Below are 139,859 nucleotides of genomic sequence, written 5' to 3'. Positions count from 1 at the left end.
GGGAGTCTGGGAAGTGGAAGTTTGTTACAGAAAAGCTCTGAAGAAGGGCCGGTCTGTATTTGTGTGTGGGAGACATTGGGTAAGAACAGAATGACTGTCCCACCAATGACCCCACACAATATCTCTGTCTCTCCAAACTGCATGAAAGCACTAAGAGATATTACCAAAGAAAGGTAATGTGAATGTAATGATGTTCAAAGTCAACTGTAAATACATTTGCTTTGAAGTTTAAAGAGGGATTTTTGAAAAGAACTGATTCTTGTTGGAATTGAATTAGTCATGATCCACAAGAAGTTGTACTGAAATATGAATTGGGATGAGAGGAAGAGGAAGAGGAAATGACTGAAAATGAATGGTGTTAAATCTAATGGTGTTTAACTGGTGGTCGATTCCTAATGGTGTAGGAAGAGGAAATTACTTGATATGATGATGCAAAATAAATAAATAAATATTCTATTTCAATATTTCAGTATTTCAATATTTTATGAATGACATTTTAATCTATCTATCTATCTATCTATCTATCTATCTATCTATCAAAAAATTAACAAAGTACAGTTAACGTAATTTAAATTAATTTAATTTCTACTTCCTAAGATTCAAATTCAAGATGGAATTCTGCATTCTGTTTGAAAACTCAGAAATGGATTTTAGAAGTCATTCTCAGTTAAAACCTGAATGGTTCACATCCCTGTCTACCCATCTAAAACATCACGCTAACAATAGGTACAGCATAAAAAGCTGAGTTTATTTAGCAGGCCTGAAGAGTTACGTTCATCATGCAATGCTCTTATTATTCCTGCATATAAAGCTGAGTGATTCTAATCAGTGACATACCAATAGATCCTTACTTTCCTCCACTCGGACTGCAGGAATCTGTAAACAGGCTCCTCGGCGAAACCAAGGGTATCAGTTGACCTGGCTGCTGTGGACGCACACCACAGCTAAAAAATAAATAATCTCTAAATGTGTTTATACTGAAGAGGGAAGCTGGTGGCAGAGAGTCTCTGTGACCTGTGGCTCTGATTCAATTAAAAGTGCTCGCACAATGATCATGAAGAAGTATCTGACGCTCAGATGCTCAGCCATGGGATTTTCATTAGCTGCAGCCTGGGGCAGGGACTCTCTCAGAGATGGATAAATCCAGATTTGGCCAGGCATCCTACTTTACCTCTCTTCTGTCCCATGCTGGAGCTTTGTTCTGAGAAGCCAAAACATTCCTTGAGCACCCTGGACCTATAAATGTAATTGTTCTGGTATGCCATTTGTACTGCACTTTGCCCTAAATCCTGTCAAACATATTATTCTAGATTTTCTTTTTTTTAGTAATTCCAGATCATCAAAAATATGTATGTCCATGGTGGTCTCTTCTGGTATCCTTTTTTATTTATCATATCAAGAATGAAATCAAAAGGGTCAAATTCTTTTTGCACACATTACCAATTTCCGAGGTCGCATCATGACCTCTGCTAGAAGTTGCAATGCCCTTGTGAACAGTACAAAGACACTAGTTAATCTTTTGATCATGCCAAAAATAAGACCATTACATTTTTGCAAGCTAAAAATAATAATTTATAGCTTGTCCATGTTGTGGCGGAGGCATCATTCATTCTTTCCTAAATTTTGTTTTCCCAAATAAAATTGATCCTTATATTTTTGACACAAGCATTGTGTCTGTTTCATGAGTCATGAACCTTATGTAGGCTGTGAAAACTTTCCAGAAAAAGTCAAAATGGGACGTTTCTTGGGTCAGCGCACCCATATCCTACCTTGCCGCTCCCATCAAATACAATGGAGGCCAAATGTCAGCCCTGATTATTAATGTCTTGTGTAGCTTTTATTATAATGATTGCGATTATGATAACGTTATGATTGGTCAGATTGCCTGTCAATCAAACTCCTAGCATAGGGTAAACTGAGAATAAAAGGCTTGATTAAAGAAAAATAATCTTTTGAACCATGTGTCTGTGCATGCCACAGACTAGAACAGCATTTTTTATGTAGGCATACTAACTACTTCTTGAATATAAATAGTTGCAATATAGCTCAACTTAAGCAAACTTGAAATCTACAGTGCAGAATGGAGGATAATGACCTACATATGCCCCATGGCTTTTGGTTGTGGGACTGGTCTGAATGCCAGACTGCGGCAGCTGTGTAAGCGTAACTGCACAGGAACAGCTTGGGTCATCTTCATGAGCCCCGAAGCTCATCCTGATGTCCCGAGGCACTGGACACGCGCTCTGACCCCTCTCAGAGCCACCCAGATGCTAGACATAATGCAAGCCTTCATATCCATGTCTGTCTATCTCCTGTATGAGTATCATATTCTTACATCCGCAGGACTGAAGTTGATTCTTTCAGAAAGGATACACACACACACACACACACACTCACAATAACATAGGTACATGTGTACATACACAGACTCACACAGACAAAAAAAAGCCAGCACATATACAGACTCTTCCGACAGCAATACAGCCATGTAGATTTCAACACTCACATGTTACTTTCACTTCCAAAAGAGACTGAGTGAATGAGAAACCACATCACACAACCTAACAAGAACATTACTACTATTTCATGTGAATTCAATCTTGTAAAAGACAGAGGCTGACCTTGAATTGGATACTTGTGGAATCAGAACCTAAACTGTTTGGAAATACTCTGCACCTAAAGCAATGGGAAGCAGGTGATGATCAAAAGCAGCATGATTAATGTTCCATTTGCTAAATGTCTCTTACTCAGGGATATATATATATATATATATATATATATATATATATATATATATATATATATATATATATATATATATGTATATATATGTATATATATGTATATATATAGTAGAGAGAAAGAGATATTTTTATTTTATTATGTACACTTGTCCACACAATCAACAAAAACTTAATATAGAAATACAATTAGGAAGAAGAAACAAAATGTAAAAATAATTATCTTATTTGTTAAGTGAAATAAAATGTACAATCTAGACAAAACATACAGACCAAAATCTTCATTATTCTAACGTTATATTCCCATTTCTACAGAAATCAGCCCACTCTACAAAACAGCAACAAAAACGATTTACTATTTTTCGAAAAAAGATTTCAAATGAGCATTGTCAGTCTAAAATGATTGGGTCAAATGTACACTAACAACGAACATGTTGACAAACCAAATCTTATGGCGATACACAGGTGAACACACACACACGGAGTCTATAAACTGTGCTCTGGAGACTTGCATCCCTGAAGCAGTGCAGAAAATCAAATTTATTGAAACACATCAGCAGCTGGATTTGCACTTCCGAGAGAGGGATTGCGTTACAGCCAGTGGAACTTAAACTGGGATTCTGGGAGTTCTGGATTGATGCGGGAGAGTGAAGATGCTTAGCCTAGATGTTTAACCAGCTGATTCACTACCCTGCACATACATCTCAGGAAAGCCAACAGTCCTTGTTGTGTAGACCTCGGTGTAGCATTATGAGAAAAATCCATGTAATTTTGCATATTTTTCGGTTGAATTTTAGATATTATACATTTAATTGCATGCATGGCCCACCAGTTAGAAAAGAATCAAACCAGCACATTACAGTTGTTTTGTTGATTATGGTAACCCAAGCGCAACAGTTTCAATCTTATTCCTCATATGTTAAAAAACTTTGCTTGTTAATTATGATTTTTTATAACATCATTAATTTATTACAACAAGCCATCATCTTGTAAATATATGTCTTTAATTGAATGTTGCCATGAACAAGCAGTCAGAAAACAATGAACAATGGAGTAATTTTTTGTTATATCCAATTTGAAACTAACCAAAAAAAATAAATAAATGGAATCAGTTGTTCAATCAGTAACAGCTCTGAACAATTCGCTGACTGATTGAAAGAGATTCAAAGTGCTCAGGAGTGATTTCAAGAGTGACTTATTAGTGTCATTCTTTTTTATTGTGAATCGGACATCACGGCCTGCACTGTGTGGGTTCTCGTCTGCAGGAAACGCTGGTGAAAGTGTTGTCTGAATCCATACATTTTAAAATTTATTCTGACTCCAGAATGGATCCCAAACATATTTATTATATTATAATATGTATTTCTGAAAAAGGCAGTGCGTTGCAGAAAGGGATGTCACTGTGGATTCTGGGCCACTTGCACAGATTTTGAGGCCACCTTGAAATCATGTTCAGTGGACATACTGTAAGTCTGTTAAAATTAGGGTACAAAAAATCTTGCCATAATTTAATTTCTTACATTTTTATTTGTAACAAGTACTACAGTTTGTACCAAACAGATTACAAAACAGGCAAATAAAATATAGATTAAGTGAAATGACTCAATTTTCAAGGTCTCACATTTTTTAAATATTTTTTTATTGCTTCTCAGCATCTGCATCCACATCCAGCATATCCGTTTCTTCTTGTGCTTCAAATATCTCAGTGGAGGAATATCCTGTTAAGAGAAAATCCTTTTATGTAGTTGCACACATACTTAGACACATATGCATGCCAAGGTGATGTCCCCACTAAAAGAGTCCTGGCTGTGACCTCTTCATGGCCAAGCACCCCCCGGACCGTAGCCCCCAGGCCCCTGTCTCCAAACGTTGTATCAGGCCTGCAGGACAGCTGTCCTTCTTCCCTTCACCTCAACTCTCTCTCCCTAGTGCTTTCAAAAGCTCCCTGTGTCACCAGACTGATTAAAACAAACAATGCTCATATTTTGGTATCTAATCCAATTGTATTCTTCTTCTTCAAACTGAGCCTGCAGCGTGTGGGGTATTGGGTGTCTGGGACCCCCACCAGTCCCCCTTTTCTATGGCGGGGCTTCAATTTCAAACACTCTAGGCCATCATATAGGGGGAGCCAAGCGAGTTGTCCTATGCAACTTTTATTTGACTTTGATGGATAAAAATAGGGACCAGCATTTGTAGTGAGCTTGTGTTAGTGTTTGGAGTATTCGTAACCATCGGCTGTTATGGGGATAAAAGGAAGGGCTCTCCCGGGGGTGTCCCTTGGTTATGTGGCCGACTGCTATGGGGGTGGATTGTGAGACTTACCCCATGTTTATTGTTTTATTAAAAGGGGCATGTTGAGCTTGTGGGGTCAGGACTTTTCCTGATATCCTGACTTAAAGTAGTAGACTTGTGTATGCATAGGTCTGAGCGAAAGGTCCTCATGCAGTCATAACTACAGACATGGGATTCGCTGGGCTTTGTTTACCATCTGTAGTTAAATCCCACTATCAAAAACGTTCAGCTTGATAGCACTTGGCTCTTCACTTGAGTCTTCCTCTAGATGATTCGGTCCCTTCGAATGTTGCCAGGTTATGACAAGAGCATTCTAGCATTCATCCCCACTCCCTTCCCCAGAAGATAAACACATGGAGATTTAAGCTGTAACCAGAGCCGTTCGGAGAATTCATGCAAGGGTCAGCAGCACACAGTGCTTCTAGATAACAGCCGCATCTCAAATATGTGGCCCGAGTTGCTCCTTTAAAGTCATTATTGGTGCATTGCTGCATGTTTAATAGACTTTACGTGAATACAGTGCTTAGATGATCACATTCAACACATGCAAGTAACTTTAATTACAACGTGAATTATCTTTACTTGCAGTGTTGCATCTGTATTTGTGAGATCAGCATCATCAACTTTGATTAAAGCAGAAAATAGACAGTTCAGTTCATAGAACACAAATCAGGACTTTGGGGATGAAGCTTTCAGGAGAAATCAGCATGACGTTTATAGCACCCTCTAGTGGATGATACACTGCCATCTCATTGTAAAACGTAATGTGGACTCAGTCTAGCTTTCAGAAGTGGATTATCCTTTGGCAAATCCATTTAGATATCTTCTGGAATCCTGGAGTGGCATCTATTCATGCAGTTTTATTGTGTAGTCCTGGCCTTTTTTTTAGTGAGCTTGATTCTTCATGTAAGAACAAAGTTCAAATTCTTTAATGCTGATCTAAGTTTATTTACTGGACTGTAAGAAAAACTTAAAACCCCTCCCTAGTGTTCATGTTGCAGTGTGAATCATACATGTGTCACTGTTCAAAGGAAGCTCAGAGAATCAAGGACTGTACGCCCTCCCCACAAACAAACTGTTTTCGGCCGTCTGGCAGATGGTACTGCAGCACTGAGTCAACAGACAACCAAATTTCAGGAAATCCTGTTTAATGCATTATAACTCCTTCAACTCATTGATTGATCCTTCTGTCTCATGGACTGATTCTCTCTCTCTCTCTCTCTCTCTCTCTCCTCTCTCATTTCCGGTGTGACTGGTTGAGCGAGGGTGTGGGCGCGTGGTGCAGAGCAGGTGGTGTGAGTGAAAATCTTTTTTCTCTCTTTTTTCTGCTTATTTCTTATTTTTGTTGTCTGTTTTGTTATTTGTTATTTGTTTTAGTTATTTGGAGGGTCGTGTGCTGTCCGTTAGTCGGAGGCATGGCGGCCCAACAAACACAGGTGTTGAGTTCACTCACTAGACGCCATGGAATTAAAGTGGCGTCAGCTGTGAGCATTGAGGCATGTTGTTTGGCAATTGGAGAGTTAGTTGGACATTCTAGCGTTTTGTCCGCGTCTAGAATGAACAATGCGACAGTAGTTTTCCTAGATAGTGTAGACAAGGCAAACGAGTTGGTTGAGCAGGGAATTGTCATTGATGGGGAATTTATTTCAGTTCTACCACTTTCTATGCCAGCGAAAAAGGTAATCATTTCTAATGTACCACCCTTTGTCAGTGATGTGATTCTAACGGAAGCACTGTCGCGTTATGGCAAACTGGTGTCACCGATAAAAAAGATCCCAATCAGTAGCGAGTCGCCGTTGTTGAAACATATCGTTTCATTTAGGCGCTTCGCATACATGATAATTCCGGATGACGCCGATCTAGATTTAACTTTGAATTTTCGAATTGAGGATTTTAATTATTCGATTTTCGTCACGACTGGTCAAGCCAAATGTTTTGGATGCGGATTTAAAGGTCATTTAATTCGGAATTGCCCGAACAAAACTGTTGAGGGAGAAAAAATGAATGAAGTTGTACAGGGTAAGGAAAATGATGGGAAGGAAGTAAATGTGGAAGGTTCGGTAGAGGTGGAGAAGGTGGTTGATCGTTCAGTAGAAATTGAGGCTGGAATAGCTTCATCTCAGATTGATCAAGCGGATCCAATTCCTAAGAGTTTACCCACAAGTAGTGTTTTAAGTGTTTCTGATAGGGTGGTTTATCCTTCAGAAAGCAAAAAAGCTGCAAATGGTGAAGGTTTTCAAATAAGTGTAATGGCTGAGGAAGCACAGTTGACACCAGAACAAGAGCAGTTTTCCTTCAAGACACCACAAAAAAGAAAGATGAAAAATAAAGTGCTAGATGTAAAAATCAGTAAGACAACTGAACTACGAGATGAAGATACTCAAGATACGGAAAGTGACAGTGATTCGTCTGAATGCAGTGAGGTTTTTTCTCAGGGTGAATTTAATGTACGGAGTTATGATCTTGAGGACATTAAATTGTTCCTCAGGTCAACAAAAAATAAAAGAGGTGTAAAAGTACAAGAATATTTTCCTGATTTAAAACAATTTGTGGACCGGGCAAAGAGTTGGATGGCTAGTGATTCTTTTACTAATAAAGAAGCGTATAGATTGAAGAAAATAGTGAGAAACATAAATATCGCACATAATAATGATGTTGTATAAGTGTAAGAAAGGGAATAATTTTTCCTGTTGGTATGTTGTGTTGTTTTTTTTATCTTTCTTTGCCTTCATTATGAATGAAATTCATATTGCATCCATGAATGTTAATGGGGCAAAGAATGTGAAAAAAAGAACACACATTTTTCAGGAAATTGATCAGAAAAATATAGACATAACTTTTTTACAGGAAACTCATAGTAGTGTTGAGAATGAGGTTGACTGGATGAAGGAATTTAGTGGATTATCCGTTCTGAGTCATAATTCAAATATAAGTGGTGGGGTGGCTGTTTTATTTAATACAAAGTTTAAACCAACTTCGTATGATGTAGTGGAAGTTGTGAAAGGCAGACTGTTAAAAGTTAGAGCTTCTTATGAAAATTTTGTGTTTGTTTTTATTTGTGTTTATATTCCTACGGCACCTATAGAAAGATTGCTTTTTTTGGATACTCTTTGTGCAACACTGAAAGATTGCAGTTCTGAAGATTTTCTCTTTTTGGGTGGTGATTTTAACTGTACCGAGTTGGACATAGACAGAAATCATGTTGAACCACATATGGCCTCACGTAAGAGGTTAATTCATCTGATTGAGAAATATGATTTATGTGACATTTGGAGAATGAAAAATGGTAATGAAAAACAATACACATGGGCCCACATTCGTGATAATTATATATCACTGGCAAGATTAGATAGATTTTATGTATTTAAACATAATTTGAATTTATTTAACAAATGCTTTATCACACCTTTGCCATTTACTGATCATAGTATGGTAAGTTGTAAGTTTATTTTAAATTCAGTAAAATCTAAAAGTGCTTATTGGCATTTTAACACAAGTCTTTTAAATGATAAATTATTTATTGAATCTTTTAAATTTTTTTGGAAAACTTTTAAAGAAACAAAAATGTCTTTTAAATCCTTACAGCAATGGTGGGATTATGGAAAGGTGCAGATAAAGCAATTCACACAACAATATACTCAAAATGTTACAAAAGAATTTAATCGTTCTGTAGAGTTTCAGGAAAAACAATTAAAAGATTTACAAAAGTTGTATCAGTCCTCGGGTGATAGTAATATTTTGGAAACTTGTTTTAGAAAAAAAGCTGAACTTAAAGAGCTATTAGAGTTTAAAGCACAAGGTGCTTTAATTCGTGCTAATTTTTTAAACATTGATCAGATGGATGCACCTTCCAAGTATTTCTTTGGTCATGAGAAGAAAAACGGACAGAAACGTTTAATTCATGCCCTACGTTCTGAGGATGGCATTTTGTTATATAATCCCAGACAGATTCGTGATGTGGCAACAAGTTTTTATCAATCCCTGTACAAAAGTGAACTTAAGCCAGAAAATAAAGGAAAATCTCCTTTTCTAGAGGATTTACCAAAGATCTCAGAGGAGTCCAGTGAAGAACTGGAATGTAGCCTAACCCTGGGAGAGCTGTACAAGTCACTCCATGAGATGGAGTCTGGGAAAGCTCCGGGTATAGATGGGCTTCCAGTGGACTTTCTGAAGGTTTTCTGGTCGGATTTAGGAGGTGACCTGCTAGAGGTATTCAACGACAGTTTGCTGAAGGGTGGGCTGCCATTGAGTTGCCGAAGGGCAGTAGTTACTCTCCTTCCGAAAAAGGGGGATCTTTCGGAGATCAAGAACTGGAGGCCGGTATCGCTTCTGTGCAGTGATTATAAGTTGCTTTCTAAAACTTTGGCTAAGAGAATGACTAAGGTAATGTCACAGGTGATCCATTCTGATCAATCGTACTGTATACCGGGTAGGTCAATATTTGACAATATTTCTCTAATTAGAGATGTTATACAGGTTTCCAAATTATTTAATATCAATTGTGGTCTGCTATCTCTTGACCAAGAGAAAGCTTTTGATCGGGTTGAGCATGATTTTTTATGGAATATTTTAGAAGCTTTTGGTTTTAATGAAAATTTTCTAAACATGATTAAAATTCTTTATAGTGACATAGAGAGTATAATTAAGATTAATGGTGGCTTATGTGCTCCGTTCAAGGTCAAAAGAGGTATAAGACAAGGATGTTCGTTATCTGGAATGTTGTATTCTCTTGTCACTGAACCCCTTCTACAGAAAATCAGGAAGAAGTTAGAGGGTTTCAAGATACCTTTATGTGATTTTAATTTTTGTTTATCAGCCTATGCTGACGATCTCATAATAGTAATTAACAAACAAAGTGATATAAATGTTTTATCTAGACTGATAGAGGATTTTGGAAAATGGTCGTCCGCAAAAGTCAATTGGAAAAAAAGTGAAGCGTTTTTATTAGGAGATTGGAAAGAAGGGAAACCAAGTCTTCCTGAAGGTTTGTGCTGGAATAGGTGGGGTTTGAAATATCTAGGGGTGTTTTTGGGAGACGATAACTTGTTACAAAAGAATTGGGATGGTGTATTACAAAAAGTTAAAGGACGGTTAGATAAATGGAAGTGGCTTCTACCCAACATGTCCTATAGGGGTAGAACGCTTATTGTAAATAATTTGGTTGCCTCTCTTTTATGGCACAGATTGGTTTGTATTGATCCTCCTGTGAAGCTAATCGCTGAAATTCAAGTGGCTTTTGTTGATTTTTTTTGGGACAAACTTCACTGGATTCCACAGAGTATTTTATTTCTACCTAAGGAAGAAGGAGGCCAGGGTTTGATTCACTTACAGAGCAGGATTGCAGCTTTCCGACTGCATTTTTTACAAAGACTTCTTGATGGACCGATGAATGTGAGCTGGAGGGCAATCAGTTGTGCCCTACTTAAGACTGTCGGAAACTTAGGAATGGACAAATCTCTTTTCCTAATGGACCCTCAGTGTTTGGATCTCTCGAAAATGCCATCTTTTTATCAACATCTTTTTAAGATTTGGAGTCTTTTTCAAATTCAAAGGACTGAAAATTTTCATTCAATTTTTTGGTTACTGAATGAACCCTTGATATTTAATGCAAGATTAGATGTTTCTGCACCTAATTTCCTACCAGGATTTAATAGGAGTTTACAAGACTCAGGAATTTATGTTTTAAAACATTTACTGTGTTTAACTGGGCCTGTTTTTCAGAATGTAGAAACTTTTACTGAAAAGCTTGGAATTCGATCTGTTCGTTCAGTTTCTCGTTATCTGAATAAATTGAAAGAAGTGTTTACAGATGAAGAAAAATTGATGTTGGAGGAATTCTCTTTAGGAAATAATATCCCTGACAATGAAGATATGTTTCCTTGTTTGTTAATTCAACCAAAAATTGAAGAGTGTTCGGGATGTTTTTTTCAACAAAGAAAGTTTTCATCTGTTGATTTTTTTTCATGTGTTGGAAAAGAGCTGTATAAAATGTGTGTGCTTGTTCTAAACAAAAAGAAGTTGACTAATAGAGTTGATACGCCATGGCGTGCTGTGTTAAAGTTGGGTGATGAGATAAGACCTGAATGGAGAGTTTTGTACAAGCCACCATTATCTAAAAGAACAGGAGATTTGCAGTGGAGAATCTTGCATGGAGCTGTTGCAGTGAATTCTTTTATTTCAGTTTTAGATCCAAAGAATAACTCTGGTTGTCCTTTTTGTTTAAAAAAAGAGACTGTGTTTCATGCTTTCATGCAATGTATCAGACTTGGACCTTTGTTTGAGATGGTAGAAAGACTGTGTAATAAGTTTAAAGAGTGTTTTTATCCTGAGACTTTTATTTTTGGTTTTAAATATGATCAAAAAAAGCGAGTTATTTTTCAATTGTTAAATTTTATTTTGGGACAAGCAAAGTTGGCAATATACATGAGTAGGAAAAACAAAATAGAGAAAAAAAGCAATGATGATGTTGTTTTTGTTTTTAAATCATTACTTAAAGTAAGAATTTTGATTGATTTCAGTTTTTACAAAGCTATGTGTGATCTTTGTACTTTTAAAATGAAATGGTGTAGTTGGGAAGGTCTGTGTAAAATTGATGATGATGATGAGTTATGTTTTTGTTTTTAAATGAATTTTTTTGTTGTTTGTTTTTTCCTCTCTAACAAATTATGATGTGAATTTATAGAATAATGTGTGAGTTGGCTAATGGTAAATAAAGTTTTGTTTAAAAATCAAATCTCTCTCTCTCTCTCTGTCTGTCTCCACACACACAAACACACACACACACACACACGCACACACACACACACACACACACACACATATTCAGTTTAATGAACAAAATAAACATTCCTGAGAATGCTCATTTGCTCATTTAAAACATTGAAAACCTAAAACGTTCCCTAGCAGGTCTGTGAAGTAACTTTCATCATTATTTGCTTTTGGCAAACCTGATGTATAGGTTGTCACCCGCATGATGTCTTAAGAGCCTGGAAAATCACACAAAATGCACCACCGGGCCTGTTTATGAGATATGGCCCATTTCCCTGGACTCCTTTGCAGTAATCATGTTTTTTTTTCTTTCTTTCTTTTCTTTACATTTTTTTTGCATCCATTGGGCCAAAGCACAGATCTGACCTTGCAACTTCAAACAGCAAGAAAAGAACACCAGACCTGAGAAATACAGCCATATTCATTCCCTGTAATGACCGTGCTGCTTGAAGTCTGAGACCTGACCGAGAGTAAAAGAAGCCCACAACTGTATATCAACTGTGCAGACTACAGAATTACAGCCCCTTCCTGCACATTTAGAGCTGAAGCCAAGGTTGTTTATAGCTATAATGGTGCAATATTGCCTGTTTTCAAAAATATGGCAGCTGGCAAGGTCTAATGTAAAAAAGATGACCACAATTGCCCATTCTACATCTGTAAGGCTGCTGTAAAGCCATCCTCTCCAAAACAAATCCACTTAATTAAATTCCACTTTTCCCAGCTTCATTTTACAGTTAAATGCGTGGATAAGCACTGAACCATGTAGAGGCCTGACTGGTCTATAAAGTAATTTGTAGCTTGAAAAACATAGCTTATATTAACACGGATCATTACAGGTAGCATAAAATCTTTGGCTTCATACTAGAAAAGCTGTGAGTAGCAGGCTTCTTCATGTAGACAGTGTTCATGTCTTTATTTGATGGAGAGGAGCAAAGAATCAATAAAGCAATAGAGCACGAAGACAGGCAGGCAGAGAGAGGAGACATAATACTGCCCACAGCAGAGCGGCTGTGGCACACTCATTTGTCAACACTGTATTTGTGTGTGTGTGGAAAGAAAGAACGTGAGAGAGAGAGAGGAAATATGACATAAAAAGTACAATATATTGGTTGGAAAACACACACGCAATCAGTGCATTAAGTCACATCTTAGTATAGCAGGTTAGACAATTATTCTTTTTTTAATCTTATCTTTAAATAATTGTATTTATTTCAAACTAGTATAATTATTTACATGTTCCTTTTTCCATAGAAATAATCACAGTCATGGTGTATTTTCTATCCATAAGTCTGGTGTTCATCTGTTGTGTGGACTTTTGAAGAAACTCTTTTGGAAGGTGGATAAGCCATCATCCTGAAACCTAATTTACATCGGTGTGTGATCATCTAAAAAGCATTACACTTTGGACCCAGGGGAGGATGGGAGTCAGGCAGTGGGTTCTTTCTTCTGCAGTGTGTGTTCTTCTTCAAAAGGTGACCTTTACAGTGCTGAAAGAGCCAGAGTAAATCTCCCCATACACATTCACCCACATCTCACCTGCAAACACATTGTATGCGTGATGTGTGGGGTAATAAAACACTACTTTTTGAATGAGTCTGATGGATTTATTATTTCATCCTCATACTTAAACTTAAACGAAGCATACAACCAATGTTATAAAATTATTATTTTTTTATAATTCAATATAGATTATACAAGTTTTGCTATATAAACAATCTTGATTAAAATGCAAATGCAAAAGGCTAAAAATAAAAATGTATAACTGAGAACCACTACTCTAGAGTCTAAGACCATATCAAGTGACTACATGACAGTGAAACTGATTTTGACTTGACTTTAAGCCACAAGAGGGTGCTGAACATCCACTGTCTGCCTTTAAACATGCATACAAAACGGTAAAAAAGTTATATTTGCGAGGAAAAATTATTTACTTGAAATCATAGTTGTGGTCTATAAATCATAAATCATAATTAATAAATCACAATTGTGAGATAAAAAGCCACAATTGCATTTGATAAAAAAAAAATACTTTTTTTATTGATTCTAAGCTTATGCACTGCTGCAATTGACTATTTTCTTCACTAATGCTGGTTTTTGAAGGCGAAATGGGAATGATAACTGTTGTTTTTGGGCGCCTCATTCCATTAGTGCTATTTTAACATTGCGATAATGAGCCTTGAGACTCCATGATAATGGAGGTTTTTATTGCTGATGACCATTAGTTCTGCTTGCTAGCATATGTCATTATCAGCAATTGTTCCAGCCATTTGCTGTCCTTAGATTCCTGGTCCTGGACCATACAGGCAATTATCTGTCTCACCTGCAGCATATGTCTTGTTCCTGACTGGTTATACAGGGGACATGGGGCTAAAATAACATCAGCAACAAAACTGGCTCAATCCTTTAGATCTTTATGGTCTATTCAGTAACTGAACAAAACCAGTAAGAATCCTGTACACCAGCTTTTCACTTTAGAAGACGTAACTCATGAACTGGTGTCATGTGGATTACAGTACTTGTGGATTATTGTGATGCTTTTATCAGCTGTTTGGACTCTCATTCTGACGGCACCCATTCACTGCAGAGGGTCCATTAATGAGTAAGTGATGTAATGCTAAATTTCTCTGAATCTGTTCCAATGAAGAGACATTGACAATGAAGAAACTAAATTTAAAGAGTACATTTTTGAGGGAACCATTCCATTAACAAGCCTAAAAACAAGCTTGGTGTATTCATAGAGAATAATTATTTTATTAGAAAGAACATTTATTTTAAAAACAATGTGAGACAGAATTTAAAACACACAATGGCTACATATTATTCCATTTTCTCTTCACACTTATTTTCGTTTCATCGTTTCATCTCTCTCCTTCCAGTTTTTTTTTTTTTTATTTGTTTTTTATTCTAGTGGAGAAATATGCACACGACTGACATGGTCTCAATCTGAGCAAAAACACTAGTATAACATCCAGTAGGTGGCTGATTTCTGTTAGATGCTTTGTTCCTTTATCAAAGGCCGCTCCATGTGTAAAGACCTCCTAGTCATTAAGCTGATGGATGGCCACATGGGGCTTTAGGTTGCAGATTATGAGTGAACTTTGCTGAAGAGTATTCCATCTAATGGAATTGCAGTCGTGATGTGCAATTACACACGTATAATTTGAGTCGATACGCTCTTTTTCCATGTCTTGTTGTAATTTCTCTGGCATCAAAATAATTCATATAGACATATGCAATAAAAAACAACACAAGGATTTGGCTTTATAGACAAATACGTACGTGATAAAGGAACTCTTTTTTTTTTTATTCATGCAGCTTTGGAAAATGCACATCTGATTCATTGCACAATGGGTCATCAAACACAATATAAAATCCAGCTTCTGACTCATTGATATGTTCTTTTCCACAGTGCATTTAAAGCATCATGACAAAATTAGACCTGTATTATGTATGTATTTTTTCAAAATAAAACCAGAATGGCTCCAACTGAACAGTTCATATTAATAAATGCTTCCGTTAGATTGGAGCCTTACATAAGCGAGACATGCTCGTATCACTACACTGAGTGGCATCTCCCAGACTCTAGAGGGCCATCTGTTGGGTCCTCACACCTTCTATCTCTGTAATGAGGGCTTAGCAGTGGTTTAACCCTCTCTCATCACTGCCCATATAGTGCCTTATATAACAGAGAGGCATATTAAAAATTACTAAAGCAGAGATGGCTGGCTGACAAATAATGCACGTTAGGATTATTATATGCACTTATTCTGGACACTTACCTCTACAAGGGCACTGTAGCACTAGGATTTGATGATGCACACATAATCATTAATCAAATTAGTTATTGTGACAGTCTAAGACTATTATCATCACAGTATTATTATTATCAAGAGCTCAGAATATTTCCATGATTAGGATTCAATGGAAAATAAAAAAGGCAGGAGGTGTGAATCACAGACAACACTTTAATATTTCATGTAATTTAACCTTTTATCATGGTGATTTATAGTGCACAATATGTTGGTAAAACATTTCTTCGAAGCTTTATATCCATAAAAAAAGACATGAAACCAATTATATAGTCAATACAGAATGGCTCCTGATTGTAAGTCATAGGAAGTGAGTTGGAGTCAAAACCATTCGGTTAGAAATCAAAATGTCATGATGTTCTGGATTCAGTCCTTATGGATTAAGCAGTGCTGAAGGATGCATAAAAAATTTTGACAGCAGAAAGCTTGCAGTTTCTCTGTTAACAGTGTGGATGGAAAATCTATTTCCTGCAGCCTTTACAGTACAAATGAAAGATAAATCTATCTCTCACTCACTCTCATATCTTGCTTAGCAAATGTCTAATCCTTTCATGTTATATCTGTGATTCAAAATGCGCAGTGTAAGCTTTATTATGCAGTGTGTGGGTTTTCACTGAAAATGACTATTGAATATGAAGTCATCAGGCTAATCTGTCATCTGTCTATCAGTCTGTCGATCTTCAGCTTTGGCATTTGATTTGTAACAAATTGCAATGCATCCATGCATTAGACCTTTAGAAAATAATCAAAGTATATAGAATACATGTGATTCAGAGATATTTAATATAAACATATATAAAATATAAGTATAGAAAATTATAAAATTATATATTTATATCAATGTGTGTGTGTGTGTGTCTGTCTGTGTGTGCGTGTGTGTGTGTGTGTGTGTGTGTGTGTGTGTGTGTATATCTTTTTAATTGTGTTCCCTTTATCTTTTTAATTATCCCTGTTAGCTTCATCTATGCGGCAAGCGACCCAGTCAAGGACAGGTGATACAGATGGTGTTGTGCCTTCCCATCAAGCCATTCCAACCTCCTACGTCTATAATTTTCTATTTATTTCCAATAAAATGACAACTCCAACGATACCAAAACACACACACACACACACATTCTGTAAACATACTGTCACAGCACATTTCTAACTGGAGTCAATCCTAAACCAGAAGCATCCATGTAGCTACACCTTTGACATGGACAAAATCTGTATTGCCATCTTATTTATGATACATAATGCAGCAGCAGGAGATTATGACGTAAGTCGGCCTTTAGCAGCAGGCTGTTTATTGTGCTCAGATCAGCTTCAGCCTGAAATATGTCCTGAGCTTCATATCCTGTCAGTATAACACACACCCTGATTCAAGACACCTGAATAACAGCTTAATCTCAGTCGGGTGCTTGTCGTCTTCACTCTGATTAAGGTCATTGGCTGTCAGTTATACACTGATTGGTCTGTTTTCTGCCATGACCATGCATTGTTAGTGATTTGATGCATGTAAATGTATGAGTCTGGCTTCACTACAGGAGAAAAGGATGTGGTGTGCATGCACAATCAGGCATGGGTCTCTGAGTCTCTGACAGAATATGCTAAAGCCACTGGTAGCTTCTGTCAGGTACAGGGCTCAACTAGCCTAAATACGGTTAATGTCAAAGGCAGTTAAAAGGCACAGAAAGAGAGACAAGACACCATGGGCCATTAAATCTGAGATCTGAGGTAAGTAGTTAAATCCTGAATACCATTACATGGACTGTTTTGAATAAATAACAAAGTATACCAGATTATGGGGTGTTCCTTGACTATAATAAGCTTTACTTCTTGTTCTCCCACTCTTCCAGGCTTTATTCATCCATGCTTTGTAATGTTTACAAGTCAAGCATGGGGGGTGAGTAAAAGTGTTTTCATTCATGGGTGAATAGTTTCTTAAGGATCAATTTGATAGTGCACACCCTACTAGTTTTGTTTAAAAACTCTACTTTACCTTTTGCTCTTTCTCTCCCTTGCGTGTCATAATTTCCCCCGGATAAAATGCCCGTGTGGCCATGTTGTAAATTCAAGCCTTGCTGCATGCCCCATTAGGCTGGTGATAAATATCCCCTCCGCCAGTCTGAAGTCTGTGAGTGCAAATGAGCCTGTGAACACAGCGTAAAGTCTTATCAACCCAGAGGCTGGATGCGGACTTAATGGACATCTGAGTGGCAGACTTTATAGTGCAGTGTTTAGAAGACTCATTCAAATATTAATATTCATCATTCAAAGACTATATTCAATATTTAAAAATACCAAATTTTCCTCATTTCCTTTTTTTAGAATTGAATGGAGCTTTCTGTGTCAGGATAGAATGTGTGTGCCAGTGGAGAGCATTCACGCAAATGCATTTCCCTCAAGGTCACAGTGACGCCAACAAGTTCTCAATAATTAAAGCTTCTCTCTGGGACCACTGTTACAGCCTCACAGTATGGTAAGAATGACAGAGAAACTGTACTTATACTGATGTTATACTCTTACTTTAGCTAAACGTCTTCTATCTATCCTAGAGTTTTATTTTAAAATATAATATAAGTAAATATAATTTATATACTATTAGAGTGTTACTAATACTTAGGTGCTAATATTTAGATTTTGCCTTTATTTTATTTATATTTTCAGTGTTCACTAGAATTTTAGTTTTAGTTATTTTGTGATGAGCTTTTGCCATTTTAAGTATTATTTTAATATCTCTATTTACAGTAGATTTAATTTATTTTATTTCAATTGTAGCTTTAGTATAACTTCAACTTATTTTGTTTCAGTTGGATGCCAAGGAAAACTTATTTTCATTTAAGTTTTTTTTTGGTTTGTTTTTTCAGTTCAGGTTCTTAAATTTTACCTCTATTTCAGTTTTAAAAAAAGGAATAGTTTTAGTTTCAGTTAACCATAACAAATCTAGTCTGTGCAGTTCAAAATATTTCAAACTTAATCTGATTTAACGTTTTACTTCAGCTTTAGTTTTAGTATTTTAGCACTTCAGCTTAAGCTTATTTAGTTTTAGTTAACAATAAGAACTCTGGTCTAACCTGGTCCAAAAAATTTAAGATGCAGAAACTCAGAAGAATCTTGGGTTACGCTTTATTTTATGTTGTCCTTGTTACACATACTGTTACATGTACTTACTATAGTAATAACAATAAAATTATGCATAAATACATGCAACTAACCCTTAATCAAACCCTCATTCTAACCATATAGATTAGTACTTAGATGTTCAATTGCACTGTAACAAAGACTCTATAAAAAAGTGTAACCCATATTCGATATAACTGTACTGTACTAAATATGCAACATTTTCATACTCCTCCACATTAATGTTATAATATCTGCCATCTGGATATTATTCCACATCTTTTACTTAGACAAACCTGACCAACAGTTTAGTGTTTATATTGGTCATCAGACCTCCTAGTATACCTCTTAATTATGGAGTTCCTCAGGGATCAATCACTGGGCCGGTGTTGTTCACCCTGCACATGCTACCTTTAAAACAGAAATAATTCTATTTGGGCCTAAGAAAAAATTGTGTGTTAGATGTTGACAGTGCAATGCACTGGCTATCTATTAAATATTGAATTGATTTTAAAATTATATTATTGGTTTATACAGCCCTGAGCAATTTGGCCCCTCAGTATCTGACAAACCTGCTCCATCCATACACCCCTAGAACACAGAGATACAATGATCTTTGTCTACTTCTCATGCCTAGATATATAGATTTAAAAAAATGAGGTGATTGCGCTTTTGCAACTGCAGGTCCAAAACTCTGAAATGGTCAACCTCTTCATGTTAGATTAGCTCCTTTTATTTCTGCTTTTAAATCTACTCTAAAGACATGCCTATTCTCTCTAGAATTCAATACTCCTTTATCATTGGTCTGGTTGTTTTATTATTGTTTAAATTTGATAGTCTTGTTTTATTTTATTTTTATTTTTAAGTTTTATTCTAGTGCCAGCAGGGATTTGACTGTTATGGGTGAATAAAACACTGGTGCTGTGGCTAATGATGTGTACAGTGTTTGTGTGAAGTAGAAGTCTTAGGTCAGGTGACACATGCAGCAGGTAGATAACACATCTTTACATACAATATACTGTTTACTGTCTCTTTGTCTTTTTGTTTTTACATATTTATTTTTACTTGCTATTTGTATTGTTGTTATCTGTGTCTTGTCACTTGTACTGGAAGCTTCTGTCACCAAGACAAATTCCTTGTGTGTTAAGCACACTTGGCAATAAAGATATATATTCTGATTCCAATTCTGATGTGATTTCAGAAGCCAAGCAGCTAGGCATCCCTTTTACCATGATCTGACATGTGTGTGCCACCAAGCTCCATTCATGGCACCAGAATATAATTCCAAGTACACACAGGGATTGAGACAGAATCATGTGATCTGCTGTTGCCATAGTAACAGATCCCAGCAGTGGGCCCTAGCGAGGTGAGTCACATGAGAAGGGTAAGAAGCTCTCTGTGCACCATCACAGAGAGTTAGAGCGTCGTGATTCAAACACATACATATGCTGCAGTGCTGAGGATGCTCCAGCATGTCCAGAACAGGCTTTAACACAGGAAGGGCATTGCTGGATACTTCAGTCCTATTTTTTTTTTTTTTTTTTTTTTTGTGGAAAGGGAGATGCTCAAATTCTCATTATGCCTTTCTAGCGTTTAGCTAGAGGATGCATACATTAGATAGGAGTCATGTGGGTCATGTCAAGGCCCACACTGAATCTACACCCATATCTGTAGATTTCCAGAGAACTGGAATGCTGTGTTTACTAACCTTTTATCATTAAACCCTAAAAAGGAAGCAAAAAAAAAAAAAAAACTTGTTCCTTCAAATTCTTATTAGTAGAAATGTAAAAATGACCTCAAGAACTCAGAATTTGTCTTGAAGATATAAAGTTTACCATTAGGTTCAATTGTCTGACTACCATTTGGTTGAGATGGAGATTTTGTTTTGAATTTGCAGATTTATTCATAAGTTTTTTTTTCTTTTTTACTAATAAACATTCCTTTAACTTGTAGGTCTTGGATACATTTGATAGTTATCAGGATCCACACAAAATAAAATCTATTCAATAGAATAGAGATAGTCTGAATTAGATTATGTTGTTGTCAATATAATATGCAGGCAATTTTAATAAATGTTAAGGCCCATTTGCACCAATGATAATAACTATAAAGATAGCTATAATTTTTATAGATAGCTAAACTTAATTCATAACCTTTTTATAAATTCATTAAACACAGTAAACCGAATTCTGAAATGTATAATATGTTGCTTAACTGAAACATTTTCTACCGCACTCATATTTCAAGCTTTGTCAAATTTCCAAGTTAATTTATATTCCATGAATTACAAGTTTATTGTAAGTTTGCTTAAATTCTTTCAGATACAAGGTTTTCTTTTTGATATGTAGTTATGTGTTCAGCGTTCAGTAAATGCACAATAACTTTTAATGATTAATTTTGCAGATATTCTAATAAAAGTAGTGCAGAAAATTCTCATCAGCGCAGATAACGTGGAAAAAGTCAATTCTGTCATGTTCTGGACATTTATCACTATGGAAACACAGATGGTGTTTCTACAAATGAATCTGGCCTCTACAAAGTCCCCCCGGTCATGTGATCCTAGTGCAAATCTTATTGGATGGCGTGTGTTTTCGCTTGTGCTGCTCTTTATGTTAGGAATAGAAAATGTTGTCCATTTTAAATTTAAATGCAAAAATCTGCATTTTGAGAGCATAATCAAGTGACTATCAATGAAAAAATATGTGCTCTTTCTTAGTAGTTATTTATTTATTGGTTGCATAGATGTGAATGTGATGGTAGGGAACAAATTACACTATATACAATTTAAGCTACAAATGCCATTCTGTCAAGAGCGGGGAGTGATTTTTCTCCATGTCTTTTGTTGTTTGATTATCATTAATGCCAACAATTAACTCAAGACACGAGGTGAGACACAAGATGTTTACACTTTTTTTGTTTTTTTTATTCTCAGTGATCAAATACATGACTGGAAAAATTATTTTAACTAATCATCTTATAATAAAGGTCATTTCAGTTCTAGTTTCTGAGTTTGAATTATCATATGCAGTAAAAACAACAACTCTCAAGCACTGTAAAAGGTTTTGTTCAGCTGACTGACTCTTCAGACCTTAGGACTGTATGTGAGTTATGAGCTGCTAGAACATTTGACCTCCTAACTGAACTCCTTTTCACAAATTGAACATTGAAAGGAAAATAGTATAAATGACAAATGACCTTTTTATTCATATTAAGTGTGAACAATAAGTGCTCTCTCTCTCACTTCAGAGTGCAAACAGAGACCAGTTTTTTCAAGCATAATGCAGAGCTATAGACAACTACACAACCTATTATAGCTTTCATACTAATAACAGACAAGATATGTTATGCAGCCTAATTTGCGCGCATTAGGGAGCCGCTTTCAAAACGTGGGGTATTAAAATTAATTTTGAATTCGTATGCGTGTTTTACTTTCCGTTTCGATTTAACGATTGTGCGAACTCTCAGCTGTGCTGAACATGCATTCTACCATAAAATGCATGCATTTTGTCCTCCTTATGTCATCCTTTGGTTGTTTTAATGGGCCAGGGAGGGTCTTTTTTGTTCGTGATGAAGACAATTTAAAATAATAAAAAGTCCAGCCAATTCGAGGCCCCTGCACATGTGGGGCCCCTATAGACTACAGCCTAGAAAAAACTTGTGCCTTAAACCATGCCTGCCGATATTTGTTTAGCTTTATCGCGCTCAGTGTGTAAAGGCCTTTAGACTTTCGCTTCTCTGGGCCACATCTGCTGATGTGAGTCAAACACACACTCACACATAAACAAACACATATCTGGCTTATGTGTTACCTGTTTGTTGTTCCAGGCTCAAAACAGTAGCCGCAGACGATCAACTCTGTATGGGCACTGATCACCCACCCAGGGGACTAAACATTCAGAGATTGGTCTCTGTTAAATGAGGGCTAAGGAAATCTTAAGTTTTAGGAGTTGAAAGAGGTGAAAGAGTTTTGCATTGAATTGTGATTGGTTGAAGAATTGCATTAGGCAACTATAATTCATTAGTTACAGTTAACTAATATATACACTGTAAAAAATTTCTTGTTGTTTTTACAAAAACTTTTTGGCAGCTGTGGTTGCCAGAATAATTTTGTAAAAATACAGAAAACTGTAAACACATTTACGTCAAAAACTGTTAATTTTACAATATAAAGCTGTAATTTACAAACAAGAAAATGTGAATATAAACCAGTAAATTCAACAACACACAAAATTAAATCTGTTTTGTACCTTGAAAATACTGACAACCACCATAATAATAAAGATGGTACTGTACAAGAGAAAGCCACATGAAGTATCAAAGCTCATCACAAGTAGCTTCACCACAAGCAGAAGTATATATTAACATATAGAAGGTGCACATTTATGGAAACACAAAACACCATCATGGTTACACACGTGATACTTAAATAATGCAAAAAACTTTCATTAAGCAACAGAAGATGTAACATAAAGCTCAAATGTACATAACTGATAACAAGAACTATTTAAAAACATGATTATTTAAACAAAATACTTTCAAACGTGGAGTGTCACGCAGGGAATTCTGGGAATATCAGTTTACAGTTTTAGACTGTAAATTATACATTGATTTGTTCTTTTTTTACTTCTAAAAGCTGTATAATTAACAGAATTTTACTGTAAATTTACATTAAATGCTTTGTTAGATCTTTTACAGTTTTTCCCTGTATATAGTACGGGAACTTACTGTTAACCTATTATCAGTTTTTTTCCGTAGCGTTTTTACAAAATTTTACAGTTAAAATTACACTTATTTTTTACAGTGTATATATGATATATATATGAAGAGTTCAGATGCAAAAAACTGAATGCCATCAGAAATTTTCATCTGAAATTCGGATTTTTATCAGGCTCCTATATTTATGTTCAGTTATTTTACTTTAATAGTCTGGAAAATGACCTGCACATTGCAATTAAAGTAAAATGACTCAACCTAGGCATAGGAGGTTGATAAAAATCCAAATTTTAGATGAAAATTTCAGATGGCACTTAGAGGCTTTTGCATCTGAACTCTTCATATATATATATATATATATATATATATATATATATATATATATATATATATATATATATAAATTCAGCTATCTCAGACAAAGTATTCTGTTTACTTCAACGGATGCATTCTAAATCACTCTTTATGTTTACAGTAATGCAGACGTGATTGATGGCATGGCTTTTAAAAACATCTGCTGAAGACATTAATCAGCAATCTGCGATATCCATCTCAATTCGGGCAGCAAAATTGAAAAGAAACTGAAAAGAAAATTTAAAAGAAATTGAGCCAGACCAGCCAGAACCAAGGACAGTATAAATCCTCATGTCAGGAAGAAGAATGAGACACAATCAGACTCATCCGCATGTGCAAAGAAATGGCCTTTCTGACAGCAGGGGGAAAAAAGCATTAACAGAGCTCCAGATTTTAGCTAATGTCACCTCTCACTGCTTTGATGGGTTCATAGTGGAGTTTATTGATAAAAAATGTGGGAAACAACCTTATGAACTAAAAAAAACATAACTCGACCCCTTTGGACAGATCTGGACAGCATTGTGCATTTGAAAGGTAGGTAAGAATTTACTTTGCAATAGCCAAAAGGTATTTCATCAGAATTTGGACGGGATGGGATGCGCACACATTACGCGTCTGCTGACGTATGAGCGCGTTCGTGACTCATGCGTACACCTATAGTAATTTGCTCTCTGCCAATCGTGTAAGGAGAAATGAGATGCGCTTTGAATTTTAACCACTGGAGGACAAATCAAAGAAGGTCTGTCGCGGGAAACGCCCACGGATGTGTCTGCGTGACCCCAAAGTTACTATTTTGGGCTGATATTGAATACACAATAGTGCGCGGTGGGCTTTGCGTCAGGCAGCGCGCTCACTCACTCACTGATCATTTCTGGACAGGTTGAGTCGTGAGCGCGGAAACAGCACATCAAGTGTCTCAACGAGGACTCATTCTATGGGTGCCACCAAACTGAATCTTCAGGTTATTATCACTCATTGAGACCTACATGAGCACACTGGCATCAGATTCGGACTCTTCGACATCCAGTTAGGTGAGTGAGAGTCTTGGATTTGCTTCTTTTAGTAGGCTACCCGTCGTAATAAAAGCAAGGGATTTTTAATCGATGATTGCGTTGTGCCAGCTTATTGGTATTCCTCTCATGTATGAAGCGTTTCAGCACGCTGCACGTACTTCTTGTCGATAATTCACAGCAGCAATTACTGTCCAGTTGTGTGTAATTCACGAGGTTACTCATGTTATCAGAGGCTAGTCAGTTTTAGGTCAACCTGACACAAATATTTGACCTTGAGGATGCTGCACAATGCCTGGTCCCCTTTAGGTACATGATGACATTAAGCCCCGCGTGGTCCACGTGTTTATGTTTTTAAACTATAGTAAGCGTATTGCTCGTGTAGATTACTGTTGAAAGATCCGTGAATGAGGGAGTATAGGTGAGTGCTATCGTTGTCCGTGACCGCAGTCTGGAGCATCGGCAGGTGATGCTTTACTCCCAAATGAAAGGATGCACGTGATTTATTTAATTACATGACTTTTCTTTTCTTCTTTTTTTTTGTATGAAGTAAAATAATTATGTTTGAAAAGTGAATATAAAGGTAAAATTGTGAAAAATGTTAAAGTATGGAAGTTTGTATCAAGTTGACGCAGTTTGTCCTGCTCCTTCACTGACCTTCATAATAATAATTTCCACACCACATAGTTTGAGGTTTGATTCACACAAACTGTCTTTTTGTCACTGAACAGTCATAAGTAATAAACTTTAATAAACAGTAGAGTGATATATAATTACAGGAGTTATGTTTTGTTGTTGTACATCCGATACTGATCATACGATAACTCTCTGTTGCTGTCGTTACTTTTGTTCTCGAGCGTCTATTTAGCGCACTCTGACTAACTTGTACTGTAACTTTTTGTCATTACGGAAACGTTTTGTATAGGCCTATTTTTAGGGTTGGCAGGAATTTTTTTTTTTTCAAGAAATTATTTCTTCTGTTCGTTATAAGCCTGTATTTTAACGTTTTTTTTTTTTCAAATAGATTTTTTAAACAGTATATAGTACACTATTATTACTTCTCAAGAATTGCTTTCAGTGACAATATGTCGTTTTGTATATGAACCAAACGTTCTTATAAAAATGAATTAATCAATTAATTAATGTAATTGTAAAATTGATATTGTAGGCTACCACAATCCTATACTGTTCAACACTGCTACAGATGGTTGAAAAACATAACAACAAATATATAAGCTTCTCTTTAAATTGATGTTGTAGTGCAAAGCCAAAAACCAAATGGAATCATAAGATAAGATAAGCTTTAATAAATCTAATAATATTTCATAATATAATATAATAATATTTCAGCTTGAGTTATAAACTTTAACAGCCAACAGAACACTCAACAGGAAAAACTCATCTCTTGCGGACCAGAATCTCATCTTTTCATTTTCATGCTCTTGAAATTCAACTTTGGTCATTATGGAAACATTTAAAAACACAGTTGAAATATAGGCCTGTACATACATTTAAAATGAATACACATTAATTTGAGATGTATAATATAAAAAATAATTAGCAACATACTGTTAATAGATTTAAATTGCATATGATTGAATACACCAAAGGATATGTTAATCCCTCAAATGTCTTTTCTCATACCCAAAGAGGCTAATATATTTATTATCTCTGCAAATGGTTGTGTTTCCTTAACATTTTGTTCTCACACTGTAAGAGCCAAAACCTTCTTTATCTGTTTACAATATTTACACTATTGTAGTATAATTATTGTAGAAAGAATCTTTAAAAAAAAAAAAATACTGTACTACTCTTCTAGAAAATGAGAGCTTGACATTGCAGTCAGCGCATGGCTGTCCTCACATTTGCTGCAGTCACAACATGCACATTCCTTCATCCCTGCATTTTTCATCCTGGATAGCACTGGATAGATGGGCTGTCACATACTGTTCTGATACAGAGAGCATTCGGATTCAAATGAAGCAGAGACGTGAGAATTTCATCAAGCTCTATTGCCTAGCAACCCAATCAGATAAAATATTTACATTTCACATTATAACATGCAGTGGAATGAACAGGATATTTAGCTGTACAGACTAAAGTAACTAAGCTGTAACCATGCTGTTGGTAGGCTCTGATTGGCACCACATTTTATATTCTTGGACAAAATAGTAAAGAATGAATCACCACCAAGGAGAGTTAAGGTTGGGTGTGTTTGTTGAAGTCCTCAGCATCATCTGACCAAGCACATGAACTTTATTATGAGTGATCAGCGCCCTTGTGTTTAATGCACAGCAAAATGAGATTAAGCATAGTGTGAGCAGCAATCTTCAGGTCTAGTTTGCTTCCTACTGAAATATAATCCCTTCCATAATAATGACGTAGAACTGACCGCCCTGCTGCCCGGACAGGCTGTTTTGGACCTGAACACTGTGCAAAATTTCACAGTGAGTGCAAAAGTTCAAAACTCAGCGAGTGATGGTCTTTTGGTGGTCTGTCATCATTGACCATGTCACAAAAACAAAGCACTTGCTACTATCATTTCAAACCATGGTGATGTCTGCTCTTAAAAGTAACTGGATTCCTCCCCATATGGTTCCCCGGGGCAGATCTAGCCTTTTCGGAATACGGTTTTCATGGGCTGTGGGTGGGCATTGCCTAGTAACACATCAACATCTTGTGTCCTCTTGTATTTGAGATAAGCTGTGTAGATTTGTTTTCAGTGCCTCAGGCTGCTTCTCATTACAAAAGATAAACAAAAGTGGGAAGAGCAAAGATGGCAGCTTTGTTGCCACATTTCATATTCATTCAGGAGATAAAATTCTCAGCTCATGCTGCATGCATCTCCTCTCCCATATTTATGGGCCCTATGGTCGAGATTAAAAGGTAGTCAGTGGCTGCCTTTTTTAATCTCAGGCTGTTTTGCACAAATTTGATCTCTTATTTGAAAACTAAACTAACATTCTTTCCAATGGGCTTCTGATAATCACCTAATTAGACTAATTAAACTGCTCGTTTAGTGCAATGTATAACTTTACTGTTAAATATAAGTTAGCATGTTAATGGATTTACTTCCTTTTTAAGGAAGAAAGTACTGTGTACAAAATACTGCATTGGGTTTGGAATTTCATTTGGATGACACATATAGCATAAAATATGTGTCTGCCCCCACACACATTGTGTTTTCCACTACTGCATGAAAAATGCACTACAAATGCAAACCCCTAAACTCTATCCAATTCTGCAACTTTCTCCACATTTTACTTGCATATGTATCAAAGCAGTTTTTTGTCCCTATTGTTTGGTTGTCTTCTAATTAACTTATTGTCTTCTAATTTATGAATTAAGTTATAAATAAAAAATATTTTATTTTGAGCTTGAGCTTTGGTGATTAGGCTACTCTGACACTCTGGCATTTATTAATCATCTTATAATAATAATTTTATTTATAGATCAATTGCAGAATGATTGTATTTATATACAGTATACTGCCATTCAAAAGTTTGAGGTCAGTTTTATAAAAAAATAAATAATAAATATATCATTTTATTTAGCAAGGACTCATTAATATGATCAGTATGGCAGTAAAGACATTAATGTTACAAAATATTTCAATTTCAAATAAATGCTGTTCTTGTGAAATTTTACACAAACAACATTTTAAAACATGAAAATAATAAGAAATGTTTCTTTAATCAAATCAGCATATTAGAATGATTTCTGAAGAATGATGTAACACTGAAGACTGAAAATGTAGCTTTGCCATAACAGACACAAATACTGTATAAAAAATAATTTAAAAATATAGAAAACAGTTATTTGAAACTGTAATAACATTTCACAGTATCCCTATTTTTATTGCATTTTACATCAGTGGATTTTTTTTTTTTAATTTGCAAAAAGATAATATTGTACTTGGTTAATAAGCAGGCCTATGCTGTTCAAAACTTCTATGCAGAGGGTCAGAGAAATCCATCTGTTCTGCCAGTGCTAGCCTTGGCTTCCATTACAACAGATTGCTTAGCTTCTCATGCAATTAATTCTGTAGTCCAAAGCCAAAAACGAAAGTCAATTTTAAGTTTGTATTAATTGTATAATATTAAGAATGGGTTCTAAATTTCAACAACAAAGACAACACACATCAGAAAAAAAAAAAATGTTAAATGTAACACAAATGGTCGAGTTTTTGGATGATACTGTATATAATGACCCTAAGTCATATTGTTTTCATTTTTATGTTCTTTTCACAGGAGCACAAAGCTTTGTTGTCCAAACCTGTATCAAGACAAAGGGGCAGTTTTTGTGACCTCCATTCCACCCGGCTCTTCTTTCACACCTTTAATTGTCAGGATCAGCACAACAGGGCACAACCATGCCCAAGAGCAGTAAAGTGACTCAGCGCGAGCTCAGTAATGAGCATGTCACGGAGTCTGTGGCTGACCTCCTGGCGCTGGAGGCTCCCATGGACTACAAGAGCAGTCAGATGAGCATGAACATGGCAGGAGGCGGCCCTCCGCCCATAGGCAAGCCAGACATCTCTCCTGACCTTGAAGACGGTCGCCCTGCCTGGAACAGTAAGCTGCAGTACATCCTGGCCCAGGTGGGCTTCTCAGTGGGCCTGGGTAACGTGTGGCGTTTCCCTTATCTTTGCCAGAAGAATGGAGGAGGTGAGTTACTTATTAGTGATGTGCACTCATAACTTTTACGAGGTTTATGGAGAGTTAAGCAAAAAATTTATATTTCTGTTAATCTACATTTCTTCTATAGTACACAAAGGGAGAAATATGGTCACTCTTTTACATGAAGTTATAATGAATGGAGACAGAAAAGCACTAAAAAGTATCCTAAATGTTTTGTCAGGTAGTGCTTTGCACAGATTTATTCTATTAGATGAACACTAAAGCAAAAATCAGTGGGTTTAATATTTAATAAATAAGCATCCAATGAGATGCTCATAAATAAGTCATTAAGAGCACTAATTTACAACTTAAGCAGTGTTGCACCGTTAAACCTGGCAATACATTTTGGTTTTAGTATGGCACCAGCCTTTTAGGGCTCCTAGTATAAGAACTAAATCTATACCCAAAGGTAAAATCCCAATTACATTTGCTCTGTGAAATTTTGCATGTGAAATCCACTCATTCCAACATGAAGCTGAACAATTGGGGGTTTCATGTAAAATAAATCCCCACACAGATTATGTTTAAGTTGGTCAAGTCAATTTGCTGCACTGACCAACAGAAAGCTGCTTGGTTTGAAAGTGACTTCTGTGTGAGTAGTGCTTCATACATTGCTTCACAAAATGTAATGTCCTCCTTAATTTATTTATTTGTTTTTGTAGTTAAAATGTTGTTGCATTTAGTTCCTTCATAAGGAAATAAAACAAATACTTTGTAAGCATATAACATCCAAAACATATGTGCATTCATAAAGATAAGTAAGAGGTTGATTTCAGCAGCGGTGCACACACATATTGTGTATTCCACAACTGCATCAAAATGCACAACAAATGCAAACCCTCTTTTCTTGTGAACAAGAGCTAGGAGACATGTCAACATTTATAGTAAAAAACTTAACTTAAACATTTAATATAATGTAATCTTGTGGAGTATTTTTTTTGTTCTTGTCTTTTTGGAGCTTGATAGCCTTATTCTTTATTCATTAGACATCCTTATTTTCTTTCATTATATAGAAAACCGTGGCCATGTTTTTATTTATTTTATTTTTTCTCAAAAATATTTTGTGTTTCATGAAGACAAAGTCATGCTTGTTTGGAACGGCATGCAAATGAGTACATGTATATTTTACATTTTACATTTTTTTGTGATCTATCCCTTTAACGTTTTCACTATTTTTTATTAAACTTTTAAAATTTATCAAATTTATCAAATTTCCACTGAGACAGGCTTTTATGGGTCAGTTGAATGCCTTGTGTGCTGTGGTCCCTCTAAACTTATTAAGCTGACAGTACCAGCGTGCGTTATTATTTCTGGTAGTGTGCGTTTAATTTTCTCGCTGTCACTTTCTCTTATCTGCATGGACTATTATTCATTGTTTATATGTTACTTTAATGTGAAATGTACTGTTTCATGCTGTTTCACGGTCTCTGGTCAGAAATTTGGAGTAAATTGATTTCAGGTAATGGAAATTAATGGTTTGTTTCAGAAATCAATGAGCAAAATAACATACTATATTTTATATATATATATATATATAAAAAAAATGACCATGAGGTAAAATGTAAAAAAAAAAAAATGTCATACTCTATTTTGATAAGATTGATAAGATATTAAGACAAGTACATTTATATTTAGGTATATTTAGAATTACAGTAGTTACTGAAAAACAAGAATATATATACACACACATAATATATAAAAAATGCAAATATATAAAGAAAATGTTTTTGCAGTGCGTAATTGAATGCAAATTATCTACTAATAGATTTATAATGAAAATATTATCAAATTGCAAAGACAAACATCTTTGTTTGAAAAAACAAGCTTCTTAAAAGATGGACATAAAAATGTTGGGCATTTTAATGTTATCTGAAAAGTGAAACCTGATACCTTAATTAGATCATCATATCTAGTCCTTGCTTGTCTAGCAATTATAAATGTTTCCCAGAAGGCCTTGTTTCCATATGCACCCTTGCTCTCTCCAGCTTCTTCCTCTCATCTGTCTGTCCCTCCCTTTCTCTTTCCTCCCATCTCCTCTTTCTATGCAAGACCTGCTGTCTCCTTTTCATCAGTCGTATGCATAAATAAAGCCCAGACAAAAAGCCTCAAAATCGAACACAAAGAAATGCTGTAATCAAACTGATAACAAGCAGTCAGTCATCATAAACCGAGGCCAAGGGAGGGCAGTGCTGTGATCATCCATGGCTCTAATTACACTCACTAGTCTCCAAAGCGGATGGGTTTGTGGTCATCCGCCAGCAGCACTGTGCACTCCACATCTACAGAAGAGGTTGTTTTCAGATTGTTCTTTGACTTCAAATACAGGCTGCTCTGCTCAGACCAAACTCTTCATCACCATGGAGCTGGTTTGACGTCAGGGCTCGGCAGCATGACTTGCTGTTTTATTCTGTTGTCTGTCTGTTCATTCATGCCTATTGAGGCTCAGACTGTCATTAGCCTATAGCAGATACCATCTGCAGCATCTGGGTGCTTCAAATTTATCAAGAAAATGTAGGGAAAACAAAACATAACAAAGGTGTGAAAATAATAAAGCTTTGTACTTGCTCTTGCTCTGCTTGAAAATATTTGATTTTAATTGAACCCATATTGTATCATAAACAGTGAGTTAAATATTTCAGAATATGGTGTGACGGATCATATATTTTGTTAAAATATATAGTTCTCTACAGGAAAATGTTTATATTTATTACAAATCATTAGTTCAGTGAAATCAAGTATTCTTGAAATGTAATCAAAAGAGAAGTATAACCAGTGAATCCAAATATAGCGCAGTTATGGAAATCTAGTTTTTAAGTCTGTCCAGTCAACTGCACTACTTTTGCAATATTTTGACCTGAATTAATGTTCTGTTCTATTTACTTCCTTTTTCCCTGCAGTAGATGAACAGTCCTAGTACTTGACGTCTTTATAATATATCTATTGATCAAAAATATATAGAAATATCAGTATATATATGTATTTACACACACACACACACACACACACATATATATATATATATATATATATATATATATATATATATATATATATATAATATCAAGGATATCTTTAAAAAATGATTAAATATTGTCTTTTGACTCAGTTGTGAATCTCTGTCACTCCATATTATTTAACGTCTTACAATATAATGTTTCTTGTAGTTAGGTTAATCTATGACGTAAATGAAATCAAAACATTACAAAATATATAAACGTGACCTTTATATGCATTAATATTAGAGAAAATAGTGTTGCTAAAAACACGTTTATAGGATTTACTTCAGTTAAATTAATATCAATATATGAAAATATGAGGAAAAACATCCCAGGCAGTCATATAACATTTTTAGATGCAATCACTCATATGAATTCTACTCTGTGTTCTGTTTAATTAGCAAGAAACATATTTTAAGACAATTAGCTATTTGTATGCATATGAAAAAAGAAAAAGTGCAAAGAAAAAAAAAACATTCTGAAAGAATAAAGTGAGTTTAGTGTGCACTAGCTTGATTGATCTTGGGCTATTGGTTGGTCATTAAAGACACTGTTGTAAGGACATTACTCTGTGTTTACAAGTGTCGCTGTCTCTCTTTTCAGGTGCCTACCTTGTTCCATACTTCATCCTTCTAATCCTTATTGGCATCCCACTTTTCTTCTTGGAGCTGGCGGTTGGCCAGAGGATCCGTCGAGGAAGCATAGGAGTATGGAATTATGTTTGTCCACGACTTGGTGGCATTGGAGTGTCCAGCCTGATGGTGAGTGGATGATCTTCTGGTGAAACTAGGGGACTGAAACACAAGACAGAAATGAGTGACTGAGATCATCTTGCTTCATTTGGTTTATGTATAAATCAGGGAATCAGTTGTGTGTGAAAATGGTTGTGTTTAAATTGCTGACTTTAATGACATCAACTTGTGAGTATCTGGTTTATGTCAGCTCAGACTGTGATTGATTGACTGTGATACAGTTTGAGATTCTAGTTCATATGCTAATGTTTTGTTGAAAAGGGGTCACAAAACAATGTGAAGCCTTTGTGTTCCAGACCAATAAGCAATTTCACTGTTCTGAAGGCCCTAACTGAAGCATTTATTTTTGACGAGTCACTAGCCTAAAAGTGATCAGCCATTCTGTGCTGAGTCATCCTTTACTAGACTCGGTGCTCTGATCAGTTTAATATGAGCACAGTCACATAACGTTTCAGATGGGTATTGATCTGAAAATATGATGATATATGATACAATGGTGTTCTTTTGCATTTTGTTTTTAGAAACTTTTGCATTCTCTTATTACAAATTATATTATAAGCATAATAATTTTATTATATTATTAGAAATATTTATTGTCCATTAAATATAATTGTATTGAATTATAAAAAAATAAAAATAAATTATTTAATGTTATTTGTATTTAATTCTATAAAATTATTTATTATAATATTAAATGTTCTGTTATTCAAGATTCATTTAATTGAAAATTAACATGTCCAGAATGTATTTTGTATTGTGTTTAGTGTTCGGTATGTAGTTTGAATGAGACTGCTGGATTCATTGACTTCAGACTGGGAATCAACCTTAATTGTGTTAACCTTCTACATGAAGGCAATGAAAAAATATGCAAGGAAAGCCATTTTGATATCATGGGCCTTTAAATAAAAGAGCCCCACAGTTAAAATGACTGTTAAGGAATACTCAGGAACTATATGTGGCTGTTCTGCTGCAGCCGCTTCTATTAATACCCATGAAGTGCTTCAATTATTCACTAACTCAATGTGCTGTGGACCTGTGACGTTGCAAAGAACCATTACTGACCTGTAACAGACCGCAGGGGAAAAATCAAGAGATAGATTTGCTGTTAACAGGCGCAAGTTGCTAAACCCTGAACATACATGCTATTTCAGCACACAGAACACATTCACTTGTGTTCAAATTCTATATTTGGACAGTATAAATGAAGTAATGCTATTGAGTTTTAGGAGTTAAAAGACTTTATGCATTAAGTCATCTGATCATATATCAGATGAGACTCCAGGAGCCAGACTTTTGACTATCAGCACAGTAGGGAAATACCGGTATCAAATTTTCCTGTTGTGATTATTTGCTAATGCTTTTATCACGGTATACGGTATTATCGCTGTATTGATATTTCGTTTAAAAAAAGTGGTCTTATGGGTTAAATAACTTTTTTTATAACAAAAATTTTCAGTAAAGCAATACAGAAAAATATATAAAGTTAAAAAGGTTGACACAGATTAAAGTGCAAAAGAACTATAAAGACTCATACTGTAGGTATAATTTTACAGTAAGACCTCATTAGTTAACCTTAGTTAATGCCTTAACATTCACAATGAGCAATAGTTACATTTGCTACAGTAGTTATTAATCTTTGTTAAAAAATTCAAGTCTTAGGTCAAGTTAACTCATTAAATAACACAGTTGCAACTTTCAATTTTAACAAAGTGTTATTAAATATTGGAATACCTAAGATGAATGAATGTTCAGAAGAATTTTTCATTGGCCGTTTATGTTAACTTATGAATTAACTAATGTAAATTGTGAATGAACAATAAAGAATCAAAACACTTTCAGTCAATATCTAGGGCATGTTGTAGTCCAAATTAAAATGAAAAATAGGTTTGAAAATAAATAGTCTATTAAGTCTAACTTTTTAAGTATTTGGCGCTGTGATGAACACCATAGTGAATACATAAATCTGAATGGCTATTTAAAATTATTTAAATATATTTTAGAAAGTAGTGCAGCTGCTTTATTTATGGGGTTTCCAGAGTTAGGGCTAGATTTTCTGCAGTTTAGTGTCATCTGCTGTCAGCGAGTGAATGCGCTTTCATTCAGCGAGTCTCTCACATGTTCCCCATGTGCTTCTCATGCATGCTTGTTTACATCAGAGTGCACACGCGTCTTTCAAGTAGCATACAGCGGTGTTGTGCATTTTGACCAGTTGATGGGAATAGTATTCTTAAAATGCATCCCAAATTCTGAATCATTTCTAATATATAATTATTTACAGTATTTAGAAGTGCCCACGATAACAATATTGTGCATATTCATTACCGTGATATATAACATTACCGAATACTGGCACATGTCTAAAGCACAGTCAGGTGCACATCTTTGCTTATACAACTGTGAGGAAGAGCTACCCTGACTGACATGTACTGTAAAATGACTGACCACAACAATACCAACAATGCAACAAAAATGTACTAAACTGGCATGTAGGCATGTTGCAGTCATAATTTCTGTTTGTCTAATAAGTAGCTAATGGTATAAGTAAAGAAAACCTTCCCAGAAGATTCCCAGAAGGTGCCAGACAGTTAGATTGGATGTTGCCACCTATGTTGCTATTTTCAGTGCACATTATGACTCAAATGTTCAGTAAATGGTCTAAGGTCAGGCAAAATGAGCCGTAGACTAGATGAGATCTTGAGAGAAAGTTTTGGTCAGTTTTACCCCTTTAAGTATCATTTGTTTTTTCTTTCTCTCATTCTGCAGGTGTGTGGTTTTGTGGGTCTGTACTATAATGTGATTATCGGCTGGAGCATCTTCTACTTTTTTCAGTCGTTTCAGTATCCTCTGCCCTGGAGCGAATGTCCTATCAGGAGGAATGGCACCCAAGCCAGTGAGTGATCTGCAGTTTCTCACATAATGACTATAAAGATAGGTCACACTCAAAGCTGTAGAAATTTGAGGTATCATCCATTAATTGCATGCAGACATAATGAAAGAGTTTTGTTTTTATACCTAACAACAGATGCCCTTGATAAAGTTGCAGTCTGTTATGCGTCAGTATTTGCTGCTCTTGGTGACTTGTAGCATTGCGGTCTTTCTTAAAGTATATTCCACCCTATACACATAATGCACCTCGTCACATTTCCTATATGTTTTCCCTGAGCCTCGTACTCAAGGGCATGTTGTGTGTTTTAAACTTCCCAGCATGCCCTGCAGCAGCGACCCCTGGTCAATAAGTAGAAAATAAACTAGACAGAGACTGAGACCTGCAGTCAGTCTCACTCATTGTTTATGTCCAAATAAAACCCAAAACCATAATAATCTAGCATAAATTCAAACTCTATTTGGACATTCTTTATGTTTGTGGTCTTTATGTATTACAAACTTTAAAGAATTGCTGTACATGCCAAATCATATTTCTTGGGTCCAGTTTTATTTACATCTTTCTCTGATACGCTACTGTGCTGTTAGAAGCAGTATTTAGAGATCCCCATAGAAGTGTCTGGCAGTGTCCTCTGCTGAAAATACTGGCAGGTCACCAGCATATGTTATGTTTTGGATGCTGGTTTTCCCACCATGTTATTTAACTGTATATGAATTCAGACTTTGGAGCCTTATGAATCAGAATATAATCCTAAGAAATACAAGCTGATCTACATCAAAGTAGGAATAGGAATATTAATAGACATGGATTTAATTTTGTCCCTCTGGTTTTCTTTGTCTGGTTAGTTGTGGAGCCGGAGTGTGAGAAGAGCTCAGCAACCACGTACTTCTGGTACCGCGAGACCCTGAACATCACCAGCACAATCGCAGACAGCGGGGGGCTGAACTGGAGGATGACTCTGTCGCTGCTGGCTGCCTGGATAATTGTCTGCCTGGCTGTCATAAAGGGCATTCAGTCTTCTGGGAAGGTGAGGTAGAGTTGCTACTGTGAGATAATGAAATGAGAATCAGCTTAGTTGAGAAAAACATCAATTTTCGGATAGCTTGAAGGCACAATCTGCAGATGCTGGGTTATCAAGCACTTCTGAACAATTACACAGTCACGATGTGCAATTATGATTATTTTCTCAGAGTGGAACATTTATTTTCTCCTTGAAGCAAGGTATGATGGTGCAGTTTTAGCAAACACAGTTTGTACAGAGAAATACCTGTTTACCGGCTGTTTAAAAATATCTTTTTTAAACAACTAGGATTACAATTTGAAGAATATTAATCATATTTATAATGTGCTAAATGTAGGTCCTGTTGTAATAAATAATAGCAAAATCATAAATGCACAGTTGGTTTCTAAGAAATGTCAATGTCATGCCAAAAATCACTGTAAAACATTTGACCAAAACACAATTACAATTGTTACACCGTGTTTGCGCAGGTGATGTACTTCAGCTCTCTATTTCCATACGTTGTGCTCTTCTGCTTCCTGGTGAGAGGGATGTTTCTTAAAGGAGCAGTAGACGGCATTGCTCACATGTTCACACCCAAGGTAAGCCAAGTCTACAACGTGCGCTGATTTTAAACACACGTGATATTTAGGCTATCCGGATAAGGATTTATTTCTTTGAGACTAAGGGACATATTTCAAGCGACGTAAGCAAAGCTTAAAGATGGAGGAGTCAACAGTGTAAAGAGAAAATTTATCTGGCTAAAAATTGCGACTTGTCGGGTGCAGTGGTGGACAGTAACGGAGTAGCTTTACTTCGTTACTGTACTTAAGTACATTTTTCAAGTATCTGTACTTTACTTGAGTAATTTTATTTTGAGTAACTTTTACTTTTACTTCACTACATTCCGAAGCATAAAATCGTACTTTTTACTTCACTACATTTCATAAAACATATCGTTACTCCCTATAATATCACGTGCTCCGAGACGCAGAAGCGGTGTCTGATTCATCATGAATGAACTGAGTCTTTTCAAAATAAACTTAAATCGGATCGCAAATTGCACCAAACGATTCGTTTAGGAATTAGAATGATCCGATTGCAGCTGTTCTGGAGTCGACCACTCACTGATTCAAATGAACCGTTTAGTGCGAGTCTCCAGAAGTAAGAACCGGGAGATCTTGTGAGCGCGCGTGCGTATGATGTTGCTAAAAGTAAGTTATTAATGTCGAAATATTGGATTAATTATTGTAACTGAAAATCATATTTAGGTCAAAATTTTCAGTTGTTTGGGAACTAAATCCGTTGTAAAGAGAGATCTATTTAAGCCCACTGAAATGCTCGAGTGCAGACACATCAATTTTAGGTTAAAAAATAAAATAAAAAATAAAATAAATAACACAGATTAAATACAATAACTCATGCACGTTCAAATCCCCCGCTGCCATAATGTTAACAGTTTTATTAAAATGTCCTATGTGACGTCTGTTTTTATATTGTTTATCAACAGTAACGTTATACATATGTATATTGTTTGGATTAACTAGACGAGTAGACAGACATGAATGTCTATTCATAACAATACTGGAAATAAGTAAATTTTGTTAGCTGATGCTAACTGTCTAACTAACAAGCTTGTTGGTGCTAAGTTGAGGTAATTTTTATAAATAATGTCCAAATATTTTTATTCAACCACCTATATATATATATATATATATATATATAGAGAGAGAGAGAGAGAGAGAGAGAGATTACATCTGGGTAGAAAAGAAAGGATGTGACGTTCAGAACATGGTAACTACAGTAATTATTAAAGTGGGAAGAGATGCACCCTGTTTGGCCAGGGTAATTTTTAAACCATAGACAAGGTTTGAGAAGGAAAAAATCATTATGAAAATATAATTATATTTTCCTTAATGTTCTTCCTAACTTCAGGTCTTATTATCATGTCATATATAAAGTTACAGTACAGACCAAAAGTTTGGACACACTTTCTCATTCAAAGAGTTTTCTTTATTTTTATGACTAAGAAAATTGTAGATTCACACTGAAGGCATCACAACTATGAATTAACACATGTGGAATTATATATGGAATTATATTAATAACAAAAACTGAAAATATGTCATATTGTATTCAAAGTAGCCACCTTTTGCTTTGATTACTGCTTTGCACACTCTTGGCATTCTCTTGATGAGCTTCAAGAGGTAGTCACCTGAAATGGTCTTCCAACAGTCTTGAAGGAGTTCCCCGAGAGATGCTTAGCACTTGTTGGCCCTTTTGCCTTCTGTCTGCGGTCCAGCTCACCCCTAAACCATCTCGATTGGGTTCAGGTCCGGTGACTGTGGAGGCCAGGTCATCTGGCGCAGCACCCCATCACTCTCCTTCTTGGTCAAATAGCCCTCGATGCCTTCAGTGTGACTCTACATTCTTCATAGTCATGAAAATAAAGAAAACTCTTTGAATGAGAAGGTGTGTCCAAACGTTTGGTCTGTACTGTAACTTTGATGTTCTGTAAAACAAACTTTAAATTACTTTGTTCTTATTGGTGAAAAACAGATGGTCAACTCTGTTTTCTCTCAGGTACATCACAGTGTAAGCTTCACAGTGAACATTACTCTCATCAGCGTAGTCCATATCAATAACAAAACAAAAATATATCTTGACTCCATATAGTGGTTATTTTGGAAAAAATCCTGGGTATTTTGAGCAGTAGGATTATAAAAAAATATGTGCTAATATAACATTAAATTAAGTAGCCTATATAAAATTGCAAACATCTATCTTTCAGTACTTTTTTACTTAAGTACATAAACAATTGAGTACTTTTGTACTTTCACTTGAGTAAGATTGAAAAAGGAGTACTTTTACTTTTACTGGAGTAATATTTTACTATACGTATCTGTACTTTTACTCAAGTACTTGATTTGTGTACTTCGTCCACCACTGATATATATATATATATATATATATATATATATATAAAATATAGTTTACATCTGGTTAGAAAAGAAAGGATGTGATGTTCAGAACATGCTAACTACAGTAATTATCAGTGGGAAGAGATGCACCCCGTTTGGCCAGGGGTGTTTTTATTCCACAGACAAGATTTGAGAAGGAAAAAAATCATTATCTTTATTTACATTTTTTTTTTTTTTCGTAAAATGTTCTTCCTAACTTCAGGCCTTATTATCATGTCATATATACAGTACAGACCAAAAGTTTGGACACACCTTGTCATTTAAAGAGTTTTCTTTATTTTCATGACTATGAAAATTGTAGATTCACAGTGAAGGCATCAAAACTATGAATTAACACATGTGGAATTATATATGGAATTATATACATTTCAAAAAAGTGTGAAACAACTGAAAATATGTCATATTGCAGGTTCTTCAAAAAAGCCACCTTTTGCTTTGATTACTGCTTTGCACACACTTGGCATTCTCTCGATGAGCTTCAAGAGGTAGTCACCTGAAATGGTCTTCCAACAGTCTTGAAGGAGTTCCCCGAGAGATGCGTAGCACTTGTTGGTTCTTTTGCCTTCAGTCTGCGGTCCAGCTCACCCCTAAACCATCTCGATTGGGTTCAGGTCCGGTGACTGTGGAGGCCAGGTCATCATCACTCTCCTTCTTGCTCAAATAGCACTTGATGCCTTGAGTGAGACTCTACAATTTTCATAGTCATGAAAATAAAGAAAACTCTTTATATGAGAAGGTGTGTCCAAACTTTTGGTCTTTACTGTAACTTTGATATTCTGTAAAACAACAAACTTTAAAATACTTTTTTCTTACTGGTGAAAATCAGATGGTCATCTCTGTTTTCTCTCAGGTACATCACAGTGTAAGCTTCACAGTGAACATTACTCTCGTCAGCGTAGTCCATATCAACAACAAAAATATATCTTGACTCCATATAGTGGTTATTTTGAAAAAATCCAAGGTATTTTGAGCAGTAGGATTATAAAAAGAATATGTGCTAATATAAAATTAAATTAAGTAGCCTATATAAAATTGCAAACATCTATCTTGCAGTACTTTTTTACTTAAGTACATAAAAACTCGAGTACTTTTGTACTTTCACTTGAGTAAAATTGAAAAAGGAGTACTTTTACTTTTACTGGAGTAATATTTTACCATATGTATCTGTACTTTTACTCAAGTACTTGATTTGTGTACTTCGTCCACCACTGGTCGGGTGTTGGGACTCCTTGTGGTGGAGGTGGGATATTTAATCAAATTCACATTATGAAGAATGATTGGATTAGCTTAATCAAATATTATAAACAATTGAAGGCTTTCAGCTATGTTGGCACTTATTTGGCACTGTTCATTTAAAATTTGAATCAAATACTGTAAATGTAATTTAAAAAAAATGTATGTAATTTTAGCTAGAGATCATGTTGGAGCCGCAGGTGTGGCGTGAAGCTGCCACTCAAGTCTTCTTTGCTCTTGGTCTGGGATTCGGAGGAGTCATCGCGTTTTCCAGCTACAATAAGAGAGACAACAACTGCCATTTTGATGCCGTTCTGGTCTCCTTTATCAACTTCGTGACCTCTATTCTGGCTACACTCGTGGTGTTTGCTGTGCTGGGTTTCAAAGCCAACGTCATGAACGAGAAATGTGTGGTGGAGTACGTATGACCCCCTAATATATCTGTGTTTTTCTCTCATAAAAGGATCATTTTTGTGATTGGATTAAGTTACACTTTGCATTGTGAAACAATACCTATGCTTAATTCTTTAAATCTAAATGTGGAAGCTGGATTTGGAGGTCATCCGGCAGCCTCATGTCTGTGTTGTTCTCCTGAAGGAATGCTGAAAAGATTCTGGGCTACTTGAACTCAAATGTGCTGAGTCAGGATCTGATCCCTCCTCATGTCAACTTCTCCCACCTCACCTCGTCAGAGTATGCCGAGATGTACGGCGTAATAAAGATTGTGAAAGAAGACAGTTTTGCGCAGCTGGGACTGGAGCCGTGTCTGCTGGAGGATGAGCTCAATAAGGCAGGTGTTCAGCCCATGAGCTGTCTTCATTCACAGGTTTCAGCTGAGCCATTTAGCATGAATTAAACCAAGCTCAATAGAAAAGCATTTACATTATTATTATGTATTTTACTAATTCATAATACTATGGAATGTATTTTACAGGTTCAAGCTATTTAGGATCTTTTTAACAAACTTAATTTAAAAAATAAATATTTTCGTAGGGATATGTGTTTCCAGTTTAGCTTAGTTTTGGCAAAATAAACTTTACATTCATTAATCTGTCCATTTATAGGGGAAAAAATTGTGTGTACAGTTCTAAAATTAAGAAGGAAAAAGGAATCGGAGCAAAAGTATGCTCCCTTTTAGTATAGCTTTTTGATTTCTAGTTTATTTTCAGTTTGTCCTTTCAGTTTAGTTTGTTCATCTTTACTCTATGACTGTTAGCTTTAGTGTTTCATCATTTCACTTTATTTTAGATGTAATATTTTTGTGTTTAGTGTGCTAAATGTTATTTAATTACTGGGGTTACATTTCTCAGGGCCGTCTGGGGGTATCTTGCGGTATTTGTATTTATAAAAGCAGGGTATACAATTTAAAATCTTTATTTTATATCAAAAAAATTAAAATAAAAATACATTTTAAAATGTTTTATTATTCGATTTTTAAAGGAGTCTGTTTTTATCATCATGTTTTTCTCTAACATCAGGCTGTTCAAGGCACTGGTCTGGCTTTTATTGCCTTCACCGAGGCCATGACCCATTTCCCCGGTTCTCCCTTCTGGTCGGTCATGTTTTTCTTCATGCTGATAAACCTGGGCCTGGGCAGCATGATCGGCACCATGACTGGCATCACCACACCGATTCTGGATACTTTCAAAATTCGGAAAGAGTTCCTCACAGGTGAGAGCTCCTGGTTTCTTTATTTTTGTCCCATTTCTTAATCTGAAATTAGTTTATTTCATTATTCTTATTTTCCAGTGGATATTATAATATAATTATGGTGATACTGGGCCACTTTAAGGTGGTGCTGAGTAACCTGTATGATCTTATTTTTCCCCCAGTGGGCTGCTGTATTGTGGCTTTTTTGTGCGGTTTGCTGTTTGTCCAGCGTTCAGGGAACTACTTTGTTACCATGTTTGATGACTATTCTGCCGGTTTGCCCCTCACCATTGTGGTGATCTTGGAGAATGTCTCTGTAGCCTGGATCTATGGCACTAAAAGGTGGGCAAATTCACTTATTATGCTTGTGAAGTTCTCTGGCAATTTGCTTCAAGAGCTACTTAAAATAGGACTGACATTAGATCTCCTCCTTGTCTGTTCTTGCCAATGCCAAAGATAGTCTCCATGCAGTTGAGTTTATTTTTTGCCTTGTGTCTGGTATTATTGATCAGTCCTGTAATTCTGCATGCTTTTCGGTGTTCATCAGGTTCATGCAGGATCTGGAGGACATGCTGGGTTTCAGACCGTGCAGTGTTTACTTCTATCTATGGAAGTATGTGTCTCCAGTGTGTCTGCTCATACTGATTTCTGCCTCTGTGGTAGAGATGGCCATCAGCCCTCCGGGATACAATGCATGGGTGCAAGACCTGGTTAGTTACACACTAGTCTGTCTAGTCTTTTTCTCGCTCACATTCTATTCCTATTGCCCTAGTTTATATCAATACCCCTAGTCTACATATATGGGTCAGTTTCCCCTCTTTACTATCTGTATATGCAGTTGCATCTATACAGTGTCCAAATTCAGATATATATACACTTATTTTCAAAAGTTTGGGTTTGGTAAGATTTAAAAATTAGTCTCTTATGCTCAGAAAGGCTGCATTTATTTGATCAAAGTTACAACAAAAACAATAATATTGTGAAAAAATAATTACAATTTAAAATAAGTTTTTACAGGATTCATTAATGAATAGAAATTTATCTGAATTTATCTGAAATATAAATTTTTGTATCATTATAAATGTTGTCACTGTCACTTTTGATCAATAGAATGTATTTTTGCTGAATACAATTATTAATCTCTTTTAAAAAATCTTTTTTTAAAAATCACAATTTTTGAACAGTGCATGTATTTCAATAAGGAAGTTAGAAATAAATTACATTTAAATCATAAATTATTCAAGGACTTTAATATTATTTAATAATCGATTCTATTTAACCATTTCTTTTCTCTCCATCTCTCTATAATCAGGCCATGGAGAGGTTTCAGAGTTATCCTCCTTGGGCACTAGCCATGTGTTTTTCTCTGATCATTGTGGCCATGCTTCCTCTTCCATTGGTCTTTCTTGCCCGTCACTTCAACTGGCTCCCAGACGGCTCCAACAAGTTGTCCGTCTCCTACCGCAAGAGCCTTACAAAGGAGGCTTCCACCCTGGAAGATGAGACGAGGTTCATCCTTGGGAAGAACCCCAGCGAAGCCCCTTCTCCCATGCCCAGTCACCGGGCCTATCTGGGTCCTGGCAGCACCTCTCCTGTGGAGCTCATCACCAACTCTACCTCCATCAGCGGCTACGGCAGTGGTTACCAGACTAACCCTGCTCCTCCCAAATCTGAGTCATGATCCTCCAACCCACCAACCCGAGACTGAGACGGAAAGAGAAAGAAGATGTTGTACAGATGAGTGAGAAGGTCCTAGTGTTGGTCACACCTTAACCCAAGCCATTCCAAGAAGCAGGACAACAAGAAAACAAAGACACAGAGATCCTTCCTTTTCCCCAACAAGAAAGGTCCCTTGAGCCCAATTGTTCATACGGACTACAGATGTTGGTCTGAAGGTGAAAGAGAGCCTGAAGCTTTCAGATCAGAATGTAGGGTGGCTTACTTGGTGAGTTGGTAAGTTATTTTTCACACACAGATAATTAATGTCAACTCTTCAGGTCTGGTCTCTGTGATTCGTTCGGGGTCATAGGGTTGGTATCACATCCCTCTCTGTGAGTTCTGAGGTAATAGTTGTCGCTCAGGTTAAGGTGTTACCAATGCTGCTGAACTCCAGACATCTTACAAAATGTATAAGAGATGCCATGCAAGGGATTTCATTTAAACTCATCTTTAGAGCTCATAAAGGGAGTCAACTCAGAAGGACTCAGAATAACTAACGCTTTCACTTCTTATAATGAGCCCTCGAGTGGATATTATGTAAGAGTCACTGTTAAAGACAGACCACCTGAGAGTAGAGTGAACTGATATCTTGATTTCGGGTACTGACGGAAGTACATCTTCATTTAATACGTTTTCTTGGTTATAGACTTTGCACATTAACAGTCTGTCATGTCCACATCTCAGCACAAGAGGACGACATATATGTATTCAAACACAAAGCACATACGTATGTAGTCTCAATGCAGTATCAAACATGAAGTATAAGTGTCAGGTTCAGGCTGTTTTTGAAACTGGATTTATCTCTTTTTAAGTTTATGTTCAAGTTTTTTTTAATGATGGAAACAAATGTGACTGCCTGATGAGAGGTGATTTCCACAGAGCACAAGAAATGACTATCCAGGATGCAATAAGGGGTACGGTTTGAGCCAAGTAAACTCCACCAAGCACAATAACTACATCTTAATAAATTACACATGAATTGAATGAGAACAACTTTTATTTAATTTCAATGTCAGCAGTGGCAATAATAGTATGAATTGTAATGAATTGTGTGGCATTAGCTGCAATTGTGAGGTTTACTTAAAGTTATCTTGCTTGGTGGAGGCTAACTATTTTAGGTCTATATAGTTATCCCAAGTGAAATTTATGATGAAGATGATAAGCTCCAAATAGGGAATGGTGCTGCATGGGTAAGCATATGAGACTTTCAAAGACTTTCAAAAATTATGTGTGATACAGCGGGGAAAAGTATTTTTATTTGATTATTTGATTTCCTGCTGATTTTGTTAGTTTGCCCAATTACAAAGAAATTAATGATCTGTAATTTTCATGGTAGGTTTATTTTAAGTATAGAGACAGAATCCCAGCCAAAACATCCAGAAAAAAAATACATTAAAGGTTAGAAGTTGATTTGCATTTCAGTGAGTGAAATAAGTATTTGATTCGCTACCAAATATTTTCCGCACTGTATTTGTTGCATTTTCTTTCCTTTTTACTCTCTAAAAAAATACACTACACAGGCCATGGAAAATATATATTTAGTTTAAAAAAGTGATTTTAAAAGATTGCTGCAATTCAACCTGATGTAGAAAAACAGTTAAGCTTCTTTATAAAGTAACATACATTGAACTGGAAGAAGAGGACCAGTTTTATTGAGGAACCAAAGTATAGTAATGAAAAGTAGTGAATATTTAAAGACTGCCTAATGTGATTGAGATTTGCTGCCGTTAAAAGCTCACTGCCTAATAACCTGTAAACCTAACATACTCTCCTAATTACTGTGGTTTATGTGCTCATAACAGATGCACTGGTTTTAATGAATGTGGTTCATTTTCAGTATTTATTCCATTAAGAATAGATTCAGAGAGGGCTAGAGGGCTGGAGAGCAGACAAAGTGTGAAGGAGAGTAGGACAGGAGTTGTGGGTCTTATTGAAATGATGAGTACAAAGGCAAAGCTTTTGATCATCCAGCTGCTTGTAGCTTTCGAGTCTATCATAAAGGCTGCTGCGGTAAAAATAGACATGGACTAGGCTGGTTACCCAGGGGAACCTGTGTCAGAAACAACACGGCTGCATGTTAATGAGTCCTCCTTAGGTGTGTGTGTGTGTGTGTGTGTGTGTGTGTGTCGAGGAGGGGTTTCAAGATGTTCCTAAAAGGCTGTGGTTGCTAGGGAGTAGGGACACAACAAGGGTCTTTTAGGAACATCTTGAAACCCCTCCTTGACAAGAAAAATCTCTTCATGGTCACTGGAAGTGGTACAGGTACTGGGACTGTCAAGCTTTTTAAAAAAAGACAAGAAACCTAAAAGTTGTCCATTATTTTCTCAAGCTGCTTTGTAAAAGAAACTAACAATTTTCACCTCCATTAAGGTGCTTCTTTCAAATGTGATGTTTAGGAGATTGACGGCTCCGGTCCCCATTCACTTTCACTGGTCATGTTGGTTTTCCCACACGTTCTTTTGAGTCACACGAGTTTGAAACAAAATGAGAAACGAGTCAATGATGATGAATGAGTTTTCCATTTTGGGTGGACTTTGAAAGAGCCCACACCTTTTCTGCACTTGCTTGCCTGATTGTGCCGTCAGTCACTGAAAGAGACTGAGAAATATGTGAAGCCATCCCTCTAGACAAGAATTACTAAAGTGGTCTCGTGCATTGAGCCTGCCCTTATCACAGATGAGATGGGACTGAAAGAGCACTTGATTCATAAATCAGGGAAGATTTTAGAATTTCACAAACACATTTTTTTTTGTTGTAGTGTGTCGTTGTCTAGTATGTGGTAAAGTACGTTAATGTTAACGTTGCTCCTGCAATTGCACAATATTGTCGCAAGATGTCGCTGTTTGCTGTTGATTAGTGTGTTGAAGTCTCTGTGCTCCTCCCACCCCTCCGCTGAGCACAGCTGGTGCCTCTCATTATTACTTATACTCAAAGGTTAGTGTGACACATATATAGTTTTTTTGTTGTTGTTGTTGTTTGCTTGTGACAGTTGTGCACTTTACCTTCTCTAGACAAGAGGCCCCAGAGCTGCATCTCACAAGCACAACACCACAGTAGGATTGTTTATACTATACTGACAAACAGAGGCGACTTCAACTGGTTTATTTAATAATGATAATAATAATAATAATAATAAATAAAAAGCCATTAAAACAAAGTTTCAACTTGTGACATCTCACACTGAAATAATATTGAAAAAATAATAATCCACTGAGCCACAACAGCTCGTATAGTTTAACAGCACCAAGTTACTAACAAGAAGAGACATAGAAAAGAGAGGAGAGTACAGCTGTCCAGTCAAAATCTCCTCTGTGGGCAGCTCGAATATGAAACTGTACATCAAGGATCTTCAACGGCGGTCCACTTTTATCAGAACTACTATTCCTTTTTTCTAAAACTTTTTAGGTAGAAAACAGAAAGAGACCAGAGTGCACCTTTAATGGACTGCATTAGTACAAAGCCAAGCACAACATTCAGCAGCAGATGCACATTGCATGATCTGAACATGCATTAGAGTGCATAATACAGAAGTTAAAATACTTCCTCTGCCTTTTTTTGGCTTGTAAGTAATATTCATATCACTCTAAATCTGATTTACACTGATAAGCACATCCCTCTCTATATATGATGCTCACAGATGGTGGTAATAGATTACAGTTGTACATCCTGCAGTGATGACATGCAGCAGGAACTCATTAATAAATAACCGCAGATACCCTTCATAGCTTGCGTTCACTACAATCTTACCAGATACTGATCAGACTCGACTACTGAGATTAATCCAATAAATGTCTTCGACAATCTGAAATCATGTTGCACACTTTTATCTTTTTGAAGCACAGACACAACTGCACTTTCATTTTGCCCTGAAAACAATGAAAACTGCATCTCTGAGACCTCTTGAAAGGAGATTGATTCTAGTGTAAACGCTGAGCCATATTTTAGCTGATGAAATGTACAAGCAGCATCTCTTTCTTTTTCAAGAGGTGCTGGAGGCCATAATGTTTGGGAGCGGAGTGCTAAACTGTATATTTATGTATATTTGTGATTCTGGATATTATATCTGTAAATATCGGTGTACATTTTGTGAAACGAGCGCTGAGAAATCTATGAAAAGCAAACAGGTGAATTCTTGTAACACTGATGTGTATGATATTGTTGTACAGTTAAAAGTGTAGAGTATTTAATTATTTTGTACATTGTGCAATAGTGTGTGTGTGTGTGTTGTATATGGGGGTAGTGTCTATTGTATTATTTATGTGTATGTGTGTTAAAAAAAAGCTGTTTTATTTTTGCTATTTTGATGTTGTGAGTCCTTTACCTCCCTTAATTCACCTCCAGCTGAGTTTTGGTTCCTCTGTGAACACGACTCGCTTATTTGTGTGTTCATGCCGCAAAAGATTGTTGGTTAGTGCACAGAACTAAAGTTTTCTTTTATGCTTTTAATGTAAACTTTGGTTTAAATTTGACGTGGATGTCAGCTTATCATACAGACCGCACCTTCTGTAAGCTCCTCTAGCATTAGTATCCGCAGTTTTATCGTTTGCTGCTTCTAGGTTGCGTCAAAAGTCAAAATGTTCACACACTTTTTACGTTTAGTCCAACTATATTCAGCACAATAATTTTTAGTAGTGTTAGATTATAGTAACACACACTTAGCTAGGACATTTCCGCACTTTGTGTCTAAGGAGGAAAGTCAAAAATAGAGTACTAATGCACTCTGGAAGTGCTATTTTAATCATTAGAAATATACTTGATGTGAATGTAAATGTATTTTTAATCCCCCAAAGTACTGTAAAGATCATCCACAAATCATTTATTAAGGTGGGCACCTATGAAACGTGTTCCAGTCTACACTTCTGTGCTGTACTAGTCGTAGATTTATAAGCAATATTTCTGCAGGCATTTACTTGGTTTGGACGTTGGTCAGATGGTCCGTGAGGCCACAAGAGCCGCTGTAACTCTGAGAGTAGCAGCATTGGAGGACTTCACTGCTGAAGAAGAGCAATGCTCTTAAAACTTTAGTCAAACCCTGTTCTGTTGGGTAATAGCACATTCAGATCACTAGTCACAGTATACTGTTAGCTATACAAGGACTATTTTAATGTCTCTTAGTCAGTGTCATTGATATTGTACAGTATTTCCAATTCACTTGGGAGAACACAGTTATGAATATTGAATATGGACCATCACAAAAACGAACAATAAAAAGTTGGTTCTCTCGCTGCAATGTGTGTTTGTTCTTTGAAATGCAACTAATCATATTTTTTTTTCAATCACAATATTAAAAAGATGACAAGTGGCCTGGGCATCCGTGTGTTTTAGCTTTGGTGTGTGTCTCCTGTGTTGAGCGTTGGCTTAATAAAATCAATTTTGGGGGCAGTATGATTTCTTGAAAGAAATAAATACTGGCATTCAGCAAGGACACATAAAATTAATAAAAACTGTCAGGAAAGACATTTAGAATGTTACAAAAGATTTCAATTTTAAATAAATGCTGTGCTTTGAACATTTTAATTCATCAAAGAATCCTGAAAAATATTCCTGTACCCACAAAAACATTAAGCAGCACAATCATTATTTATAACGATAATAAATATTATTTGAGCACCAAATCGGCATGAATGATTTCTGAAGGATCATGTGACACTGTAATGACTGATGAAATCACCTAAAAATACATTTAAAAATACATGAAAATAGAAAACAGTTATTTTAAATACTTTTATTTAATTTTCAACATTTCTTTAAATAAATATAATTTTTACTTTAAGGCTACACATTTTATTTCAGTTTTTAATTGTAATAAAACAAACAATGTAAACAGGGGCAAAGGGAATAAGTGCACCATTTTATCTTTTGTTCATGAAAACTGATATTGAGAACAACTCATTGATTCTCTCTGATTCCCAAGTAAAAATGTTGGAGATTTCTCCCAGATCTCAGGAATGAGTGTTAAATGTTAGGATGAGACCTAAGTGCGTCTCTTTCCAGTGGAGCGTGTGAAGCCAGAAGTCCCTCCTCTGACAGGAAGTGATGCGGAAGTCAAAATGGAATTGACAGGTCATCGGATATGTTAAAACAAGCCAACCTTCCTGAAGCTCTTACAGCTGACTGGAAACAATGAATGCCTACAAATCGATTAAGAGATTCCCAACCGGGGCACATGGACAGATGTTCAGGCAGTGTTCAAATTATGAAACCAACAGGAACTTAAAATACAAATATAAGAATTGTCAAAATAGTAAATATTATTATATTATTATAATAAATTATTATTATCACACTGAACTATCCAAGGCCATGGATGAGTGTGTTTCTTCATAAGAACAGATTTGGAGAAATTTAGCATTATGTCACTTGCTCACCAATGGATCCTCCACAGTGAATGGGTGCCGTCAGAATCCAAACAGCTGATAAATAATCCAAATGACTCCATCAATTAACATCTTATGAAGGAAAAAGGTCCTCCATTCATAATGTTAATTTCTCCATTGAAAAAATAAAAAATCTCTAAACATCCCAAAATGTTTGTAATCAAATAGGGGATCGATGTTTTCACAGGAGAAGGCATTTGTAAAATGGGGCATTGATAAAGCTTTACATTTAAAACATCTTAATGATGAATTTCATTGTTGGGGAAAGTTACTTTTTAAAGTTATGCATTACAATATTGCGTTACTTCCTAAGAAAGTAACTAACTACATTACTTAGTTACTTGTTATTGAAAGTAATGCGCTACGTTACATTTGCATTACTTTTTAAATCTGGTATTGCATGTTTGCTTTTAATATAGAAAGCTATATTTTTGGCAAATGTTAAAGCCCTTTCGCACCAAAAGCCTCAGGCTGAAGGAATTCTAAATTCACGTCTGTACAGTAGAACTCAGAAGAAGACAGTTCAACACTCAGCAAATGATGTAATGCTACATTAATCCAAAGCTGTTCCGACCAAAAGTAAACAAAATCAAGTTTATTGGATGGTACTTTGTGTTATAGCCATAAGCACACACGTACTGTATATATTTAATTCCTGCGTTTCACCTCATCTACCTTTTATCTGGCTCTCAGTTGGCTTTAAGGGTCATCCAGCAAATTAAGTTCCATTTGAAAAAAAGTAGGGTACATTTGCATAAACTTCCCCCAAATGCTTTTCAAAAGCATGTTAGGCTGTTGTCAGTGTTGCACAGGCCAGTTCCACCTTGAACTGTTGCATTAAACTCGGTTTTAGCACGAATCTCAGTACATCAACGCGTGTGAGGAGTGTGAGGAAGTCTGGTTGACAAAACTAGTGTTATCACCATCTGAGTCTCTGATTGTGGCTTCTGTTCTGTCAAAGTCACACAGAGGCTTTTGACGAAACCTTTAGAAAAGTATGTCAAGTGTTTAAGGTACAGTATCAAGAAAGGTGGCTAATTTTGATTGCACTGTGTGTTAAGTTGTAGTGTTTTTCGCACCTCTTGACCAATTTCACAGATTTGTTGTGGTCTCAAAGGAGATGCCATGTGAAGACAGGTTTGCATGCGAGTAGTGTTTCTGTTTTAGAGCACAGAGAGTGCGTCATGCCTGACCCCTCACACTCTCCACTTTGCACACTCGTTTCATCTGCGGTGCATCCTGTAAACAGACTTTTCCTCCATCACAGTCCTAAGACACAGCTGCACTCACTATCTCTATCATTTTTTTTCTCACACCCACTCGCAAAAACAGACTGTGTGTCTAGGATGTCGCAAATCTAGGAGTGACGTCCTTAATTATAGAACAGGACATCGACGTCCGTCAGCAGATGTTAACTTGGCTGAGATTCAGCTTCCTATTTTCCCATCACATTCTACCAGATTTAGAATCAGTGCACAAATAAAATACAGTTAAATGTCTAAGCAATGAAACTCAAATGTTATAATCGTATTATTAATCAGTATTTTTGCCTTGTTTTCCAGAATCTAAATACTTTAAAAATAAAGAATAATCAAAATATGCATTTACTTGATAAACAAAATTACATTTTTACATTTATTACTACTTCCTTATTAGTTGTTTTGTCTTGTTTTTAATGCACTTTTAAAAATATCATGTATTTCTGTGTTTTTTTAGCAGTCATTACTCCAGTCTTCAGTGTCAAATGATCTTTCAGAAATAAATCTAATATGCTAATCTGGTGCTTAAGTGACTTTTTTTTCTTATCACTTTGTATCAATTCAGTGAATGGATCCTAGCTAAATAAAAGTATTAATTTATTTAGAAAAAGAATATGTGAAACTGAAATGCGGCAACAGGTGAATCAGGAAGATAAATGCTTTTTTCCTGTTTGTCTGTTTTGGTGATTGCTGCGTGACTTTTTCAGCATAAGTGAGCTGGAAGAAGAGTGAGGAGACCGCTGGGCCATTGTTTTCCTCAGCCCCGGGGATTGATGATCTTGGATTGAGTCGCTGTAGGAAAGGAGGCCTGAGCCAAGAGTGTGTGCAAACCACACGTTCCAGCACCTGCACACTCACACCTCACACTCCTCCATATCCTTTCACATTCTCACAGAAAGCATCAGACAGAGAGAGACTATTTGGTGCTAGCTATCATGAATTATCCAACAAAAATAGGACACAACTTCTATCCAAGTAGAACAATACCAGCATCAAAACAGTGCCTACTTCACCTTTTTCAATGCACACATTTACAGGAAGAAATAATGACTATATCAGTTTTAGTATATTTCTCATTGGTAGCTTTATTTACTCATACTTGCATAGCATTTAGCGGTCTGCAAAAATTATTTTCAGCAGAGGTTATGTTGTCAGAAAGTAGAAATGAAATTATAACAAAAACAAAAAAAAAATACTACTTGTATAGCTTGATAATATGACGCACTGATATTAATCCAGACATTCATAATTTATCACGAACCCCTCTACTACAGTAACTTCCTCACCACACTCTTCATGTACTTCAATTATTACTTTGTTTCAAAAGAATATTTTAAACAACATACCTACCTAAGCTTACAAATAGATTCATATAGGCCTATATTTAACTAAAGAGAATAAAACATCCAAAATCAGCTGTACCTCAAAGGTGCTGCTTTTCTATCAGACTCTCTTTATTGTTCCTCACATTTGCTCATGAAGATACTTCGCGGCATTTAATTAAAGGTGATGAGACCCTAGACCAATAGAATCCAGGACCTCTTTTACAAGTCTGACATTGGTTGAATTATGGACTAACCCGGCTGTAAATATTTAAATTATATTTATAACCCAAAAGTTGGGTTAGTTTATATTTGACCCAAAATTTGGCTGAAACAACAGATTAAGGTTTACCCTTGACAGTGTGGTCTGAATGAGTGTCCCACAGTTTTATAACCACAGTAATAAGGGCCAGGTGAAATCCAGCACATAATCATGCTTTCTGAACTTATTGTGACAAAGGAGAAAAACACACCTGAGCTAAAGTAAGGTAAATGACTCCTTTTTATGCCGAAGTTCTTCTTGATATTCTCAAAATATTTATAAGCTGTTAAAACAAAATACTTTAGAAGCAAAATTGCATAAAACTTTATCAGAGATGCAGTTATGTCACCAATTCGACGGCACTATATCAGCAAACACATTAAAATGCACAAATTCACAAACTTAATATCACCAAATATATTTACTTGAAGTACCCCTGAGATTTTAATAATTAAGTACAGTGTACTCAGGTCTCTGACTTTGGGTAATGATCACATGACATGCAGGTAAGCAAATAAAATGTTTCATTTTCTCAGTAACTTTATTATTTGGATTGATTTTAAAATGATTTATTTTAATTTATCAGTTTTATGATTTAATAAGATTTTCATTAAGCTCATAAACCCCCTTCAGTTCCTTCACAGCCCCCAGTTTGGGAAACCTTGATGTAATCTTATGTTTAAATGCACTTCATGTTGCTAATAACAACACATATGGAATGTATTTTCTTACTCTTTTTGTATTTTTATGTCAATATGGCACAAGATTGTCCTATTTAAATCAATGTGATAAATGAGTTAGGTCAAAATTGAAAAATCTAAACGTAATAATCTAAAGGTAGTCTTAATATATTACCTAAAATGTGTTATGTAATGGATTACTTTAGGCTACTAACTACCATTTTTGACATGTAATTTGAAATCATTAACAGATTACAATTTGTAATCTACTCAGCTCTGGAATCAACACTCAACTAACTCAAGCTGAGTAACGACAATCCTGTCTTCAGCTGCAGATGTTTATCACTGAACTTGTTTTATTATGTAACATCACAGTTATTGAGCTCAACTGAAACAATGAGTCTGAATAATGACAATAATATTGTCTTGATACAGCTGCTTTATAGCAGAATTCGGATCAATACTTTAAAACAAAAATCTTTAATAAATCTTCACCTCATTAGCAAATAATTTTCGTTCTTTCCTAAGGGTAGCTAGTTATAAGTGCATGCACTTTTATAAGCTCCTGAAAAAACATGCAACGTATTGCATTTCTGGTTTATTTCGATCAGATTGGCTTCCTTTTTCTCCGTAAATGTATTTAAAACCTAATGTATTCAAGAAAATTCACGCATATGTCCTGAAAAAAGGTATTATAAATTTCATTTTTTCAGTTTGCTGAATTTTAAGCCTTAAGGAGTAGACTTACAATCACGTTTGGCATATAAAATAACTAATGAAAATCAAGGTTAGACAGCAATGGAGTGGATAGGCTATGTGTAAACATCCTGCTCATAATCTGACATTTGTCTTGGAAGTTTGAAAAGATCTCAGCAAGGTCTCAGACTGGGCTCATATTAGCATTTGCACTTTGTGCAGTTAAAGAGATATCAATCTGAACTTAAAGATGTCTTTATGTTTTTGTGCATGTGTAGAAGTCTGTCTGAAAGTGTGTGAGCCCACATGCGTGTGTCATTTTTAACAGCATGCATTATCAGTGTGAAGCCACTGCAAGCACTCTCATATGTCTGCACTAATGGGCTGTGGATTGAAGCGCCCACTGACTGGATAATTACAGTAACACGGTCTTAAGCACTTTCACATTGACTTTAAATTGATGTGGCTTTTTCCTTGAATCAAACTTATTTCACACATTCAGTGTTACTCTACTCATTACAACACGCTCACAGAACAGGGCTAGAAATAGAGGGGTTCATGTGTGCATTACCACAAACAAGATTGATATTAATGCTTTAATATTTAAGACCATAAATTTGTGAGAGCGGACATTTGAAAGGCATAGTAATGGCTCCTTTGTTTCTGTTGGTTTACAGACAGTAAAACTCCATCCAGAGCATTTGTTAGTGATGGTGCATGTCAAAAGTGTCCTTACTAATGACTTCATATTTGTCCACTCCGTGGTGATAAAAGCCTCTCAAATGCAGAAGCTTTTGACTCTTGAACAGATAAATGCCAATTTATCTTAAAGCATTTATCTTCATATTCAAATAAACAAGTTGACTTGTTATCAGTTGGTACAGCATGCTCCTGTGTGCATGATTCTGCTGACTTCCTATAGACTGTGATTAATGATCCAAATAAAGTTAAAAATGTTCTACTTTCATTAGCATGCTGGTGTTTACACAGAATGTGTCAAACAACTTAAGAAATGTCACAGGTATGCCTGCAGGTATTTGGTTTCCTTGGATACAATATGTAAATAAATAAATAAATACAACTGCTTGAAAGTCCCTGTTAGAAAAGATTCACTTTTTAATTTCCAAAATTCTAAAAGTACTTAGGGTAGAACAGGACTAAAGAACTAATGGTAATTATAATAAATTCAACTTCCTAATCATCTGGAAGAAGGCGGCGGGAACCGGCACACAATCAAAATGAAACTTTAATGACAAAAATAAACACAAAACAGCGCACCAGCCCCTCACGGACTACTGGTGCGCTCAAATAAAAAGCAAAACATAAAATAAGGGCCAGGCCCGGTCCACTCTCGTCCTTCACTATCGTCGCTCCAGTTTTATATCCTTCCATCTCCTCTGTGGGACTCGAGACCGGCGGTGGGGTGCAGGTGTCACGGATTTCCCAATCACTCGCTCGTTCCCACATCTCTCGTCCCCGCCCCACTCGTCACAGTAATCATCACAATATTTTCAGATAAAAGACAATTTGACAGACAGACTATTCAATATTGCACCCCAAATTAAAATTTGCTGAAAATGGAGGCACCCTCAGGCCAATCAAGATTAGTTTGTTTCTAACATATTTGGAGAAATTTAGCATTACATCTCTTTCTCAGCAGACGGATCCTCTGCAGTGAATGGATACCGTCAGAATGAGAGTCAATTAGGATCTTGTGCAGTGAATAGCTGCATATTTGTAAATAAAAAAAATAAACAATTCCAACGAGCTTTTTAAACTTAAATCCTGGCTTCTGGGCAAAATATGAATCCATAATACATAATAACACCCCCTCCAGTGAAAACTCCCTTATTGTCACCTCACAGTAAAATTGACAACATTTAAAACTCTACTGTTTTCACTTGGTGCATGATCTCTGCATATTTCTCTCCTGATTCAGATAAGATGACTTTAACTGGAAAAAGAAATATTAGAGATAGATGACTTGTATCAGCCAGAAACAATGTTTTGAAGTTACATAATGTCTTAAAAACATGCACCTTTTCACTTCACAGCTGGAGTGGTGATGTTTTTAATCAGCTGTTTGAACTCTCATTGGTGAGCAAGTGATATAATGTTACATATTTCTCCAATGAAGAAACAAACTCATCTACATCTTTGAAAACCTGAGGGTGAGTATGGCCTGAAGGTGAAGGTGAGTACAAATTTTCATTATTTGGGTGAACTATTCCTTTAATTATAATGTTAAAACTCAGTATAACATCCTAGTACATTAGCAGTATATACAATTTAAATGCATTTTCCAGTCTCTCCAACACAAAAAATCCTGAAGACTGCGGTTTAATCCTGATCCTAAACTTAAATTATAGACACAGTCAGTGTCCTCTCAGTCTCCAAAAAATGAAAAGCTGTTTGAACTGGGAAAGGAAAGTGAGAGAAGACGAATGGACTGTTGGGGAAAAAAAAGCTGGACATGTCCATAGATGGCATGAATCTTAGGGATAATGACCCAAAACCTGTCTCGCCATTTTCAGTGTTGAGAAGATGATGAACGGACGGGGGGTGGGAGAGACACCCGAGAGCACAGTAACCATGACAACTCCATCATGGCACCTCTTTCATCACCAGAGCTGGGGGCAAAACAAAGTGGGTGAGCGTACATCAGTCTGTGAGTGTGCATTAGTGATATTAAGAACATAATGGATTCGAGATGAAACAATATGACCTGCCCAGTGTCAAAAGCGATTTATTACAGATTCCCTTATCCTTAAAGGTGATTTGCATGCATTTTCCCTTTCAGCCTTTTTTTCTTTTTCCCAACTGGCCACTTCTGCGACCCGGCTGTAGTGGAGGATGAGCCGCTCTCCATGGTAACTGCGCTCAACATTGCCATGACAACCCATTTTATGGGGCAAAAAGACAATAAAAGTGAAGGAAATACAATGGAATTAATTGGAGTGAGAGTGAATGACAGAACTCATGAAATGCTGCCACCAGTTTCCCCGCGTGAAAGCTTATGCATGTCACTCATGTCACAGCCTTAGACACAGAGGGGCTATTTAGGGCATGTTAGACTATTAAATCATTCACTGCGGCACACTTCCTGTGCTTCTGATACTTCTTTCAAGTGATGAATTCAGCAATACAGCAAAAACTGCTGCCCACTGCTCAGGGTGAGTGTTCACAGTGTGCACTTGGATGGGATAAATGCAGAGCACAAATTCTGCGTATGGGACACCATACTTGGCTACAGGTCATGTCAGTGTCACTTAAAAGAATGGGAGATTTTGTTGTATCATGCAAATGTGAATATAACAGCTGTATGGGAACAGTTTATTAACCAAGTTTTCTGTAAATCAACCAAGTGCATAAGTAGTATTAAAGTATTGACTTTTCATCTTTAACATTTATTAAGCAATTGCGAAATAGATCCTAAAGGCTGTTTCTTTCATTCTGCTTGTAATCTTCACATAAAGTGTTGTCTTTTGCCTGTTAGTTAAAATGTTGTTCAGAAAAACCCAAAACTAAAGTTATTACAGATGTCATCACTTTTTTGAAGATAGACTGTGAAAAAAAAGTAAGGTTCATACATTGTCATACCGTATAAACTTAAAAAATGTTCTTAGTGGCACACGATCTTAAACTGGTTTTAAGGCAAAATTATATATATATATATATATATATATATATATACAATTATAATTATATATGCACCAACAAAAGTAAATTTAAAGGAAAAAATAAAATGGTTGGTGTAATTTTATTTTATTGTTAAAGTTTATTTGTACATTTTCCAAAGCATTATCAAAGAGCTTCATACAACTTCAAAACTGTATTTTCTTTATTAAATAATTTCTTAACATAACTATGAGTCATATTTTCACTGTTTGCAACTTAAGAATGTGCTTCATGGCATAATGTCTAAATAGATTATAATAATAGAATAGTATAGTATAGAATAGAATAGAATAGAATAGAATAGTGATTCAACTTGACTTAAAAAAGTAATTTTGGGGGTCTGATCAAGTAGCGTTTACCGATTTTTTAAGTGGTACCATATGGAAAGACATGGAGAATAAGAAAAAAGAAAAATATGAAAAAGAGTGATAGAAAGACAGAGGGAGGGGAGTGAGAGAGAAAGATGGATATAGAGAAGGAAGAAGCTAACCAGTAATTAACGATGCTTACTGCTCAGTCGCCATGGAGATGGATGTGTATTCCGCTCTGTTTAAAACTCTAAAGTGGAGCCGGCACAAATTCAGGTCTGCGATCAAACAGACATGCTGAGGCTTTGACTCCCCTTCACAAATCAGATACACAACAGTGACTGATTTGTGATTTCCAAAAGGCTTGTGGATGGGGCAGCGCTTGAGATAAAGCAGTGCAAACCTCATGATTTAGATTTTATTTGTGTTCCTTTAGAAATGCATAGACACACATACCTACAAAATACAAGATGTGAGCTGCTTTAGACATATAACATTCTACACAAAAAAAGGGCACACAAGTAGTCGATGGGGCAGTACCTTTTGAAAAGGTTCTAAAATGTACAATTTAGGCACTATTATGTACACTTCAGCTACTAATATGTACTTTTAAGGTATTAATTAAACTCCTTATGGCTAAATAAAGTACAAAGGTCTACCTTTTTCAAAGATACAGCCCCAATGATAGCTTTTCAACCTTTTTTTCTTAGAGTGTACCATATCATCTATTATCCACCTCACTTTTAGCATGTGAAGTCATCCCAGAAACACACAAATATACTCAAGGTTACTGGCTAAAGGCAGACACTGCTGGACCACTATGAAAACAATCTGTAAAGCTAGACAGTGAATGCACCTTCTTGCTAGAGAGTGATACTCTGCTACATACAGTAGTACTGACATCTACACTTTCTCATCTAAATAGCATGGTGTTGCACTATAACTCTTGTTATTAAACATAAGGCAACTATGGCAGACAACAAAGTGGAAAAAGTCTCACACATAAATTGTGTGTGTGTGTCTGTGTGTGTGTGTGTGTGCAAACATGATTGACATCTCAATAACAAACAAAATATGTTTTTTTTTTTTTTTTTTTTACTATTATAATAATTGGTATTATTAGTAGTATTACAAGACAGTAGGCACATAGGCACAACTTGGACAGGTCAGACAGCATGTACTTGCAAAAGAAGTTTAGATTACAGTGAGCTAAAAAGTTTGGTCCCATCTCAACCAGCGATGTAATGATTATTAATTGCTGATGATTATAAATGCAGGACTTTATGTAGTTTGGTTACAGAAAACGATAGACAATTGTTGGGAAAACACACAGGTGCCACTGTGCTCTTTAATAAAGCTGCTTTGCTGCTTTTTTATAAGAAAAACTGAAACTTTATATATTTCCTTCTGATATTTTGAATTAAAATACTTTTGGAAAACTGTTCTTGTACATCCCTGTTCAGCAGTTCTTCGTACAGTGATAAACGGGGCTTTCTTCGAGTCCTGTTAGTTGGCCTGTGATCTCTGAAATGATACTGTACAGGCACAGACCGCTTTCTGCTTTCGTCCAAATAAAGACAAGCTGAGAATCCTGGGGGGAGAAATGCTTTATAGATCTTAACGTGCACTGCTGTCATGCAAATAGATGCCTGGCAGCTTGAAAATGGACAGATGTACATGATGACGTTCCATATTCTTGACTGAGAAAGACGATGCATGATTGATAAGAAGATGAAAGACTGGTGAGCATCCCAGACGAGGACAAACCCCCCTCAGGTCAGGGTAGTAACTTCTGCTTGAGTGTAGTTTGCTGGGGATGTGAGCGCATCTTTACAGCTCTCTGAAACAAAGACCCAGAGAGAGAAAAGAAGTTGAACCAAACTCAAGTAAAGTGTACAGAAAAAAAGAATGCACCAAAAATATCCTCTTAATAAAGTTGATGTCTGAGCCTGACACACGTTACAATGACATGTACAGTAGTGGGATTTGGATCACTCAGTCAAGCAAAACCTTAGACAACAGCACTGCAGATTTATGTATGACTGTCTATAGAGAAAGATCCCTGCCTATTAAAACAAGAAGACTTCTGGCCTTCAGAGGCCCTCCAGTGAACCCAGACACTGGGGAAGCCGTGGGTTCTGCGCATGCTGCTAATGGAAATCTATTAGATGCAATTAAGTTGAGTTGCCTTTCGGGACCAGAAGCAGGTCCATTAACTCACATCAGTACTGCTGTAGATGATGCTTTTCAGCGCTGTATGACTGGCTCGCCAAATAATTACACACAAATCAAGAAGGACGTCAGCTTGAAAAAGACAACGCTGTATGAGAGAAGACAGTAGCCAAAGAGACTCTGTCTTTACTGCAAAAAATCATGTTGTTTTTTTGTTTTTCAGTGAAAATACCTAAGCATGCCTAAATCAAGATGGATTAATTTAGAATAATTGTATAAGACATTAAGACAATATAAACTGAATTAATTTTATTTTTACCAATGGGGGAAAAAAACTACAAAAAAAATATTTTATATATAACCATATATATATATATATATATATATATATTTAAAACATTTCGATTTAATATTGATTATTTCATTTTTTTATATCATTCATTTGATTTCATTAAGTTTTTCTTACCCTACCTTTATCTTATGTGTTTGACAGGTACTACATGATATGTTTCATAAAGCAAATAAACAAACCTACAAACAGAAGAATAGCCACGAGTTTCTGATCTACGGATCATTCATACATATTTATTTTTAACATCAGCAATAGCATTTCCAAGGATGGAGCATCTTCACTATGTCTGGGGAGGGAATTATTGCTTGTAATCACTGCCTGTTTTCTGACAGGACCCCAGCTGCTGTCGCTCTGCCCCTCATTAATTCCCAGAGTGCATCTCCATGCTCTCCACATCAGCGAGGAAAATTGCACGGCTTTTCACACAAACGAGAAATCAACCATCACGGAGTGTCTGAAGGGCCCAGATGACCTCTATTTGAATCTTCCAAAAATAGAGGGAAACCAAAACAAACATGCATGCAAACTGGTATAATTAAAATTCATATTTACTATTAGTATCCCATGAAATAAAAAAAAAATTGAAATATTAATTCATTTAGTTAGTGAACACAAATGAACGCTAAGTCTCAAAACGCAGGAATGGGGAATCATAGCAAACATCTAAATAGCAAACTGTTGCAATTTCAAATTTTTCAGCAATCCAAAATTTTTCCAGTGGTATGTTACAGTTTTAAGATGATGATTCCCACCTGTAACCTATCATGCTTCAGCACCAGATGCTAATAAGCTCCTGTTTTAAATCAGCACTGAAAAAAAGACTCCTTCTCCTTCAAATGGAGATGTAAAAGGTGGAATGTTTGCTTGAGCAGCTCGTGATCAAGTGATTATCTCCAGAAGACTGCCAGCAACCTGCCAGAGCTTTTGGGAATTTGGGGGCCGAGGCACAAGTCATTCAGGTTGAGTCGAACTCTGATGACTTGACAGCAGCTATTAATGAAGGATGTTGTGTACTGGATGTCGTGATGCTCTTTTGTTTTGTGTGATGTTATCATCCTATTTCTCTCAGTTTTGAAATGTCAGCTACATAATGACATGCCCAACAAAAAAATACATTTATTTTACTGTGCTTCAGATTACTTTATTCTGATTCATCAATCCAGGCATTTTGCAGTCAAATATTTTAAACATCTACAACTGAATGATTTCCTGTATAGCTTTCGATAGTTTCATGTTCCTCTTTGTACTCTACAGGCTCTTGTTCTTAATATAATAAAATAATATTGATGTAAATCAATATTTCATATACATTTATTTGGGAAGATAAAACGCAGGATAAAGTACAGTAGTCTGGTTATTTTTTGCAAGATAAATTGAAATAAATGACACAAGACCTAATTACTGATCATTTTGCAATATATATATATATATATATATATATATATATATATATATATATATTTATAAAGTGTTTCTTTTTAATTACCTATACTTTTATGCCCTGCCTTAATCTAATTTGTCCTGCCAAAGTTTCATAGCAAACCAAAATATTTTACAATTCTCATAATAACATATGTCTCTAATGCTGTGCTCTGCACTATAACTTTAGCTAAGGTTGTCCATTGAATTCCAGAATTTATCAGTGATATTTACGCTAATAGACAGGACAAATTCTATAGCCACAAGTTCCTGTTTACCTGTGTGGATGGTGGGTTCAGCTCCACAAGAAAAGTCTCCAGAATTTAGCAGGAAGCAAGATGCCTCTTTCAAGGTCTTGTCTCTGTTGTGTGAGCATCGGAGCGTCCACCTCTCGCCCGGAGAGAGCGCTTGGGTCAGAGTGCAGCTCTCCTCTTCAGAAAGAGTTACCGTAGCATCACCATTCTGCTTTGAATCTGACAACAAGACAAAAGTCCAAAACATGGATGTCAGTGTGAATATGTAAGAATTAACATAAACCTTTGTTAGATTTGTTTGAAACAAGATAATATTTGCCGTCAGAGAAAATGAATTCAAGATATATAAAACAATTTCAGTATCAATTTGAATTTTGCTTTTAAATTGATTTGAATCTTGTTTAATTTGATTAATATATGATCCATATTAATACATTTAATGCTCCCAAAGTTTATTCTCTATTATAATGCTCTCTTAAGGATTTCATGCTTACGTATAGCTAATATTTTAAGAGAAAATAAAATTAAAATGGGCTATATCCCAAGGGTCTTTAGCCTCATTGTATCAAACAATTAAATTCATCCCATTGTCATCTCAGAATACACTATTGTCACTGAAATCCTGATGCTCTACCTGAGCGCTTTCTTCCAAGGTTCACCTCAGCGGCGAGGGGGCACGTGTCGCTCTGTGTGCTGTTCCTTGGTGAGTTGCTTTCAGACTTCCCAAATGAGTTTGTAACCACGTGTGGGCTTGGGTTTGGGTTGTGCTTCTTCTTCTTCTTGGGCAACTTCTGCTTGGCCATAGCCAGCGAGTAGTACATCCCAAAATTGTTAACGATAATGGGCACTGGCATGGCGATGGTAAGCACACCTGCTAATGCGCATAACGCACCGACCATCATGCCCAGCCATGTCTTAGGGTACATGTCTCCATAACCTACTGTGGTCATGGTGATCACCGCCCACCAGAAGCCGATGGGAATGTTCTTGAAATGCGTGTGGTTGCAGCCGCTAGGGTCTAGGGGATCTGCGCTAAGACGTTCGGCGTAGTAGATCATGGTGGCGAAGATGAGCACCCCGAGCGCAAGAAAGATGATGAGCAGACAGAACTCATTCACACTCGCCCGCAAGGTGTGGCCGAGGACCCTGAGACCCACAAAGTGTCGCGTGAGCTTAAAGATCCGTAGGATGCGCACAAAACGGACCACGCGCAGAAAGCCCAGGACGTCCTTGGCAGCTTCGGATTTGACGCCACTCAAACTCATCTCCAGATAGTAGGGCAGGATGGCAACAAAGTCAATGATGTTTAGCTGGTTCTTGATGAAGAGAAGCTTGTTCGGGCAACATATGATGCGGACCAGGAACTCAAAGGTAAACCACACCACGCAGATTCCCTCCACCAATGTGAGAACTGGTTTGGGCTCCATCTCCATCTTCAGGGTGACGGGGGTCATGGTGGTGTTGCTTTCAGTATTTGTAGATGTGACATTGCGAAGTTCATTGAAGAACTCATGAGTCTCCAGGCAGAAGTTAGTGATGGACACCAGGATGAAAAACAGGGAGACAAAGGCAATAACCTGAAACATAAGACCACAAATTAAACACTTCTCAGTAAACAGTCACAAATCCTTTATTTGCATTTATCATTTCATTATGTTTCCTGAGGTACACTTATAATGTTACTATGATTTTACCTCAAAATTAGCATAATTTAGAAATAAAGGGACATTTTGTACCCTGACTTTAGCCCTCTGATTTGAACACTGTTCAAAGGGGCAAGTCTGCTTGAGAATTCAATGTATTGTAAATGTACTGTAAGTGGTAAGAGAAACAATGTGTAGTTGACCATTTAGTCACTGGCTTGATTTCCTGACACAAAGAACATCTGACTGTACATGAATCATTATACAGTATATCAGAAACTGCTGATCACAGATTAGGCATTACAATGAACATGGTTACTTACAGTACATGTTGTAGTATTACTGTCGGACCCGTAACTTACAGTAAAAGTCAGTTTGCAAAGCCTGCACAGAAACTGTGACTGATTTTAAGTATTTTTTAAGTATTTAGCAGACACTTTTATCCAAAGCGATTTACAGTGCATTCAGGCTATTAATTTTTACATATCCTCTGTTCCCGGGGAATCGAACCCCCAACCTTGCGCTTGCTTGCTTGCTAGCGCAGTGCTCTACCAGTTGAGCTACTTATCAAAGAATCCATTCTTCCATCCTTACACATTACAAGTAATGTTATTTTTAGTCCTGTAATCCTATATTGCTCTACTCTCCTTCTTATTTTGCTAACGTGTAAAAATGTGCAGAATCTGCAGAAGCTGACTTGTGTCACACTATGATGTCATAATGTGACAAAATATGAAAGAAGTATTTTTCTGAGTGTGTTTTTTTTATTCATAATTTTAACCCACATTTAGCTTTAACGCACTGTAAAAACCCAAAAAGTAACTAATTTTAAGGAAACTGTCTGCCTTAATGCAATTATGTTTAAAAATATTCATGAGTACATATTTCGAGCTAGCAAAAAACTTCAAAAAGCTTCACACTGTCTAGCTAAAACCTAAGGGCATTAAATAAAACCATTAAAATATGCTAAGGTAACTATAAGAGAATATCACTGCTCTGACATTTGCAGTTATTCCTTTTCAGATAAAACAACATACAGCATATGCAGTCATATCATTAACGGCCATCCTCAATCTAACACAGGCTCTCCTCAGCATAATGGCAACCCCCGAACCTCCAACAAATTCCAACATAATAGAATAATAAACACTAACAGATCATCCCCTATTTCAGAATCATTAATAACATTGTTTTCTTTAAGTAACTGAAAGAGAAAGGATGTATGTGAAGATGTAACAAAGCAACTGGTGCGGCTGGGGGGGTGGGGGTGGGTAGCCATGACAACCATGTCAAACCAGCACAGCACATTTGGAGACTTGTTGTCATGCTGAGGGAGATACAAACCCATGGGGAGCATGATAGCACTCCCAGAGCGATGTGATCAATTTTATTTAAGTTTATACACATCCTCATTGGAGCAGTGAACTGTGAATGTAACCAATTTAACAATTAATTGATCTAGAGTATTACTGCAGGCTGTTAATTCAAGAGCTTTAAGAGCAGGAGCAGATCCCTGTACATTTTTGGCGGACAGGTGTGTTTGTGCAAAGGACAGCAGTGGTTCAGTGACCCATCTCAGATCCCATAGAGAGCACTTCTCGTTGTTAGAATTAAAACGAGCAAATTTCCTTTTACTCTATGTAAAATAGCACATCTGTGCATATCCTCTTCTCCTGTTAGATAACAGTAGGATTATAACGATATAGTTTCATAAATCTCAAGAATTGATTCGAATCCAAAAAGTCACGATAAGCTTTGTGATTAGTTACTTTTGATAGGAAATTTCAAATTCTGTCCATTTTATTACAAAAATCTAATATGTAATGTTGTTTTGGATCTGTTTAATGTGTGGTGACATCGCTGTGGCTCCTCAGTTCAAGAGAAGAGGCAGCACGAAGCACACGCGAACTGATCATCTCTTCTGCTTTAATAGCAGTTACAGAACGTAATAAACATGAAAGAACATTCAAAGTTATGTTAAAAGAAAGAGTACAACTTACCAAAATCTGTATCCTGTTTCATGTAATCGCTCAATTAGTGTTTTGAACGTGGAAAGAAGATAATAGCTTGTAAACAATATGAAAAAAACATTCGGTGACCATGAAATCATTAGTCAGCTAGAAAAATTAACTCTAGAGAGAGGAGCATTTTGCTAAATATGCACCACATACTGTAACATATATATGTGTTACAGTATATAAATAAATAAATATATATATATATATATATATATATATATATATATATATATATATATATATATATATTCAATTTATGTTTAAATAAATGTATAAAAAGTTTTGTGACAACCACCATTTAAATATTTATCTTTAAAAAGAATGAATTGTAGTATAAGTAGGCTATAATTATGTAAATTAAAATTAAAGTTTGTATTATAAATTTAATATTACAAAAACTTTATTGAGTTTATTTTAAGTGTTTTCTTAAATGTTAGTCTTCCATGTTATTGACTCTCAGGTATATTTTTACAGCATTAGGTGAGTTGTATTTTTCCTTTAGAAAATTTGCCATGTCCTATACCTGATATATATCCAAAATAATCTATATTGAATTTAAAATATTAAAGTTTATATCAAGTAAAATACTGCCAAAAAGCTAGGCACTTTTGCATTTGCATTGCAAACATAACAACATTCCCATCAACTATCACAGCAAGCCTAGTGAAAAGGAGGTTTTACTACCAGTAATGGTCAATTTAGCTAGAAACTGCATTTTATTTTACTATAGACATTAAGTTTTTTGAAGTTTTGCAAAAATGTAGGTTTAGTAGAGACATTATTTAAATTTTCAATGAGCTTAGATTTACTTACACAATGCACTTGTGCAAATAAATAGAGAACCCAGTATGACCTTAAATAAAAGATAGCAATGGGAACTGTGAACTGTTTCAGCAGCCCTTTCATTTCACCCTTGATTAAAGTGAAGTACTGAGTACTTTAATCAGCTTCAATCAATGGCAGAATGGTCACAACAATGAAAGAGTCCTCTGATTCAAACCAGCAACAATTTCACTCCTATTCAGAAACAGAAATCTTTTTATCAGCAGCTGAAATGCAAATGTGGTCATTCACTTATGATTTACTGATGCTGAGCATAAAGATGAGTTCTGTGTCCAATTTGTATTACTTTAGAAGCTTAAACTGAAATTTGATATTTGTTTGGGGACATAATTTCAGTTATGCCATTAGAGTCAACAATATTTTAGTTACAGTACAGACAGAAAAGTTTTATATTCAGCACAAAAATCAATGGATCTGCAGCACTCTCTGATTTAAGACCCATTCACATGAAGACTGGTGACTATAAATATAACTATAAATATAACTCAACACCTATTTACACTGTTTATTAAAAAATATATATTCTGAAATGCTGTTCATCTGTGTCGTTATTGTAAAAGCTGTACACTACTACTACTGTATTCCCACTGAATTATAACTCAATAACTCAATAGTTATCTTCCTTGCTGTGAACAGGCCTTTACATTAGCACATTCACTCATACTGGCTCTTCATGTCCATAATTCTGAGCAAACACCATATTTTCAGTAATGTTTTGTTCCGTATGAAGGGACCTTTTAGCTAAATATATTTGTGTTCTAATGAGGAAATGGGGCAATAATTGAGTCGAGCTGCTCTTGCACCCTGCAGAGTGCTACTGTTATTACATTAACGAAACCTGTGCTGAATACAAACAGTTGTACATTGCTGGACAGATGGGTCATTATGCACATTTATCCAGCACTATATCACATGACAGAACACACATTATAAAGACAAAAGTTCAACAGTTTATTGAGACTAATTCATTAAACAAAGGCTTATTATTATTATTATTATTATGTATATAAAGCAGGAATATGAACATATGAGCTTGTATTTATGCAGTAACAGTGGTGAGTAAAGACTAGTTCTGTACCGATTGCTACACTGTGCTAAAAATGTAGTAACATGGATGCCAGATGGCTGTTAGCTTAGTATTAAACATAAAAATAAACAATGATTGTAATGTGGGATCTGCTTAGTTTATTTTGATGTGGAAATCACTATTTTTGTTGAGTGATTCACTGAAAGCAATCTGGCACTATTACTTAAGCACACTTGAGGTCTTTTTTTTTACTATAACAGCTACTCAAATCTTCAGGGTAAATCAGGAAAAATGGAATGGTGACAGCTGAAATGTTCATGGTTTTTATTCCTGTGATGGTAAAGCTGAATCTTTAGCAGTCGTTACTACAGTCTTCAGTGTCACACTATCCTTTAGAAATCATTCTACTATGCTTCTGTGATTTTGTGCTGAAGAAACATTTTCTAATATAATCAATATTGAAAACAGTTGTCTTTCATATAGAAAATTATAATAAAAGTCTTTGCTGCCAATTTTGTTCTATCTGACCCTAAACTGTTGAACATTTGAGTGTTTGCGTGTATGTGAGAGAGAGAAAAATAGAAAAGAGGAGGGTAAAAGAGAGGGAACATGTTGCTCTCGTTTGTGATCACTCACTTAGATCGTCTCCCATACCAGCTGTTCACTACAGCAGCCTTCAGCTCTTTTAGCATTTAGTAACACCTCACAAAAACATTTACCCATATTGCAGCTGTCGCATTCCAGACCACCTGTATGAGCAAACACTATTGTTTCACCATTAATTTTCCATGGAATATGATTCAAGCCTCCCATAACTGTCAAACAGGAAAAAACACTGCCAACATAAAGCAGGAAGACTCGAAATATAGAATACAGGATAAATATAAATCCCTGGTATTCAAGTCCTCAGGGGAGGTGTGCTAATGCTAGCTCCTGAACCACAGAGAGATTGGCTGTAGTTTTGCATAGGACTGGATAAATCATCACTTTCCAACACTTAATCTTCAACATCTTTTACTAAAACATAACACTGATTAACACCTGTTAAACAGTAGGGAATGGTGCTACTGTAGCAACACCAAGGTCAAAGGGTTTGATTCTCAAAATAATGCATTACTGAGTATAATGTATGTTGTTTAGTATAAATGTTTCTGCTAAATGCATATAAATGTAATTTTGTTGTTTGGTGAACATGGCTATAAATGTAACATATATTCTGCTATTGATAAGCTCATTATTAATGTAATTTTTCACTTTTTTCATTGATCTTATGTGTCATTCGTACGTCTACGCATTCAAACTTGCCAGGTCAACATACAGTAAGAAGGGTTTTTCAGTGAATATAATAGAATACATATCAGAGCTTCAATATGCCACGTGAACCATGACATTTGCGTTGATTTACTAGAACGATATTCCCACCTTCCTTTATAATGTTCCTAAGCAGCATGCTGTAGGGAATGGATCCAATCGCATACACCAGGGATAAATTAAGTCACTATTATTTTGTCTGCCATACAGTACAACTCAGAGTCCAGAGCCAGAAGCCCACGAGTTGTTGTGTCAAGCATTTCTCCAGAGAGACTCAACAGACTGTCTTTTCTCTGCATGAACAACAGTTTCATGCATTTGATACATTTCACTCCACTGGCTTTTGTATGTACATTCATGAATGCTCATTTCTGAGAGCAAGAACACTGGAAGACATAAGTCAAGGCAGTTTTTAACAGCACAGTGTCTCACAGCAGTGGCATTCAAGTGCAAAATTCACTCGTTCACGGCCCAGGAATTGAAGTGGTAAGAAATTAAAATTGAGCTTGTATTTCTTCAGTGTATAAATGTCTGTCACTGTGCAAGATAATTGTGCAAACAATTCAGTAACAAAAAGCAATCAGTGTTATTTTTGTTCTCTCTAGAGTCTACAAAGGTCTTGAACAATGTTACTGATTAAATTAAAATATAAATCCTCAAAAAAGAAATATGAAATCAATGTAACCTTGTTTATTTTCCAAATACACAATTGTTCAAAAGTCTGGGGTCGGTATGAAGCGTTTCCGATATAAGTATATTATGCCGAAAATTTAAATATTATTACAATTTAAAATACTTTTTTATTTTAAAATGTATGTGGAATACGCTGATCTGTAAACATTTCATTAAATATTTATTTTTCCAGTATTCTCTGATGAATAGAACATGCATTATTGTTTCAGGTAGAGACCAAACAATACCAAGTACAGTACATGTAAACAGTATACACATGTCTTTTATAACATGTTTTATTCACAAAACATTAGTAAACCATAGCTATAGAACATCCGGGATGCGATCGTGTTGTGATAATGATGCAGAGTTTTTTTCAGCGTCATTTGAAAATCAGTTGACAGAAACTGAATCTCAGGCATGGGTGGGTAGATTTAGTGGGCAGCGACGGTGAGTAAAAAACTATTTGAAACTGTTTTAATACAGGAGCGCATTTGGATTGGATTGATCACTCAGCTCAAGCTTTTGCATTTACCATTTATCCATTAGTGCTCATCCACCAGGATCATTTTACTTCTCACTTATGTTTACACATTGTAGTATTTATTGAAAGTAGTTCTTATGTTCATTTATTTGAGCGATTATTGTCATGTATGCAAAAATAACAAATTCTATCTCATTTGATTGGGTGGACTAGTCATCAATGTGAGTGGGCAAGTGTCACCCTGGCCCTGAGTCTTGCCACTGTTGTGAATAATTCATTAGTGCACATTATTACAAAGAACAAATAAAGTTTGCATTCATAATGTTTCATCAAAATGTAATAACTTGCTAAACTAATACAATTATTTTCCTTTTTCATCTGATCTCACCAACCCTTTTCTCATTTAATATCCAGTTTTGCTCGAAAATACAACACAATAAATAAAATAGGCTACAAACCCTCATCCAATGTTAAATTTTGAAGTTACTCAAAATTATTGTTTTCATATTTATTCTCCATTGTTATAAATAAAAAATCTTTTTTCTCAAACACAGCCAACCCAACATTACAAAACACCACTGCAGTGAACGTTTCATGGCAGAAAGCTGTGAGTATAGGTCTGTGAGCGAGTTTAACCAATGAAAGATATCTACATTTTGGTTTATCTAAACACCAAATGGTTTAACCCACTTCTAAACAGACAAAGCCAACCTGTTCGTACTCTGTTGCACAGAACTACAAAAGTGCTAGAGACATAAGTCCATTATTTAGACTGTCATTGTGTTCATATACGGCTTAGACTGCAGACCACTGCACAATGCATTCCTGGACCAACTTCTGCAGGTATAAATTAGGTGTGAGTTTTATTAGAAAGATATGTACAGGAATTAATATGCGCTTGAGTCTTCTGTATAAACATTCATGTCTGTTCAAACAGTATATACAGCCTCTCTCTTATGACTTGATTTTTATTTTGAACACACAAAATTACATAACTACAGTTATTTAAATCCAGCACTTTGCCAAAAACTGCAGTAACTTTTCAATGTGTAAACCACTGTTTAAACCCCATCCCACCTGTAAAGTTTCCATTTGCTTTATATTTACAGGTGCATCTCAATAAATTAGAATGTCATGGAAAAGTTAATTTATTTCAGTAATTCAACTCAACTTGTGAAACTCGTGTATTAAATAAATTCATTGCACACACACTGAAGTAGTTTAAGTCTTTGGTTCTTTTAATTGTGAGGATTTTGGCTTCACTATCTCAACAAATTAGAATGCTTCATAAAAAAAACTTCTTAGTGAATTGTTTGCCTTCTGGAAAGTATGTTCATTTATTGTACATGTACTCAATACTTGGCAGGGGCTTCTTTTGCTTTAATTAATCGTTGTGGCATGGAGGTGATCAGTTTGTGGCACTTCTGAGGTGGTATGGAAGCCCAGGTTTCTTTGACAGTGGCCTTCAGCTCATCTGCATTTTTTTGGTCTCTTGTTTATAATTTTCTTCTTGACAATACCCCATGGATTCTCTATGTGGTTCAGGTCTGGTGAGTTTGCTGGCCAGTCAAGCACACCAACACCATGGTCATTTACCCAACTTTTGGTGCTTTTGGCAGTGTGGGCAGGTGCCAAATCCTGCTGGAAAATGAAATCGACATCTAGAAAAAGCAGGTCAGCAGAAGGAAGCATGGAGTGCTCAAAAATTTCTTGGTAAACAGATGCAGTGACTTTGGTTTTCAAAAAACACAATGGACAAACAGCAGCAGATGACAATTCACCCCAAATCATCACAGACTGTGGAAACTTAACACTGTACTTCAAGCAACTTGGGCTTTGAGCTTCTCCACCCTTCCTCCAGACTCTAGGACCTTGGTTTCCAAATGAAATACAAAACTTACTTTCATCTGAGAAGAGGACTTTGGACCACTGGGCAACAATCCAGTTATTCTTCTCCTTAGCCCAATCCTCATAAGGCTAAGGTTCTCTCGGTTGGTTGTGCATCTTTTTCTTCCACACTTTTTCTTTCCACTCAACTTTCTGTTAACATGCTTGGATACAGCACTCTGTGAACAGCCAGCTTCTTTGGCAATGATTGTTTGTGGCTTACCCTCCTTGTGAAGGGTGTCAATGATTGTCTTCTGGACAACTGTCAGATCAGCCTGTCAGTTTTCCCCATGATTGTGTAGCCTAGTGAACCAATCTGAGAGACCATTTTGGAGGCTCAGGTAACCTTTGCAGGTGTTTTGAATTGATTAGCTGATTGGCATGTCAAAATATTCTAATTTGCTGAGATCAAAATCACAACAATTAAAATACCCAAAGTCTTAAACTACTTCAGTCTGTGTGCATTGAATTTATTTAATACACAAGTTTCACAATTTGAGTTGAATTTCTGAAATAAATGGACTTTTCCACAACATTCTAATTTATTGAGATGCATCTGTATCTAATGTTTCTAATACTTATTCTAATACTCTCTGCATCCATACGCCAGAGGGTGAATAAGCTATTGTACTGTACCTGCCATATATCAGTAATTTTTAATGAAAGAATTGTGTATCTGGCAGGATACACACAGAATTTTTTTTTTTTTTAAATCCTATGGATTAGATTCCTTAAATACAGTATTTTCACCTCCTTCTTTGTTAATTGCATTAAAGAAAATAAATCATAAAATAAAAAATTCTGAAATCAGCACTATTGTGATTTGCACAACAGTTCAACTATGAGTTCACCATGGAGTCTCTAAGAAACCGTCTAATGTCATGAAGATTTGATAGGGCTGCATAATTAATCAAAATAAAATCAAAAACACAATTACGCTTAGTGCAATAATGAAATCACAAAGGCTGCAACTTTAAAATAATTAATAATTATGCAGCATGTTTCATAGTGAAGAGCAGCACTGATCTGAGCACCTTGCATACGTTTGCAGAAAATACTACTCCATGACTGGAAGTGCTTTGACTTTAAAATGCTTTATTTCCTTAAGTGGAAAAATTAAGAAATTACTGTAACAGATTTTTATCATGATATTTTACAATAAGGCCTTAGACCTTTCTAATGATTTATAGTTACAGCCAACTGCATGTTAGCAGGTCACCCCAGTTATGTAAAATAAAATATTAATTATCATTATTATTATTATTATTAAATACTCTAATTTTTATTTTATTACAATTATATTTCTTATTTTGTTCTTATATTTTTATTTATATGAATAATAATCATAATAATTATAAGTAGTCATACTGACATATAAGCAATATATTTCTGGACAAATTGTGCAGCCGTACAAACAAGCACAACAAATCTGATGTTCTTTATCATTTTTTTTTTTTGTTAATTTGTTTTAAATACATTCTGGTTCACATTTTTAACCTGAAATATCACAACTAGATTTTTCACCTATATTTTGCAGCCCTAGTTTAATCAATAATTTCTCCAGAGCCCCTTTGAAATGCAAGAGCAGTTCTAAAGGCTTTTTAATAGCACAAAACCATTCAAAATCATGCTATCAAAATACCTACCACGACACACATCCAGACAGTGTCTGCCCTTGGTCAATTACCCAGTGAGTGATTAATTACCATGACGGTGAGAACGTAAAGCTGTATTTATGAGGTAGGGCTTACACATCACAATCGAACGCACACCAAACCAACAAAAACGATCAAATTTCAACTACTATAGAACAGCTGAAAGGGAGAGTCTGCCTGAATTACTTTTTTCTATGTAAAACAAAAATGGATATTTTGAAAAATATTGGTAACTAAATAGTTTTGTTTGCCAGTGACTTTTATTGTATGGAAAAAAAAATACAATGGCAGTCATTGTAAACTAGGGATGTCATGATCTAGTAGTAGGTACTGATACTACCAATACTTAATACCTAAGTCCATACCATGGTATAAAAACAATAATACTTAAAATTAACTCCTTTATTTAAACCTTTTAACACACTGAAAAGTACACCCATTAAAACATTAGCATGTAACCTTCAAGTGTTGTTCAATTCAATATTCAATATTATATGACACATCAGAATTTTATTTTTTTTATTCCGTCCGTTGCTATGGTTTTCACAATGTCAAACATTGCAATTTCAGATTCATTCCCACATTTTAAAAGTTGTCACTCCTGAGACTTTGAAGTGTGTACTTAGCATGACAAATAAAACTTTAAAACAAACATATCTGTGACTGACTACAATGCTCAGCGCTGCAAAAACACATTGGAAATTAAAACTGCTCTGCATTTGAAAGCAGCCGCCTGTCCGCGGGTCGATACGCGGCACTACTACTGGTATCGTTATGCTTTTAAAATTGAAATATTGACTTGATACCAAAGTACCAGTACTTTTGACAACTCTAGTGTGAACCACCTTTTTGGTTACCAACATTCTTCAAAATAACTTTTGTTTTCAGCAGAAGAAAAAAATCAGGATAACCATGAGGGCGAATAAATGACAGAATTTTCATATTTGGGTGGATTAGCTCCTTATTAACTTTTTGGACTACATTTGGATACAATTATTATTTTTAATTGGATAAGAAAACTAAACTCTCTGATCATTCAGAGAGCCGAAGAGTAGCAGGGTCCAAGAAGCCCAACCATCCGCTCCTTGTCATTTCTGAACGACGGGAATATAATGACATCTTGATTGCTCTGATAGGTTAGGTTTATTCTTTAGAAGGTGTACCTGTTCTGTTTTGTCTCTTTGCTCTTAAATACTGGTTTTCTTTGATCCCCATTTAGTCTGTCAGGCCTGTATGCTGAAAATCATCTAAATTAATTAAGAAAACAAACAGCTAGCTTAATGATGAAGAAATAATGGACCTCAGGGCAATGGCTCAGCTGTGTGCAGATGTCAACAATCAAAGCAGCTCAGCTGTGACAAACACACTGCATATCAATGAAACCTGATGTCTGTTTTGAAACCTGAAGAAAACGAGCACATTGAATGACAGCATTGTTTTTAAAGTGACCTCTATGCGATGCAACTAAAGCAATTAATCACCTCTAAATTTCTCTAAGGAAAGAAATTGATTTCTCAGTCAAAAAAAAAAAAAAAGAGCCAGATGTCCAGGGTTCAATACTGCAACAGATTTAGCCCTACAATAAAAAGCTTTCACATTACCGATTTAACCAGATTGTGATGTAATTACAAATGAATCCAACCTTGAAAGGTGCCTAGAAACACAGATATGAAAGTATGGTTAGCTAATATGCATTGTCAAAATGGGTGTGATAATAAAATTAAGTTATTGAAATAAATACTTTTATTTTATACTTTTGTTGTATTCTGTTTCAGCAAAGACACATTAAATTATTCAAAAGTGACAGTAAAGATAATTATTAACTGTATGTTACAAAGGATTTCAAATACAGTAAATGCTATTCTTTTGAACTTTCTTGATCAGAGAATACTGAAAAAATGTATCATGAATTCCACAAAGAGTAACAGCACAACTGTTTTCAATGTTTATCATATACGAACATTTCTTGAGCACAAAATCATATTAGAATGACTTCTAAATGATCATGTGATACTGAAGACTGGAGCAATGTCTGCTGACAATTCAGCTTTGTCATAACAGGAATAAATGACATTCATCATATGTAAGTTGTTTTAAATTCTAATATTTCACAATACTTCTATAGTTGTTACTGTATTTGATTGAGTAAGTTCAGCACTGGTGAGCAATTCATGACTGTCTAATGTGAGAAAGTAGAGTACATTATAACCCAAATAATTCAAACCGACCAGCTGAATGACTGTGAGTGGGGATAAAACACTTTATATTAATAGCATCATGGTAATACTTGCTGAGAGTCCATGCTGCCAATCATGCAATCATCATTTGATGGACTTGAAACTGACATACAGACATTATAAAAGCACTATACTATGCCCGCGTACTCTGTCCTCTTTTATTTTCTCTTTTACACCTACAGATTGAATCTTGCCTAAAACTGAGCCTAAAATTCTAAAGATCACTCTTGACACAAGAAAGATCACAGAAAATCACAGAAAGTTCTCTGAGTGACATTCATCCATCACAGGAAGAGAGGAATTCACACATCTGACATCAGAGTGTGACACAGTAACTCAAGAGCAGGTGGCATGTGTGTGTGTGTGTGTGTGTGTGTGTGAGACAGGTGCAGTTCAATAGACAGTTGGAGCTGACTGTTTCCACTGGTAACCACAGAGTAAGGATGATCTGATCATGACATTTATTCAAAGCTAGCTTACAGATTGAGAGTAAAGACTGAAAGCTCTGATGGCCTTAATGCAACACCTGTTGGCATGCATCATCTGTTAGAAATGTGTAGCAAACTAAATTTTAACTTTTTCATTTTGGGCTTCCCAAAAAACTTTAGGTGAACGGGTCTTAAAATAACCGTTTTTTGTTTTGTTTTTCTTAGTGTGAAATAATTTGTTTTTCAAAGAACTCTTCTTTAGAACATTCTTAATAATGTTTTTGCATTGAAAAGAACAACGTTTTGTGTAATGGAAAGGTTCTGTGGATATTAAAGGTTCGTCATAGAACCACAGACACCAATAAAGAAATGAAATTGAAATGAAAATGGCTGTCCAGCTTCAGAGGTCTTGACCTTTGCAACTTTACTGAATTGATATTCAGTTAATTTGTCATGCAAAACTATTTTAATGTTCAGCTTCTTTTAATTAGCATATTAAGCCGTATTTCAGATTTTCTGTTACGATTTGTATTTTTCCTTCATTAAAATTTCTATGAATAATAATCCTTAGAAATCAAACACCCAAGAAATAATAAAGTTTCGGCACTTCCTTGAAATAAAGGTTCATTTTGACATTTTAAATGCTTTCTTTGTATAAAGAACCCTATTTTAGATTAAAACATCTAAAAGTTTTATTATAGGTTCCTCAAATAATTGTTCTGGTTTCCTAGTTCTTAAAGCACCAATATGATGTTCATGTACAATTAGACAAAACGTAAACCTAAGCACACTTACTACACTGTAGCCTGTATTGATACAGTGAACAGAAATACATTTAAGTTTGACCTCTAATAAAGGTTATGAATCTCTTCCTGGACTGTTTGTTAAAAAAGAAAACAAAATGTAAAGGTCTTCTTGTCCCCCTATACGTGTAATGTGCATTCTAATCTCTTACCCGGGCTGCACGCGAAGAATATGGATCTTCAAAGAGCGCCCATATTTTTGGTTGCCAAACTTCACAGTATCCCCTGGAGCGGTCAAGGCTGTCCTCGATACCGAAGCGTCTGGGCATGTCCTGGTCATCCTCCGCATCCTCCGGATCTGGCGGTTCGAAAATCTCAAGCGCCTCTTCTGCGTCCCTGTGCTGGCGGTAGGTCATCCAGCAACAGGGCTCCACGTCCGTCTCATCGATGCCCCAAAATGCCAACTCCTCCTCGAACAGAGGGCCGCACACATCCGCCGGGCAGTGGAGCTTGCCAGTCCTGTAGTAGTTCAGCACATAGCCGAATATGGTCGGGTGTCGGTCAAAAAAGAATTCGCCGGTGGTGGGTGTCTGTCCCGTGCCTGGGTTCAGGTTCACCTGGAGGTCCGTGTCGGCGAGATAGGCGAGTCTCGTGCCCGGTATGGTCCTCAGGGTGCTCCTGTAGGTTTCATGGCGCGTGCCACCGACGTTGATGATGATTTTGTCCGAGTTTTCGCCTCTGGCCATCTCTTCCTTCAGACATGATTTGGAAGGAGGTTTGTTGCCTGACTTGCGCCCGCGGTACGACGAAACACACACCGAGCTAATCATAGATTTAGATGACTTTTACCTAGTAACTCTCTTGGCTTTCTAAACCTGCGCAGCTGTCGTCAGTTATGAATGTCGAACAACGGTAGAGAGTTTCCGCCGTCAACATGACCATCAGAGGCGCGAAGAACCACCTGTTAACGGAGAAACACTTGATTTTCAGTCTATGGGTGGATGCTTGGGTTGTTCCTCATTCTTGGACACTTGGACACGATAGTAAACACCAAAACATGAGCAAACCATCCGCGTATTACGTGCAAATTGAACACGCACGCTTGGGTATTTATCATTACATTTACAAAGAAAAATTTTGAGAAAAAAAAATAGTTCAAATAAAAGTCAAACTACTCTAAAAATGACTTTTCATTTCATCGCTTTCAAAACTCTTGTCACCTCGTCGTCCACAACACTCGGCTGTCACGTGCGTGCGCATTATTCCTTAATCACAACGTGATTTAAAATAAAACCGCATGCGAAAAACGTCTGCGATATTAACTTTGATTGAAACTACTTCATCTATATACGGCTAAATCATCTGTTCTCGAAGGATGAGACGGTATCATCAGTTTGTTGGAAAAGATCTGTTGCATCTTGTGACAGTGGACACAGCCCATGGGAGGAGGAGGAGGATGATGATGATGATCCAGCGCCTCAGTAACCCTTACAGCGCTGCATCACGTATGAACGTGAGCTCAATTTGATTAGAAGGCTACAGGGGAAAGCTTCAGGTTTTCAGATTACGGACCCCTTCTCGGGGTCTATGATGACGCATTTCGTATTAATAAACATCGGAAATCGCAAGTTTATTAGTATTTGAATTATATTTATTGTGCATTTGTAAACTATATTTTATGCTTTACTATGCTGACGTTAAATACAATAAATAAAAATACTAAACACTGCTGCTAATATGTTGATGTGTTTTTATACTCTGACAGCCTTGTACTCAGTATCTGTTCTATATTTCTATCGTTTCCAAACTCAGTAATGTGAAAGGGTCCATTCAGTCAAAATTCCACGTCCAATCAAGTGCAGTTAGAGTTAATTAGAGAAGTTCAAGGGCAATTTAATTGTATTGTATATATTTAATTTTATTTTAATTATTATTATTAATATATACATTATATAGAAAAATATGTTATACGTTAAAGTTTTTAGAGAAGACTTAAATGTAAAGCATCTGATTGTTTACATTTGAGGTAAATTTGTCTTACGACGTCACCTAGTGGACAAGTAAAGTAGAGCAGGTTTAACGTCATGCATGTTCTACCTTGCCTTCTCTAGAGAGAGAGAGAAAAAAAGACTGGATTTGTTGGTTTTCGTGGTTTAAATTGGCATTTATTTATTTTTATTCATGTAGCCTATATAATAAATACATATTATCAATTATAAGAAAATATTCTATATTAATTTTTTCCACTCAATTTCTCAGCTGACACAGCTGAAAGACAGTTGTCTTGCAACTTTAAAATTTAGGCACATATCACAAACAATATATAAAACAACTTAGCTCTTATAAATCTGGAAGTATCATAAAGTAAAGCCACCATATCTTATTTAACATTGAATGTAATTTAGCACTATGGTAAGGCAAATTTGCTCTTCCTTAATCCACCTCTTCAATGGTGGGGCCCTGTGATTCAGGCTGGGCTTGGAATCCACAGCCACCTGCGGGAGGAACTCCTCCTTGATAGAGCCGAGTGATGATTGGATTACACACACTTTCCAGTTCCTTCTGGTGGTGCTCATACTCTTCCTTTTCAGCCAGCTGATTGTTCTCCAACCAAGTGATAACCTCCTTACACTTATCAATGACCTTCTTCTTGTCTTCTTCGCTAATCTTTCCTTTCAATTTTTCATCCTCAACACTATTCTTCACGTTGAAGGCGTAAGACTCCAATGCATTCTTCGCTGCAATCTTCTCTCTCTGTACCTCATCCTCGGCTTTGTACTTTTCTGCATCCTGCACCATCCGCTCGATTTCCTCTTTGCTCAGTCGACCTTTGTCATTGGTGATGGTGATTTTGTTCTCTTTCCCTGTGCTCTTGTCCACTGCGGATACGTTCAGTATTCCATTGGCATCAATGTCAAAGGTCACCTCAATTTGGGGCACGCCCCGTGGAGCTGGTGGGATACCCGTAAGATCAAATTTGCCAAGCAAATTGTTATCTTTGGTCATTGCCCTTTCACCTTCAAACACCTGTATCAGGACGCCTGGCTGGTTATCAGAATATGTGGAGAAGATCTGCGTCTGCTTAGTGGGGATGGTTGTGTTTCGTTTGATCAGAGCAGTCATGACTCCTCCTGCGGTCTCGATACCCAAGGACAAAGGAGCCACGTCCAGAAGCAACAAGTCCTGAACGTTTTCCGAGGTGTCGCCCATCAGGATGGCGGCCTGCACCGCGGCTCCATATGCCACCGCCTCATCTGGGTTGATGTTCTTGTTGAGATCCCTGCCATTGAAGAAATCCTGCAAAAGCTTCTGGATTTTGGGAATCCTGGTGGAGCCGCCAACCAGAACAATGTCGTGGATCTGGGACTTGTCCATTTTAGCATCTCCCAAAGCCTTCTCGACTGGTTCCAGCGTGCCTCTAAAGAGCTCAGCGTTAAGCTCTTCAAAGCGAGCCCTTGTGATGGAAGTATAGAAATCGATGCCTTCAAACAGGGAATCGATCTCAATACTGGCCTGAGTGCTAGATGAGAGGGTCCTTTTAGCTCTTTCGCAGGCCGTGCGGAGCCTTCTCACTGCTCTCTTATTCTGACTGATGTCCTTCTTGTGCTTCCTCTTAAACTCTTCAACGAAGTGCTTGACCATCCGGTTGTCGAAGTCCTCCCCACCCAGGTGAGTGTCTCCTGCTGTGGCTTTGACCTCAAAGATCCCATCCTCAATCGTCAGGATGGACACATCAAAGGTGCCTCCACCCAGGTCAAAGATCAGGACGTTCCTCTCTCCTCTCCTACCCTTGTCCAGCCCGTAAGCGATGGCAGCCGCTGTGGGCTCATTGATAATTCGCAGAACGTTCAATCCGGCGATCACCCCCGCATCTTTGGTCGCTTGCCTCTGAGAATCGTTAAAGTACGCTGGGACCGTGATGACGGCGTTATTGACTCTCTGACCCAGGTAGGCCTCGGCGATCTCTCTCATTTTGACTAGGACCATGGATGAGATCTCCTCGGGGTAGAATGTCTTGGTTTCTCCTTTGTACTCAACTTGAACTTTTGGTTTGCCATCTTCGCAGATGACCTTGAAGGGCCAAAGCTTCATGTCAGACTGGACCACTGGATCATTGAACTTTCTACCAATCAGTCGTTTGGCATCAAATATTGTGTTGTTGGGGTTCATGGCGACCTGGTTCTTGGCTGCGTCTCCGATGAGTCTTTCTGTGTCTGTGAAAGCAACATAGCTTGGAGTGGTTCTGTTTCCTTGATCATTAGCAATGATTTCCACCTTGCCATGCTGGAACACCCCCACACAAGAGTAAGTGGTTCCCAGATCAATGCCAATGGACAGACCTTTAGACATCTTGATTATCAATAGTTAACCTTCAACACGAAGAAAAAACTAATCAATCAATCCTGAGTTATTTATTAATAATGGTAATGAATATAATTATTTAAATAAATAATTTAATATATTTATACACAAATATATAAAAGTATACTCTAAATATTAGACTCGTTAAACAACTTGTTTAATAATAAAAAAACATATCAAATATATTTTTTTAAGTTTTCAAATTGAATTCAAAGAGTCACTTACAAGTCTTGTGAGTTTCTTCTAGCGCTTCAGAGAGCGGACTCTTCAGCTCTGCTTCACTTCAGGTTGCTTGAGTTGTCTTGTCTCGACTGCTTCGGCCTGAGCGACACTGAGACATTTATACCTCCCATGCTGCTTCTAGAAAGACTAGACTTCTCTTGCCTCTGGCAGTAACTTTAGAGGCTGGCGACTCCTGAATTTTCCAGGCGCGCACTGATTATCTCGTAGGTACCGCGAAGAAACATTAGCTCTCCGAATATAGAAACATAATAAACTTGTAGTATCGTGATTACTATGAAACACGTAGGTAAGGAAATAATAATAATAAAAAAAATAAAATAAAAAAAAATATATAAAAAATATATATTCTGTATTTTTATTTGATTTGCTCATTTCTGTGTTAGGCTACTATTCGGAAGTGTAATGTTGAAAGCGCTGCTGAACTGTAAAGCATTCTCTTTATTAGTACTATTATAGGGGTCGGACTTTGTCATGTGATTTCTGTTACATTTCTCAGCGGTGGACAGGATAGACCAATCATAGTAGTTTAGGATTACTGCATGTTTATTGCAACACATTTCCTATTTATTTCTGGGCGGATTTAAGCTATTATGTAAATTATTTGAAATAGTTATTCAAATTATTGCACTTTTTAATCTACAGTTAAAAGTACACCAGTTATGGGTTCAAGCGGACTGGCTTTTTGGGGCCACCATTGAGCCTACTCACTTTTTTTCTTTTATAAAACATTATTTTTTATTATTTTCCCGCCAAGATTTTTTCCAGATTATTGTTGCATTAGTGTTAATATAAAATATAATTCGCTATCTACACAATGACAGAAAGGTTTGTGAGATTAACAGAATAAATATGAGTCAAAATGCATATTGTGACAGCAAGATCTTTAATGTACAGATTCGATGACATCAAGGCAGAGGGGAACACATTTGACAAATTATGTATGCAAATGTAAATCACAAAGTGCTGATGAGGCAAATATTAAAATGACAGCATTCACAGTGATATTTTCTTAAGACATTTGCAGTCCCTTAGAGGTGGCGATCAAGACGTGTGCTTCTTGTGAGTCTAGCTGGCTATGTGTGGGTATGTTTGGGGTCAATAATATTCTGCAAAACACACAGAATATCCCAAAATCTCATTTCAACTGTGGTTATATTTATTATCATCTAAGATTGGCCTAAATAACATATAATGGTCTATGTTATTAGAATATAATAACTTCTAAAAGGCCACATAGATGATGGAAGAGGGTTAGGGTTAGAACGTGAAAGGGAGAAGAATCCCTATTGGTGACACAATTCATAAAATCCCCCAAGCGGGGTATATTTAGCAGCATGTGCTGCCGGGTCACAGAAGTTTCTGCACACAGTGGTGTGTATCATAATGCCAGAACATTCTAGCTTATAGCAGTAAAACACAGTACATTCATTCAAAAAAGCTTTTGTATTTTCTTATGCAAAATCAATCAAACAGGAATATTATGCTGAGACTAAAATTCTTATATTAAAAAGCCACAAATAAAAATTTTTTTGGTCATGAACTATTGAGTGAACAGAATAACCATATTAAAACAAAGCATAGTAATAATGATCAAATATTATCTTATTTGATCAATAACTATCAGTAACCAATATTTGGCACATTTTTAGAGCCATAGACAGTCGTCCTTTTCATATTTCAGGTTAAAAGATGATTTACAACCAATACTATACATTAATTCTAATAATGCATATAAGCCTAAAAGTGACATTAACGTATATTTTGTCACTGGACATTAGTAATACTATTAAATAAGAATAACATTTAGTAAGATCAAGTTTCATTTTAAGAAATGTATATTAATAGAAAATAAATCTCTTGCTTCAGTGGTTAATGCAGGTTTCTCCATCTTTGATGAAGGCTCAATCCATACAGGTCACACTAATATCTGGAAGTACAACAGAAAATGTTATTTTTGTCATAACTATTCAGTCTGGTATAAAGAATATTCATAATATGGAATTGTTTGTATTTTATTGATGTTCTGAGGTACAAATCCATTTATTTTTTATTTATTTTATTCATCAAGGATGCATTAAGATAAAAATGAAAGTAAAAACATTTATAATGTTACAAAATATTTGAATTTCAAACAAATATGTTGAAGACAATTAGCAATTTGACTGGTTTTGTGAGACTGTCATTGACAACCAGCAGAGGGAAGTAATAGACCAAACATTTTATTCTTGGTTATTTCATGAGTTGTCGTCCTACAATGGGAACACCAGCCTTTCTTTACTACACTACATCACAGTTAAAATGTGTATACTGTACATAGTCGAAATCATTAGGAGCTGTTTTAGAGCACCTGTCGTACCTGTAGTAATTTGGTTTAAAGGGTCCGTTCTTATTGAGGCCCATATATTTGGCCTGTTCATCTGACAGCTCTGTGAGATGAGCATCGAAATTGGGTAGGTGCAAGCTGGCCACATATTCATCTGAAACACACACACACACACGTACATAAATGATTTATCACAGGTAATGCACATTACTGCTTTATTTGAGTTGCAGTAGTGACTGGTTCAGATAACTCTTACCCATTTTCTTGGGCAGCAGGTAGACATCCTGTTTGTAGCGACCTTCTGGTGCATTATACAGCTCTATCAGGGCCAAAGCCTAACGTTAAATTAAAGAGCACAACACTCATTTAACTAGAGATGTTAAATCTAAATAATAATCGTACAGCTATGCCTCGGAACTCAGCACTCACTAATATCACTTTACAGAGGGTACAGACACACTTCAGCTGAAACCATAATCATGACGGGTTAAATTACCTGGGTTGTGGCCGTGATTGATAGCACAAATGAGGGGACTGTTGAGCAGCTCAGGTTCAAGAGCCGGCCCTGAAAAACAGCACACGAATGACTGAGATTTACCGCGATCCAGTGGGAGAACACACAAAGAACAGAGGTTTACAGTATTAGAGAAAACTGCTGCTTTTTACAAATCACATTTTAGTAATTTTTCACAAAAATGTTTGTACATTGTCAATTTTGTTGATTTTAAATACCCACGAGACAAGATTCACAACATTAGTGCAAAAGTATTGTTAAAAAAGTAAGAATAATAGACTAATATTATATATTTTTTTAAATATATACTCCTGTTAAGTATTTTAAGGACGGGATGATTTTTTTTCATGTTTTTGAAAGAGAAACTCTATTATGCTCCCCAAGGCTGCATTTATTTTATTTATCTATTACTCCAGGATTCAGTGTCCCATGATCCTTCAGAAATCACTTTAAATCATTTAATGTGATTTGGTGCTCATGAAACACTTCTTATGATCAATGTTGAAAAAAAGTTGCACTGCTTAATAACTTAGAAAAAAGTAATATGTCTTTTCTTAGTAACATTATAAATGTCTTTAGAGTCACTTTTGATCCATTTTATGCATCCCTGCTGAATAAAAAAAATCTGACTGACAGCACTTGTGAATGTTAGTATACAATATACATCTATATATTATTTGACTATATAAATTATTTAATATACATAAAAAACCTAAAAGTTTTACATATATGATCACAAATGTATTTTAACTCATCAATTTGTGGCATTGCTCTATAATTGTAAAACAACAAAATTCTGCATTGTATTGTGCCTTTACAACACCTTGAATAATGAAAAATTTGCTCGTATTGACTTTTTCAGGACACTTCCTGTGTTTAAATAACAACAGTCTGACTACCATGCAAATATGACAAATATGTCTACTGAGTCCATCCATCATACTGCTGGCACTCATTCATGAAAGAAGAGAAGAAGGAAAGACCTCTGCCAGTAAAATCACTCGTTTCCCGTCAGGCCAGATGACGTGGTCGACCTGTGAGCGCACCCTCTCCCAGGTGAGCTCTGGAGTCCGCAGACTGGCCTGGAAAAGAAAAAAAAACGGACACACATGAGCACACACAGACTAACACTCACTTTAACTTCTGTTCAGTACAGGCTGATAAACCTGCACAGCTAAAACACACACAAACACAAAAAGCTTTCACTATGAACACCGTCAGTGTACTTCACTTTATTGTAGGAAACATGCTGCTAAGAGGCTTTCAGGTTGATTAAGTGACCCTGCTGCTCATGGAACATCTACAGCTGTTGAGGTACAAAACTCTTTCCCTGGACTACATTCACCAATAAAGTACACAAGAGAGGGAGCGGATGGAGTCTCCTCATATAAATAACCCCAAATATCTGTAACATTTGCAGATGAATGCGAGGAAATTCTATGAGACTCACTCACCACATCAATCTCGGTGTTGGAATGACCCATGTTACAGACAATACAGCCATTCTTCATTCGATCCAAGTACTCCCTTGTCACAACATTCTTGTTCCCTGTAGAAACATTTCTTCAGGAATCTTCAGGAAACCTCAATACACATTATTTGTGCATATTAATTATAATTCGTATTTTTTTTCTTAAAAAAAAAAAAATGAATTTATAAAGTGCAGTAGTCGAATTCCAGAAGTATATATGCTTTATTTTCCCCCATAGGGCAACAGATATTTAACAATAACTTTATTTAAGCCATTAAAGACAGACCTACTGTGAGCTCCGAAGTTGTTACTAGTTTGACGGTGTATGCTTCTGTTGAAGCTGCCAGCTAGCATTATTTTAACTTCTTTTTAAATAATCGTGTTTAACAGAGATAATCCTGTTTAAAAACTACATTACCCATGATTCTTGCAAATAAACTTCTCCAGCGATCAGAAAATCACAACAAGCGAATCATGCCTAAAGAACAATTTATGATGTAAACTCAATTTCCCTACAATCTCAACACTAAATATCTCCTTAAACACCTTAAACACTTTAATTTATGCATTTATTCTTTTATATTTATTCATTATTTTTATATGACTTTGGTATGATTTTTCCCTAATTACACAGTCTTTAATATGTCTCAATGGGTCTTAACCTTTTTCTTTTCGTCCGATTTTCAAATACTTGTTTGCCTTAAATAAAAGTTTGTAATGTAGTTCTTCACCACAAAGCGGTTTAGTAACCTCTTTAAAAAAACTTGTTAAAAAATCCCTTTGAGGGGAAATAAACGGGACATAGACTTTTGGACCTACGCTACTGAAAAAGTAGATGGGCACTGTCCACTAGAAGAAAAAAAAATCACTTAAGGAACAAAAACATATTGAACAGATCTTTCCATATTAAGAAATACGAATATTTAAAATGAATAATATATAAAATGATTAATAATAATGCTTTTATATTACATTTAAAATGATGAAATTTTATTAATAAATAATCTTCAATGAAATACTAAGTTGTGCCTTTGACAAGCAGAGATGATGCTTAAAAATAAATATTACACAAATACTTTATCACCATACTTTTTAAACAATTACTATTTTCCCAGAATACAGACTACTACAGCTGTCAAAGGGCGAACCGTTTCACAGCAATTCAATGCAAGGGCATCTGGGAGGATGTGTTTGCACTGATAAGAGCTGCATGGAACAGAGGAAATGGATCTGAGAGTGGAAGCGAGCCAGCTGTAACCAGACGTACCCGTGCAGGTGATAACCATGTCCATTTGGCGAACCACCTCATTTAGCTTCACCACTTTGAAGCCATCCATACTAGGAGAGAGATAAAAACAAATTGAACTGGTATCTCAGGTCTTCACACAGGCAGTGTGGGAAAACATGTTCAAATACTCTTGATAAATAAGCAGTGCAGCTTATTCACACACTTCCTGTGTAAAGACTTCCCACGGCCAAGTGTTTGGCTAATATAGGGAGCTTCTATTATTTGTTTACACACATTTTTTTCTACAAAGCTGCTCTGTTAATATGAAGGAAACCTTTTTTTTGTCTATATGAAATCTATTAAACAAGATTACAAAATGGACTTATAATATAAAATATACACATTTATAAGGTATACTCTCTTTTCAAGGAAAAAGGTGACAATGTTGATCACTCATCTTCTACTAAACAGATATTTATCCCCCACCCCCCGTTGCAAATAAAATAAATAAAATATGTTTTATTTTATTTTTTACTGAACCTAAAACTGAAATAAAATATACATTTTATAAAGTTAATGCAAAATGTCAAAATCACAACAAATGTGCTAAAAGCTACACTAAAATTAAAATGAAAACTGGAAATATAAAAATAAAAGCCAATTCAAAATATTAATAAATACTATAATATTATTAATAGTACTAGTGAAGTGCACGTGGTGTGATTTGATTTGAATTTAGTTTATTTGTTGTGGGTGTGTTTATCTTACCAAGCTTGCAGAGCACAAATAGGGTCAATCTCTGTCACACACACAATGGCTCCAAGCGCTTTCAGAGCTGAAGAACAACCCTTTCCAACCTACACCGGAATCAGAATCGAACAGAATTGTTCTTAAAATATCCATACTTGTCATAAACAAGGTCTGACAATTTAGAGATTATTTTTCACATCATGCAGATTATCTTTGGGGCATTTCACGAAAGCGCAGATTTTGACTGACCTCTCCGTAACCACAAACTACGACCTGCTTCCCACCAAACATCACATCTGTTGTTCTCTTCAGACTAAGAAAAAAAGAGGAAGTCAACTGTGATTATACTTTTCCTTAGATAAGCTTTATTCATGCTTGGTAAGGGGTCAGAGCAAGATATACTATATATATATATATATATATATATATATATAAAGCATATCTCAGCATTGCAGGTATCATACCCGTCCAAGATGGACTCCCTGCAGCAGTACAGATTATCAAACTTCTGCTTGGTGACAGAATCATTGACATTCATAGCGGGGACGCAAAGCTTGCCAGCTTTGGAGAGTTGGTAAAGCCTAACAGAATGAATATAAAGACAAAAATGTTATTCAAACATAAATCTGTTGGTCAATTAAAATATACAATCCTGATGAATCTCTTTATTTGAATCATGTACAAATTAATAATAGAATACACAATGTAAATAACAAAAGATTTGTCATTGTGTTATTGGGTTATTTTTGTGGATGGCAAAATATATGCTTATGTACTAAAATGAAATCAAATGAAAAATATAAAATGAATCAATTAAATGAACGTTTACGCATTTGGCAGATGCTTTTATCCAAAGCAGCTTACGAAAACTGCATTCAAGCTATACATTTTTAAAACAAAACAAAACAGATGAAATGAAACTGTCCTCGAGTTCTCCCTTACCTGTGTACACCTGTAACGCTCTCCTCCACGATCCCGCGCACTTTCTTAAAGACACTGGGATACTTCTTGTACACCCAGTGGGTCAGATCGCCCCCATCATCTAGGATCTGTGAGAAAATGTATAATGATTACTAGCCTGGAAACAAACATCATGATAATTGTTTTGAAGATTATATAAATACTGATTTGTTAGCGGAAAATAAGAAGCAGTGTGTGCTAAATATTGTAAATAGTGTTATTGTAGATATGTTTTCACAAAGTGTAAATAGACATAATAAGCACTTTGAACAATAGGCAAATGTTGGGTAAATTATTGAAAATAATCTTTGCCAACAAAGTTGGTTCTTTGCTCTCAGTGTAAACAGACACTGTCCACTGATTCACTTCTGTTCATATCACTAGATATACAGCGCAGAACTTTATACCATGTTTGCTTGCCAGCCTTCCACGTTGACACAGCGATCAATGCACCACCAGAAGTCGTCTTCTGATTCACCTTTCCAGGCAAAAACCGAAACACCTTTAAAGGGCATAAAATAAATAAACGGTGAGTCCAGATTATCAGGACGAATCAGGTAGGTCAGACAACAGTATAGTTTAGAGGGCTATTTACCGCTCTCTGCCAAAGCTGCGGCCACTTCATTCTGAGTGGAGTAAATGTTACAAGCAGTCCAGCGACACTGAGCACCCAGTGCCACAAGTGTCTCGATCAGGACCTGAAAGAAACCAGCACAGCATTATATACATATCAAATAACCATTGTGACACTGTGGTTCTGAAAATAAAAAATGTGGTACTAAAAGTAACTAAGGTATTTGATATCCTCGTTTTCTTTTAATATCAACAAAGCTGGTACAGTGTTATTTTTGTACTATTTATATAATTTTATAGTATTTATTAATATTATCATTTTAATTTTTTATGTTAAGTGTTTGTTTTAGTAATTTTATGAGCTTGTATTTTATTTAATTATTTATTCATTTTGTTTTTTTTATATATTATTTGTAGTAATTTTAGAACTTTACCTTGAAGTAAATTTAGTACTAATTTGTCAAGGCAACATTTTAATTTAAGTTTTTTAAAGTTTAGGTTTTTAAATCTATATTTTTTATTTCAGTTTTTTTTTTTATTGATGAAAACATTTTTAATAGTTTTAGTTTTAGTTAACAGTGACAAAACTGAACTCCTAAAAATCCATACCTACAGTGAGTAGGTTAGGCAATGAATGGACAATATAGAATATGATTTATTAAAAGCAGTAAAGATGTACACTAAATTTAAATAAATTTTTATTTTAAACAATATTAACTCAAAATTATACTCAATATTTAGTGTAAGAGTCAAAGCCTAGTAGAAGAAGTGTGTGTTTCATTAGTGAAGCCCTGAGGAGAACCTACTGCGGTCTGAGCAGTGATGTGAGTGCAGCCAACCACTTTAGCCCCGGCGAGGGGTTTCTCCCCCTGAGCTCGCTTCCGCAGGGAAATGAGTGCAGACATATCTGTGGACGTGATAGAGACATGTTTGGAGATGAGACAGCTTTATTATGAAAGGCAGAGCCTAGAGTCTGAAACAGAGATCAAACCAAGTCCTGGAAAACATTAACAAAAATCTTGGTAGCACTTTATTTTACAGTCCTGTTCCTCATGTACATACTATGTACTTATTATAGTAATTACAATAACAATGTAATAACTAGGTACTAACCCTGAGCTTACCCCTAAACCTAACCCTACCCCATGTAGTTACCTTGTGTTACCAGAACTTTCTTAGATAAATACACTGTAAGTACACTATGAGTACATGTTAGTACACGTACTGTAAAATAAAGTGCAACCAAAATCTTAGTATGCATGAAAAGTGGGAAAACATTTGAAGGAATAGTTCAGCCACAAATTAAACTTCTGTTAGCATTTGCTCACACTCACGTTTGAAATCTGTATGATTCTGAAGACTCAATGCAAATACAGCTCTGTCATGACAACTCTCAGAGAGTTTAGCATAGTAATATACATGGCAAAGTTTATGTTTTTTTCGTCTTGGAGGAACAGATCTGCTATACTGCTATGCTGCTTCTTGTACAGAGACTTGCTACTGCCTATACATCCACAGACATGCTGCTGTGAGCATGAAGGAAATACTTCTGATGCACATATATATGAAATAACCCCCATATATAACATACATGAAATTATCCTGTAGCAGATCTATACAGGTGGAGCTGGGGAAGGTGGAGGGTATCTGAAGCGCGCTGCAACTGCAAGCACTTTCCAAATATTTGAATGTTAAGCAGCAAGCTCATTGGCCACTGATTTGAAAAGAAACAATCAGCTGTGCCATGTTAATAATGATGTGATTACATCAGACAGAGTTAGAACCTATCACCTGCACCATCTAGAGTTTCATGACAGAGCTTTGTATTTAATCTAGACTGAAGTTTTCAAGCTTCCAAAAAGGACACAAAAGCATCATGAAAATTATCTATATGAATCATGAACAGTATTCCAAGAAGCTTTGTAACTGATTATTTATGGATCACTGAGTCAGGGAGTTGAACTGGAGACATGTCTGTCTTTTTTTGGCTTCTGGAGATTTTACTGACATTCAAAAGCTCTTTGAAATTCCTTGTTTTTTGTTCTACAGAAGAAAGAAAGTCATATGGACTTGAAATAACTAAATGATGATATGCTTTTCCTTTTTTAAATGAACTTTTCCTTTATGTATATATGTATGTATTGTGTAGCTAGCACTAATATCTTGACCCAGTTAAAGCATTTAATTAAATGGATAAGAATGACTGTTCCTGTTACCAAACCTTGTTCATTTGACACCACCTAAATACACCTACCAACGGGTACAACAATACTTTACTAAACCAATACCATTAATTTTTGATGAAAGATGACAACCCAGTTGAGAATCAATGCTGTAATTGTTATGTAAGCAAATCCATCTTGACTTATTACACAGCAACAAGAACATTCCCACAAAACCCAGGTGTGAAGATAACCAGTTGCAGAGTACAAAGCATAAAGGGTTTTTCTCCAAACCTTGCTCAGCGATCTCAATCTCCCGCCGTCCAAACTCAGCCTGCTTGATGTTCTTGACACAGAAGTCGCTGCTGCCCTTTGAGTTGACCTGGGTTTTCTCACGAGGAGACGTCTCATCATCGGAACTGTCAGTGTACGAGGCCGCTACAAGAGCACGGACGAAAAACACCAATGCATGCATTTATTCATGTTTGCCATAGAAAAAAAACCTTCTTCTGATCTTAAGAAACTATTTTTCAATTTTGTGTCAGCTATTTTGGTGGGGGGAGAGAGTTTGTCTGCAGTCACAAACATGCAGGAATGTTTATCCCTCACTTTTGTTGGTATTACGAATGATTTAGGAATGGGAATTTGTCTGATCCAGTGCCAGTGCTACGAGAAATCTGTAGTTCTCACTTTAAGCTGACCTAGGATTATATTACACAACACACAAACTAGCATGAACAAGAAATAGCCAGTTTTGGGCCACAATGATAGTCTTGTTGACAGGTAGTTTCTGCAATGAACGTAAAGGAATATTTCATCCAAAAATTGAAAATTTGCTCAAAATGAATTCTCCTCAGGCCATCCAATATATAGATGAGTTTATTTGTTCATGGGAACAGATTTAGAAACATTTTGTATTACATCACTTGCTCACCAGTGAATCCTCTGCAGTGAAAGGGTGCTGTCAGAACGAGTTCAAACATCTTATAATAATGTCACAGTAATCTAAAATTACTCCACACAACTCCAGACCATCAATGTCTTGTAAGTGAGTGGCTGCATGTTTGTTTTTTTAAAAGCACTTAAACATGTCACTTCAGGGCAAAGGAGAGGCCATAATCCATAATAATGCTTGTTTTCGCTTGTAAACGGTGACTGATTGCATATTTCTCTCCTGATTCAGCGTTGACTTTTTCACTCATATGTTAACTGGAAGCAATGAACACATAGCTTTTCACCTCACAGGGCATTAACCAGTCGTGTAGAATACTTGTGGATTATTGTGATATATTTATCAGCTATCTGGACTCTCATTCTGATGGCACCCATTCACTGCAAAGGAACCATTGGTGAGCAAGTGATGTAATGCTAAATCTGTTCAGACAAAGAAACAAGCTCATCTACATCATAGATGGCCTGAGGGTGAGTAAATTTTTAACAACTTTCCACTTTGGGTGAACTATGTAAAATAAAACCATTTACCTATTAAATGTATGCATTTGGCAGACGCTTTTATCCAAAGCGACTTACAGTGCTATTACGACTTATACAGTTCAGGCTATCAATTTTCACCTATTATGTGTTTCCGGGGAATCTAACCCCTAACCTTGGGCATAGCTCTACCACTTCAGCTACAGGAACATATGACGTTTCTGTTTTTGTACTTCTTAACTACAGAGCTGTATTGACATACATATGTCTGTGATTAGCTTGCATTGATGGTAGATGAGGGTCTGACCTGAGCTGTAGCTATCCGTGGAGGACTGAGAGATGGAGCGGGACAGCGAGCGACGGCCGGTCTTTGTAGGGAACTTGCTGAACTCCTGTTTTTCCTCTTGGTTGGCAAACTGAATCTGCTACAGTAAGATGGAGATATGGAAAAGAGAGGAAGGGGGAGAGATAGAGACATGAACATGTGACCAGTACATTTTCATGTAGTTAAAGAAATATTCACCCAAAAATGAACATCTTTCAAATTAAACTGATTTAATTTGTGTTTTTTGATTAACAACCAAAGTCTTATGAGTTTGTATTAAAAGTGTCATTTTTTGGGGGGTGAGCCAACTCTTTAATTACTTAAAGTAAGACATATAGAGCAAATGTGTATCATACTAATTTACCTTAAAAATGCAAACAGCAACAGAGTTCACAAAGTAGTTCATATTTAATCAAATTAACTATGAATATATAACTTTGAAACATAGCTCCTGAACATTACATAAACGAAAATTCTAAGGAAAGGCATAGCTTCAAACGTGTAAATCATTAATAAAGCACAAAAGGACATGTTAAATAGTATCTGCTCACTGCTCTATTGAAATATTTTACAATTACATAACAGATGTGGGGAAGGGATGTCATCAGGGGATTTCAATTTTAATAATGCAAAACTTTAAATATTCATGGGATATGTGCTTGCAGGCTGATGAAGACTGATGTGTACTGGTGTTTTTTGCTTGTGTGATGATGTTTTGTGGAGAATGCAAATGAACCTGACTGTTAAATTACAGCTTGAATATAGCTTGAGTATGAAGATCATAAGCGAAAGGCACTAGTGAAGTACAAGTGACATGAGGGACTATGACGGTTGTTATTTTCTGCAGTAACTCAAGTTAGCACTGAAACAAATGCTATTTTCTTTGCTGTCTTGTCGTATTTCGCCAAAAGCATAAAGTTTATGTTGCCCAGTCAATCAGTGTTTTGTGTATGAATCCACCTTGTAAGGAAACACACTTCAAAGTCTCATGCTCAACGTCATATCTAACGCCATCAAGAACAGATTAAAGAGACCGTTTGATATAACCAAGGAAATATTTAGTGACTGCACTGTTTCCCACAAAAACTGACTTGAAAGAAAAAGAAATGAATTGAAGTTAATATTAACCGACCCATTTACATAGCATTTATTTCTTTTCACAAATCACTGAACAACATGCAGAGGTTTTCACGTCAGTAAAGGACACAATATAGTGCATTTATAAAACTGACTCAGTAATTTCAGGCAGAATATAATGCAGATATTTAATGTGGATGAGCCTTGATGTTTGATATATTAGGTGGAGAGATATTCTCATTCTATTAAAAAAAATTGTGAAAAAAAAGCAAATGCTCCGGTGCTCTCCTTGGAGAAAATTTGCAGAAAAAAAAAAAACTTTTAGTAGTACATTAGCTTAGAAGTTAAGCTCATGGACTAAATTTATTAAAATTTTAATTTCAAGGGGTCATTAAAGGGAATAAGGAAAGTAATATAAGCGGAAAGTTAAAACCTCACAGTACACATAGGCTGAAAGAAACATTAATCCTATAAAAATACACAATGAAGACAGATTCTTCACTGTTTAACATAACACTTCATGTAGCAGCGATCATATGTCTGAAAAAGAAGGGAAGATGGGGAGGGTTGGGGCATCTGGGATGGGTTTTGTGGTAGACTATTAGATTTAAATAATAATGTGCATGCAGAGCTCTATTTCTGACTGCGCTATTTTTTGATAACTGATTTATTGATTTAGGTTTCTTTCATACACAGTTTTTTCATGTACAGACACAGATCACCAGCGGCTTGGCTTCAAAGCGACTGCAGACCCATATTTACAGTGAACTGCAATATGATTGTGTTTTAGTAAACAGAGCTTATCATTACAAAATCACTTGGTTTGATACATAACCACAAGTAGTGCACATTTTCATCTGCCAAAACCAACCAAAAAAATTTTTTTGCGGTCACTGTAGAATCACTCCATCATCTTATTTAACACAATTTTTGGCTGAGGTCAGGTGCTTTAGGAATGTTTTGAGTAGAGGTCGACCGATGTATCGGTTTTGCCGATTAATCGGCACCGATAGTTGATTGCCGGAAACATTAGCAGCACCTCAAGCGGTTAATACAATGACCAAAATACACACAAGTCTGACCAAAATGTTTAATGTTACGATTATTACCATAAATTTGCAGTAGTTTATATCCAGCTGGTCAAATTAATTTATTTGTTATTCAGCGAAGTTGCAGATTTAAAGCTGTGACGTGAGAAAGCAAACTGATAGGCCTATGTTCAAAAATCCTGCTGTGCCGCAGACCGCCATTCACAGTTTCCATTAAATTACATTATATTTGTTTCAAATTGTTGTCAATGTACTAAAAGACTTCACCCTGGGCTGGAGGATTTTTAAGTGAAACGTATGTCTTTCTGTGGCACTAATAAAGTCTATAATGTAGATCACCAAACTTTAAACTCATCTATGAAATTAACTTTTGCCCGTTTGGTAATAAACCGTTTTAGACTGCTGCTTGAATTGAATTCGATGCATCAGGTGTGTGTGATCCTTGATACCTGAGAGTTCTCAGATGCGTTGCTGTACTTTTTGTGTGACTGCCATGTCTTGTTATTTTGAAAAGATAATCATCAAGTATTCTAGAACAGAAGCAGTTAAAGTGTAAGAGTATACATACGTATAATTAGGGATGTAACGGTATGAAAATTTCTATAAAGCTTATAGTGACCAAAATGATCACAGTTATCAGTATTATCACGGTACTGTTAAAATATGCTGGAAATTTTATAAAAAGTTCAGACACAAAATCACTTCATGTTTTATATTTAAAAATCAGTATCATCATACTTTTTGACTGCATTATCAATAAACAATAAAATTACCAATGATGTTCAGATTTTAAATGAAAACTTGACTGACAACAGTTTAATAGTATGTTGAAATATCTAATGTAAATGTTCAATTAAAGCTTTGAACAAGTTTAATAAAAAGGTAAACCTCACATTTCAGCCTTTAAATAAAGAACAGATGTAAGCTGAAATCATAATTGATTAATAAATGATTATATGTATTTTATCTGCCACATACATAATAGATAAAGGTGGCACTTATGGAAAAGCTGAATCACAGTTGTTTCCCATAACATCCGTGAACAAAGCAGTATTGCGATTAAAACACTTCCTATAGGTATTACATGGAGCAAAGATGAAAACAAAACTTCAGCGAATCGGTTTTGAAAACCTTTAGAGGTGCATTCATATAATTAATTAATTCATATATTCATTTGTATAATTCCCTTAGCACTCTTTTAAAACCTCCCAGCTTTTTTTCTGTTTTCTTTCAAAATGAAATCGCACGTGAGACTGTTACTGAAAACTGTCCTTTATGCTGGACAGTATTTATTTATCGCGAGTTGTTCAAATCACGGTAATCTAATATGGTTTTAATGAGAATTAAAAGATGAAACTATGATACTAACCGTGGGGAATTTTATCATGATTTATCATCAAACCTCATCGTTTCATCCCTACATACAATATCCATATGTATGGAATTTCAATACCATTTAAAGATGGCCATAGTTACAATGTGTTAATTTCGACATCTACTAAGTTGGTTCTGTTCACATTTGTTAAATAACTACAAATTCATTTTAATTATCAATATATAATTTATATTTAATATTAATATTTTTATTCATTTACAAAGAATGACTCAATACTGTTTTTATTTTATTTTTTATACAGTATCCATTTTTAAAACTATCGGCTGATTAATCGCTATCGGCCAATATGGCTCAACCTAACTATCGGTATCAGTAAAATCGGTCAACCTCTAGTTTTGAGGTGGCAAGATACAACCAAAGAAAATACTTAACAAAAGGACACAAAAATCTAAGGGGCCTGACAATTCAGACTGAAATAACCTATAACCTGTGACCTAACAAGTGACATTTATCCGACGTTGATTCATGTGTGTGTATAAGCAGTCAAATAATCCACACATCTAATATATTTACTGTCCAAGTGCACCACAGACGGATAGAGCAGAACCTCTATCTGTGTGGTATATGAAAACAGGATCCAGTTAGTCTACCAGTCTTTAGGAAAGGGTTCTGGTCTGGACAGTTTACTAGCACTCATGAATCCGATACTTTTTCCAAGCAAAACAGCGGATCCCTCACCCTTAAAAAACACAGCTGCCATCACAATTCCTACTGTGAAATATAGACAAAATGGAAAGACCCAGATGAAACTTTTGAGCTTTCACAGCTCATGGAATTTATTACAAATATTTTATTTTTAATTTTATAATAGAGTATATACTTTTTTTAAACACACTACTAAGTTTTGGGTCATAAGATTAAAAATAATGTGTTTCAAAGAAGTTTTATTTTAATATATTTTAAAATGTAAATTATTCCTGTGAAGGAGAAGCTGAATTTTCAGCAGTCAAACCTCCAGACTTTAGTGTCACACAATTCTGATATACTGGTTTGCTGCTCAAGAAACATTCACATTTGATCAACTAAATGCATCCTTGTTGAATAAGAGTATTATATATTATTGGAGAATAAGGACTCTTAAAATAATATGTTGAGATTTCCGAAACCGCTCCATATACCTATCTTCACATGACTTCAGATTTCAGTTTGATATGCAGTTAGCCCACTTCACATTTCACTTTACTCAAAACAGTCAACAAACAACTTTCCAATCCCAGAATATTCTCAGCTCCACCTGTAGCATTGCTTTAAAACCATCATAAATAAGTTCATCTGTCATCTAATGTGACTTGCCAGACAGCATCCAAATCCTGAGTTAGGTATGTTTGGACACAAAACTGCAGGACATGCCGGTGAAGTGGACACAACACACATCTGATGTTTAAAGGAAATTGGAGTGATAATAAGAAGCCATTGTGAGGCAGTATTGGGACCCTGAGGCAAAGCTTTGAAATGAAAGTGCTTGAAATATCAGACAGTTATGATGAGAGAATATTGGAGTATATTTCTTCAGCTAAAAGACAGAGACAAAGAGAAAGCTATGGACCATGATAAGCATTAACATCACTTCCAGCTCATTTCACTGACTCCGCTGTCAATTAAATTATTAAATCGTACCATATTCTTTTTTAAACACTCTGGCAATGTGCTGTAATAATCCAGAAGCCTGTGGATTATGTTAAACCAGACTTTAACTGCATTAGTGTTATGTAGCAGGAAAGTCCAATGTAAGTGTCAAAAGACATAACAACTGACTTTAACTGACAACCTATGACTCTCAGATGTAAATATCCCTATTTGACACAGTCAGACTTATGACTTCATCTTCATATTTTGAGTAATAATTTCTCAAGTCAATTTTAGTCTGTCAGTCCCTGGAAAATCAGCATATGATGTCTCAAAACATCCTATTTAGAGAAGAACATGAGAATTTCAAACATTTCCTAGACTCTTTAAGTATACTGTCCCATTGATGGTGATTTAGACAATATTTCAACAAATGTTTATAGAAAAAAGGCAGAGGTGAGTGCCACACATCAATAAACTCCAGAGAGTCTCATTTAAATTATTTTGATGTGTGGTTTCGACCAAATAAGTTGACTTTCACATACAGGGACCTTTAGAAGGTCAGTTCAACAATATAAGCAAAAATGTCAAATCAATGAATAAAAAATCTACATAGAAATCTATTTATACAAGAGGAATTCTTTTTTTTTGTATTATTATTTTTGTTATTAATGTTTACAGTTCAACATAAAATACTAGAACATTATATAATAACATTTCTAAACATTAAATAATATTATAAACATAATATATATTTTATATTTATTTATATTTGTCATATTTGTCAATGTTTAGACTCTTTGTATATAAGCCATATATACTTCCAAAACCACAGACAGTCACCAAAAAACTTCGGAGCTCTTTTTTGCTGTGTGCTGCTGTAGAGGATGGAAGAGAGACAGCAATGTGGCACTTACCCTGGGAAAGTCATAGCCATGGTTCATGGTCCCTGTCTGTGCCGGCTGCCTCTGGCCTGTGTGCCTGTGTATTGTTACAACTGGTGTTTCACCGATGTAGTTTTACACACGGGCGGGTGCAGGGGGAAGGGTTTCTGTGTGGAGTTCTTACAGCGGACATGAGGGTATGGGAGGTGACAAGGGAACCAATAAATCAACCACTCATAAACCCGGCCAGCCCTCTCCTTCTGTAATCCACCATTCCCTGAGACACCGTAAGGGCCGTCTGTTTGTGACTGAATGTTTCAGGAATAGTAAAGGAAGGGTGTATTTGTTGCCCCGGAGTGTTTTAATCCAACTGGTCTGGTTCTCCCAGTGCAGTCAGAAACAGACTCTACTGCTGAGTTCATTCAGGGCGGCTAATAAAAGAGGGATCTGGAGGGAATTAAACCATGTTTCTGTAAACCCCTAAACCATCCACTGTAGGTCACGGCGGTCAACTCTATTCCGAGATCTGACTAAAAATAGAAGAAAAAGAAATCCATCCAGTTCATTGACTGTTCCTCTTTACGGCTCAAAACGATCCATCGTGGTCAAACAGACAGGCAGTACTAGGCCAGCAGACGCTCAAGTGTTAAGCAGACACTGTTGAGCCGTTTACTGAGACTCTGCCAATACCTGCTGTAGTTCTAATGTAACCCGTCTGGCTTTCAGCCACAGTCTCTAATCCCAGGCCGAGGTCACGCAGTGTACACACTCCACATGACTGTCACCGAAAACAAAGAACAGCACTCCACATACAATGGAAATGTAGAAATGTAGGGCTGTCAATTGATTAGAAAAAAATTATTGAGTTGCTTACATGATATGTAATGAAAGCATGATTAAACAATCAAAGCAATCACAGTTAATTACATCAATATTAGCCTCCAAATAAAGATAATTTCATTATTGTGGCAGATAAAATCATTGAAAAGACATTATATCCACCCACCACTGGCCTACAGGCCACAATTATATTTATCTGACACTGATCATTCAAAAGCTGGTGCTCGGTAAGATCTTTTCACGTTTTTCAAGTCTCTTTAGATCAGCAAAGCTGCCTTTATGTGATCGAAAATACATTAAAACAGTGAAATCAAATATTTTGAAAATAATTGTTTTCTTTTCAAATATTTTTTTCATTTATTCCTGTGTTAGAATAGCTGAATTTTCAGCAGTCATTACTCTTCTTCAGTGTCACGTGATCCTTTAGAAATATTTATAATATTCTTTCTTATCAATCAGACATTATTAATGATATTATTCTTATTATTATTGATTTTTTTTTTTTAAGTATTTAATATTATTGTGGAAACCATGATACATTTGTGTAATTCTTTGGTTAAATGAATGTTCAAAAGAAGAGCAATATATCTGAAATAAAAAATACATATATTTCTAAAACTTTATTTCCAATAGTTTCAATAGACTCTGACCATAACACTTATGGCACAGAATTTGACTTTTTGCTGAATTTGACATACAATGTGAGGCATGATAAATTAACATAAATTTTTGTAACATTATAAATGCCTTTATCATCACTTTTGATCATTTTTAAGCATCTTGCTAAATTAAATTATTAATTTATATACCCCCCCCCCATTTATTTAAGATAATGCTGATCTGTGGATCTTTCTATTCATCAAAGAATCCTGAATTTTATTTTATTTTTAAATAATCAACTGTTTTAAGTATTTATAATCAGCATATTAGAATGATTTCTGAAGGATCACGTGACACTGAAGACTAGAGTAATGATGCTGAAAATTCAGCTATGATCACAGGAATTAATTACATTTTTAAATCTATTCAAATAGAAAGCCATTATAAAATATATTTTACATACTGTTTTTGCTGTACTTTTGGATCAATTAATGCAGCCTTGGTGAGCATAAAAAAACTTAAAAAGTGTTGCTGTTCAAAACCTTTTGACTGGTAGTTTAGGCTGATTATTCTTATAGATCGAAACAAATGTGCTTCAGCCAGAAAAGAAAGGGTATGAAAGTGCTGTGAATCACTGCAGGAAAAAAAAAAAGAACAACAAAAACGTTGAAATGGAAATGTTGCTAAAGAGGGCTTTTTGAAAATGCTAATTCATTCTCTGCCAGCAGTAGGCGCTTTTAGAGTGATAATGGCTGTAATCAAATCAGCTGTGCTAATGAATGCTGCTTTATCAGATAAAAATAAAAAAAGCCATCAACACTTTTCTGAAGACAGTCGGGTTCCCTTCAGAGATATTCATATAAAACACCCCTGTCTGTGTTTTGATTTTGAAACGTGCAGCGTTCATCAGAGGCGTCATGCTCATTCAAATGGATTTTTGAGCCAAGTGGATTTTGCATGCATTTTCCAAAAAACTTAATTTATGAATGCAATGCCCAATCAGAGGTGTTCAGATGAGTCATTACCGAAATGCCAGGGTTTTCTTCACTCACTCACTGACTGATACCTCTTTCTAGAGAATTCTCTCGTCAGAAACAACAAAGAGCAAATGTGAGTATGAATCTTTAAGATATTCATTTAATAGTGTAAATAGCTTCAGTGATTTTAATGGGAGTTTTTGAGAGTGCTCGAACTTCTACACTGTCAGTGAAAATGTTCTTTGATAATGTAAATGTTCTTTGCTCACTATCAGTTCAAACATTTTTTTTTTACAATTAGTAGTAGCCTAACTTGCAATGTTTTTATTCACATTAAATATAAACTCAGTTGTATTAAAATGTTATGGCATGACACCCATATCTGTAAAAGTAAACAGACATATCTATCCAACTGTTCCTGTGGCTCATTGGTAGAGCACTGTGTTAGCAGCGAAAAAGGTTGTAGGTTCAATTCCCAGGGAACGCACATACTGGTAAAAAAAATTAAGTTAACATAAGACTTTTAGTTTATTTTGACCATCGCCCACCAAGGCCAAGGTGAGAATCAAGATATTTTATTATATAGTTAATGCGTTTGGGGATGTTTCAAATAATAAAATAAAAATAAAACACAAGTACTGTAGTGGCTGATGTGTGTCGCATGACGACACCACCCCCCCCCCCCAACTCGTGCCCTCTCAAAAATAATGAGTCCATGACACTGATGTTTATTCAACTGAGTCAAACGCCACAAATAAATCAATGTATGGGAAACACTGGTAATGTATATCATATTGAAATATTGGAAATGTGTTTAAAAATCATATCACCGATATTGAAAAAAATACAGTGATACATATTGATAATGAATTATTGTTCAGCCCTACCATTAATCAATATGTTTTCTTGCTTTTGTTATTAAAAAAAAAAAAAAAAAAAAAAAAATCACACTAAGTTGGCAAAGGTCATGTGCAACAAAGTCCTGACATTATAGATGACTCACAGTGTCATACTCTAATGATGACCAGACTGTGACAGAGTTTTACCATTAACAAGTCTGATTAACTTAACAGCTGACTGAGCTGTTTAGGTTTCAACCCTTTTTTTTTTTTAAGTCTACTTGATGAAACTGAATTGTCCTAACATGGAAACTTATGAAACTCAGATATAAGCAATCTGCTCAACCATGTCAAAAATAATCAAACCACTTAAGAGAATGAAATAAGTGGGCTCTGAAGTGCCGATAGTCTAACGTGAATAAATGAAACATGATCTAAGCTCTCTCAGATGACTGCTCTGTGTAAAGACACCCTAATGGCAGCTCAAGCACTGAAGCAGGAACATGGGTCTAAAACCTCAATGCGTCTATTCAGTAGAACTGGATGTGCAACCAATAGCTTCCCTGAAAATTTCCGGAAATTTGATCTAATCTCCAAAAACTATGTGCATTAAGTATAACAAAGCAAGAAATCGGTTAGGAAACAAAAGGAGTCATTTTATTATGATGAATGGACCATAGAGAAACTTTGTGAGTCAAAGCACACATGAGAGAAACAGATTTATTCAAAGAGAGAAAGAAACTAAACTCTTAATGACAGGTTGAATGTTTTGAATGTACGGAGAGAAAACACAGTAGGTGTTAGCTTAACAGTTAGGGCCGGACTGCGGCCCCAAACCAAGTCTCGGTCTGAGAAACAGAAGAAAATGTTCCTGAGAGATGCAGTAAAAGTGTGTCATATTTCTCAACTCAATGCAACTTTCTTTCACAATGTTACCAGAGCCTCCTGCTCACAGAGGGACAACGCTAGCGGAGGTACAGAGAGAGAGAAACTTTCTCACACCCTCAAACTGTGAGGAGAAAGGGATACGATTACACAAATAACTCCCAGCACTCCCAGAAGAGGGAATAAACAAGATCAGAGGGGAAAATAGATGAATGCATGCTATACTCAAACCAATGAGCATTTCTCAAAAGAGACTAAAGCTCTTATGAGGTCATTTGTGTGCTAAAACATGAACACATTATGTTAGGGTTATTATACCAGTTATACCAAGTAGCTGCACTTTAAAGGGGTCATGAACTGCCTTTTTTATTGCCTTTTTTATTATTTTGTACTGCTAGGATTGGCTAACAGGTGTGTATGTTCGACAGCCTACATCTTACACAGATGGAAGCATAAAACGCATAATACTCAGAACATATATAAAACGATCTGTTATAACAAACAACGCAATAGTGAATGACCACGTAATAAAAACAGTTGCTCACACGTGTGTGGTCCAACATTACTCTCAGATCCAATATTTTCAGCACAGCATCGTTTTTTAGTTTCAGTCTTTCTGAAAATCAGAAAGCATTCAAATATGGCCTTTTGTGGACGTTACATACATTATAAACTGTTATAAACTAATGATTGATAAATATATACTGATTTTAGACTAACAAGAAAGTTCTTTTTTTTTGTACAATGACCTCTTATATGTCAAAAGATCAAGAGAATTTTCACTTCTCAGTTCATGACCCCTTTAAAAACGATTGATGTTTAACCGAATGGGTTACTTGTCATTTCTTTGGTATTATCTGTGAAACATACTAGCAATTTCTGAGGGAAAACTGTTTCAAAGGAAATCCTACTCCAATCTTTTTTTCAGTACTGCAACAGTCTCTTTTTCAAGAGCACAAAAGTGCAAAATGTTGCCATTGAAAGAACACGCACTCTCCAGAATCCTATTTCTGAAATATTAAAGAGTACCCTAAATGTGAATGTCAGCACTGAATTTGATTTGGCGCTGAGTGTAATGCAGCTGAAGAAAAGAAGCAGAACAGCCCTTAGCTCTGTTGTATAACCAGCTGACAACTCGATGAGCGAGTGGGAAGAGAGTAGTGTGCCCCATTTACCACCCACTCAAACACACACACACACACACACACTTCAGAGGGCCACACTGAATTCAATTCCACAATCTGGACTGGATCATCTATCCTTTTCAGTGTAAATTATCTATCTATCTATGCTGTATCTTCACCCTTTGATCTATGCAGTGAAGTGCAATTACACTGTTGTCCTACATGCAATTCTGTAGCTTTTTTTTGTTTAGTTTTTTTCTTCTAGAAAATCTGTTTTAAGGCATTTAGTAAAAAGACAGTTCTTCATATTTCCTTTAGTTTATATCATAGATTACAGCATTTGACAATTTGTAAACTGCAGCGGATAGAGGCCGGTGACTCTGACAGATGTGACCGTCGGGACCAGCTCAGGGAAAATAACTGGATGCGGCGAGAAAGAACTAAAGAAAGGCTTGAAATATGCGTCACGTGATTCTTATAGTCTCCAGCACACCTCTAGTTCATCTCTTGCCGGGGATAATCTTTCCTGATGATCTTAGTAAACTGAGCAACATGTCCCAAACTCATGATCGACGGTTTCAGGTCACACATAATGAATGTTCAGCCCTTAAATAGCCGGAGAAAAGACACGTCCCTCTTACCTTTTTCACGGATTTGTGGGTCGGGACCGCAGTGAACGCGGCGGACAGCTCGCCGACGTTCATGTTCACGTCGCTGTTCTTCGTGCTTGTCAACGCGGAGTATTTCTCGGCAACGTTTTCGCTCTCTTTAAACTCTTTGCTGGCGTGTTTCTCCTCCAGCTTCGCATCCTCAACACAGTCTGTCATGGCAATCTATATCTATGTGTTTTAGAAGCCGTTGCCGGTGGTTTCACGCGGTAGTCCTTCAGCTATGTTTCTGTAACCTTTCGATTCGTCCTTATGTTGTGGAGTGCTTCAAAAGCTCCGACTATCTCAAAAGCGGAAGGGGTGATTGCGCAAAAACGTCTGCAGGAGAGGAACAAGCTGCCGAATGCGTACTGAGAACGGATACGGATGCTAGTTAATAAGAATGCAGTATCACTCCAAGCCGCAGTGGACCTCAGCTGATTATATTTGACTGTCCGGTTGACGGCCAGCAGCAGCATCAGCGGTGGGCGGGGCTTAAAGGCGAGCACCTGCACGCAGAGGAAGTTGCACGAGAACTGTTTTAACGGTGCATGTACCGTAATCTGTGACGTTATAGACCTTATTTTAAACAGTTGTAGTCGAAAACAACTAATATTTAGGATATTATGTTGACTTATTTAACCTCGTGAAAATACTTTAAAATAATAATCCGAGCTTAATATAGTTTGAGAAATGTATTCTTCTCAAACCGTATTCAGAATGGTAACGGGAAACAAATACATTTACATTTAAATTAACTGTTGAGACAAAAGTAAATAAATAAATAAAACTGATATATTTTACACTTTAAACCACAAAATTTGCATCTTTTCCATACAATGAAAGCAAACGGTGAGTGCCATTAACATGTTTTTGCGATCCACTAAAGAAAGTCATACAAATATGAAACAGCATAAAGATTACTAAATTATAATCATAATAGTAAGAATAACTGAGCCCCGGCCCCATAGTTAAGAGCCACTTCTCTGAAATATCTGATTTCCATCACAGCTAGATAGATTAAACACTGAACTGTTTGAATTTGGATCATTTACAGGTTTCTTGTGCTCACACAGTTTATAATAATAAAGACAAGTTCACAAAGCATGATCTTTCACAATGCGTTTCGCACAATTATTTTTATTTTATTTTATCAAAATACAGGTTAGATGACTTCAATGTTCGAGATAACTCGATTTGCATTTCTAAGTAGGAACTAGATGAGCCAGGAAGACAGTGACTGGATACACAAACCTCACTCAAATTACAAATGATTGTTGTATCGAAACACTAATGTAAAATGACTTCATGTTATGGGTGAAACCTGTATAAAAGCTTGGGAAACAAGAACACCCTATATGACCGGCGTTTTCTTGGTGACGAGGGCGGATTTCCAAAAAATGTTGGCCTTTTTGCCTTTACTGTTTTCCCAATGCTCTTTTCCCCATGCCAAACATTTACAAAACACTGTACAACACCACATATAGCTTGTAAGAGAAACTACATCGTTTCCATGTAACTTCCCACTTATAAGTTCATAGGCCCGACAAGAATTGTCCAAAATATTAAAAAAAGTAGAAAATCAAACAGACTGCCTTAATCCTAATGCAATTAACTGCAGAATATTCTTGTCTGTTCTACTACCACTTTGAAAAACATCACAGTAAATTAGTAATTACTAACTGCATATTCAGTCTCTCTGTGGGTCAATTTAGGCTTTGCTATTTATTTGCTTTTTAAACGGCGAGCGGAATTCATTACGCTGTACATTAACAGTAATGACTCTATGTGTTTGCTCTGGAGCAATACAGATGGGCCCTTCCTTTCAGTGGAAGACATGAGACAGGAGAAACACAGGACACCATGAATTAGGACTGTCTGTTAGTGTTGCGTTGGAGACGGTGATTCACACTGGTGTAAATTTGGGCCTTCAGAATCACTTAAAAAACACAGTAAAAAGTTCTAGTGCTATGAGACCCGGATCATCTGGGCCACGGCCTCATCTCCAGTCTGGTTCTGGTCCTGTTGCTCCTGCAAGTGAATGAGAGAAGAAGGGGATCAATCATTACCCTCACGCCTAATTCAGATATGCTTCACTCAGCACTTCGAGAAAACATTTCACTCGGGTTGGGACACCATGATTTGTAGCTTTAAGAAAAACACTGAATAACCAAGAAAAAACAGCGAAAGGTACATGTTTACCAAGATGTCACGTCATGGATTTCAAGGAAATGGCAGCTATTTAGACTTCTGTTCTATAGAACTGTTTAATGTTAACATACTTCATAGCAGTATGTTCTTTTCTAGTCAGGGGAGTATCTGGAAATATTTTTAAATCCCAAAACATTTAGGAGTAAAAATGACTTCACAAGACTTGATAAGCAGGAACATGCATCACAAGACACTAACATTCAAAAGTTTGATAAGATTTTAATGTTTTTCAGTCTCTTATGCTCACCAAGGCTCAAAAATATTGATCAAAAATACAATGATGTATGAAATGCAATTAAATATTATTACCGTTTTATATATTTTGCTTTATTTATATTGATTTCAGCAGCCATTACGCCAGTCTGCAGTGTCACACAATCCTTCAGAAATCATTCTAATGTGTAGATTTGGTGATCAGGAAACATTTCTTATGAATGTTGAAACAATTGTTCTGCTTAATACATTTGAGAGACTGACATTTTTTTAGGATTATTTGATGAATAGTTGAAAAGAACAGCATTTATGTGAAATACAATTTGTGACATTTTAAAAGTCTCTACTGTCACTTTTGATCAATATAATGCATCCTTGCTGAATAAAAGTACTTATTTGTATTTATTTCAGAAAAAAGAATTAAAAAATAAATAAATAGAAAAAGACTTACTGATTCTATATTTTTTTAACAGTAGTTTAATCTGGTTTCAAACTTGTTTTGCCAGTTAACCTTTTGGCAGGCAGTCAGAGTGTTTATTCAGAATAAAAATCACAACATGACAAAAAAAAAAAAAAAACACAGTGACATCACTGGATAGGTATGAAAGCCAAGCACAAGGACAGAACCGGATCCAATCCAAACAAAAAACAACAATAATGCTTCCAAAAATCAATGTAGAAAACAACATAAAATATATACATCCAAACAAATCACGTTTCTTTTGAACTGGTACCTCAAATAAAAAAATCATATTTTTTTTAGGTAGTGACTTCATAATTGAAACTTACAGAGTTTACTTGGATCAAATAGATTATCACGTTATGAAGTCAATCACATTGCATTAGCAATTCTTAGTCCTGAAGAGCTGCATCAGTAGAATTCAGTGTTTTCTTCCTGATTGCGTCATGAGATCATCTTGTTTAATATGGCAAAACAGGAAATCCAAGTTCAGATCGACAGGTCATAAAACACCACACATCAGATTTAGCAGATCATGCAGTCTGTACACAAGAATGCTTAACTAACAATGAGACATGATGGGACAGACTCAAGCAGCCAACAAGCTCAGGAAAAAGCAGGAGGTGATACGTGCGAGAGCAGCCAATGACAGACAGCATGTAACACAAAGAAAGGAGCGAGAATGAATCTGCTAAGGAGTTCAGTGAGAGCAAATAAGTGCGCCTATGTGAGGGGCGAAGTGTGCTCAGGCAGCCAATGTGAGCTCGCGAGTTCGGTGCCATTACATAGGTCTTCCTGCTTGGCATGGCCTTGCGCTCTCACCTGCATGGCCAAAGCCATTTCTTCTTTCTCTTTAGGTGAGAAGAAGCGCCCCCCATCACCACGCATCCGCTGCATGGCATGTCTGTGGCGTGACTCGTGAAGATATTTCTGTAGGAGAGAGTAAGGAGTCAGCCTGGATAGGAGGCATAATTCATGCCTATTTTGGCATTCAGAAGGGGAAGACTCACCCTTCTTTCTTTAGGGATCTTGCCCTCTGCCTCTAACTTGGCACGAGCTTGGCGTCTCTTTAAGATACGGTGATATTGCTTGGCATTGACATACAGCGGCTCCTCTTCGAGCATCTCGGCCCCTGGCAGTGGAATTCGTTGGATGGCTGGCACAGCACCACCACCCGGCACCATCTGGCAGAGCGGGCAAGAAAGAGGCATGAAGAATTAATTTGGTCTGCTATGTCCAAACACATAAATATGTATTTGCACATTTAACTTCAATCAAATCAAATTTTTAGCAATCCAGTGATCGGCCAAGTGATAGCTAATGCAATATGGACTAAAATATGATGAAAGACTAGCATGAGAAAAGGACACCCACAGAACAGCTGAGTGGATCATTTGTGAAGAGACGATGGGCAGATATCACCCTTACACTTGAATCAGTGCTAAAGATTAACACACAGCGGATGGAGGTCGCCCCTTTCCACATGCGTTTGAGTAAATCATCAAACTCTAGGAAGATTCCTGAAACTAAGATTTTTTTTAAATGTATTTTAAGACACTGAATGCTATTATGTATTAAAGGAATAGTTGGTCTAAAAATACTTCTATAATCCGTCATTATTTACGCCCTCATGTTGTTCCAAACCTGTTTGACTTTATTTAATGGAACACAAAAGAAAAATAAAAAGTATCCTAGTAATTTTTGTATGTAATGAAAGCGAATGAATGATCCAGGGTGACGAAGGACAAAGAAAGTAACATTCACATTTCATAAAAGTGGTCAGTTTGAATTTATATTTGACAATATGGCATTATAATTTCAATTAAAATCATAAATGTCAACCAATAGCTTTTTTGAGACGGAGCCCAAATTTAAGTCACTAATCACTAATAAACTTCTTTTCCGGTGTAGTTCTCATATCTCACTTCCACTTTTGCATATTCAAACGCGCCACATCATCAGTTAACCTGAAACAAAATCATCTAATCTAAAAGGTGTCATTTTTGAGTTTCAGTGAATTACTTAAATTTCACCACTTTTTTGCTACTTTTATGGTACTATTTTTGTTATTTTGAAACTTGGCAGCCCAGATCCAAGATTAAATAAAATAAAATATTATTATCAGATGAAATCTAAATGAAAATTACTTAAACATTAGGAAAAAAACATTTGGGTGAACGATCCATTTAAGGTAAAATCACTCATATGTGCATGTTAAAAAGGCGAGTCCAAAAGCAAGGTGATTGAGACCTAACACAGCATGCATACCCCCCCCCCCCCCCACACACCTGTGATGCTGAATTAATTAAGGGGATGGTTTAAGTTTGTTAGATACCTCATGGGGAGGTCTTACCATGACCATTCCCCCAGCGTTCACCATGTTTCCAGATACTGGCAGAGTAACGGTAACTGTGCCCTGCCCGCTGTTGGTTGTGGAGGTGTTCGCGGCCCCTGCTGCCTGGACGATCTGAGTGCCTGCCAGGCTGCCTGCTGGGATGGTGATCATGCCTATGGACCAGAGAGAACAAATAGTTCTAAACTGAATAACCTTCAAAACAAGTGTGTAGAATGGTATAATCACTAGGGTAGTGTCGATAGACCATAGTATCGTGTATGGAAGCTAGTCAAGAGATATCGAAGATAGCAGATGTCTTTGTCAATAGTCTAGACAATATTACGATCATTCTCCTATTAATGTATTAAACTAATGTTATTATTATTAGGCGACTTATAATTCAGCTATTATTCTCAAATTGCATGATATATATAATGACCTAGCTGTTTTAAATCTTTTTATATTTAATATGTTAGTTTATCAGTACGTTTGAAAGTATAATATTAAGATTAGTGGTGCATTCACACTTTCCCACACGTGCGGTTTAAAACACCAAATAGTTATGAAACAGCATAAGACAGGTACAGAGAGTCTCTCTCTTGCCCCTGCCCACCCATGCACGATAATATTGTGTATCGTGATCTCACAGGCTGGCGATATGACGATTTGAAAAATGACCATATCGTCCAACACTAATAATCACACTTGTTAAAACCCTGACTGATCGCAAATTTTATGTTGCTCATATCAGATTTAATGTACATTAATTGAAGAAAGATAAACCTGGTGTAGATATAGTGTGTTTTTATATACCTTGCTGCAGAACTGTGCCATCAGCGTTCACAGGCTGGTATACAATGGTCTGTCCTTCAGCTGTTTGAGCAACCTGCTGTCCATGAACAGTAATCTGCTGCCCCTGTGAAACATAACATAAATTAATTTATATTCCATACAACAAAACCTGCGTGAAGTAATGAAATCTGCCTTATCGGCTTCACAAACTCTGGTCATTATAGTTAACAGGGCATATATGATGATAATGTATGATAATACAAATCGGGGGAAAAAATAGGTACAAGTTTCCCACATAATTTTAACCAAAAGTTATTCATTTGCAAAAAAATTCCTAGACCTGAAATTTCCATAATATTTCAAGGGTCCAAGTATAGTCTAACTAAAACAGAGAGTGTGTCTGAGACCTGATTCTGGCCTGCGGTAATGGCAGTCTGGGGCTGCTGTATGATGATCTGTTGAGTCTGACCCTGCTGACCCTGCAGCTGCAGAGTTTGACCACCCTGCAACTGAATCTGTCCCGGCTGAACCAACTGGATCTACATATACACAAACAAATCAGAAATAACATGTCAGATATGAATTTCAATAAGTCAAGAATTCAAGAACAATTAAATATTTGTAAATGCACACCCTGAAAATCAACAACTACATAAGTGTAAAAATAACCAAATAACCAAAAAAATTTAATAACCAAATTAAAAACAATCATCCATTGCTTCATAAAATAGGTGCACTGGTAATAAAGTCAGCAGAGGGATATTTAAATGATTATACTGTTAAGTATAACTGGACAATCTATAGATGTATTTCAGTAGCTTTCCTCACATTGAGGATTGCTGACGAGCAGAGTTGCACTTACCTGCTGAAGGCCTTGTGCTCCAGACATGGGCACCTGCATGATTGTCTGGCCCTGAGCTCCAGACATGGCCTGTACCATGATGGGCTGACCTGAGGATGTAATCAGCTGCCCGCCACTCACCTGGACCATCAGCGGCTGACCCTGGACCTGAGCACACAGATACACTTAATGATAGCATGGAGCCAAATGGTGCGAAATAGACATTTAACACAATATTAGATCTGCACCATGCAGCTTTAGGCATTACATGGGGCAATATTTATGATGGAACCTGAAAAATCAATTTTAAGAGTCATGTTTTTCTAGTTACTTTTGTAATAAATAAAATTAATAAGGGCCCTATAAATTGGCTGATAAGGTTTCCATTCCATGTTTGTATTCTTAAACATGATGATAGGGAAAATCTGCTCGAGGGACAATCATGCAGTTTATTTAAAACCCATACAGTGCTGTGAACTCAGATGCATCGGATCAGTATTAAGTGGTTATAACATGCAACACACACTGAAGACGAACCCAGATGATCTCATAGTGGTGTCTCCTAACAAGACCTTCTTATCCAGACACATTAAAAGAGATGAATCCCTTTTCAGAATGTGTCCTGGGCAACATGGAACATGGCAGAAAGCTCACTGGATGATCCGGATCACGATTCGTTGTAAGTAAAAGCAAGTCATGCTGGACGAGCTCACATCCTTATAGACAGTGTGACATGACGCATGCAACATCACAAGCCTGAAGGTCGGAGTTCACACAACTACCTGGAGCGTCTGCACTTGCTGGCCTGTAGCCGTAGTGATGGGTGCTTCTGTTTGCAGCTGTACTGCTGTTACGGTGCCCTGAGCCTGTGGACAACCCACATCACAGTGTGCTCCACATCATCTCTTACAGAAATGCATTACTAATATCAGCCTTTTTTATTCTTCCTAATCTAATCCTTAAATACACACGGTCCATTTCAAAATGATATTCTAGGTTCCAACCCTCACCACCAAAAAAACTCATCCAATATATATATATATATATATATATATATATATATATATATATATATATATATATATATATATATATATATATATATATATACACTTTTTTTTGCAAATTTTTTTGCAAATTTGTGTACCTTCCCAGTGGGAAAAAAAAAAGTTAGTGGAAAAAAAAAAGTTCAACAATTTTGATTCAGAATTAGTTTTCAAGTTGTTCAAATTAACACCATTAACATACTTTAAGAAAGTAAGCAGCATCGATAATTTTATGTGGATTATGGGGACAATTTTGCTTCTTTGTGTCACATAAACCTTGCTTTTATCAGGACTGGAAAAGTTCATTTCAAAGAAGAGAAACTTGTGGGCGACTACAAGAACTATTTACCCAGTCCTTTCCTTGAATTAAGAAACCACTTCCTGAAGCAAATTACTCTCCTGCTATTTTCACAAGACTAGTGCAGCTGATATACATCTTCATACAGAAAAATGTACAATTTAGTTTAAAAAATGCACTGAAAAAATAATAAAAACCACACTTATGGTATTTATTTTTCCATATTAAAGGTATCTGAATAAATAGCACCCTGTTTATATGGGTTCTTACCTGCTGCTGAATTTGCCCATTTGCAGCTTGCACCACTATCTGATCACCACTGGTTGTAGTTGTGTATTGCTCCATCTCTCCTTCCTTACCTAAAATTGTCATAAAAAAGAACATAATTAAAGTTCAAGGAATGTCCTGCATATTATTCAGTATAACCAAAACTAGTAGATTTCTATGAAAACAAATGAAGTGTGATGTTGTCCATAGCAGCAGGTTTGGACCAGAAGCCAGGTGCATTTTGACACTGAATGTTTCTTTGTTGGAGGTGCTTAATATTATGAACAGCAAATTATATTACCTACTGAGGGTATAACTGAATTTGATGTATGTATTTAGCTACGGATACACAGTAAAGGGCTGAAAAGTTAACAAGAAGGTCTAATGAATTTACAGATTTGAAGCGTTTCGCAAACTCGTTCAAGGCGAACAACATTAACTCCTTATATGAATAAATCAAGGTAACGTTAACTAAAACGGGCTAAAATTCGACCTGTTTTTTAAATAGTACAAAAAAAAAACAGCCAGCACATTTCCCAAACATTAACAAAGGTCTGTCTTTGTTTTGGACTGCACTAACAGTAACACTCATGTCCAGTGTTTGCTCTCGCGCTCTCTGTTACCTCTCGCATTAACCTATTTGATTTCTGTATTTTTCAGAATTAGTCATTTGGTTGGTTACTGACAAACCAATCCGTGTTGTCAGCTACAATTTCCCTTGGAGCAAGCGCAATTTACCGTTTCTCCGGTTGACCGGTACCCTTCTGATTGGCTCCACTACAGATCTCAAAAACCCAATCAACAGAGTGGTGCGGACAAAATGGCGCAAAATAAGCCACACAGAGAGAAGAAAGGGGGCAGGCTTGACGCATGTGATCGGCGAACGGAGCCGAGTAGGAACGATCCGAGTCGGAAAGTATCGAGTGACTAGTGCGCATGCGTGGCTAAACCATAAGCTTCCGGTGTAATGTCATCGCGAAAAAAGAGGCATTGTTTACAAAGTGCCTCCACAGTATTTAACATTGTATAGTATAAGACCAAAGTTCCTGTATTTTGAAAAAGAGTAAGGTAAATTTGTAAATTTGTAAAAAGACTGTATATGGAAATTAAAACGCTCAATTTTATAAATTAACTTACATTCGATAAGTGATAACAGATTTAATGAAATTTAAATGCTCAGTTTAACAAATTGGATTACGTTTGATAAGTGCAACAGAATAACGTGGAGATAACGTAGTGAAATAATTTAATTTAATGAAATAACGTGTTTTTATTAATAAACTTTACATATGTAAAACAAAACACCACAGATGAATAGGGTTAAAAATGTACTAATAAAAATGTATTATAAATATGAAATGCTATTTTAAATATGCACATTATGAATGATACATTTCCAGAAGAGAAATCTGAACATGGGATAAAACTAGGTTCAAAATTCTTGTTTTATTTTGCTAAATGTTTGTTTAGAGGGGATTGTGGACATTTTGAATCACTCTATAAATCAGAAACTGTTAACAGCCAGTAAAAAAAATACAATTATATATATATATATATATATATATATATATATATATATATATATAATGTATTGTGTAAGTATTGTAATTGAAATTTACAGAAGCAAAAAGATGAAGTATAATAATGTAAATAAACACTTGATGTGAGTTTTGGATGTTCCCTTCCACTAGTCTGAAAGATTAAGAGTTATGGTACCAAAATTGTCTAAAATCTCAAAAATTGCAAGACATTTTAATATTTTTCAAGCACAACATTTTAAAGAATGAATTATTTGATTTTATTTGTTATATAAAAATACAATTTAATATAATCTTGAAATATTTTTTCTCTGTCAATGCTTTAAATGAATCTTTAAGTAAGATCATTTCCAATCCAGTACATTTCTGTTCATGATAACATGCTAAAATAATACAGTTTTGCTGTACAAAAATATTGTAGTTATCTGTGGCACTTCCATACACTGACCAATCATGTTTCTTTTTCAGGTATTTAAAGCAGGAGTCCCAAGAAGAATGGACACTGCGGATGTTAGCAGGTTTCTCTGTAAGCCCTGATGTCATTTTCAGAGTCTTCTGCAGCAAATTCACCCCAACGGCAGTCCGAAAGCTAAAGCAGGACTTGAAAGTGTTAGCTAGTATTGGGCCACAGTCTTTCAGAGATGGAAAAACTGAACAGACTAGACTCCGAAAAACTGCATAACCAGCCATACTCCTCTCTGGAAACACAGGTGCCCTGACAGCAGTACAGGAGCATTTGCAGTGAGGGCGGCTGAGACTGGACTCATGTCCTCTAGTGGTAACATAGTAGCATCACAGCTATCAGCTGAACAGAAAATGACACCTGCTTTACAGGAGCAGTCTGACATGGACATGAGGTTCCTGATACCCTATGAATTTGAACATTTTCCCTTGTTTTGTTTTTCTCACACATTTGCTTTTTTTACTCTTATTTACAAAGTCTAAACTAAAAAGCATAAATTTAAAAAAGACTAAATCAGTGGGACAAATCAATTTATTTCTCAAACAAACAGTTCTGTTCCAAATATACAGAGCAAAAATAAAAGATACAAAGTCAGAATTGCTGTATACTTTATGTACAGAGCTTCACAACTAATATGTACATTGATTATGCACAGCAAGAAAAAAAAGTGTAACATCTCTTATAAATAAAATCAGTCACAATGGAAATCATTTAGATTTATATTTCATTTGTACTGCATCTGTTATTATTATTATTATTATTACCCCAAGCATGGAAAGCAATTCAATTTAGTACATTAAGTAATTTAAGGGGCATAATTGCTCTTATTTTGTTGTATAGGATGTTCACACATATAATTTGTCAACTGATATAATAATACATTTGTCAAAGCTCATGTTATGAACTGTGTTAATTCTTTCTTAAATGAGAGTGTTCTGTTGTTTTAGGATAATTGAAGATGAGATCTACATTTCATTGGAAGGCACAAGCTATGCCTCCATGCTAGGCACTTAAATCAAAATATATACTAGGATTTTTATACCTATTAAACACTATGTAACTTATAATCTGAGTCTTTGCAATGGAGATTGTCTTCCTTTGGGAAAATATGAGACTTTTGTTTGGGTATGTATAAATAAACGATTACGAGAAATTTTGAAAATGCCTGATATTTAGATACACACTTAACAGAAAACTCACTGCATCAGAAAACAAACATCTATTCAAACAGGAAGTACCAACGGAAAGGTGCTTAATTGCTCTATTGCATTTGAATAGTCAAAATTAAGTCACATGGTCAGAGACTCCAGACCACTGGAACTGTTATCACCTCACTGAAATTTGCTGCACACACATGAAAATAATTAACACAATTGTCACACAAACACTTGGTCAGGTTTTAGGCATTTCTGTGTGGAAAGTAATAAAAAAAAACAAATTACCTTTTCTGCTTGATAATTTTCCTGCTTGATAATTTTCCTGCTTTTAAAACAACTAAAAAAACAGCACAAATGTTGAAAGCTACGAAATTTGATTCGGGGAAAATGGGCACATACTACTACTGTTTTCTATTTTACAAGCATTTGATTCATTTCTTAGCTCATAAAAATATTTATTAAAAATTTTTTCCTGACCATTACAGAAATTAAGTGTGACAGTACATTAAAAATTGGTTGTGTAATATGTAAAAATGATCTCCACGTTCTACAGTTATTTATCCAAATAACAAACTCCTATTTTAGGAAACTCACAGGCTACAACATAGCTAACCAGTTTAAGGTGAACAATGTTCATAAATCCTAAATTATAAATATTTTCCCTTTTTGTGCACCTGAATCTATTGCCTGTTTCTCAGCATTGTATTGCTATGTCCATTTAATGCACCTGATTACTTACAGCAAAGTGGACACTGACAGCAGTTATGAACACATTCTATTGATAAACACAGTCAGGCTTCAGAAGCACAGTATTTAAACATGGGATGCTTGCATCACATGCGTGTGATATGATTCATTGTTTCCTGGTGCTGAATGAAATTTCTGCTGAAATGAACCATTTCAAAATCTGATATCACAATGAGGATTAACAATACCTCTAGATTTTACATAAGGACATCTGTACATGAAAGAAAGCAAGTATTTTACAAGCACCCCACTTACAGTATCATCAAACAAGAGGTTTGATCCTTAAAATCACGCCCAGAAGACCCCAGTGACAAAAGCAAAAATTTAATTTTAAACACTTCTTCACTGCTTTCAGCAGTGTTACATTCACAAAATGCTTGTATCATAGTTACAGCTTCCTATTGGTGGTGAAGCAATCAGGATCCTTTCCCATTGGTCGAGAAACAAGGAAGTGCATGATGTTAGCTGGTAGATTAAGTCTGAGAAAGATGACAGCTGGTTTGTGCTTTAGGAGGATAGAGACAGCAGCACTAAGAAAACGTAGCTTCTTCTGCTCACCTAATGGTGTTTACTCAAGTAGATCCTGCCAAACACATTCATTTAGAAAGATAAATACAACTATTTGAAACATGAAAGTAGATAACCACCACGCCTCATTTTACAGGACATGTCCTGGTCGGGATCTCTCAATTGCATAAAATATTCACGTTTAGGCCTTTTTTTTTCCACTATTTTTTCATTCTTGCTGAAGGTAAAAGTAGCTTGACCAATAGCGTGCAGGCATTACACATATCAACCATCATATGAAATCAACCATTTGTGGCAGTAAGCAATGCAAATACACATACATATAATGTATGAGTGACTGTAGAGAGAATATGAACAGTAAAACAAAGCCCCAAAAATTATAAATCCTAGCCAGGACATGTTCAGGGAAAAAGGGGGTGTATGGTCAGCTTGTAAATAATTAAGACAAACGTTTAGGTGAATTGATTAGTGTGAGACGGTCAGAATCTGTACCTCGTCTGAGTCATCATGGAAATCATTCTTGGGTGCTCCAGCAACATCTGTGTCCAGTGGTTCATCTATGCCATTGGCTTCCACATTATGTTGTAAGACAGAGTATCTGTGTACAAAAAACCTGAAAAATATAGAGAGAGCAAGGCCAAATGCTTATTATATTTGACATAATTAAATATATTCTATATGAAACACTTAAGCCCCTTTCACACTGCACGTCGAACCCGGCATATTGCCGGAACATTGCCGGGTCGCTTTCTGTGTGAAAGCAAACACATCCCGGGATTGATTCCGGCATTGAACCCGGATCAGGGACCTAGTAACATTGCCGGGTTCAAACTGGGACGAGTGCTGTATGAACAAAAGCCAGATCTAATGCCGTGTCGAAGTAATGACGCGCGTTATCGCATGACTCTTTTACCGGCTGTTTTGAAGGAAGATCAACGTTCGCGACGAAAAAATATGTGCAAACTGTAATGAAGCAGAGATCAGTTAGTTCCTCACTTTCCACGCTGACACCGAGATCGTTCGCTTGCTTCAGTGAAGGTATAACGTGCTTAGCATTTTCGACTCGTACATAACACATCACGTCCCTGATGTCACGTGTTGTTACGAGATCTTTACGGGTAGTGTGTGAAAGCACGCACATATCCCGGGTAATCACTGGCAGTGTGAAAGTGCAAAGTCTAGCGACCTGGGAACAATTGCCAGAACATTTTACCCGTGTATTTGCCAGAATGGCAGTGTGAAAGGGGCTTTAAAGTATTTGAAGAATAGACTGACCTTCCACCACAGACGTACTTCTTCACAAACAGAACCCCAAACACTACACCGGTCAACAGGAGGATTATGAGGATTGTAACGATAGGGGCAGTGTGTGAGGAAGATTTATCCATCTGTGAGTTACAGAGATACAAGTTAAATACAGGTACATCAGTGTAAACTCATCTGTTTATCAAATGCATCTTATATTGAACAATTCATCAAGTTTCACCTTTTCAAATTTTTTTGTTTGTCTGGATCTTCTAGTAAAAACAACTTATTTCTGGTCAAGTATGCCAGACTGAACCCCATCCACTTAGTACACATTACAACAAGCTCGTATTGTTAGATTAGTATCCTGGCCACTCTTTTGAATTCAATGACCGTGAATGAGGGCTGGGGCTGTTGAACTCCAAAAGTACAAAAAGCACCATAAAAGTATTATAAAATTATATTACAAATATATTATAAAATTTAAGGAAATTCTTTAAAAAATAAACTTTTGGGTGAACTGTTCATTTAACAGTTCGTCCCCTTGGAATTATAAGGTTCTATCTGACATTTGTGTCAAAATTGAGTTATTAACATATTCTTATTCTGTGACAACTTCTTTACATTATGTGATGGTTTTTTTGAAGTTGTGTACATTTTGGGACTTTTTATTGAAAAAACAAAAAGGTTCTATCTACTATGGAATGATATTGCAGACATTATTCAAAAGGAATCGCAAATTGTATTTGCAATTGCATTTTCAATTTGTGGACGCATAAAATGTGACATAAGTGACATAAGTTCCGTATCAGTTACAAATTATCATTACTTACCTATAAGGCCCTATATGGTTTAGCTCCAGCGTACCTAACTAGCCTTCTACCACGTTACAACCCATCACGCACCCTAAGGTCACAAAACGCTGGACTTTTGGTGGTTCCTAGGATAGCAAAGTCCACTAAAGGAGGTAGAGCTTTCTCACATTTGGCTCCCAAACTCTGGAATAGCCTTCCTGATAATGTTCGGGGTTCAGACACACTCTCTCTGTTTAAATCTAGATTAAAAACACATCTCTTTCGCCAAGCATTCGAATAATGTATCTTTTTAATTGTGAGTGTAGTTGCATCTGATCAAAGGTGCATTTTTATTCATTAGCTTGGGTTAAACTAATTTTACTTTGTTGGATCAGCAGCTATGCTAATGATGTCTGTATTTTGTTTCTATGTTTCGCCAACTAGGATTTAAACAAGCTCCAGTCTGGATCCAGAACACCTGAGAAGAGATGATGCTGACCCTCAGAGGACCCCAGATGATGCTAACCTTGAATCAACAAACAGAACTAACAATTATTGCTAAATGTGTGACTGAATCATATAATAACTTAATTAATAATATTGATAGTTCATCGTCTAGCTGACTACGTCTTGTATTATTATTATTATTTTTATTTTTTCTAAAATCCTGTCAAATGTGCACAAACTACTAGCTACTACTAAATATTGTAGAAACATAATTTTCTGTAAAGTTGCTTTGTAACGATTTATTTTGTAAAAAGCGCTATACAAATAAACTTGAATTGAATTGAATTGAATAATCCAAACGCAAATGCAAATCGCGCATTACCGTTTGCATTTTCGTTTAAGCGAACGCACAGTGTCTGCCAAATTTAAAATGGAAATGCAAAGTCCAATATCTTACAAGCTGTGAGCCTGTCACATTTAAATAGCAATATTAATTACACATTTGCCTTTGCACTCTCTCTGCACTGTGCATGTAAACTGCCAAAACTCAAATGGAATCGCAATTCCTTTTGCATTTGAATTTCCAATGTCTACACGGAAACCTGTCAATCAAGTGACAGGGGTGGGGCCATTTTATTTGGCGTGTTTGCATTGGGAAGTGACGTCACTCACAGTCGACGGTAATAAATAATTATTCATTAATTAGTGTGGACTTTGTCATCTAAATTCTTAATAACCAATAAGGTTAAGGATGTGTCTTAAAAATTACTTCATCTTTTCTATCATGTGAAGCTTTACTTAAAAATGATGTTTCCTGATATTGACACTTTCTGTTCTTTTTGTGGCGCTGAACACAAATCCATTTCTCATCTCTTCTGGGAATGCACATATACAAGTCTGTTCTGGAAGAATTTTTGTATTCTGAATGATTAAAATATACAGCAAGTTAAATGCATTCTCACCAGCAGCTGAGGCTCCAGCAGGTCGCTAATACATCTCTTGCTCAGGTCAATCACCTTTCTTTCTGGTTTTTCCCCTCCTTCACATTTATCACCTGGAATCTTTCGGTACCTATTAAAAAAAGAACAACTATGAAACAATCTGCATGTTGCTTCAAGAGCTCTACTAATGAGTCAGAGAAAAGATGACAGAATTAAATAAAATATCTCAACTGTCTACTGACTAATGCTAGGATTGAGCATCAATCCTCAAGCAACGGAGAACAATAAAGAGGGCATTACCCATGGGTCTGTAGCTGTTCCTTTTTCCCATGGATGCAGATCTCCAAATCGTGGCCTTTGAGATCATCCTGTTCAATACATTCTGAGCTGTTCTCTTTACGGTAATATCCAAAGTCACTAAGGAGGAGGGTAGAGAATATCTGACATTTTTGAAAACTTTGATGTCTTCATTTAGAATTTATAACAATAGGTCTAAACTGATAATCCTTTTAACATGACAAATGACTGTAAATGACTAAGGCATGGCAAATATATCATTTTAAATAATATACATACATAAAAAACAACATTGAAATTACATGGTGTTCACTACTAAAACTGAGACGAAAATTACTGATTTAAAAACTCTTTAAAAAAAAAAAAGTAAAATAAATGTAAAAAGCAAAATTAGTTGAAACGAATGAACAAATAAAAAAAATAACAAATGAAAGAATTAACATTAAAAGACAAATCTTTGTTTAATAATAATCAAGACTTCACATTACAGTTAAGTCATCTGATGTGTGTCTGTATGAGATGAGAGTAGAAAACTTGCAGATGGTGATAAAGAATATGATGCATGTTGATTTGATAATTGCACTGAAAATGCGTCCAAAAGTGTTGTCATAAAATTTCAAACTAAAACTGAATTACTAAAAAAAAACTTTGGTTCCAACTCACCATAGGAAGTCATCCAGTGTACACTTGCATGGCGTGGGCTTCTTTGTGACTATGTAATCTCTGCCAATCCAACACACCGAGTCCTTTTTCAGACGCTGGAAATGTTCCTTATAACCCAGCATACAACCATCGTCTGGGTCGCTGATGTCATCAGAGTGTGCCAGCCACTCAGTGTAATCACTCTTCGTGCCTTGGAAGCAGAGAGAAAGATTCGATTGTGCTTAACTGAATTATTTAAGTGCAACATGCCTTTGATTTTATGTGGTCCAAACAGAACTGGTCACTCACAGTCACGTGTCAGCAGGTCTTTAAAGTCAATGGTGTAAGTTACCCAGTTGCTGATCAGAGCATCTTCATAACCCCATAGACTGACATTCACTGAGCGGGCACCAGGCTCTGAGGCCAGCCCTGTGAAAAGGAACGGCGTCTGGGTGAACTTATAAACATGCCAGCATTGCCCCTCATCAGTGGAGAACCTGAGAGACACACAAGCAGACAGTTTTACCAGATATACATTGCATATTATTAGCTTGACATGGAAAACTGACCATATAAAAGCCAATCGTAGCATCTCAGAACCTCAGGAAGGGAGGCAGGGTTATTTTAGCTAACCAAAATAAATAAATGAATAAATATATATATATATATATATATATATATATATATATATATATATATATACTAAAATCCGACACCAAAATGACATAGAAGTGAGGATGCTCACTTAATCTCGGAGATGGGTTTGACTTCACTGTGCTCCACGGCCACCAGCAGGCCTCCTGAGTCTAGGATGGCGTAATGGTGCGGCCCCTTCAGCGCCTGCAGCCAGGTGTAACCTCCATCATCAGACACGTACACATCAGGAGTCAACATTGAGATTGCGTCACCTACACTGCCTGAAAAAGGGTGTGGGATAGTTCAAAGTTTCATTATATTAAAGCAGAGACGTCCTGACCTAATAAGCTATATAAGAAGTATATATATAAATGGTGCAGACTGCAGAGAAGGGGAAAAGAAGGTGAACAAGATAAGGGTATGTGATGAATATTGAAAATATACTGTTGAAATGGCTTTTGCTGCATCGTGCTGCAAGTGTTTTGGAGACACGCTGTGCCAGAGAAACAACTGTATGAACATGAACAGTATTGTTGTCTTAAGACTCTTCAAAATATGCGAATAATTCATATCAGAATAATTATCAGAATGGTATCGATTTTTAGAATGCATATATTATCTTACTTTCCATCGACCAGTTTTAAACACTGCGCTGGGCTTTTGCTGTGTAAAAATCAGGTCAGATTTTCTCATTGATGTGAACAAAGCATTAGACGTGCCGAACAAAAAATGCAAGTTCACTCTGACAGAAGGTGGAGCTTTAGGAATAGCAGAACTGTTACCATGGTTAACCCTCTACACAAAGCAGTGCAATTTCCGACACCTGCTTGTTTGTCATGGAGGTCAAAAAAAGTCAAACAGTATTTAAATGTTTTCAAGATAAGGGTCCTGAATGGAAGCAGCCACGCAGATGTTTTAATCACTCTGCTGTTTATCAAATAACAACTATTTAAATATAGCATATCTTTATACAAACATTTATTTAGACTTATACATTTTTGCATTTTTAAAGTTTTAAATAATTGTTAAAAGTGCTTAAGTAAATATATCTTCATATTTATGTATTGAAATATAAACACTCAAAAGATGATTAAGCCAGTTTGTTAGTTTTTGTAAAAATAAAATACAACAGGGTTATTATAGTTAACTCAAATAACAAAAAATATATTAAAATTTTTTACTTGAAATAAAATATTAAAATGTTAACTGAAATAAAATACTTATACTGTTTTACTTTAGCTAGTTGACAATGCAACATTTGCCATTTTCAATTTTGTTTATCTTGATGTCCTAAAATAATTAACACTAAAACTGAAATAAAATTAAATAACCATAAAGAAAATCAACAATAATACAACTAATATAAACAACAAAAACAAACAATGAAACCACTAAAACATTACAATGAAAATGAGGGCAGAAAAAAATCCATATAAAAAACTATAAAAGCACATGAATGATACTAAAATAACATTGCTTTACAATAAAGGGAAGTCGTTGGGAAGTCGTGGCCTAATGGTTAGAGTGTTGGACTCCCAACCGAAGGGTTGTGAGTTCTAGTCTCGGGCCGGACGGAATTGTGGGTGGGGTTAGTGCATGTACAGTTCTCTCTCCACCTTCAATACCACGACTTAGGTGCCCTTGAGCAAGGCATCGAACCCCCAACTGCTCCCCGGGCGCCGCTGCTCCGGGTGTGTGCTCACAGTGTGTGTGTGTTTGTTCACTGCTCTGTGTGTGTGCATTTCGGATGGGTTAAATGCAGAGCACAAATTCTGAGTATGGGTCACCATACTTGGCTGAATGTCACTTCATTATCACTAAAGTGTCAGTGTAAGATGTAAACTATGGGGTGGTTATTGGGGGCCCCTCTTTTGAAACTCTGCTTAGGGCTCCCAAAATATTAGGGCCGGCCCTGTATGAAAGTCATTGTTTTGCAATTATGTTGCAATTCTATTTTGTTCAAGGCAAGTTATTATTACTGCCAATTAAATTAATACACTCAAATAAAATATTTCAATTTGTCACAGAACGGAATTGGACTTTAGTCTGTTTCTAATAGTGTGTGTACATTACCATGAGCCAATATAAGTCCCACAGCATTGGGTTCACTCAGAGGGAGCATGGGAACATTCAGCTTCTTGGAAGTGCTGTATGAGGCATGAATATGCAGACTACACTGCAAAGGAGGAAGACAACACATGGTAAGTTAAAAAAAGGAAGTCTTCTCAAGCTGCCAAATTATAACAACTTCTTTAAAATGGTTCTTACCATTTCTGGATCTTTGGCTGTAGAATCGCACTTGCTGTTTTCTGGTTTCTTCAAAGGAACCCATTCTCCACCCTGATCAAATGATATTACAGTCTGTACTGAGCCATCTGTAGCAGAAAAGAGAAATCGAATGAAACATAAAACATTTCAGAATTTGGTCATATGAACTAACTGATTTTAATTTAATCTATTATCCATTTATGTAATTATATATACACTACTGTTGAAAGCTTAGGAGTCAGATTTTTAAAAGAAATTAATACTGTCAACCTTTTCTTACAGATAAAATAATACCACAAATGTTGCCTTTGTTGTATTATTTAAGCCCCTTTCACACTGCCATTCCGGCAAATACAGGGGTAAAGTGTTCCTGCAATTGTTTCCTGGTCGCTAGATTTTGCACTTTCACACTGCCAGTGATTACCCGGGATATGTGCGTGCTTTCACACACAACCCTTGAAGATCCCGTAACGACACGTGACATCAGCGCGTGACGTGTAATGTACGAGTCGACAACGCTAGGCATGATATACTTTCAATGAAGCAAATGTTCACGGCCTCAGCGCGGAAAGTGAGGAACTAACTGATCTCTGCTTCATTACAGTTTGCACATACAGTATTGTTCAAAATAATAGCAGTACAATGTGACTAACCAGAATAATCAAGGTTTTTCGTATATTTTTTTATTGCTACGTGGCAAACAAGTTACCAGTAGGTTCAGTAGATTCTCAGAAAACAAATGAGACCCAGCATTCATGATATGCACGCTCTTAAGGCTGTGCAATTGGGCAATTAGTTGAATTAGTTGAAAGGGGTGTGTTCAAAAAAATAGCAGTGTGGCATTCAATCACTGAGGTCATCAATTTTGTGAAGAAACAGGTGTGAATCAGGTGGCCCCTATTTAAGGATGAAGCCAACACTTGTTGAACATGCATTTGAAAGCTGAGGAAAATGGGTCGTTCAAGACATTGTTCAGAAGAACAGCGTACTTTGATTAAAAAGTTGATTAGAGAGGGGAAAACATATAAAGAGGTGCAAAAAATGATAGGCTGTTCAGCTAAAATGATCTCCAATGCCTTAAAATGGAGAGCAAAACCAGAGAGATGTGGAAGAAAACGGAAGACAACCATCAAAATGGATAGAAGAATAACCAGAATGGCAAAGGCTCAGCCAATGATCACCTCCAGGATGATCAAAGACAGTCTGGAGTTACCTGTAAGTACTGTGACAGTTAGAAGACGTCTGTGTGAAGCTAATCTATTTTCAAGAATCCCCCGCAAAGTCCCTCTGTTAAAAAAAAGGCATTTGCAGAAGAGGTTACAATTTGCCAAAGAACACATCAACTGGCCTAAAGAGAAATGGAGGAACATTTTGTGGACTGATGAGAGTAAAATTGTTCTTTTTGGGTCCAAGGGCCACAGGCAGTTTGTGAGACGACCCCCAAACTCTGAATTCAAGCCACAGTACACAGTGAAGACTGTGAAGCATGGAGGTGCAAGCATCATGATATGGGCATGTTTTTCCTACTATGGTGTTGGGCCTATTTATCGCATACCAGGGATCATGGATCAGTTTGCATATGTTAAAATACTTGAAGAGGTCATGTTGCCCTATGCTGAAGAGGACATGCCCTTGAAATGGTTGTTTCAACAAGACAATGACCCAAAACACACTAGTAAACGGGCAAAGTCTTGGTTCCAAACCAACAAAATTAATGTTATGGAGTGGCCAGCCCAATCTCCAGACCTTAATCCAATTGAGAACTTGTGGGGTGATATCAAAAATGCTGTTTCTGAAGCAAAACCAAGAAATGTGAATGAATTGTGGAATGTTGTTAAAGAATCATGGAGTGGAATAACAGCTGAGAGGTGCCACAAGTTGGTTGACTCCATGCCACACAGATGTCAAGCAGTTTTAAAAAACTGTGGTCATACAACTAAATATTAGTTTAGTGATTCACAGGATTGCTAAATCCCAGAAAAAAAAAAATGTTTGTACAAAATAGTTTTGAGTTTGTACAGTCAAAGGTAGACACTGCTATTTTTTTGAACACACCCCTTTCAACTAATTGCCCAATTGCACAGCCTTAAGAGCGTGCATATCATGAATGCTGGGTCTCATTTGTTTTCTGACAATCTACTGAACCTACTGGTAACTTGTTTGCCACGTAGCAATAAAAAATATACTAAAAACCTTGATTATTCTGGTTAGTCACATTGTACTGCTATTATTTTGAACAATACTGTATGTTTTCGTTGCGAACGTTGATCTTCCTTCAAAACAGCCGGTAAAAGAGTCGCGCGATATCTCTGGGTCCCCTCAGATCACACTCAACCTCCTCTCTCTCCAGTGAGCAGCAGTGTGCCGTTCGAGTGTGCTATCAAATGTACCACTCACGTACCCTCTGCTCAAATGCAAATCACTGTTGCACACACTCAGACCCCGCTTCGGACAGGCCACGAGACGTCTTGGCCGGGTCCCTGCATTTCTCTTCACTGCCGCACTGCGTGTACGAGTATACTTGTAATGTATCCGGGAGCCTGGCTAGCGCTGCCCAGTCTGTCTCGTTGCCTCATTCAGATCATCAGAATCAGCTATGTGATTTAGTTTGAGAGAGTAGGGCATTCACATTCTCAACTACCAAAATGACTTAAATCCTTCCTAGCACCCCTCTATACCCTCTCAGGAATCATCTCTAGTCCTTAACGCACTACAGCAGGGCCCATTTGAGCCTTTGCCATCAGTTGAGCTGATGTTTTTTATCAATGAAGACTCCACTCCTTCTTGCACTGTCCTCCATCAAGAGGGTTGGGGACCTGCATGCATTTGAATTCAACGAATCTTGCCTATTGAGTTTGGGGCCGCTGACTCCCAGGTAATCCTGAGGCCCCGGCATGGCTATGTGCCCCAGAGGCGGCAGACCCAGCCATAGCTTTGCTTTGTCCCATATGAGCTTTGAGATGGTACATAGACTAGAAACAAAGCTTCAGGACCTCAGGTGCTCCTTGTTCGTTTTGTAGACCAGCAGAAGGGGAATGCCATCACTAAGCAGATGATGGCCCATTGGATAGTGGATGCCATCACCCTGGCTTATCAGGCACAGGATGTGCCCTGCGCCTCAGGTTGCGAGCCCACTTGACTAGAAGTGTTGCTTCCTCCTGGGCGCTGGCCCATGGCTCCTTGCCAACACGTTTGCTAGATTCTACAGCCTTCGTGTGGAGACGGTATCCTCCGGTGTTCTAACCTCAAATGGTTAGAAGCACTGAGAGGCCCCGATTTAGTGTCAGCTTGCTAAAACCACTCCAGAGAGTCTGTACTGTAGACCCTGTCGAGCTCCTCCAACCCCCTGGACAGCCAGACGGGGCAGAGCATCCGGCGCCAGGCCCTCACCTGATGAATCCTTGAGAAACGGTAGAGGGCTGGGTTCCATATGTAGAGACCTAAGCGAAACCTGAGTATCCATTGTGCTCACTGCCTCATTATAATAGTGCTGCAATCAGCGGCAGCTGGATGCAGTCATCACATGCCAATGTGCATTGGCTCGTTTAGTTTACACTTAGGGTTACATACTGTACATAACAGAGACGTTACCCAACATGTGAACGAAGTGTGATCTGAATGCAGGGAAATACATGTAACTGAATCGTCGCAATTTAGAAATGAGATTGCATTAATGTATACATCAGGATTGTGATTTTTTTCTAATAATCCTATTGATAATAATAAGAAATGTTTATTAGTAATGGCTGCTGAAAATTCTACTTTGCCACAGCGTTGATACAGTTTACTAAAATTAAAACTATATAATATGAATATTTTTGTCACTAATGGAACTAATTAAATATTATAAAAAATATAATAGTATCTCAGGGATACAAAAAGTACAAAATCTTACCAACCACAAACTTTTGAACGGTAGTGTATGCCATTTTAAATATGTATATCCAAGGTTAAATTTAGAAAGTAAACAGCAAGTTATTATTTTGGAACTGCTTATATCCATATTGATTTAAAGTATACTAAGTGATACAGTCCCCATGGAGCAATCGGATATTAAATACACACACAGACTATAAGCATATGCCTGTCTTGTGTAGGATGTAGTCATACCCTCTGCCATTATGCTAGTAGTGAAGACTCCTCTGAGGGAAGTGACGTTTGTGAAGTCTGTCTCGCCCCCAGGGGTCGTATACAGATGGCGTTCTAGAGACTTGGAATAAACAGTGCCTCTGTCATCTGATACATAGATGGTGCCAAACCCATCGTCTGAAAAAAAAAACACAATAGAGTTAAAAGACACAGAAACACGGAGGTCTATCAAGTAGCACAAATCAATTGGATATTGCAATATATCACTGGTTAACCAATAAAAGTTTTCACAGTAAGTGACATATTTGTGTAGCACCACAGATTATATTATTATGGTTTATACAATAGGAAATAATACATTGTAAAAACATGTTTTATGGTTATGGTAAATAAAAAGCAAACACCCACCTCCTGGTTCGTCCACATGCATGAAGACCATTTCATCATTGGCTGCGAGTATAGAATAAAACTGCTCTTGACCGACAGAAGGAAGTTGTGCCATGTTCCATGTCTCACCTTTGTCTACCGATACATGTATTGCCCGTACAGGGTCCTAAAGAACATGCACAGTTAACATGTCACATTTAGGACTTTATATATTCACACACAAAACTCAGATGGACCCTCAAACACCTCTGATGCTGACGGCATTATGTTTCCTGATCCATTCATAACTGATGCGAACAGGAATCGTCCACCGATCCCAAAAGAGTAGATCCTCTCAGCAACTGTTTTCATATTAACACCGAAGTCAACTGACTTCTTCAGTACCAGCATCCCTCTATCATCTAAAAAAAAAAAATTCAAACATTGAAAAAACATTACCACAGGAATATATGGTTTTATGAGTTGCTGATACCGCATGGGCCACAGTGGTAATAACACAAGGTTTGCTGACTCAAATCCATTGTGGGATGCTAAAACCTAATTCAAAAAGCTTCTAACAACTCTTAATCTAAACAATATTAAAGAGCTCTTGAGCAACACCACTCACAGTATGCTGCATCATCCCCTCGGACACTGATGCAGCTTGCAAAAAAGCACACCAGCTCTTTGGCAAAAAAAAAAGAAGCGTAGAAGTGTGCACTTTCACTCAGCTGGGCTCAAAAATAAAGATAGGCGCTGACAGGTCCAGTGTGAGAGAGTACTGGGACAGTTGACAGGGCTGTCATTACAGTATTGTCACAACTGTCACATTTGTCAAACAAGTGCTAGTGTTTATATGTATTTCAAACTAAAACATATGGTTTTCAACCAATTGCGGTTACAAATTTGGATAAAAATCTCAAGAAAGACTTGTGATAAACCTACGTTGCTGCAATTAATATATTTTTTTGCACAATTTCTGGATTATGTGTTTATGAATTGATAGCTGTGAAATTTTCAGCTATTATTGCAAGTAATAAAAATTTACTCAAGTTAGAATAACTACATTTCAATGCAGTAACTAATGCATAAGGACGTAAAAACTAAATAAACATAAAATCGATATACACACACTCATGTTCCCACACCTTGGATCAACAAAGCTATAAATATTACTCACAGCAAGATCCTTTAGTGTTGGTGGAGAAGAACAGAGTATCCATTGCCCTGTGGAAAAAAGGAAGAGAGAATTTATCCGTGGCATTCAACTCAAGAAACCTTATAAAATAACAGCAGTCAGATCAGTCATTTGTTTGTGGAATAAAAACTACAAACATGCTGCACATTAAAATGTGAAGAAAGGAGACATAGTTTGTGACAATCAACACACAAGCCATATTTTTGCTTTATAAATAACATCTGAACAGTGCAACAAGAAGCTGGTTACATAGCGATTGATTCTCCATTAAAATTCATGGCATTGTTGTAACAGAATAGCTGGGATTGTCTGAGATCATATGGCGTATTGTTAAGACAAGACTTAAGGGAGTGACTCATGTCGAGGAGTCATCAGGTTGCCAAACTGTTGGAATATTACCAACAAAGGTGTTATAGTGAACTAAAACTAAAATATGAAATAAAATCAGCATTAACTTAAAATTTTTATCTTTTTTACTTTTATTTCAGTTAGTTGCCAAAGCAACATTTTCATGTAGCTTGATGCACAAAAAGAACTATAAATAAAACTGAAATAAAAAATAATAAAACCTGTATACACAAATTAAAAAACTAAACCATAACAGTAAATATGACAAAAACACAACCAAATTACTAAATATTTAATCAAAATTAAGTGGAAAATACAAAAATAGTAATATAATTAGTAGAACTAATTAAAGAAAAAGCATTTCTAAACATTTCTAAAATTAAAATGTAGGTGGGCCATTCCATGCAATACATTTTCTTATATTGGGTAAAATATTAATTGTATTATTTTTTTAAGATAGAAATTATATTATTTAATTTTCTTTTATTACAATTTATTGGTTTGAGCAGCTGTTGCCATTTTACCTTGTTCCTGGTTACTATGTAAAATCTAAAATTAAAAACGGGATTTTTTTTAAATAAAAGTGCATCTTTCATTTTTCACCTTTCTCTAATCAAAACTATTACTTATAATAATTTCATAGGTTTCTTCTCAGTATCGTTTTTCATAAGTATCATTTAGCTGTCCTCAGTATCTTTTTCTATTCTGGTACTCTTTCAATGACTTCATTCTCCAGGAAGTGACACCATTTGAAAACAGCACAAACATCACTTTAGCACCAGATTTGGATGAATTCTGAGATGTTTTGTTGCATCACAATAAAATGATCTCAAGCCCCCTGAAGAAAAATTCCAATCACTCACTTTATAGCACTTTATTTGCATTCTGTTAATTTTCTTCCCATTGCATAAACAATCATATTATAATTAATAAAGCTGATGATGTGTTCAAGCTAAACCAGTCCATTTCTGAAACTTTACACTCATATTGATGCTTCCTTAAATGATGTTATAATTTAAATATGAATATCTTCATTTAAAAGAAACAGCATAACCGAAATGAATCCGGTTTTTGGTGTGGCTTTTTTTGCTTCTGAAGTCATGCGTGACCTTTGTATCTGCTTTTCACGTTTAGTGCAAGATAAAATCGGACTGATCTGACCCAATTTACTACTGTTGTTTTGAACCAAACCTTTAAAAAAGGTGGGATAGTTTTTATAAAAAAAACTAGGTTTCCAGGAAGGCTGCAGGGACCACTGAGAATGAAACTAACCTGAAGTCAGGAATACTCAGAGGAGGTATACAGTATACTCCTATATAAATACTAAAAAGTTCCCAAACAGATCTGGCAGCCTTGGTCAAACATTAAATCCGCAAATTAATACTTCGCCTCACTGAACTTCCTTGTTAATACAACTACTTCCCTGTTAAATTCTATAAATAAAAGACTGTTGAATGAACGTAAAAAATAAAATAAAATAAAAAACGGAAGAATTGAACTGAAGTTTGATGTAGCAGTTTATCTGGAGCAGGCAAGCTTCCTCGGACATTTGAAAGCGGAGCCGTATGGAAAAACAAGGTGACTCAGCAGAGAATGTCTCGTGTTGCTGCCATGGTGCCCATATTTGCATGTTTGTGTTTTTGTGTGTCCTCGATGTGCAGCCGTGAAAAGAAAGATCCAGAACACTGGTCAAAACATAAAAACAACATAGGCCCAAATATATAAAGTCACTCCACCCTGAACCCCTCGCATGTTCACAAACAAAAAACCCACTCCTGAATTGGTTTTAACAATCATAAAAAGCCTACCATTTGACCACACACACCATCTCATGGATTTTCGCCCATGTTGCACCAAAGTCTTTGGAGATCCAGAGTTCTCGCTGAAACAACAGTAATAAGTTGATACTATGTGATTTATCATGATATTATGCAGCGCTTGAAAGGCATAAAAGAGGAATAAAGCGCTATGAACGTATATCTTCTTGTTTTTATACTTGAGGAGGAAATGATAGCAAATATTTACAATGAGGATATTTAATAGGCCATCATGTCATTCAGATAAGCACAAAACAAGAACTCTTATCAGTTCAGGAAGCCCAACATGTGTTGATGATAGTTTTGAACTTCACTATGAGATAAACTAAGGACTTAAATGCAATATGTAGTCATAATGCATACTTTCTGGAATAAGTGTACAAATTTATTCAAATTAAATTCTTAAACAGATCAAATGGCTCTTACTAACTTTCCATTCAACGCCAAAAATGTCAATCTATAAGGAAATAGTACAAATGTTTTAAAGGCTCTCACCTTGGCGCTGATGGCGACAAGCACATCTGAGTTTTGAGGGTTGTACGATATCTGCATTAGTGGTTGGAAATGCAGTTCTGTGTGGATGAAACTCTTGCCAAAATCTCTCGAACGGAAAATTCTGGCACCACTGCCTCCGGAAGCATCTCCCGTGAGGATCACCTAAGGGAAAAAGTATCAGGGCTTTAAGTGCTGTCACAAATCTGTGCAATTGCATTGAGTATTGAAACATCAGCAAAGAACAGAAAGTCCAGCTGGTCTATTTTTACTGCGATTGACATGCTGCGTTTAAGTATCTACATGCCAAGTCAGTTTGAGAAACAGCTTTAACATAACAGCTTCCCAGCTCTTGTGGGCTTATGAGAAGTTACTGAAACACTGGACTTCTGACACGTCAGGTGGCCCACCTTGCCAGAGTTTTCCGGACCAATAGCGATCCCATAGTCAGTGCTGATGAAGGTGTTGTTGATAAGTTCTGTGACATCCTCAAAGGACTTTCCATAGTTTTCACTTCACAAAGAGTGGAGGATTGAGAAAGAAATTAAGTAAAGCGAATACTTCATTGATATTACGAAAACAAAAACACGATTAAAACCAGCACTCACCTCCTGTACAGTTTAGACTGACCGAATCTCAGGAAGACTAGTGGCATCTGAAATGTTGTCAGGGCCAGCACAACCTAAGATTTAGACATGAAGACAGTTATTTACCCGGACACAAATCTTCATAAAATTTAAGGGGAAACTTCTCATTCTTTCAGCCCAGGATTAAACTGCATAAATTCTAGGACGCACTGCTACTAACCATTTAAATGATTGGGGTCTGTAATATTTTTATAATCATTTTTTTTTTTTTTTTTTACAAAATTTGCACTTTTATTCAGTAAGGACGCAGCTGAACAAAAATGACAGAAAGGACATTCATTCATTAGAACTTTCTTTAGAAAGAATCCCGAAAAAAGCATCAGGATTTCCATAAAAATAAAAAACAGCACAACGGTTTTCAACATGATGATAATAAGATTTTTTCTCCTGAGCAGCAGATCAGCATATCAGAATGATTTCTGAAGGATCATGCGACACTGAGGACTGGAGTAATGATGCTGGAAATTCAGCTTTATCTTCACAGGAATTCATTACATTTTAAAATATATTAAATCAGAAAACATTATATCTTGGTGAGCATAAGAGACTTCTTTCAAAAACAAAATATCTTACAGATGGTAAGTGTATGTATGATTTTTATTGCAGTAATGGGCAGAACAGCCATAGGCAGAGTAGAAATAAGGACTTCTTGACATGGCCTTGAATGTGCACTGGGATATGAAAGAAGGTCAAACTGGTTAAGAGTTTGCATTTGGCCATAATGACAGTTGTGTTTATTTTTCTTTGTGAGCCTTGTGAACAGCCAAAGGTTTTTGCACAGATAATCTACACTGTTTAAATTTAAACCTAAAGCTAAAAAGTCCTCATCTAACCTTGAATGAAACTTTCATTATGTTGGAAGGTTCTTCTGGGCGACTTCATCTTGGAACGGGAAGCATATGATAGAGTGTGTAATTAATCAAAGCAAAACTCACCCCAGTTCCATCTCCCACCCAGGCCAGAGACACAGATCCACTGATATCTGGAAAGGTCCACTGAAAGAAACACATTTTATTAATTAAGTTCATCATCCTGGAACTTTTTTTTTAAACACACACAGTCACATATAATTAGGGTTTTATTGCATTTCCTAGAAAGCCAAAAGATCAGCCTATGCAAAACACATGCTAGCCATAAACAAAACACTCAATCAGAAACCTAGCAACTACACTCACAGCGACTAGAGGCGAAACTCAAAATAGTGCCATGAAGACTGGTCTGACAAATACATTGTGAAACTCAACATGACATATCATAACGGTGTTACATTTTCATCATCTGTTTGGTTTAGATACTGTAAGTGGCTCTCAACTTTTTTGACTCGAAGGCCCTCCAATGTAAATATTATTTGAAGATAATATGTCCTTGGTATTTCTGCTGTAATTATGACAAACTTTTAGAAACTAGGGGTGTTTATATATTAAATTAATTTTACCTTAAACACAATTTGACTTGTGATTCTATAAGATTTCAATAAAATCAATAGTTATGGAGGAGGAAAACAAAACATTTATATATATATTTTATATATATATATATATATATATATATATATATATATATATATATATATATATATATATATATATATATATATATATATATATATATGATTAAACTTCCAACCACTTTTTGAAAGTGGGCCCCAGATCTATTGTTTAACTGTCAAAGCAAATGTGAGTCCCGTGAAAATCTGACCGTCTCTCCTATCATTTCTCTTGCTGAAACCTAGAGTACACCTTGAAAGAATGAAGAAGACGACTAAAATACTTTCACTTTCTTGCCCTGGGCTTCATCTGAGACCCTTTAAATAACAGTTAAATCTTCTAATCCCATCTAGTGTTTCTGAACCCAGTCTAGAATTGAACATAAATCCACACACTATATAAAGATAGCGTATAATCTTAAAACAGTTTAAAACTGATTATTTTCTGTTGATAAACAGCTGTGGGAGATCCTGTATCCACTTGTAAACAAAAGATAACCATGATAACAGAAAGACAAACCACAGTGGCACGGTTTAAAAAAGGTTAACACGTCTTTGAATAATGAGCAGAGGATGTTTATCTGAGGGTTGGTGAGGTAGAGAGGAGATGATGAAGGTTCACCAAAACTTCAAACACCTCAACTGTTTCAGCTCTTCTGACAAGAAGCAATCAAAATGATTTTGGAGAAAAGGAAGTCATTTTACATTGCAATGGCTAGTGTGAGTGCTATTCACTGTTCCATTTCATAATATTAACACTTCCTTATATTGTAAAGTATATGGTTTATTTACGTGCATTAAAAAGGCCTAACTGGTTGAAAATATAAGATCATTAAACAGGTTGTCATACCAGTTGAGCTGGTTCTACAACTTATGTAGGTCAAACAACACCTATTTGTCAACCAGGAACAATCATTGACATTTCACTGTTATAAAAACAGAAATGAAAATGTATTCTTATGGCTATGACCGTTGCCATAGAAAACCTAAGAATAATACAATCTTATGCTTCTTCATACCACTCAAACAGTACTTTCGTTTTGTAAATGTTCTAGTAAAACAGAACATTTGAATTATTAATCACATTTGACATTATTTACATTTCTGTTTATCACAAAAGTACTTTTACAATAAATTTGAATACGTTTGAGCTAAAACATAATGTGACAAGGGCTGTTTAAAATCTAGTGAGCTATAAATAACATTTAAACATGTATTCTTTAGAAACAGGTATCTGTCACTAGAACTATTTTTACTGTTATTAGCCCTTATTCTTTGTATACGATTACATAAATTACTTAATTTTCATTTGATACCAGTCATCATAGTAAAATAAAAAAGATATTAGTCATCACTGACTAACTAGCAATTAAGTGTTAGCAACATAAAAACATGTTTGGTTTTGAAGTATAAATATCTGAACGGGTTTCCAAAAGAACTCTCGGTTAGGACGCACATATGCCGTCAAAAATGGTGTCTAGTAGTTAGGGTTAGGAGAGGATCCCTAGGTTTCGTGACAAAGCCGAGGGGTTACATCAGTGCTTCCAGGGAACTTACGTTGTGCGTATTGCTAGTTAACTTGGTCTCAAATCCATGCAACCCATTACAGGAGTCTGATCCACCATCTGCGCTTCTTTTCTGGATGTGACGGCGGACCCGAGAAGTATCTGCATAAGATCCCGTCCCGATCAGACTTCTGGCGGCTACGGGAGACTTCAAATACACCCGGTGTGCGTGATAAGATATTGGTTCCTCAAGGAAATCTCCACCAAATGCCATGGGCAAGAATAAAAGTGCAATAAAGTATCCTCGGCCTCTCATTTTTCTCCTTCGATGTATTTACAACAAGACTGTTTTGCTGTTTAAGTACGCATTAATTCCTCCGTGTCTCCCTCCTGAGCGGCTGCTGACGATATCAACAAAAACAGACTGTGACAGCGAAAGGTCCCTACTGCTCATGTTATTAGCGCTGCCTCCTAAGAGCACATCAACGCCCTTTTTATTTGCGCTAGACAATTTCCAAGATTGCAACAAAACAAAAACTCAGACAAACCGATTTGCTCTAACAGAACGTATCCTTATATCGTGTTAAATACTTCCACACACACACACACACACAAAAATTGAATAAATAAATAAATAAATGATGATGAAAAGAATGCACCTTGCAGAGTCTGCACCTGACTGGCTGCAGCGACTGGTGCGATTTTCTGATTGGTCCGTGGCTGCACATACAGTTTCTGTGAGCCCGTGCGGTCAAGTTAGTTTGACACGTCACATTTCAGAGTACAGTAACATGTTTAAACCTTTTTATACAGTCCATGGTTTAAACACGAGTTTTACGTTTCAAACGTAAAATTATCTTCGATTAAATATCAATATAACGGCTATAAATTCATAATGTCAGTATTCTTTTGACTTATATAAAATGCAAAAGGTAGGCTAAACTGTAAAGATAAGATATGCAATTCTTTTTGTTAGATTATTCGAATAATCTTTTTATTGACAATATATACAGTTCTCAGACAATGCGACCAAATCCATGCATGCATGATCCTCCTCATTTAAATGGCTGCCCAAACTTTCTTTTACATTTTAAAAGTCTAATAACAAA

At 36.2% G+C, this 139,859-nt stretch overlaps 6 protein-coding genes and 1 long non-coding RNA gene across 21 annotated transcripts; 2 read left to right on the top strand and 5 right to left on the bottom strand.

Annotated features, from left to right (window-relative positions):
• Positions 1–24,465: 24,465 nt before the first annotated feature.
• Positions 24,466–49,913, top strand: LOC128018653 (sodium-dependent neutral amino acid transporter SLC6A17-like). The gene is made up of 12 exons (XM_052604307.1): positions 24,466–24,810; positions 29,040–29,456; positions 33,068–33,225; positions 35,980–36,106; positions 36,946–37,127; positions 37,592–37,702; positions 41,491–41,732; positions 41,912–42,104; positions 42,793–42,985; positions 43,147–43,306; positions 43,512–43,674; positions 44,277–49,913. The coding sequence occupies exons 2-12, from the start codon at positions 29,162–29,164 to the stop codon at positions 44,643–44,645; spliced, it is 2,193 nt and encodes a 730-aa protein (XP_052460267.1). The 5' UTR covers positions 24,466–24,810; positions 29,040–29,161; the 3' UTR covers positions 44,646–49,913.
• A 9,115-nt stretch (positions 49,914–59,028) lies between these two features.
• On the bottom strand, positions 59,029–79,908 carry LOC128018652 (potassium voltage-gated channel subfamily C member 1-like). The gene is made up of 4 exons (XM_052604306.1): positions 78,623–79,908; positions 64,097–65,039; positions 63,487–63,681; positions 59,029–61,105 (listed from the first exon to the last, which is right to left on the bottom strand). The coding sequence occupies exons 1-4, from the start codon at positions 79,238–79,240 to the stop codon at positions 61,038–61,040; spliced, it is 1,824 nt and encodes a 607-aa protein (XP_052460266.1). The 5' UTR covers positions 79,241–79,908; the 3' UTR covers positions 59,029–61,037.
• Positions 79,909–80,408: 500 nt separating this feature from the next.
• On the bottom strand, positions 80,409–83,192 carry LOC128018651 (heat shock 70 kDa protein 1-like). The gene is made up of 2 exons (XM_052604305.1): positions 82,998–83,192; positions 80,409–82,780 (listed from the first exon to the last, which is right to left on the bottom strand). Exon 2 carries the CDS (start codon positions 82,758–82,760, stop codon positions 80,844–80,846), a length of 1,917 nt encoding a protein of 638 aa, XP_052460265.1. The 5' UTR covers positions 82,761–82,780; positions 82,998–83,192; the 3' UTR covers positions 80,409–80,843.
• A 689-nt stretch (positions 83,193–83,881) lies between these two features.
• On the bottom strand, positions 83,882–107,119 carry LOC128018650 (S-adenosylhomocysteine hydrolase-like protein 1). Its single transcript, XM_052604304.1, has 17 exons — positions 106,631–107,119; positions 94,735–94,852; positions 93,291–93,434; positions 91,641–91,741; positions 90,857–90,959; positions 90,669–90,763; positions 90,244–90,350; positions 89,766–89,882; positions 89,551–89,614; positions 89,320–89,408; positions 88,591–88,661; positions 87,307–87,401; positions 86,836–86,934; positions 85,835–85,903; positions 85,595–85,673; positions 85,372–85,492; positions 83,882–84,942 (listed from the first exon to the last, which is right to left on the bottom strand). The coding sequence occupies exons 1-17, from the start codon at positions 106,814–106,816 to the stop codon at positions 84,936–84,938; spliced, it is 1,665 nt and encodes a 554-aa protein (XP_052460264.1). The 5' UTR covers positions 106,817–107,119; the 3' UTR covers positions 83,882–84,935.
• Positions 107,120–107,745: 626 nt separating this feature from the next.
• Positions 107,746–115,997, bottom strand: LOC128018649 (nuclear transcription factor Y subunit alpha). Of its 15 annotated transcripts, none has more exons than XM_052604292.1 (10): positions 115,680–115,746; positions 115,103–115,191; positions 114,268–114,354; positions 113,510–113,656; positions 113,055–113,186; positions 112,669–112,771; positions 111,856–112,028; positions 110,531–110,704; positions 110,343–110,450; positions 107,746–108,667 (listed from the first exon to the last, which is right to left on the bottom strand). In XM_052604292.1, exons 1-10 carry the CDS (start codon positions 115,729–115,731, stop codon positions 108,605–108,607), a joined length of 1,128 nt encoding a protein of 375 aa, XP_052460252.1. In that variant the 5' UTR covers positions 115,732–115,746; the 3' UTR covers positions 107,746–108,604. The 15 variants fall into 15 exon arrangements, with proteins under 15 accessions (XP_052460252.1, XP_052460253.1, XP_052460262.1 ...); XM_052604293.1 differs by having other exon boundaries at positions 111,874–112,028; XM_052604302.1 differs by lacking the exons at positions 114,268–114,354; positions 115,680–115,746 and adding an exon at positions 115,838–115,997.
• Positions 115,998–116,044: 47 nt separating this feature from the next.
• Positions 116,045–117,995, top strand: LOC128018648 (uncharacterized). The gene is made up of 2 exons (XR_008184932.1): positions 116,045–116,167; positions 117,106–117,995. It is a non-coding gene; the product is annotated as an uncharacterized LOC128018648 (long non-coding RNA).
• LOC128018647 (sortilin-like) lies at positions 117,614–139,369 on the bottom strand. The gene is made up of 20 exons (XM_052604286.1): positions 138,803–139,369; positions 136,695–136,754; positions 135,721–135,794; positions 135,523–135,625; positions 135,116–135,277; positions 134,612–134,685; positions 132,438–132,484; positions 131,525–131,679; positions 131,300–131,444; positions 130,913–131,068; positions 126,803–126,909; positions 126,608–126,710; positions 124,644–124,815; positions 124,208–124,395; positions 123,920–124,109; positions 123,260–123,376; positions 122,981–123,089; positions 120,808–120,920; positions 120,025–120,145; positions 117,614–119,587 (listed from the first exon to the last, which is right to left on the bottom strand). Exons 1-20 carry the CDS (start codon positions 139,064–139,066, stop codon positions 119,573–119,575), a joined length of 2,475 nt encoding a protein of 824 aa, XP_052460246.1. The 5' UTR covers positions 139,067–139,369; the 3' UTR covers positions 117,614–119,572.
• Between the last annotated feature and the right edge of the window lie 490 nt (positions 139,370–139,859).

Source organism: Carassius gibelio, chromosome A8, assembly GCF_023724105.1.
Source record: "Carassius gibelio isolate Cgi1373 ecotype wild population from Czech Republic chromosome A8, carGib1.2-hapl.c, whole genome shotgun sequence".
In the NCBI taxonomy this organism is placed as follows: domain Eukaryota; kingdom Metazoa; phylum Chordata; class Actinopteri; order Cypriniformes; family Cyprinidae; genus Carassius; species Carassius gibelio.
Note: the sequence above shows the minus strand (reverse complement) of the source record. Positions and strands in the feature narration are given on the sequence as shown.

Coding starts and splice junctions, on each gene's coding strand:
- LOC128018653 (XM_052604307.1), top strand. CDS start 29,162: ATGCCCAAGAGCAGTAAAGTGACTCAGCGCGAGCTCAGTAATGAGCAT. Junction 29,457..33,067: donor TTGCCAGAAGAATGGAGGAG/GTGAGTTACTTA, acceptor CTCTCTTTTCAG/GTGCCTACCTTGTTCCATAC. Junction 37,128..37,591: donor GCATTCAGTCTTCTGGGAAG/GTGAGGTAGAGT, acceptor GTGTTTGCGCAG/GTGATGTACTTCAGCTCTCT.
- LOC128018652 (XM_052604306.1), bottom strand. CDS start 79,240: ATGATTAGCTCGGTGTGTGTTTCGTCGTACCGCGGGCGCAAGTCAGGC. Junction 63,682..64,096: donor CCTTGGAAGAAAGCGCTCAG/GTAGAGCATCAG, acceptor TCTTGTTGTCAG/ATTCAAAGCAGAATGGTGAT. Junction 61,106..63,486: donor TGAACCCACCATCCACACAG/GTAAACAGGAAC, acceptor TCTTTGTTTCAG/AGAGCTGTAAAGATGCGCTC.
- LOC128018651 (XM_052604305.1), bottom strand. CDS start 82,760: ATGTCTAAAGGTCTGTCCATTGGCATTGATCTGGGAACCACTTACTCT.
- LOC128018650 (XM_052604304.1), bottom strand. CDS start 106,816: ATGACAGACTGTGTTGAGGATGCGAAGCTGGAGGAGAAACACGCCAGC. Junction 89,409..89,550: donor TAGTTTGTGGTTACGGAGAG/GTCAGTCAAAAT, acceptor ATTCCGGTGTAG/GTTGGAAAGGGTTGTTCTTC. Junction 85,493..85,594: donor CCTGCTGCCCAAGAAAATGG/GTAAGAGTTATC, acceptor TGTGTGTTTCAG/ATGAATATGTGGCCAGCTTG.
- LOC128018649 (XM_052604287.1), bottom strand. CDS start 115,731: ATGCGAGAGGTAACAGAGAGCGCGAGAGCAAACACTGGACATGAGTGT. Junction 114,355..115,102: donor ATGGGCAAATTCAGCAGCAG/GTAAGAACCCAT, acceptor GGTTGTCCACAG/GCTCAGGGCACCGTAACAGC. Junction 110,451..110,530: donor AGATCCCTAAAGAAAGAAGG/GTGAGTCTTCCC, acceptor TCTCTCCTACAG/AAATATCTTCACGAGTCACG.
- LOC128018647 (XM_052604286.1), bottom strand. CDS start 139,066: ATGAGAGGCCGAGGATACTTTATTGCACTTTTATTCTTGCCCATGGCA. Junction 135,626..135,720: donor CAGTCTAAACTGTACAGGAG/GTGAGTGCTGGT, acceptor CTCTTTGTGAAG/TGAAAACTATGGAAAGTCCT. Junction 124,110..124,207: donor AGACCTGCTGACACGTGACT/GTGAGTGACCAG, acceptor TCTGCTTCCAAG/GCACGAAGAGTGATTACACT.